The sequence below is a fragment of the Carex rostrata genome, chromosome 13, assembly GCF_964058835.1.
Source record: "Carex rostrata chromosome 13, lpCarRost1.2, whole genome shotgun sequence".
In the NCBI taxonomy this organism is placed as follows: Eukaryota; Viridiplantae; Streptophyta; class Magnoliopsida; order Poales; family Cyperaceae; genus Carex; species Carex rostrata.
This window is the reverse complement of record NC_135930.1, coordinates 1,648,018-1,792,196: the sequence shown is the minus strand read 5'-3', so window position 1 is coordinate 1,792,196 and position 144,179 is coordinate 1,648,018. Positions and strand designations below refer to the sequence as shown.

General features: G+C 31.8%; 11 protein-coding genes and 1 long non-coding RNA gene across 14 annotated transcripts; 8 read left to right on the top strand and 4 right to left on the bottom strand.

The window, feature by feature from the left end:
- The first annotated feature begins 858 nt into the window (after window positions 1-858).
- On the top strand, window positions 859-12,282 carry LOC144564228 (beta-glucosidase 12-like). Of its 2 annotated transcripts, XM_078313804.1 has the most exons (13): window positions 859-980; window positions 1,530-1,599; window positions 3,975-4,033; window positions 4,190-4,265; window positions 6,825-6,902; window positions 7,554-7,641; window positions 9,823-10,078; window positions 10,270-10,385; window positions 10,748-10,965; window positions 11,107-11,135; window positions 11,236-11,341; window positions 11,438-11,546; window positions 11,934-12,282. In XM_078313804.1, the coding sequence occupies exons 4-13, from the start codon at window positions 4,205-4,207 to the stop codon at window positions 12,100-12,102; spliced, it is 1,230 nt and encodes a 409-aa protein (XP_078169930.1). In that variant the 5' UTR covers window positions 859-980; window positions 1,530-1,599; window positions 3,975-4,033; window positions 4,190-4,204; the 3' UTR covers window positions 12,103-12,282. The 2 variants fall into 2 exon arrangements, with proteins under 2 accessions (XP_078169930.1, XP_078169929.1); XM_078313803.1 differs by lacking the exons at window positions 859-980; window positions 1,530-1,599; window positions 3,975-4,033 and having other exon boundaries at window positions 4,250-4,265; window positions 6,825-6,894.
- Window positions 12,283-16,034: 3,752 nt separating this feature from the next.
- Window positions 16,035-17,602, bottom strand: LOC144564687 (uncharacterized). Its single transcript, XR_013514702.1, has 3 exons — window positions 17,458-17,602; window positions 16,868-16,958; window positions 16,035-16,288 (listed from the first exon to the last, which is right to left on the bottom strand). It is a non-coding gene; the product is annotated as an uncharacterized LOC144564687 (long non-coding RNA).
- Window positions 17,603-19,310: 1,708 nt separating this feature from the next.
- On the top strand, window positions 19,311-26,080 carry LOC144564227 (beta-glucosidase 12-like). 2 transcript variants are annotated; one of them, XM_078313801.1, is made up of 13 exons: window positions 19,311-19,487; window positions 19,660-19,729; window positions 20,643-20,701; window positions 20,858-20,933; window positions 21,384-21,461; window positions 22,122-22,209; window positions 23,442-23,697; window positions 23,895-24,010; window positions 24,433-24,650; window positions 24,769-24,797; window positions 24,895-25,000; window positions 25,104-25,212; window positions 25,600-26,080. In XM_078313801.1, the coding sequence occupies exons 1-13, from the start codon at window positions 19,332-19,334 to the stop codon at window positions 25,766-25,768; spliced, it is 1,530 nt and encodes a 509-aa protein (XP_078169927.1). In that variant the 5' UTR covers window positions 19,311-19,331; the 3' UTR covers window positions 25,769-26,080. The 2 variants fall into 2 exon arrangements, with proteins under 2 accessions (XP_078169927.1, XP_078169928.1); XM_078313802.1 differs by lacking the exon at window positions 25,600-26,080 and having other exon boundaries at window positions 25,115-25,137.
- Window positions 26,081-30,844: 4,764 nt separating this feature from the next.
- HDA6 (histone deacetylase 6) lies at window positions 30,845-36,255 on the bottom strand. The gene is made up of 7 exons (XM_078313800.1): window positions 35,892-36,255; window positions 34,846-34,988; window positions 34,099-34,324; window positions 33,344-33,784; window positions 32,268-32,410; window positions 31,681-31,771; window positions 30,845-31,101 (listed from the first exon to the last, which is right to left on the bottom strand). The coding sequence occupies exons 1-7, from the start codon at window positions 36,105-36,107 to the stop codon at window positions 31,009-31,011; spliced, it is 1,353 nt and encodes a 450-aa protein (XP_078169926.1). The 5' UTR covers window positions 36,108-36,255; the 3' UTR covers window positions 30,845-31,008.
- Window positions 36,256-38,516: 2,261 nt separating this feature from the next.
- LOC144564225 (ubiquitin-conjugating enzyme E2 variant 1D) lies at window positions 38,517-41,405 on the bottom strand. Its single transcript, XM_078313799.1, has 4 exons — window positions 41,240-41,405; window positions 40,496-40,635; window positions 39,699-39,824; window positions 38,517-38,922 (listed from the first exon to the last, which is right to left on the bottom strand). The coding sequence occupies exons 1-4, from the start codon at window positions 41,274-41,276 to the stop codon at window positions 38,782-38,784; spliced, it is 444 nt and encodes a 147-aa protein (XP_078169925.1). The 5' UTR covers window positions 41,277-41,405; the 3' UTR covers window positions 38,517-38,781.
- A 10,724-nt stretch (window positions 41,406-52,129) lies between these two features.
- Window positions 52,130-56,841, top strand: LOC144564224 (phosphoenolpyruvate/phosphate translocator 2, chloroplastic-like). The gene is made up of 9 exons (XM_078313798.1): window positions 52,130-52,734; window positions 52,909-53,031; window positions 53,129-53,281; window positions 53,707-53,792; window positions 54,597-54,681; window positions 55,208-55,327; window positions 55,440-55,508; window positions 56,304-56,433; window positions 56,547-56,841. Exons 1-9 carry the CDS (start codon window positions 52,399-52,401, stop codon window positions 56,615-56,617), a joined length of 1,173 nt encoding a protein of 390 aa, XP_078169924.1. The 5' UTR covers window positions 52,130-52,398; the 3' UTR covers window positions 56,618-56,841.
- Window positions 56,842-75,326: 18,485 nt separating this feature from the next.
- Window positions 75,327-76,823, bottom strand: LOC144564589 (bZIP transcription factor 44-like). The gene has a single exon (XM_078314199.1). It carries the CDS (start codon window positions 76,373-76,375, stop codon window positions 75,806-75,808), a length of 570 nt encoding a protein of 189 aa, XP_078170325.1. The 5' UTR covers window positions 76,376-76,823; the 3' UTR covers window positions 75,327-75,805.
- Window positions 76,824-92,766: 15,943 nt separating this feature from the next.
- On the top strand, window positions 92,767-97,066 carry LOC144564041 (bifunctional nuclease 2-like). The gene is made up of 10 exons (XM_078313536.1): window positions 92,767-92,914; window positions 93,515-93,825; window positions 94,229-94,399; window positions 94,903-94,952; window positions 95,224-95,280; window positions 95,374-95,439; window positions 95,555-95,629; window positions 95,729-95,844; window positions 95,929-96,020; window positions 96,779-97,066. The coding sequence occupies exons 2-10, from the start codon at window positions 93,525-93,527 to the stop codon at window positions 96,832-96,834; spliced, it is 984 nt and encodes a 327-aa protein (XP_078169662.1). The 5' UTR covers window positions 92,767-92,914; window positions 93,515-93,524; the 3' UTR covers window positions 96,835-97,066.
- A 5,478-nt stretch (window positions 97,067-102,544) lies between these two features.
- Window positions 102,545-106,345, top strand: LOC144564042 (bifunctional nuclease 2-like). The gene is made up of 10 exons (XM_078313537.1): window positions 102,545-102,625; window positions 102,876-103,183; window positions 103,435-103,605; window positions 104,040-104,089; window positions 104,365-104,421; window positions 104,520-104,585; window positions 105,078-105,152; window positions 105,254-105,360; window positions 105,847-105,938; window positions 106,053-106,345. The coding sequence occupies exons 2-10, from the start codon at window positions 102,886-102,888 to the stop codon at window positions 106,106-106,108; spliced, it is 972 nt and encodes a 323-aa protein (XP_078169663.1). The 5' UTR covers window positions 102,545-102,625; window positions 102,876-102,885; the 3' UTR covers window positions 106,109-106,345.
- Window positions 106,346-107,091: 746 nt separating this feature from the next.
- LOC144564544 (putative disease resistance protein RGA4) lies at window positions 107,092-114,914 on the top strand. Its single transcript, XM_078314138.1, has 3 exons — window positions 107,092-107,495; window positions 110,970-114,348; window positions 114,644-114,914. Exons 1-2 carry the CDS (start codon window positions 107,225-107,227, stop codon window positions 113,648-113,650), a joined length of 2,952 nt encoding a protein of 983 aa, XP_078170264.1. The 5' UTR covers window positions 107,092-107,224; the 3' UTR covers window positions 113,651-114,348; window positions 114,644-114,914.
- Window positions 114,915-121,305: 6,391 nt separating this feature from the next.
- Window positions 121,306-123,803, top strand: LOC144564784 (putative aldo-keto reductase 1). The gene is made up of 7 exons (XM_078314383.1): window positions 121,306-121,446; window positions 121,564-121,734; window positions 121,952-122,155; window positions 122,260-122,432; window positions 122,648-122,744; window positions 122,993-123,146; window positions 123,360-123,803. Exons 1-7 carry the CDS (start codon window positions 121,405-121,407, stop codon window positions 123,539-123,541), a joined length of 1,023 nt encoding a protein of 340 aa, XP_078170509.1. The 5' UTR covers window positions 121,306-121,404; the 3' UTR covers window positions 123,542-123,803.
- A 3,546-nt stretch (window positions 123,804-127,349) lies between these two features.
- Window positions 127,350-127,988, top strand: LOC144564437 (putative indole-3-pyruvate monooxygenase YUCCA10). Its single transcript, XM_078314035.1, has 3 exons — window positions 127,350-127,493; window positions 127,593-127,793; window positions 127,908-127,988. The coding sequence occupies exons 1-3, from the start codon at window positions 127,350-127,352 to the stop codon at window positions 127,986-127,988; spliced, it is 426 nt and encodes a 141-aa protein (XP_078170161.1).
- The last annotated feature ends 16,191 nt before the right edge of the window (window positions 127,989-144,179 follow it).

Genomic DNA, 144,179 nt, shown 5'->3' with positions numbered 1-144,179 from the left:
CTTTATGCTTGTTCATTTTTATTTTATAACATTTATGATATAATTTGCAAATCATTGGAGACTAAATTTTAATCCGAACCAAACTAGTATCTAAATTTTGATAATTGTAGAAAATATTTGTCAATTTTGATGAAGGTAAACTAGAAATTATTTTGAATTAATAAAAAGCACCAACAAAAGTATTCAACGTGATGTGAGTGCTTTTAAATAAGTAGCCTCATAATTGTCCTTCAAATAAATTCTCAAAGGCGCTCCTTAAATATTTAATATCCAACTTTTATTTTCAGCTCTCACATGATCACATCTACATTCGTATTCGTCTAATATCCGACTATATATATATCTGAAAAATAAAAACAAATACAAATATGGTTTTACCGGATACGTTTCCATCCCTATCATATCCTCTCTTTGAAATTTGTCGAACAAGGGATTCATTCTCTACCCCACATGGTAGAAAAATGCATCCATATGTATGTTTGAAATATCTCCTATAATTTGACACCTTGAATTCAGAATCCATTCTTTTTATTGCTTGTGACAACGACATTTTATCTGAACACTTATTAATATAATTAATGGTAAATTTTGCCACATTATCAACTGAAAAAAAAACATAGGTTGCCACGTCATATTTGATTATTATTATTTTAAACAAAAATAGTTATATAGTGACTTTATCGAAACAAATAAAGACTTTAAATAGTTACATAGTTACAGGGACATTTGTGTAAATTCATTTTACAATAAAGACTTTGCTTGATTTCTCTCTCTATAAAGCCTCCTTTGTAAATGAGAGGGAATTAAAAGACATACAATACAACATGGCTTTTAAACAAATTTTATTCAGAAGAAACAATTTTATTCTTTCTCTGATTGTTTTGGTGACTTTGTTATTAGAGCATGGCGTTTGTAGTTCCTTCAATAGAAGCAGCTTTCCACCTGGATTTCTCTTTGGAACCGCATCTTCTGCTTACCAGGTATATATATGCACACCTTATATATTCCTACAAGAGTAAGGCTTGGATGCTATGGATAGCATAGAGGGCTACGGTGCTACGGCTCAATATTCGAGTTTTCAAAATTCTAACAGTCGATCCGAACCGTTCATCTTGTTCGACATATTAATATGTGTTTGGAGACCAAATTTTATATTTTTTGAAAATTGTACTATTTTTTAGCTAGGTAGAAAATCACTCGATCTAAAAAATTCTACACCATTCAGATATTTGATTTTCTACCTATCTAAAAAAATAGTAAAAAATTTGGTCTCAAAACACATATTAATATGGAGAACAAGATTAACGGATTGGATCGACCGTTAGGATTTTGAAAACTCGAATATTGAGCCGTAGCACCGTAGCCCTCTATGCTATCCATAGCACCCAAGCCTTACTCTTCCTACAACTAATCATTAATTAATTAATTAATACATGATTCTTTAACCCCCCCCCCCCCCCCCCCTCCTTTTCTATGAACAATTTAAATTCTCCAGCAATTTTATTTTGATTTTGTTGTGTAATTAATAGTATGAAGGTGCTGCTAGAGAAGGTGGCAGAGAGCCTAGCATTTGGGACACCTTCACCCACTTACACCCAGGTGTGTGTGTGTGTTTGTGTGTGTGTATAGATAGATAGATAGATAAGAGTCTTAGCTAATATGCTTTTAGTAGCATTTTAGCCTATATGTTTACAGGTCAAATTTTAAAATTTTACAATTGAAACGTCGAATTAAGTAGATCAGTAAATTCATTATATATTGAACTTGTAGAATATCAAATTTTACTATTTTTAGATTTTTTTTATGAATTTTGAAACATGGTCTTTTATGACATACCAACATTGCATCGATATACGCACAAATTTTCATTTTTTGACCGCTTAATTTGATACTAAATGAATTAAAAAAATAAATGTAACTGAAGCTTTGAGATCGGTTTAAACGGTTTAGATTTTTCGTTTGAAGCGTATGGTTTGAAAAATGCTACTGAAATCACATTATATATATATAGTTGGGCTATTGTGCTTAATGAAGTAAAGCGAGTGTTTTACTTCACATCCATATTTTTAATTTTAAAGTAAAAAAAGTCGATTTAAACTATTCAACATGATCTCCATATTAAAATGTGCTTGGAGACCAAATTTTTACTATTTTTTTAGAATTTTTGAAAATTATTGTTTTTCACAAAATTATGAACCATCAAAAACAACGATTTAAAAAAAATCTAAACAAATAATCAACAATTAAAAAAAAATGTAAAATTTGGTCTCTTAGCACAATTTAATATGGAGATCATGTTGTACGGTTTGATCGGCTGTTGAACATTAAATCACAAAATATGAGCGTAAAGTAAAATATGTCATTTATATTGTGAAGCACAATAGCCCAACTCTATATCAATATTTACATATATATACATATACATATATATATACATATACATATACATATATATATATATATATATATATAGAGAGAGAGAGAGAGAGAGAGAGAGAGAGAGAGATGGGCTATGGTGCATTGCAATGCATAGGCCATGGTGTGCATTGGACCATAAATCACCGATTCAAAGTTCAAATGACCGATCCAAACCGTTTATCTTGTTCTCCATATTAATATGTGCTTGGAGACCAAATTTTATATTTTTTGGAATTTTTTTACTATTTATTAAGCCACTTTGAAAATCGCTGATCCAACGGTGGCTTCTGATTTTACTGTTCCAAACAGTCACCGTTGGATCAGCGATTTTCAAAGTGGCTTAATAAATAGTAAAAAAATTCCAAAAAATATAAAATTTGGTCTCCAAGCACATATTAATATGGAGAACAAGATGAACGGTTTGGATCGGTCATTTGGACTTTGAATCGGTGATTTATGGTCCAATGCACACCATGGTCTATGCATTGCAATGCACCATAGCCCATCTCTCTCTCTCTCTCTCTCTATATATATATATATATATATATATACTAAGATCATACCCGTGCGTTGCAACGGGGACATACTATAAGAAACAAATATATCAATGAAAATAATAATTATCTAAAAATTAAAACACATGTTAATAGAAAATTTATATGATTATGTATTTTTAATTAACTTTAATCGTGATCTCTGATAACAATTTGATGATGTGATGATTCTTTATTTTTAAGTACCAATGATATCAAATAATAGCTCGATTCGAATCTAATATCAAATATCATACAACAATTCAATATCAACATATAATATGATATCAAATAATAGCTCGATTCGAATATAATATCAAATATCATACAACAATTCTATATCAACATATAATATGATATCAAAAAACATAAATAAAAAATGTTATCGATTGTATGTATAGGATGTATACACACACACACACACATATTATAAGAAAAATATATATTCACACACATGTTCCAATTTATATTCTTCTTTGTTTCCAATTTATAATACACACACACACATACACACATTGATATATTATATATTGGAAATATATTCTAAATTGTCCACACCAATATGTATAGAAACAAAAAAAAAAAGAAAAATAAGGAAATTAAAAAAAATGATTTCCATTGTGATTCGTATAGAAACGAAGAAGTAAGAAACCAATAAATAAGAAAATGAAAGGTGGAGTCTTCTCAATTGAAGAGGAAAAAAACATGGAAATAAAGGAATAAGGAAACAAATAAATATATAGCTATATTTCAGAATTTGTTCATTTTAAATTGTAACGTATCGTGTGGCAGCACATGTGGTGAGTATGTTTTTAACTAAATTTAGACTTCTATACAAAAAAGAGATGCATTTAATCAAAAGAAGACAGATTATGTAATTGGAGAGCTGAGATCAAATCCGAAGTTTCATCTCTCAATCGTAGTCGTTGGCGGATCGGACACCCAACGTGCATAATAATAGAATGGCGATATATATATATATATATATATATATAAAATAATTTATAATTGTGATTTATGTAGATAAGATAGCAGATGGAAGCAACGGTGATGTAGCTGATGACTTCTATCATCATTATAAGGTATAACATTATTTTTATTTATTTTTAAATTAATATAAATCCTAGTCTTTTCCATTGTGTGTATCGTGCAGTATTTAGTAGCTTTGGAAAATGACCTTTCTATTAAAACAATTTTATGATTTCCTGAATTATGATGTTAAAATTTGATATTGACAGGAGGATATAAAAAACATGAAGAAGATGGGAATGGATGCATTTAGGTTTTCCATCTCTTGGTCAAGGATTCTACCAAGTAATTTATTACCATTTTAGAAAATAAATCACTACAGCAACAAAGACTTTCAGAGACCGGTTTTCCGGTCTCTGATAGTCACGTCGCCGGTCGCTGATAGTCATTCCGGTCTCAGAAAGTCAATTCCGGTCGCTGATACCCCGGTCGCTGAAAGCCTTGTCGCAGATACTCTTCTGCTGACGTCACCGGTCGCTGAATGACGTCGGCCGGTCGCTGATACTTTTTCTGCGACCAATTGTTTTCTGTCGCTGTTAATTTTTGCTGACGTCAGAAAAACATATCTACGACGAAATAAACGGTCGCTGATAGTCAAAAACCGGTTGCTGATAACCTTCTGTCAATTTTTTTGGGTTTTTTTTTTGTTATTCACTTTCCCCCATTTAATTGGTACCACACATACCAAACATTCACATCGATCAAACATAAATAACAACATCTAAACATACAAAATATAAACAACTTTCAAATCAAACAAAATCGATCAAAGCAAGAGTATATTACATCATGCTAAATCAAACATAATATCACATTTTGACAATACTAATTACATGAGCTAATCCACAAACACTAAAATCTTCTTGTGACCTAGAATTAATTGATAACCTGGTCATGAAGGTTCTTGTTGACAAGCTGTAGGTGGTCTGTCTGAAAAAAGATGCAATTATATCTGTTACATCATGCTAAATTCTGTATAATATGTTGTTTTCATATTTTTGAAAAGTCTTAACTTTGAAAATGGTTAGAAAATAGCAGAAAAATCCAAATGGAGAAAACTTTGGCTCTAAACCACTTGTTTTTCTGTCCTCTATCTAACTGTGTAAGTGGATTTTGGATTTAGACTTTTGATCAGCCTGCACTGGCTGATCTGTCACAGGAGGTCAAGAAAAGATCGTAGCCAACTTTAGAAATTCATTCCAAGAGTTTTACTAAGCCAAATTTAATGTTCTTTATATGAAAATTCTCAAGACATGGTGTTATATATGCTGGTAATTTTTCATAAATTTTGGGGCTCCCTAACTATACCAAACAGTAGCCTAAACACAGGGGTAAACTGGGAACAGTGCTGTCATTTTTGCTGTTTTTTCCCATTTCAAAGGCTGAACTTCAAAAATTCATTAAAAATAGCAAAAAAATCCAAATTGATCAAAATTAAAGCCTAAACTGCATGAAATTAAATCCTCTATCTATCTGTCCTATTTATTTTACCAGAATCAGAGTTTATGTTCTCTATCTATCTGTCCTATTTATTTTACAATTTAATAATAAAGGAAGCTCACCTTGTTAAGCATGATTGCTACCTCAGATGAGAAGGTGCCATTTGTCATCTCCTTGAGCACGGCTGATACCACACTGTGATACATTAAAAAGAAAACTCATGACCTTTTGTTTTGTTTCTTTTATTTTTTCCTTGAACTAATAAGCATTGCAATATTAATAATGTTAGTACTGATAATAATAAATTGGTAGAATCAGAGAGAGGAGCTAGAACTCACACATCGACTTCTATTGTTCGCTTCTGGTTCAACTGAGGCTGATTTTGGTGTGCATCCAATCCAAGCTCCTCCATCATTTCCATCTAGAGAGAGAATAAGGGAGAGTTACCTGTATCAATGCATTGAGAATCTTGACTGTCTCCTTCTTCCATGACTACAATTGATGAGATTTGCCAAGTTCTAGATCAGAGGGAAGAGAAGAAGAGAAGAGTTACCTGGTCAAGTCGGAAGTGAACCCGCATGCGAAAACGGCTCGGTCTTGGCTGGTCCGGCGAGAGAGCAAGAGAAAGATGGTGCGTCGAGAGAGGCGAGAGAGAGATGCTGAGGGCCATTGGTCTGAGGCGAGAGAGAGGCGATCAATTTTGAAAAAGGGTTTGGGGTTTCGATCAAAATTTGAAGGGTTTCGATTGGGTTCTAGCGCGCGGAGGACAAGGTTCTGGCGCCCACGCGATTTACTCCCAAAATTTCAGCGAAAAAAAAAAAAAAAAAAACTTTCAGAGACCGGTACTGGCGCCGGTCGCTGATACCGGTCGCCGAAATTTGAGTGGAAATTTTTATATTTGATGAAAAATTGAACATCAGCGACCGGCGTCACTACTGGTCGCTGATACCGGTCGCTGAAGCTCCGTTTTGCTGTAGTGAATATTGACAATCAATATTTTGACAAATGTAATAATTTGTTGAAATAAAAAAAGTAATTTATAGATTTGATCTTTATCTTTTATTATTTAGTTGATATATTTAATTTGGTGTCATTAAAAAGTTGTTTGGTTAATTACCAATCAAATGTCCATAGAACTCAATTGTTAATTTTCCAAATCGATTGATCGATGACAAATTAATTCTGAAATTATACCTCATATTATGACTAATTTATTAAAATCACGACGAACAAATTTGCAATTTTAATAATAATTAATCAAATTATTACGGTTGTCAAATTAAAACAACAATGTTCTTAATAAAATTAATTTGATTAAATATATATATAATTTGTCAATTATTTCATGACTACTTAATTAACCTGTTATAATGTTAGAATAAAGTAACTATATATGATTTGCAGATGGGAGCCTAAGTGGTGGAATAAATAAAGAAGGCGTCAACTTCTACAATAATCTCATCAATGAAATATTGTCTAACGGTGATTAAATTAGAATTAAATTTTAATTTTTATCTCATATTCTATTGATTTTTAACATATTGGATTACTATATATATAGAGAGAGAGAGATAAGCTTTGTAGCCTCTATCAAGTCATTTTCAAAAAAGAGAGAAAGAGATAAGCTACCATACATTGCAATACATTGAGGGCTCTATGTATTGCATTGTGAGCTGTTGGATGTCTTTTAAAATTCGTGCAAATTTGATAGATGAGATTGAAACAAATGTCGCTAGATTTCAAAATTTTCAGAAATGGAGGGTCCATTTCGAAGCACACCCCTTCCACCCCGTCCCCTTCTTTCTGATCTCTATATACATAGAAAGATCAAAGTCCAAAAAGTCGATTCAAACCTTTATATGTGATCTCTATATTAAAATATACTTGGAGACCAAATTTTATTATTTTTTTGAGAATATTTATACTATTTATTAAACCACTTTAAAAATCGTTGATTTAATGATGGCTTAATAAAACAGTAAAATCATATTCGACTATTGGATATTTGTTAAAGCAAAATTAATTTGAAGCACCATGCATATTTCTTAAAGAAATTGAATGTTATATTCATGTAGTACTAACCCGATCCAATAACTACTGCCTAAATAGTGAAATTGTTGAAAATTAATGTAGGAATGCAACCATTTGTGACAATATTTCATTGGGATGTACCGCAAGCAATTGAAGATAAATATTTGGGTTTCTTGAGCCCACTTATCATGTGAGTTTTGTCTTATATGTAGCTTGACATGCATGTTATTTTGTCTATTCTTTTCTATCAACACAATTTGGATAAAAATATTTATAGAGTTATTTTGACTTTACGCAGTACATCAGTCATATATATTATAATTTTTGTCTTTATTAGTTGTGTTTTACATGAAGCCAAAATAATTTTCTCAATATCTTTTTTATTTTTAATATTTTATTTTAGTTTTCTAAAAGTCTGCTAGAATGATTAAATTTGGATAAGAATCAACAGTGGTACCGCTGTCAATGTCAGTGGTTGGATTAATGATTCGAGATTTTTGAAGAGTGATGTTATGTTTGAATTTTTGAATTTATTTTAGGTTATGAATAAAAGAAATCAGAAATAGTCTCTCTCCTTAATTTGAATTAATTGCTATCTGTTCATCTAGTCTATGTAATAATAAATGAGGGTCGTCCACATCAAATACTATATATGCAAATGATGAAAAGTCATAATCTGAATCATTGGATTTTGATTAGACTTATATGCATTATGAAAAATCAAATACTATTACAATGATAGCAACTTAATTATAAAATTTAAAGCAAAATAATATTTATGATAACAATAAACTGCATATTCTAAACTTTGGGAAATGCATGTGTAGTGTTAGCATCTAAGTATTCTTTCCAACACACTAACAACAACAATATCCACAATCAAATATATCCAAAGGAAAATGAGATTAGTAGCTTGTATATTTGTTCAGATTATTTTGTTTCATTCAAATATTATAACAAAATTTTCTGTATGATTTTCATTATGACTATTTTTTTGATAAAATAATAAGCCTTTTTTTTTTGAGGGTCAGTGAGCAATGGCTCACTAACATTTTGAATTAATTAACGAAAAAAACTATTTACAATGCCCTAATCTGCTAGGTCAAAGTCAAGACCAAGTATCAGAATCACCTTGACCTAAGTTACATGAATGAAAGAAAGAAACAAACAAACAAACTAACAAACTAATAAGAAAACCTAACTAATAAATAAAACTTCTAAGAAAACGCAATAGCAGCTCGATTGATCTCTTTCCTGCTGACTCCGACCCATTAACACCCCTGAACTATAACATTGAGCATCATAATTTGACTTGTAATTGTATCTCATTTACCAGTATTTGCACCTCCTTATTCTCTTGGGAAAAGACACGTCTATTCCTCTCTCGCCACAACGCCCAAACCGCCGCTGCCCACGTCGCATCCCATGAAATCCTTTGACTTTCTTGTATAAAATTACGCCGGACCATCCAAATTCGTGTGATTGTGGCTGTAGCCGGTAAGTTGTTTAAGTTTGGTATAATGCACCTCCATAAACGCCGTGCAAATGCACATGACCACATAATATGATCCCTGTCCTCAAGGACATCCTGGTTGCATAACACATAGTGAGGAGTGACTTGTATTCCCCTCTTGGTAAGAACCTTTTGGGTCAGTATTCTGTTCCCCCTCAGCAACCATAGAAATTTTTTTACCTTTAATGGAGCTTTGATCTTCCATAGGTATTTGTGGTATCGACACATCACTCCTGAGTTGGGCATCATGTGATATGCGGATGCGCTCGAGAAGTCTCCCCCCGTCGTCCATCGCCAATTTACCAGGTCCGTCTGGTACTCCACAGAGATGCAATAGAAGTCTTTTAGTTTGGATAAGTCCACCATAAAGAATGACTGGGTTTGAGATGACAGGTGTATCGGGTTTGTGATGTTATGCAAGTTTGCTATAGTCTTTGACCACTGACTGTCACTGTTTTTTTCTATCTTCCATATCCATTTCATGAGCAGTGCTTCGTTTTGTGTTGTTAGGTCAATGAAACCGAGACCTCCATTTTTCTTGAGAGAACATACTTTCTCCCAATTTGCCAAACAATTAATACCCGTGCAAGTTCCATTTCCTTTCCAAAGGAAGCTTCTGCGTATTTTGTCTATTTCCATGATAACTCCTTTCGGGATTATTCCTCCATATTATTTTTATTGTGGCAATTATTCCTCCATATTGTGGCAATTATTCATGATAAGCCTTTTTATTGTGGCAATTATTCCTCCATATTATTTTTTCACAAACACTTCCTCAAACATCTAAATTAATTTTATGACAGTAAGTAACCAGTCCACAAATCCATATAACAATGATAAGAGAAATATATGTTGCAGAAAAGACTATGTCGACTACATCGACATTTGCTTCAGGGAATTCGGTGATAGGGTGAAGCACTGGATAACATTCAACGAGCCATATTCATTTTGCGAAGGGGGTTATGCGAGTGGCACATCTGCACCGGGACGATGCTCCTCCTGGGAAACCGGCAATTGCAGCGCTGGTAACTCAGCAACTGAACCCTACATCTGCGGTCACAACATGTTGCTAGCTCACAGTGCTGCTGTCAAGCTCTACAAAGAAAAATATCAGGTAAAACAACGGTTGCAATTTCTAGCTCCTATCAATTCCAAATTATTTATAATTAATAAGCAAAAAAATAATTTAGCCTATTTTTAACTGTTAAGTATCATATATTAATTGTAATAAGTGGAATTAAGAAAAAGAAAGTTGTGACTCTACTGAAAGAAGCAGATGGTCATTACTAAATTTTTTATGATCAGGGAACCCAGAGGGGCAAAATTGGTATCACAATTATTACAGCTTGGTTTCTTCCTCACTCTTCATCCAAAGCAGATACTATCGCTGCGAAGCGTAGATTGGATTTCATGTATGGATGGTATGATCTCTTCTTCTCCTCTGAGGCTATTTCTTGAATCTTCTATTGCTGCTATAGTTATTTTCTTTATGTACGTACAAGAAAAAACTATCACTTTTTGGTTTTATTTTTATGTGAATAACCAAGTTGAAAAATCAACATTTAGAAATTATCCACATCAGTGTATTTTCACAAACTCTTGAAAACAATCAAAAAGTTTAAATATCGTAATCTTTTACATGTGCATAGAGAAATTTATGTAGATCATATCTAACGATTTTATTTTGACGGTTAAGTTTTAAATTATGGGTTATTAAAATTTTAAAAATTGAGGCATTTGAATCCTCTTAATTTATGATTAGTTCATAATTTGTTACATGTAGGTTTATGGATCCTTTGACATATGGAGATTACCCAGTAAGCATGAGAAAATCAGTGGAAATTCGTCTGCCAAAATTTACAAATGAACAATCTGAGTCACTGAAAGGATCATATGATTTTCTTGGTATAAACTATTATGCTACCTATTATGCCATAAGCAGTCCTGATAGCAATTTACTACGCCAGAGTTACGACACCGATTCTCAGGCTAATATTACTGGTACATCATTTTTCTCTCAAAAATACTTATAATTACTGTTTTTTAAGTCTCATTATCATTGTAAGTTCTTTTCTGTTATAAAAAAAAATTGCAAACATGAAAGGCATCTTACTGATACATCCTTCTCTGTACTTTTACCAGGTGAGCGCAATGGTATCGAATTACCACAGGTAAGTGATTTTTTTAATAATTTTACTAATTATTTTGATAATCTTCCAGCTATTGTGTTATATTTTTTTTGACTAAAAACATTAATTATTCTGTATACAGCCATTCAAGACATCTTGGATTTACATATACCCCCCTGGGTTACAAGATTTAATGCTTTATACCAAAACCAACTACAAGAATCCTGTCATTTACATCACTGAAAATGGTAAATATTTACATATTGATACAATTCCTTTCTTTCTCATCATCTTTTGCTACTGTCAATTTTCACTACAGCCCTTGTATAATTAATAATTTCTAGGTGTGGACCAGCTCGATAACGGAAGCTTATCGCTGAAGGAAGCCTTGAATGATACACTCAGGTTATCGTACCACCGTAGTCATCTCCTGGCATTGCGTAGTGCAATCAGGTATGTCATTTTTTGTTATTAATTAGCAATTTGTTTTTAGTTAGTTATGTAGAACAAGTTATTTTAGTTAAATTTAATCCCATTGGAAAACTGGTTAATACATCGACTTTTGTACGAAATTCAAGTTTAGCAAGTCAAAATTCCAAAAAATAACAAAATATTTCAACACATGATCTGTATTTTGTTCTACTGTTTATCTATTCGCTTATTTATTTATTTTTGGTTTGCACTGTCCCTGAGAAATGATCCACAGTTTGAAGAGATTAGTATTTTACCAGTTAATTCAGAGACCTGAGAATGTAGGACTCTGTTGATCTAATTAGCAATGTAAAAAGAATTAATTACGTTTTCCCTAATATATGTATAATTTGAATTGATTTTGAATAGACATGGTGTGGATGTGAGAGGCTATTTTGCATGGTCTTTCATAGATAACTTTGAATGGACAAGCGGCTACACGAACCGGTTTGGTCTTAATTTTGTTGATTACAAGAACAATCTCACGAGACATCAGAAGAAATCTGCAGTTTGGTTCAGCATGTTCCTAAAAAAGTAAAACAAATTTTAAATTTGTCAAGATTATTATCATCACAATAAAATAAAGAATCTAATGTTCTTAATAAAATCTTCCACGATCTTTGTTGGAATAACGAGTTGCTGCGCGAGTTTGTTTTATATTATATGTGATTGTTCATTTCTTCACTTAAGTGGTAATGAGAATTGCTAATATATTATACTGCAAATGCAGTCTGTATTTGTCTGAATGTAGTGTTATTGTTCTTATTTTGCCCCTTGTGCATTTATTGTTTCTATTATATATACTGCAAATGCATTCTGTATTTGTCTGAATGTAGTGTTATTGTTCTTATTTTGCCCCTTGTGCATTTCTTGTTTCTATTATATATACTGCAAATGCATTCTGTATTTGTCTGAATGTAGTGTTATTGTTCTTATTTTGCCCCTTGTTCATTTCTTGTTTCTATTATACATACTGGCATGAGCCTTTGCTGTTTTCACTGTCAAGAAAATTCAAGATAGGAACTTGTCGATTTATGGATAGAATTTTATGTACAAGGGTCTTCTTAGAAAACAGCTTCCATTAAAAGAGAAGGAATGATAACAAATTAGAAAAGTGTAACGGCTAGTACACAAAATACAATTATAAATAGAGCAATTGCTATTGTATTGGAATCAGAAATCAATAAAAAATAGTTATTTTCCTCTTAGTAGATGAAATTTTATATTTTAAAGAAAAAGGTTGTATTGTATTTTTAGATAGGTAGAAAATCAACTGATCTAAATATTCTAGACCATGCAAGAGTAGCAATTTTTTATCTATATACAAAAATAGTAAAAAATATTCTAAATAATGTATAATTTAGTGTGCAAATAGATATTTGTATGGAAATTATGTTGAACGGTACAGATCGACTATTTAGACTTCAAAAACAAAAATATCGAAACATAGTACAGATTAATTTGCGCTATGCATAGTATCATAGCCTCACTCTAGCAAGCTGTACAAAATTGTTTGTGATTGACATCAATCTTCGAAAATAATTGACCAAATGCATCCAACCCCACTATAAAAAGAAGAAAAACTGAAAGAAAATAAACAATCCACCATTAATTCTTCAAATTTCTTTCCTATTCAAAATGAAATTGAATGTTGCAGTTTCTCCAATCGTCCTTTTCGTCTCTTGGAGAAAAAATATCTGAATCTAAAGACCCAAGAAACAACCCAATAATGCAACCCGAACCTGGTTCTCCATGTGCAAAGATCCGCTACAAGGAAAGAAAAAATAAGTGCGCCTAAGATTAAGGTCCTATCCTCTCTTTGAAATTTGTCTAACAAGGGATGAATGAGTTTGCTTTTGGGTCCCTCTTTGATGAACCATGCGGAGTACCACTCCACCGTGACCGGTGCTATGTCGAGCTCTTTAACAAGTCTTTTGTGAAAATCTGCCATGTGACCAACACCATCAGTATGGCAATCGACATTTTACCTTCTGCAATTGTCTTCTTTAGCACCTCTATTGTAAATATGTTTCTCTCCCTGATTATTACTGCTTTACTGGTAAAATATGAATCGCCTTCATAGTCAGCACTATATCTACAAAAAATTTGAGAGAATTATTTGAAAGTGTTGGTTCATACTTGCACACGGTTAGGGGTGGAAGCATTTTCATACCCTTACCCTTTAAATTCATGAAAAAAAAAACTTTACTCTTACCGGTACAGGTCGGGTCGGGTAAACAGATAAAAGAGTGCCACTGAACATATATAAATGGGCCATGAATAAAACTATATCATGCATCATCCCCATATAAATATATATCTATATATCTATAATTTTATAATTTTTATTTTTAATAACAACCGTTTAGGGTAACGGTGTACAAAATAGTCTTTACCCGTATCCGATAAGCTAACGGAAAAAAAAACTTGTGGGACAGGTATAAGGATAAAAGGATACCATTGACACCCCTACCTACGGTGTCAGTGCACAGGAGACAAACATGAGGCTATGTATGAAAAAACAAGAATAACAACATATCAATACTCACTCGTACACCAGTTGCCTTGCTGCAGAGAACATAGAATGCTCGACATAGTAGTTTAGAAACCCTAATTTGAACATCTCTTCTAGTTTGTCGATATCATGGGCATTTGGACCATTACGCGAGCAAGTCAGGTATGTGATAAGTGGCACAAATGCTGGCATATCCTCACTCAAAGAAATATTTCATAAAATCTAGCACAATTTGCAAAAATATTTAATCTGTAGTACAGACCAATTCGCACTATGCATAGTAGCATAGCCTCACTCAAAGAAAAATTCCATCCAACAATCTTCAGAATAATTAGACAAACAATGACACGCAGAATCACAATTAACATTCAAACAAAACAAAATATTGTACCTGAAGTTTTCGGTTAAAGAGCTGATTAGGAGACTTCTCTTGATAGCGCACTATTGAAGTTTGTAGCTCCCCCACTACATCAGATTGGTTGCCGTGTATGAGCCTTATGAATTCAGCAAGTAAATGACCAATCTTGAACTGCTCTTCTCTTATCTGTTATACATAAAAAAATCGCAAAGTTAAAAACCGTCTTGAATTAACTGATCCTCTAAACTATTAGTTTTTTTTTTAAAATATGTATAAATGCCTGTATAGACATCAGAGATCCACAGAATCTTATTCTCTTTCATTCATTGTTGCTATAGACCGTTTTTTTTTAAAACATCAGAGATCTCCATTTTTTTTTTCCTTTTTTTGACAATCCTGCTATAGACCCACAGAATCTTATTCTCTGAGTGCTACACATATATTGTTTCGTGGAGTAATTGGATCCGGAATGTTCTTTTAACTTTGCACGAATCTCAAAGCAAAAATAATATTAGGCCCCTACGCTATTTCTGAATAGGCACCGTTTTCTAATTAATCTGAGTCATAAAGTAGTGGGTCCCACCCGTACAGTACTAGAGAGGATACTTGTCCGTGGAACTGCTATGAAGAAAAATTATAAAAAGATTGATAAAAGTTTAAAATATAAAGAGTGAGGATGCGGTAATATGCATAGCATATTTTTTAAAATTAAAATAACCAAACTAAACAGTTTAACATAATCTTCACATTAACAAATGTATTTATAATCAAATTTTACTTTCTTTTCTTAATTTAGTACTATATTTTAGATAGATAGAAAATCACTTGACCTAAAACTTCTAGACCATCTGAAAGAATAGTAAAAAAATATATTAAAAAAATATAAAACTTAGTCTGCAAATGCATTTTCATATAAAAGTTATGTTGAACGGTTTATATCAACTATTTAGGCTTTAAAAACAAAAATAGTAATTCATAATACAGACCAATCAGCACTATGCATAATACCGTAGCCTCACTCATGAGTTTACTTCATCCAGATGAGGTTATATAGGAATGAATCACTGCTGTGATGGATTAAAAAAAAAAATTATACATGAAAATCTTTTGTGCTAGGAGTTTGAGAAGTGAAAACCACACACGGTATGTGCATCATTTATACTTTGTTTTGAAAAGTGGTTATATCATATGTTACTAGTAATAAAAAGTCTGAAAAGTTATATTTTCACTCAATTAGAAAAGTAAATTATTTTGATTTAAACTTTCTTTGAGAATATAGAGAAATTACATGGTCTTTGCTTCTCAAAATAAGTTGAATACAGACGTTTGATCTTGCATGGTGTTTTTGAATTTATGAATTTCCTATTTCATGTCTCTCAATTTTTTTCTTTCCATGCACAAGTTTGTTATACATCACGTTTTTCCCTCATTTTTAAATTAAAATCAATAGTGAAGATAGTGTACTATGCATAGCACATATTGTTACGTACTATGAATCAATGTGAACCATTCAAAACTTGTATCTATAAATGAAAAAAAATGTTAATGATTCTAAAAGCACGCAAAAGCCAAAGATGCTTATGCCATGCCATGATGCCAAATAGAACCTTTTTTTACAATTAGAACCCACTAAAATGAAGAAATCCAAATTAGTACAAATCAAGTCAATATTCTCTCTAAAAAAACAGTACAAACATTCATACAAAATCGGTACAAGCTAAGTTGAATCCAAAAAACTATTAATATATTATTTTTTTTCTAGATATTATTGTCTTCTTCGGGATCAGAATCATAAGCGGCGTCGCCATTCCATAGCCTTGGAGGTGGCCTCTTATGCATCTCCTCTTCTTCCTATAATGTTTAATTTTACAAAGTGTAGCAATATAATGATGAACTAACAAAACATATGATATAAAAAATGAGAGTAACAAAATGAATGGAATCCATTTCCCTTTTTATCCATTTTAAAAGTCCAAACGATCAATTTGAACTGTTCAACATGATTTTCATATGAAAATGTACTTGCCGACTAAATTTTACATATTTTAGAAACTTTTTACTATTTTTTTAGATACATAGAAAATCACTACTTTCGAATGATCTAGAATGATTAGATCTAGTGATTTTTAACTTATCTATAAAAATAGTAAAAACAATCCTAAAATATGTAAAATTTAATCTACAAATACGTTTTCAAATAGTGGTCATGTTGAAAGGTTCAGATTGATCATTTAGAATTTGAAAATGAAGATATTGATCAATAGTATGGATCAATATGCGCTATGCATAGTACCAACAGTCTCAATCAAAAATCAAGAGGGCCTCACAATGTGATGCAAATTCACCTCTAAATGAAAATCAAGTTGACAACAAAACAAAGCAAAACATAATTAAAGAAGAGTTTAATTAAATTGCAATAGAAGAAGAAACCTCTTTTGGAGCTTTCGCTTCAGGTGGCGTGGCATGAAATTGTACACTTGGAGCATGCTCGATTCTTGACAGGTTCTCCAAAATCATGTTCCTGTTATTAAAAAGGATCAGCAATTAAACTAAAAAACATTAGTGAGGCCAATGTGTAGATTGGCCTGTGCTATGGATTCATTTTTTCATTTTCAAAGCCCAAATTGTGGATCCAAACCGCTGAACATGATATTTCATATGAAAATGTATTTCTAGACCAAATTCTATGATTTTTATAATTTTTTTACAATTTTTTAAATAGATAGAAAATCACCTGATCTAAAGATTCTGGGCCATCTAAAAAAAGTGATTCTCTATCTATCTAAAAAACTAGCAAAAACAATACTAAAAAATGTAAAATTTGGTCTCGGAGTATACTTTCATATAGAGATCATGTTGAGCGATTCGAATCGACTGTTTGGACTTTATAAACGAATATATGAATCCACAGTACAGCTTGATCTCTACCTTTAACAATGAAATAAAGAGGACACCTTCTCCCAAAAGAAAAACAAGATAAAGTTTCGACAAAAATTAGTGAAAGAGAAAACATGAAGTACCTTATACTCTCGAGATCTTTCTCTGTGTTGAGATTCTCGACATTTCTAGGGTTAATATGGAGTTCATAATCAGGCCCAAAGTACTCATAGTATTCATTGTATGGCAACCTATTCTCTGGCTCTACTCCTACTGCAACTGCCGTCTAAAAAAAAAAAAAAAACCATAATAAAAGAAATCAGAGTAACCCACAATCTGCGGTTTTAATGATTAAGAAAAAGTGAACAGAAATCTATATCAGCATCCATATTATAGAATTAAATACACAATCTGCATATTAAGATGATGGGAAATATTATTTTTGGCTGATATATGATTCACTTGTTCAAGAAATTAATCAGCATATCTTTAGGACTTGTGAAACCTATATATCTCCCTGCAATATTTACCTACATGTAACCACAAACAAGACATATCACATGTACCCCTGATAAAACATGATAAATCTCATCTATACAAGTATATATACTAGTTGTGTACTGATACATGCATGTAGTAGCATGGTATGTATAAATAAATTGCACCTGTTATTACAAATAGTGGTATAGCAATTGGACGTGCATATATAACCTGAATAAGTCATAAATCGTGACTGTACACTAACAAGCCTACGGTTACAAGAACAAGTACATCACAAACCTAAAGTACAAGAACAAACCTAGGGTTACAAGAACAAGTACATCACAAACCTAAAGCAAAAGAATAAACCTAGGGTTACAAGAAAAGTACATCACAAACCTAAAGTACATAACTATAGTGCTTCATGAAGTAAGGGCCCTCTTTTACTTCACGCCCTTATCTTCCTTTCCCAACATCAAACAGTCATTCCGAACTGCTCAACACTATCTTCATATGAATATGTGCATGCATATCAAATTTTATATTTTTTAGAATTTTTTTTACTGTTCTTCTAGATAGGTAGAATATCACCGTTTTTGGATGGTCCAGAATCTTCTTAAAACATGAAAAAATTGAATTCACCAAATAAATGAAGTAAAAGAAGGCCCTCAATTCATGAAGCGCCAAAACTGCTTTGTTAAAATCTTCTTAATTCCTTCCTTTTCTTCCTGGTCAACCAGTCAGTACCATCCCCTTCTTCCTTCCCTCTTTCGCTTATAACGACAAAACATATAATTTATGATATAATCTGCAAATCATCGGAGACTAAATTTTAATCCGAGCCAAACTAGTATCTAAATTTTGATAATTGTAGAAAATATTTGTCAATTTTGATGAAGAAACTATAAATGATTTTAAATAAGTAGCCTCATAATTGTCCTTCAAATAAATTCTCAAAGGCGCTCCTTAAATATTTAATATCCAACTTTTATTTTCAGCTCTCACATGATTACATCTACATTCGTATCCGTCTAATATCCGACTGTATATATATCTGAAAAATAAAAACAAATACAAATATGGTTTTACCGGATACGTTTCCATCCCTATCATATCCTCTCTTTGAAATTTGTTGAACAAGGGATTCATTCTCTACCCCACATGGTAGAAAAATGCATCCATATGTATGTTTGAAATATCTCCTATAATTTGACACCTTGAATTCGGAATCCATTCTTTTTATTGCTTGTGACAACGACATTTTATCTGAACACTTATTAATATAATTAATGGTAAATTTTGCCACATTATCAACTGCAAAAAAAAAAAATAGGTTGCCACGTCATATTTGATTATTATTATTTTAAACAAAAATAGTTATATAATGACTTTATCGAAACAAATAAAGACTTTAAATAGTTACATAGTTACAGGGACATTTGTGTAAATTCATTTTACAATAAAGACTTTGCTTGATTTCTCTCTCTATAAAGCCTCCTTTGTAAATGAGAGGGAATTAAAAGACATACAATACAACATGGCTTTTAAACAAATTTTATTCAGAAGAAACAATTTTATTCTTTCTCTGATTGTTTTGGTGACTTTGTTATTAGAGCATGGCGTTTGTAGTTCCTTCAATAGAAGCAGCTTTCCACCTGGATTTCTCTTTGGAACTGCATCTTCTGCTTACCAGGTATATATATATATATACCTTATATATTCCTACAATTAATCATTAATTAATTAATTAATTAATTAATACATGATTCTTTAAACCCCCCCCCCCCCCCCCCCCCCCCCTCCTTTTCTATGAACAATTTAAATTCTCCAGCAATTTTATTTTGATTTTGTTGTGTAATTAATAGTATGAAGGTGCTGCTAGAGAAGGTGGCAGAGAGCCTAGCATTTGGGACACCTTCACCCACTTACACCCAGGTGTGTGTGTGTGTGTTTGTGTGTGTGTGTATAGATAGATAGATAGATAGATAAGAGTCTTAGCTAATATGCTTTTAGTAGCATTTTAGCCTATATGTTTACAGGTCAAATTTTAAAATTTTACAATTGAAATGTCGAATTAAGTAGATTAGTAAATTCGTTATATATTGAACTTGTAGAATATCAATTTTTACTATTTTTAGATTTTTTTTTTTTACATTTTTTTATGAATTTTGAAACATGGTCTTTTATGACATACCAACATTACATCAATATACGCACAAATTTTCATTTTTTGACCGCTTAACTTGATACTAAATGAATTAAAAAAAAAAATGTAAATGAAGCTCTCAAGAAGGAGATCGGTTTAAACGGTTTAGATTTTTCGTTTGAAGCTGATCAGATGGATTTTAGATTGGAAGCGTATGGTTTGAAAAATGCTACTGAAATCATATTATATATATATAGTTGGGCTATTGTGCTTAATGAAGTAAAGCGAGTGTTTTACTTCACACCCATATTTTTAATTTTAAAGTCAAAAAAGTTGATTTAAACTATTCAACATGATCTCCATATTAAAATGTGCTTGGAGACCAAATTTTTACTATTTTTTTAGAATTTTTGAAAATCATTGTTTTTCACGAAATTATGAACCATCAAAAACAACAATTTAAAAAAAAATCTAAACAAATAATCAACAATTAAAAAAAATGTAAAATTTGGTCTCTTAGCACAATTTAATATGGAGATCATGTTGTACGGTTTGATCAGCTGTTGAACATTAAATCACAAAATATGAGCGTAAAGTAAAATATGTCATTTATATTGTGAAGCACAATAGCCCAACTCTATATCTATATTTACATGCACACACACACATATATAAAATAATTTATAATTGTGATTTATGTAGATAAGATAGCAGATGGAAGCAACGGTGATGTAGCTGATGACTTCTACCATCGTTATAAGGTATAACATTATTTTTATTTATTTTTAAATTAATATAAATCCTAGTCTTTTCCATTGTGTTTATCGTGCAGTATTTGGTAGCTTTGGAAAATGACCTTTCTATTAAAACAATTTTATGATTTCCTGAATTATGATGTTAAAATTTGATATTGACAGGAGGATATAAAAAACATGAAGAAGATGGGAATGGATGCATTTAGGTTTTCCATCTCTTGGTCAAGGATTCTACCAAGTAATTTATTACCATTTTAGAAAATAAATATTGACAATCAATTTTTTGACAAATGTAATAATTTGTTGAAATAAAAAAAAGTAATTTATAGATTTGATCTTTATCTTTTATTATTTAGTTGATATTTAATTTGGTGTCATTAAAAAGTTGTTTGGTTAATTACCAATCAAATGTCCATAGAACTTAATTGTTAATTTTCCAAATCGATTGATCGAGGACAAATTAATTCTGAAATTATACCTCATATTATGACTAATTTATTAAAATCACGACGAACAAATTTGCAATTTTAATAATAATTAATCAAATTATTACGGTTGTCAAATTAAAACAGCAATGTTCTTAATAAAATTAATTTGATTAAATATATATATAATTTGTCAATTATTTCATGACTACTTAATTAACCTGTTATAATGTTAGAATAAAGTAACTATATATGATTTGCAGATGGGAGCCTAAGTGGTGGAATAAATAAAGAAGGCGTCAACTTCTACAATAATCTCATCAATGAAATATTGTCTAACGGTGATTAAATTAGAATTAAATTTTAATTTTTATCTCATATTCTATTGATTTTTAACATATTGGATTACTATATATATAGAGAGAGAGAGATAAGCTTTGTAGCCTCTATCAAGTCATTTTCAAAAAAGAGAGAAAGAGATAAGCTACCATACATTCCAATACATTGAAGGCTCTATGTATTGCATTGTGAGCTGTTGGATGTCTTTTAAAATTCGTGCAAATTTGATAGATGAGATTGAAACAAATGTCGCTAGATTTCAAAATTTTCAGAAATGGAGGGTCCATTTCGAAGCACACCCCTTCCACCCCGTCCCCTTCTTTCTGATTTCTATATACATAGAAAGATCAAAGTCCAAAAAGTCGATCCAAATCTTTATATGTGATCTCTATATTAAAATATACTTGGAGACTAAATTTTATTATTTTTTTGAGAATATTTATACTATTTATTAAACCACTTTAAAAATCGTTGATTTAATGATGGCTTAATAAAACAGTAAAATCATATTCGACTATTGCATATTTGTTAAAGCAAAATTAATTTGAAGCACCATGCATATTTCTTAAAGAAATTGAATGTTATATATTCATGTAGTTCTAATACATAAATAATATCCCGATCCAATAACTACTGAAGATAAATATTGGAAATTAATGTAGGAATGCAACCATTTGTGACAATATTTCATTGGGATGTACCGCAAGCAATTGAAGATAAATATTTGGGTTTCTTGAGCCCACTTATCATGTGAGTTTTGTCTTATATGTAGCTTGACATGCATGTTATTTTGTCTATTCTTTTCTATCAACACAATTTGGATAAAAAGATTTATAGAGTTATTTTGACTTTACGCAGTACATCAGTCATATATATTTTAATTTTGTCTTTATTAGTTGTGTTTTACATGAAGCCTGAATAATTTTGTCAATATCTTTTTCGATTTTTAATATTTTATTTTAGTTTTCTAAAAAGACTTTTAGAAAAAAAATAGATATAGTACCTTAATTATAATATGAATGTGCTAGAATGATTAAATTTGGATAAGAATCAATGGTCCATATATCTAAACATTTTTCAGGAATTTTTTTTTTCTGACTGACATATTTATTATATTGTTGCTTGGTGTGTTATTGAAAAAAAAAATGTTGGATCCGAACCATTGATTCCGGTTCAAAGTTTGGATCCGGATCATTTCTCGCAATACTTATAGCGAATTCAAATTCTAAAATAGTCTATCTATTTTTCTAGTGCTGACATTAATTGCTAGCGGTTCGGAATCAATGGTACCGCTGTCAATGTCAGCGTGGTTGGATTAAAGATTGGAGATCTTTGAAGAGTGATGTTATGTTTGAATTTTTGAATTTTTTTTAGGTTATGAATAAAAAAATCAGAAATAGTCTCTCTCCGTAATTTGACTTAATTGCTATCTGTTCATCTAGCTCTATGTAATAATAAATGAGGGTCCACATCAAATACTATATATAGATGCAAATGATGAAAAGTCATAATCTGAATCATTGGATTTTGATTAGACTTATATGCATTATGACAAATCAAATACTATTACAATGATAGCAACTTAATTATAAAATTTAAACCAAAATAATATTTATGATAACAATAAACTGCATATTCTAAACTTTGGGAAATGCATGTGTAGTGTTAGCATCTAAGTATTCTTTCCAACACACTAACAACAACAATATCCACAGTCAAATATATCCAAAGGAAAATGAAAATTATTAGCTTGTATATTTGTTCAGATTATTTTTGTTTCATTCAAATATAATAACAGAATTTTCTGTATGATTTTCATTATGACTATTTTTTGATAAAATAATAAGCCTTTTTATTGTGGCAATTATTCCTCCATATTATTTTTTCACAAACACTTCCTCAAACATCTAAATTAATTTTATGACAGTAAGTAACCAATCCACAAATCCATATAACAATGATAAGAGAAATATATGTTGCAGAAAAGACTATGTCGACTACATCGACATTTGCTTCAAGGAATTCGGTGATAGGGTGAAGCAATGGATAACGTTCAACGAACCACATTCATTTTGCTCAATGGGTTATGCGAGTGGCACATTTGCACCGGGACGATGCTCCTCCTGGGAATCCGGCAATTGCAGCACTGGTAACTCAGCAACTGAACCCTACATCTGCGGTCACAACATGTTGCTAGCTCATAGTGCTGCTGTCAAGCTCTACAAAGAAAAATATCAGGTAAAACAACGGTTGCAATTTCTAGTTCCTATCAATACCAAATTATTTATAATTAATAAGCAAAAAAATAATTTAGCCTACTTTTAACTGTTAAGTATCATATATTAATTGTAATAAGTTAAGCTGGAATTAAGAAAAAGAAAGTTGTGACTCTACTGAAAGAAGCAGATGGTCATTACTAAATTTGCTATGATCAGGGAACCCAGAGGGGCAAAATTGGTATTACAATTATTACACATTGGTTTCTTCCTGAGTCTTCATCCAAAGCAGATACTATCGCTGCGAAGCGTAGATTGGATTTCATGTATGGATGGTATGATCTCTTCTTCTCTTCTCTGAGGCTATTTCTTGAATCTTCTATTCCTGCTATAGTTATTATGAATTTATGATATGATGATATTTATAAAACTGTTTGATGTGACCTATGTTATTTTCTTTATATACGTACATGAAAAAACTATCACTTTTTGGTTTTGCTTTTATGTGAATAACTAAGTTGAAAAATCAATGTCTATAAATTATCTATATCAATGTATTTTTACAAACTCTTGAAAACAATCAAAACAAAGTTGAAATATCGTAATCTTTTACATGTACATAGAGAAATTGATGAAGATCACATCTAACGGTTATATTTTGACGGTTAAGTTTTAAATTATGAGTTATTAAAGTTTTAAAAATTGAGGCATTTGAATCCTCTTAAATAATGATTAGTTCATAATTTGTTACATGTAGGTTTATGGATCCTTTGACATATGGAGATTACCCAGTAAGCATGAGAAAATCAGTGGGAATTCGTCTACCAAAATTTACAAATGAACAATCTGAATCACTTAAAGGATCATATGATTTTCTTGGTATAAACTATTATGCTACCTATTATGCCATAAGCAATCCAGCTAGCAATTCACTACGCCAGAGTTACGACACTGATTCTCTGGCTAATATTACCGGTACATCATTTTTTACTGTATTTTAAGTCTCATTATGATTGAAAGTTCTTTTCTGTTATAAAAAAATTGCAAATAAAAGGCTATCTTACTGGTACATCCTTTTCTGTACTTTTACAAGGTGAGCGCAATGGTATACAATTACCACAGGTATGTGATTTTTTTTAATAATTTTCCTAATTATTATAAAAATCTTCCAGCTATTATATTATCTTTATTTTGACTAAAAATATTATTCTGTATACAGCCATTCAAGACATCTTGGATTTACATATACCCCCCTGGTTTACAAGATTTAATGCTTTATACCAAAACCAACTACAAGAATCCTGTCATTTACGTCACTGAAAATGGTAAATATTTACATATTGATATTATTCCTTTCTTTCTCATCTTCTTTTGCTACTGTCGAATTTCACTACAGCCCTTGTATAATTAATAATTAATAATTTCTAGGTGTGGACCAGCTCGATAACGGAAGCTTATCGCTGAAGGAAGCCTTGAATGATACACTCAGGTTATCATACCACCGTAGTCATCTCCTGGCATTGCGTAGTGCAATCAGGTATGTCATTTTTTGTTATTAATTAGCAATTTGTTTTTAGTTAGTTATGTAGAACAAGTTATTTTAGTTAAATTTAATCCCATTGGAAAACTGGTTAATACATCGACTTTTGTACGAAATTCAAGTTTAGCAAGTCAAAATTCCAAAAAATAACAAAATATTTCAACACATGATCTGTATTTTGTTCTACTGTTTATCTATTCGCTTATTTATTTATTTTTGGTTTGCACTGTCCCTGAGAAATGATCCACAGTTTGAAGAGATTAGTATTTTACCAGTTAATTCAGAGACCTGAGAATGTAGGACTCTGTTGATCTAATTAGCAATGTAAAAAGAATTAATTACGTTTTCCCTAATATATGTATAATTTGAATTGATTTTGAATAGACATGGTGTGGATGTGAGAGGCTATTTTGCATGGTCTTTCATAGATAACTTTGAATGGACAAGCGGCTACACGAACCGGTTTGGTCTTAATTTTGTTGATTACAAGAACAATCTCACAAGACATCAGAAGAAATCTGCAGTTTGGTTCAGCATGTTCCTAAAAAAGTAAAACAAATTTTAAATTTGTCAAGATTATCATCATCACAATAAAATAAAGATTCTAATGTTCTTAATAAAATCTTCCACGATCTTTGTTGGAATAACGAGTTGCTGCGCGAGTTTGTTTTATATTATATGTGATTGTTCATTTCTTCACTTAAGTGGTAATGAGAATTGCTAATATATTATACTGCAAATGCAGTCTGTATTTGTCTGAATGTAGTGTTATTGTTCTTATTTTGCCCCTTGTGCATTTCTTGTTTCTATTATATATACTGCAAATGCATTCTGTATTTGTCTGAATGTAGTGTTATTGTTCTTATTTTGCCCCTTGTTCATTTCTTGTTTCTATTATACATACTGGCATGAGCCTTTGCTGTTTTCACTGTCAAGAAAATTCAAGATAGGAACTTGTCGATTTATGGATAGAATTTTATGTACAAGGGTCTTCTTAGAAAACAGCTTCCATTAAAAGAGAAGGAATGATAACAAATTAGAAAAGTGTAACGGCTAGTACACAAAATACAATTATAAATAGAGCAATTGCTATTGTATTGGAATCAGAAATCAATAAAAAATAGTTATTTTCCTCTTAGTAGATGAAATTTTATATTTTAAAGAAAAAGGTTGTATTGTTTTTTTAGATAGGTAGAAAATCACCTGATCTAAATATTCTAGACCATGCAAGAGTAGCAATTTTTTATCTATATACAAAAATAGTAAAGAATATTCTAAATAATGTATAATTTAGTGTGCAACTAGATATTTGTATGGAAATTATGTTGAACGGTACAGATCGACTATTTAGACTTTAAAAACAAAAATATCGAACCATAGTACAAAATTACAAATTAATCTGCGCTATGCATAGTATCATAGCCTCATTCTAGCAAAGCTGTACAAAATTGTTTGTGATTGACATCAATCTTCGAAAATAATTGACCAAAAATGCATCCAACCACACTATAAAAAGAAGAAAAAAAGAAAGAAAATAAACAATCCACCATTAATTCTTCAAATTTCTTTCCTATTCAAAATGAAATTGAATGTTGCAGTTTCTCCAATCGTCCTTTTCGTCTCTTGGAGAAAAAATATCTGAATCTAAAGACCCAAGAAGCAACCCAATAATGCAACCCGAACGCAGTTCTCCATGCGCAAAGATCCGCCACATGGAAAGAAAAATTAAGAGTGCCTAAAATAAAGGTCCTATCCTCTCTTTGAAATTTGTCTAACAAGGGATGAATGAGTTTGCTTTTGGGTCCCACTTTGATGAACCATGCGGAGTACCACTCCACCGTGACTGGTGCCATGTCGAGCTCTTTAACAAGTCTTTTGTGAAAATCTGACATGTGACCAACACCATACAGTATGGCAATCGACATTTTACCTTCTGCAATTGTCTTCTTTAGCACCTCTATTGTAAATATGTTTCTCTCCCTGATTATTACTGCTTTACTGGTAAAATATGAATCGCCTTCATAGTCAGCACTATATCTACAAAAAATTTGAGAGAATTATTTGAAAGTGTTGGTTCATACTTGCACACGGTTAGGGGTGGAAGCATTTTCATACCCTTACCCTTTAAATTCATGAAAAAAAAAACTTTACTCTTACCGGTACAGGTCGGGTCGGGTAAACAGATAAAAGAGTGCCACTGAACATATATAAATGGGCCATGAATAAAACTATATCATGCATCATCCCCATATAAATATATATCTATATATCTATAATTTTATAATTTTTATTTTTAATAACAACCGTTTAGGGTAACGGTGTACAAAATAGTCTTTACCCGTATCCGATAAGCTAACGGAAAAAAAAACTTGTGGGACAGGTATAAGGATAAAAGGATACCATTGACACCCCTACCTACGGTGTCAGTGCACAGGAGACAAACATGAGGCTATGTATGAAAAAACAAGAATAACAACATATCAATACTCACTCGTACACCAGTTGCCTTGCTGCAGAGAACATAGAATGCTCGACATAGTAGTTTAGAAACCCTAATTTGAACATCTCTTCTAGTTTGTCGATATCATGGGCATTTGGACCATTACGCGAGCAAGTCAGGTATGTGATAAGTGGCACAAATGCTGGCATATCCTCACTCAAAGAAATATTTCATAAAATCTAGCACAATTTGCAAAAATATTTAATCTGTAGTACAAACCAATTCGCACTATGCATAGTAGCATAGCCTCACTCAAAGAAAAATTCCATCCAACAATCTTCAGAATAATTAGACAAACAATGACACGCAGAATCACAATTAACATTCCAACAAAACAAAATATTGTACTTGAAGTTTTCAGTTAAAGAGCTGATTAGGAGACTTCTCTTGATAGCGCACTATTGAAGTTTGTAGCTCCCCCACTACATCAGATTGGTTGCCGTGTATGAGCCTTATGAATTCAGCAAGTAAATGACCAATCTTGAACTGCTCTTCTCTTATCTGTTATACATGAAAAAATCGCAAAGTTAAAACCGTCTTGAACTGATCCTCTAAACTATTAGTTTTTTTTTTTAAAAATAGGCATAAATGCCCTTCCATTGCATAGAAAAGTAACAATACAAGTAACAGCTCAAACAAGAGAAATAAAAATACGCAATACTACCCTGATAAAAACCCAAATTGCCATGTGTTGGTCTCAGATACTGGCACACCCAGCATCCTTAATCAGATACTGTACCCATTGACTGACCCATCAAGAGCAGTATGAAGATTTCAGCATTATTATAAGCATCATCAACCTGGCAAAAAATCAATTACCCCTATCCCTTAAGTAAACAGCAATGGCACTAACAAATGTGCCAGTATAGCAAGGCACTAACAATTGTGCCAGTATCTTCTAAGCTATAGTGTACTTTTTTTATGAAATCTGATCAAATATACATTCTAATTTGATTAAATACCTTCTGAGGTTGATTTGGAGCGATAAAATCAGACTGGTGATGGCCTGGTTGGATTTCAGTTAATCTGTATGCAGTATAGTAGGAGACTGGTACGAGCGGTATCCACCACTTACCACTTACGCCAAATTACTTCCATCTTTTCACCTTTGAATTTTTTTTTCTAATTTTCTTTTATTGGATAATCAAAAGAAGAAACAATAGTGACCTAAAAATATTCATAATAGTGAAAGAAAAATTAGACATCTTTCTTTGAATTGTAAAAGAAAAAAAAAATAGATGTATACAACTTTTAACCAAAAAGTCACAGCATCATGGCTTACATTCATATAACTTTAGGAACCAAATTTTAATGGGAGGTTTCTCAAATCCAAGAGCTGACCACTGATGAAATTTTAAGCCCCTAAATTTGTTGAAATTTGAAAAGCCTAAAGCCTAAAACCTAAACCCTAAAGCCTATACTCAGTGAACAAACTAATTGATGCAAAATAGAGAAATAAAATTACATTATCTCAATAAAAAGAGCAGAGAAAGGTTTCGCACTTCATCAACCTGCCTTAATCCCCATTTAGGGTTTATCATATTTCAACAAATTGCTGAGAGAGAGAGAGAGAGAGAGAGAGAGGCACTATAACCAGGAGAGGTGCGATTGAATTGAAGGCGGTGGTGGTGGAAACAGGCGCGAACTGCCTCTTAACGAACTCAAACCTCTTTGTCTCCCCGCTCTTCTCCATTTTGTCGTCTCCAGTTGTCCCAAGGGCCCCACTTGCTAGTCTCTCTCTCTTTCATTCATTGTTGGCTTGTTGCTATAGAAATGGGAGATCCCTTTTTTTTTTTTCATTTTTGTTTTTTTTGACAATCCTGCTATAGAACCACAGAATCTTATTCTCTGAGTGCTACACATATAGGGCATGTTCGGCGGAGGCTTGGAAATAGGAATAGGAATAGGAATGGGAAATTTTATTGTTCTTGTGAGAAAAAAAAAATTCAATCTGAGTGAATTTGTTTTTTTCCACGTGAACAGTAAATGCCGAACAGGCCCATATTGTTTCGTGGAGTAATTGGATCCGGAATGTTCTTTTAACTTTGCATGAATCTCAAAGCAAAAATAATATTAGGCACCGTTTTCTAATTAATCTGAGTCGTAAAGTAGTGGGACCCACCCGTACAGTACTAGAGAGGATACTTGTCCGAAAAAATTAAAAAAAGATTGATAAAAGTTTAAAATATAAAGAGTGAGGATGCTGTAATATGCATAGCATATTTTTAAAATTAAAATAATCAAACTAAACAGTTTAACATAATCTTCACATAAACATATGTATTTATAATCAAATTTTACTTTTTTTTCTTAATTTTGTACTATATTTTAGATAGATAGAAAATCACTTGACCTAAAGCTTCTAGACCATCTAAAAGAATAGTAAAAACAATATAAAACTTAGTCTGCAAATGCATTTTCATATAAAAGTTATGTTGAACGGTTTATATCAACTATTTAGGCTTTAAAAACAAAAATATTAATTCATAATACAGACCAATCAGCACTATGCATAATACCGTAGCCTCACTCATGAGTTCACTTCATCCAGATGAGGTTATATAGGAATGAATCACTGCTGTGATGGATTAAAAAAAAAAATTATACATGAAAATCTTTTATGTGCTAGGAGTTTGAGAAGTGAAAACCACACACGGTATGTGCATCATTTATACTTTGTTTTGAAAAGTGGTTATATCATATGTTACTAGTAATAAAAAGTCTGAAAAGTTATATTTTCACTCAATTAGAAAAGTAAATTATTTTGATTTAAACTTTCTTTGAGAATATAGAGAAATTACATGGTCTTTGCTTCTCAAAATAAGTTGAATACAGACGTTTGATCTTGCATGGTGTTTTTGAATTTATGAATTTCCTATTTCATGTCTCTCAATTTTCCATGCACAAGTTTGTTATACATCACGTTTTTCCTCATTTTTAAATTAAAACCAATAGTGAAGATAGTGTACTGTGCATAGCACATATTGTTACGTACTATGAATCAATATCTCCGTTTCCCAAATCCAAACCGTCAATGTGAACCATTCAAAACTTGTATCTATAAATGAAAAAAAAAAGTTAATGCTTCTAAAAGCACGCAAAAGCCAAATATGCTTATGCCATGCCATGATGCCAAATAGAACCTTTTTTTACAATTAGAACCCACTAAAATGAAGAAATCCAAATTAGTACAAATCAAGTCAATATTCTCTCTAAAAAAACAGTACAAACATTCATACAAAATCCGTACAAGCTAAGTTGAATCCAAAAAACTATTAATATATTATTTTTTTCTAGATATTATTGTCTTCTTCGGGATCAGAATCATAAGCGGCGTCGCCATTCCATAGCCTTGGAGGTGGCCTCTTATCCATCTCCTCTTCTTCCTATAATGTTTAATTTTACAAAGTGTAGCAATATAATGATGAACTAACAAAACATATGATATCAAAAATGAGAGTAACACAATGAATGGAATCCATTTCCCTTTTTATCCATTTTAAAAGTCCAAACGATCGATTTGAACTGTTCAACATGATTTTCATATGAAAATGTACTTGCCGACTAAATTTTACATATTTTAGAAACTTTTTACTATTTTTTTAGATGCATAGAAAATCACTACTTTCGAATGATCTAGAATGATTAGATCTAGTGATTTTTAACTTATCTATAAAAATAGTAAAAACAATCCTAAAATATGTAAAATTTAATCTACAAATACGTTTTCAAATAGTAGTCATGATGAAAGGTTCAGATCGATCATTTAGAATTTGAAAATGAAGATATTGATTCATAGTATGGATCAATATGCGCTATGCATAGTACCCATAGTCTCAATCAAAAATCGAGAGGGCCTCACAATGTGATGCAAATTCACCTCTAAATGAAAATCAAGTTGACAACAAAACAAAGCAAAACATAATTAAAGAAGAGTTTAATTAAATTGCAATAGAAGAAGAAACCTCTTTTGGAGCTTTCGCTTCAGGTGGCGTGGCATGAAATTGTACACTTGGAGCATGCTCGATTCTTGACAGGTTCTCCAAAATCATGTTCCTGTTATTAAAAAGGATCAGCAATTAAACTAAAAAAACATTAGTGAGGCCAATGTGTAGATTGGCCTGTGCTATGGATTCATTTTTTCATTTTCAAAGCCCAAATTGTCGATCCAAACCGCTGAACATGATATTTCATATGAAAATGTATTTCTAGACCAAATTCTATGATTTTTATAATTTTTTTACAATTTTTTAAATACATAGAAAATCACCTGATCTAAAGATTCTGGGCCATCTAAAAAAAGTGATTCTCTATCTATCTAAAAAACTAGCAAAAACAATACTAAAAAATGTAAAATTTGGTCTCGGAGTATACTTTCATATAGAGATCATGTTGAGCGATTCGAATCGACTGTTTGGACTTTATAAACGAATATATGAATCCACAGTACAGCTTGATCTCTACCTTTAACAATGAAATAACGAGGACACCTCCCAAAAGAAAAACAAGATAAAGTTTCGACAAAATTAGTGAAAGAGAAAACATGAAGTACCTTATACTCTCGAGATCTTTCTCTGTGTTGAGATTCTCGACATTTCTAGGGTTAATATGGAGTGCATAATCAGGCCCAAAGTACTCATAGTATTCATTGTATGGCAACCTATTCTCTGGCTCTACTCCTACTGCAACTGCCGTCTAAAATATAAAAAAAAAAAAACCATAATAAAAGAAATCAGAGTAACCCACAATCTGCGGTTTTAATGATTAAGAAAAAGTGAACAGAAATCTATATCAGCATCCATATTATAGAATTAAATATACAATCTGCATATTAAGATGATGGGAAATATTATTTTTGGCTGATATATGATTCACTTGTTCAAGAAATTAATCAGCATATCTTTAGGACTTGTGAAACCTATATATCTCCCTGCAATATTTACCTACATGTAACCACAAACAAGACATATCACATGTACCCCTGATAAAACATGATAAATCTCATCTATACAAGTACATATACTAGTTGTGTACTGATACATGCATGTAGTAGCATGGTATGTATAAATAAATTGCACCTGTTATTACAAATAGTGGTATAGCAATTGGACGTGAATATATAACCTGAATAAGTCATAAATCATGACGGTACACTAACAAGCCTACGGTTACAAGAACAAGTACATCACAAACCTAAAGTACAAGAACAAACCTAGGGTTACAAGAACAAGTACATCACAAACCTAAAGCACAAGAATAAACCTAGGGTTACAAGAAAAGTACATCACAAACCTAAAGTACATAACTATAGTGCTTCATGAAGTAAGGGCCCTCTTTTACTTCACGCCCTTATCTTCCTTTCCCAACATCAAACAGTCATTCCAAACTGCTCAACACTATCTTCATATAAATATGTGCATGGAGATCAAATTTTATATTTTTTAGAATTTTTTTTACTGTTCTTCTAGATAGGTAGAAAATCACCGTTTTTGGATGGTCCAGAATCTTCTTAAAACATGAAAAAATTGAATTCACCAAATAAATGAAGTAAAAGAAGGCCCTCAATTCATGAAGCACCATAGCCCAACTCACAAATCTAAAGTACATAAACTAAATAAAAATAAATACCTCATAACACCAGCATCTAGCGACATTCCTTATAGTATAACCACCACCTCCAAGCACCATTAGTGGCACATTAAAAGACCTCAAGTACCTCAAACATTCAGCATGGCCTCTAACCGACAAATTGAAGCACCCCAATCTGTCACCGGCCAATGAGTCAGCGCCACATTGCAACACCACGACCTCGGGCTGGTACACCTCCATGACCTTAGAAATTATCGACTTGAACAAACCCCTGAAGCTGTCATCATCTATCCCGTCACTGAGCGGTACGTTCAAGGCGTAATGCTTGCCCTGGCCCACACCAATGTCGTTTATGTGCCCGGTACCAGGAAAGAAATCACCGTATTTGTGGAAGGACACGGTCATGACCCGATTTGTCGTGAAAAAGGCCTCCTCTACGCCATCTCCATGGTGTACATCTATGTCTACGTACAATACACGCTGCACAAAAACATAATCTATTATACCAAACAGTATGACCTGATTAGCACAAAAATTAGTTTTGGTAAAAATTCTCGAATATTTTGTTAAATTCAAAATGTCCTTACCACTAGTAAGACATTAGAAGTTAAGTCTTTTGAACTGATATAAATTGTATACAGCACTTCTTATTGCAATAAAATTCCATAAATGACATATCATTTAAATACTTTTTCAAATATAAGTACAGTACCTACACAGGCTCTTGCAATTATACAGTTCGTCCATTTTTTTGCAGATATATGGAAAAAGGGTATAAATGATAAATTACATACCCGATGGAATTTGAGAAGTTCAAGGATTCCTAACACAATATCATTGACGTAACAAAATCCCGATGCCTCACATTTCTTGGCATGGTGGAGCCCACCAGCCCAATTAATAGCAATGTCAGAATCACCTCTATTTAGTTTCACAGCTGCTCCTATGGACCCACCAGCTGACGCCTTGCAAAAGTCGAAAAGACCCTCAAATACAGGGCAATCTTCTCCTACATTAAACCTGTCATACCAAAAACATTTTTCTTCTAGAATAAAATAAAAATAGATTATTTTCAAAGATTTAATAATACTCTGCACAAAACTCAGTTTATGACTTTCATTTTTGCTTTTGGTATAAGATATGCATAGCACAGATACTCCATGTCAGATACAAGCAAATAATCTTTTAAAAGAATCTAAAAGAAAAATATTATTTGAAATTCAAACTTTCTAAAGATTAATTAAGATTAATTTTGAACAATGCAAGTTAGATATAATACTCAACACAAATTGCTATTTCACATCTACCACTGTACAACCCATTCATGACTTTCACATTTTATTTTGGTAAAAATATGTATAGCACAGAAGAAATACTCCATGTCAGAGACACAAGCAGGTAATCTTTTACAATGAAGTTAAACCTTTCTAAAGATTAATTTTAAACAATGAAGTTAGATATGATTGAACTTTGCTTTGAATGGGAAACGACAAACAAGTACAAGAGTCTGAGTATTGAATAAGGAACTTTTGAAATATAACCTTTTGAAAGCTGACGTGGCGTTCGAGTTAATAATAGTGGGACCCGTGGATGTGTTCAGTGGGCTTTCGGAGAGGAAGGACACATAATCAGGATGGTGAAACCGCAACAAGTCTTCAGGTGCAGCTGGATACGGTCGAATTATCTATATTGTGAATCAAATAACTACTAAAATTAGAAAAAAAAATTCAGGGTATGTTTATAAGTTTGCACTACATCAGAGGCTGGCTCTGCAGGACTGCAACTTTAACTTCGGACAGTCAGTTTTCTAAGAAATAAAAGCACATAGCACATTTTCAAAAGCAATATTTGTAAACTGGCATGCTTCTAGGGGCAAATATGAAAAAAAATTCAGGGATTGTCTGTAAGTTTGCACTACATCAGAGGTTGCAACTTCAACGTTGAACAGTTAGTTCTCCAAGAAATAGAAGCACATAGCACATTTTGAAATACAAAATTTGTAAACTGGCATGCTTCTAGGGGCAAATATGAAGTAAAATTAGAAAAAAAAATTAGGGTATGTTTGTAAGTTTGCACTACATTAGAGGTTGGTTCTTCAACTTTAACATTCAACAGTTATCTAAGAAATAGAAGCACATACTATTTCAAAACACAAAATTTGTAAACTGGCATGCTTCTCGGGGCAAATATGAAGTAAAATTAAAAAAATAAAAAGGGGGGCTACATCAGATGTTGGCTCTGTAACTTTAACTTTCAAATGCAAAATTTGTAAACTGGCATGCTTCTGAGAGCAAATATGACTTAAAATTAGAAAAAAATTCAGGGTATGTTTGTAAGTTTGCACTACATCAGAGGTTGACTCTACAACTTTGAACTACGCACAGTCAATTCTCTAAGAAATAGAAGCAAATAGCACAATCAGTTCTCTATATCAAAGGTTGGCTCTCAACCTTTGCCTATGACAGTGGGCCTCTACACCCAGATGGCCAGATTAACTTACTCTACATGTAGGACCCACTGTCATAGGTAAAGCATAGAAATTAACCCACTTGTTAGGGGTGGATATGCAAAAGAAGCAAGAGAGAACCTCCATGAAACGATGGAGACGATAATGGACGACTAAACAATGAGCCATTCTAATACGGTGGGGTTTCATCGGATGCCCTTGGCCGTAGTAGTAATCTCCGATCGTCGGCTCGTAGAAGTAGCTCACGCGCCGGACTTTGCCATCTGGCGCCGCCGGAGATGGCAACGAGGCACCTCCCGCCGGAGATGGTGGCTCCGAGACTCGCCCCGCTGACATGCCTCTGCTGTACTATTTTTCTTTTTCGCTTTCTTTTGTGGGGTTTTTGTTTTGTCTTTTTCGCTCGCGAGGGAAATTGGAGCTCACACAGTCGCCTTCTTTTCTTTTAACTGGAGAGAAGAGCGAGTGAGTTAACTGGAGATAAGAGAGAGAAAAAAGGGAATTCAGATCTAGTGCAATACTGCACCGAGTAGAATGAGATCTGAGTTGTTCGTTTTAATCCGGCACGAATCTCGAAACGAAATCCTCCTATATTTCAAATAGGTACCGTTGAGCATTTGATTTGCTGGGAGCATGGTGGCAAACGAATAGTTCGAGTTCAGTTCAGCGGGGTAAAAAAATTGTGAGTCGGGTATAATTAGAATATAATTCAGAAATAATTCGGTACAACAAGGAAATAAAAAAAAATTTTGTTTTTTTCTCATTTTCTCGCGAATAATTCGTGATTCGCGTTTTATTTGCTAATAAAATGTATTATACATTTTTTTACGTTTTATTCAAAGCTCAGTTTGAAAACATCAAAAAAAGAATAAAATATAAATTATTCACGAATTTATGGCGTATATTGTTACAATGGTTGTACAAGTCAAATACGATAGAGGATCCTCTCCGATATCCGTCAAGGGAATCTTTTAGAATTATTAGATCCGTACTATATTTTTAAGGGCGTGCTCCACAACGGAGAGTAAACCCCTCATTAAAGGGAAGGAAGGGGAGACGAAGGCAAACCGGAGCTGCCTGCCACGGTTACTCGCTCTAGAACGAAGAAATCGGAGAGGAGAGGAAGGGAAAACGCTACTGTTGCAGGGGTAACTCTACGTTGAAAGCTTCCGAAATTCGTACCCCCCCATTCGGGGTGTAGACAGAGTAACACGAGCCGTGTTACCCTCCCTTCGTCTCCCGTCCCCTTCCTCTGCGCGACAGGTTCTGGAGCACACCCTAACTCTGCAAATGGTTATCAGATTGAGTTAAGTCCGGTTAGAAGTTAATATGGACCGTAAATTTATGGACTATACAATATCTAAGAAAATTATTGTCCGTTGATTTCAGCATGTAAACTCGTGACTAGTCACATTATGACATGGGTAACGTATTATGCAATGAACATAGCGACAAGATTCGCATATAATTCATTTTTTTAGTGAAGCTGAATCGAACACCAAATTATTTAGTTGATCAAGCTTTGACTGAATTAAACCCAAATAATTCGTGAATTTTATGATTTTTTTTTTCCGAATTTTACAAATTATTCCTGAACTTTTCCGAATTTTTTCCATAATATTTTTTTGGGTTTTTTTTTTTTTTTGCTCTATTGCAGGACAGATCTCTAGTTCGATAATTCTGAATTATTTTCCAATCACAAATTTTTGACCTCGCCGAACCGAACCCAAATAATTCATTTGTCACTATGGTCGTGACTATCTCAACTTTTTACGGTTCGTAACGGTGTTGTGATTAAAATTATGAAAATAATCACGGTATAAATATTATGTTTGATCACATATAGTTATTATTATTTTTAGCTGAAGTTAATTTAAGTAAGAAATAATCAGGAAAAGAAAACAAAAGCAAGGAATGATGTAAATAATTGTAAACTAAAAGAACAGTATTTTAAAAAGAAATTTACGTATAAATTAATAAATATCTATAGTTTAAAATTTTAATTATTATTTTGGATATATAATGACACAATTTTATGTTATTTTGACCACATGCGGTAATGCTCGGCCATATTTTGTATCATGAAAGATGGTTACGGGCTGTAAATTACCACAGTACATGAGTCATGACACGTAAATAATCACAGTATACGGATCACAATACATAAATAATCACAATATACAAGTTACACTATGTAAACAAGCACACATGTCATGTTAGAGCTGTAACATGCCAAGTCACAGTATGACTTTTTTACATTCCTAACGCCACAACACATTAAGTGGACCAATTTTTAAACATTATTTCTTAATTATAAATTATTTTATAATGATTTCATATTATTTTCTATGAACTAATTTAAAAATTTTAAATAAAAATTAAATATAATCAATCATGTCACGTGACCACTACCCCCACATAACATAACTATTCACGTGATATAAATATCCTCTATCATTTTAATCACATTTAATCACATTATATCACGTTAGATAAAAGTAAATTTTGATGCCACATGCTACATGGACTATTAACTAGAAGGGGTCTGAATTCATGCTGCACAATTGCTGTATGGCAGAGAGGACTTGAGCTAATTAATCACATTTAATTCCAGCACAAATCATATATAAATTTTCATGCCCAAACAACTTCAAATGTGAAACATAGATCAAGAACTTAAATTTTAAACTTCCAAACTCAAAAAGATATAAAAAAAAAAAAAAAAAAAAAAAAAAGAAAAAAGAGGCATGCAACAAAATCACGCATTCATTAGTGACAAAGTTGTACTAATTATACATTCACAGAATTCAAAACCAGACAACACCTACCAATATCACCAACCCGAATCCAGAACAAGAAAAGATACTGGTACCAACTGTTCTACTGCTTTTCAAACATGCTAGAAAACACTCAGACAAGATTTGACCCAGTATATAGAAAGTTTTCAGAACTGGGTCCACCGAAAAGGCTTTAGAACAGATCTAGCCAGACAAATATATTTTTATACTAGTTATTAAAAGTGGGTCCCTTCTGGAGGTTGCACTAACTTTCGGTTATGCGAGGTAGCCATCTCTTTCTTGAGCTGAGTCAAAATATCCTCCATTGTGTACTCCCTCTGCCAGTTTGCTAATAACACAAATTTCTTTGGGTCAACCTGCAATTTTTGCTTATTTATCAGGAAAAAATTTCTAATGTTAAAGGATCTGAATTAATTCACTGTTGCCTAAAAAAAGTGCTACTTGGAGCAATAAAGACACATAACATAAAAGGCATTAATCAGCTTTCTACAGGTCTACCAGTAATTTCTCAAAGTAGTTAAATCATGCGAACTGAAAAAAAAATTATTACAAGCAATAATTATAGAGTGAGGCAAATTGACCCATGCTATGGACTCATATTTCTATATTCAAAGTTCAAACGGTTAATCCGAAACATTAAATATGATCTCAATATAAAAATGTATTTGAAGACCAAATTTCACATATTTTGGAACTCTTTTTACTGTTTATTTAGATAGGTTGAAAACCACTGGCTTCAGATGGTCCAGAATTTTCAAATCAAGTGATCTACAATCTAAATTAAAGTAAACAAAAATCTAAAAAATGTAAAATTTAATCGGCAAGTGCATTTTCATACAAGATTGTGTTGAACAGTTCAGATTGACTATTTGAACTTTGTAAATGGAAATATTGATCCAAAGTACTAACCAATGTGCGCTATGCATAGTACCATAGCCTCACTCCTCTTAAAATTATATAGAGTACAACTGGTATTGTACAAGTACCAGTAAAAACAAATGCCTTGGCAATGCCTGTTTCTAAGCACCATTTTACAAAGGTAAAACAAAAAGTTTTCAGTATATTTTATACCAGAATACTAGCTATAAAACTATGGTAAAAGGGAATGTAAAAATGAGATAGGGGTACGTACCACTCCAGTTTCATGATTAACACAAGTCATGTTGACACGAGAGTGAAACCTAACAGTTGGCGGCTTCTCAGGATAATCCTTGTCACAGAACAGCTTCAGTGTATATATCCTCCCCTCATGCACCGTCTACAAAATTTACAAAAAAAAAGCATTTAAAACAAACTGATGCCTCATGCACAGTCTACAGAATCATCTTTTTAACCAGACATGGCCACAAAAAGTAAAAAATTATAACTTATCTCCACTTGTTATCTCTAATCAAATATAGTTTTAGCAGACTAACAGCTAAATAAATCCTTATTATCTTTCGTGCTATATTTTCTGGACATGTTTGTGCACCTAATTTCAAGGGAATTTTTTTTTTTCAGCTGATATATCCTCCCCTCATGCACCGTCTTCAAATATGATAAAAACACACACACACAAGCATTTAACACAAATAGATGCTTTCAATACATCACATATGTAGTGGCACGAACAAATAATCTAAATTACCACTGTTTATCAAATGAACAAATCAAATACAGCTTCGTATAAAAAAGAAAAGAGGTGGAGTAAAAAGAGTGGAATCTTGTTAAAAAGTAAAAATCATTGAAAAGGCATATATTTTCCAAATCATTAAGTCGGGATATTTAATCCTAAATGCATCACCAATACTCTTTTTATCTCCCAATTTCTTCTAGAAAAAAATCAGGATGTGCCCCATGCATGCTTATTATGAATTACACTCAATGTTTTAAAATTTGTCAGGTACAAATGAAATTCTCTATTGAATTTATGCAATCAGAGAAACTTACATTGTGGGGCCCAATGATGGTACCGGTCCAAGACCTCATGTAAATGTCATCGGCATCATCCATTCCATAGCTGACACTGCCATCTCCTATTCCCTTCTCTCCTCTCTCTAACTCTTCCAACAGCCTAAAGTTCCTTGGAACTGCACATAAATTTTTACATTGTTATTTTCAATTGTAAACCGGTATGAAATTGCAAATAGAAATAAAAAAATTGATACAGTAAACATCAGTTCCTTGATTCTGTATGTCAGCTTGTAATTACTTATCTCTGAGTATGATTAATAGTTATTACCGTTATTGTCAGAAGCGGAGGCAATATTATAATATATAGGGGTCAAATTTAGCATACATATAACAATTTTATCTTTAATATTATAATTTATGCACAAGTTTAAAGGGTTTTTAGAGCAAATGTAAACCCGCCCCTGGTTATTGTAGAACTTAGTAGGATTGTGAAGCAATTAAGTCTTATTCAAACCCTTATTCACAAAAAGAAGATAGCACCTGAACTTTCTAATTGAATCACAAAATCGCTAGATCAAAGTCGATTTGATCCAGTACACAAATCTCAACTTTCTAATTGAATCAGAAAATCAAAATGTCAACAAATCGCTAGAACTTCATTCAATTGATGAAATTTCATATGATCTAGTATATATGATTCAAAACGGGTAAGAAAAACCTAGTTTAAGCAGGGAAACAATTGATCGAAAGATAAAAGAACAGAGATTTCGATTCGCTCACCGACGACTCCCGATCCGGCGGAGCTACCATGTGTCATCGTGCCTAAACGAAGATCGATCTCCGTTTATCTCTCTCTTGTTTCTACCCTTTCTTTCTCGCAGCCTCGCTCGCACTAGGTTTTATGGCAAATGGATTCTACAAGCAGTCGTGATTCATATCATCTGAGGTAACAGAAACTTTTAGTTTATATTAAAACCGTCCGATTAGCATCTGCACGAATATTAAAGGCCTCCGTGCATTCCATCTCGGATCGGATTGGTCCTGATCTTAACGCAAAATTTGAGGTACCGCAGATAATCTTGACTTGCAACTCTTCGAGAAGTCGTGGCACCCAATGCAATAATTTAGCCAGTGATGATTCATATGACCTAAGGTAACGGAATATTGATGTTTAGTACGGACCGTCTTATCAGAGCTCACACGAATATTGAGGAGATGACTTCTGATCAGACGGTCATATCTAAGAGGAAATATTCTGTTACCTCAGAGATTATGGAATTGAATGCTTTACCCCATTCGTTCTCTCCATTTTTTCTTTTATGACAAATGGATTCTCTTCAGTTCTTATCATCTGAGTTAATTCAAATTTTGAGTTTACATCCAGACCGTCCTATTTGCTTTAGCACCATCTATATTCTGATCGAACGGTTGAAATCAAAACACAAAATTTGACTTACTTCAGAGATTCGGACTAACCATTCTACAAGCAGTCGTGGCACCAATCATTTAGGGGCTTTTTGGGGTGAAAATTTTAACAGCATAGTTTTTGCTTCATGCAGCGTACAGACTATAGAATCAAACATTGCTTCAAATGTGTTGTACGCTGCATGAAGTCAAAACCACTCTGTTAAAATCTTTACCCGGCTTTTTGCCCAATTCGTTTTCTCCATTTTTTTTTCTTTAATCAGAAAATAACGTCAGATGATCTCCAGTTTTCCTGAATGGAGATAAAGCAAACTTTTTCTTTAGTTGGAGTGTAGGTGGGAAAAGTATAAGTTACCAATTTATCACTTATTTATTTATAAGAGGAGATAAATAACTTGAGTTTAAAAATTAAGAAGGCATAATTTTCGTCGTGTCAATAAATAAATAAATAACTTTTTAATTATTTTCTTGCTAGATTCATAATTTATATTAAAATAATCATTAGTATTAGTATTTTTAAATAATGAGTAGGACTGTAGGAGTGTAGAACTAGCTAAAAAAGTTTTTTTTTTTAGTTTAACTTCAAAATCTATCTGAATGACTTTAAATAATGAATATAAACTACTGAAACTGATCCATTTCACGATTGATGTATTTACATGTCAAATTTATAAATTTTTGACTTGATTTAGTATAAAGTAAAGTAGTAAAAACAAGAAGGTTTGTAAGTTAATTTTTCATGCGTTTACTTTTCATTATTTTTTAACCTCTAGATTTTATACTAATTCAAAGTAGATGAGCTTAAACAGTTTAAATTCGTTATTTAAACTTCAAAGTCATTCTGATAGGTCTTGGAGTTAAGCTCATCAAAGACTTTGATAAATTTAAAACCACCATAATTCTACTCGACATATTTTACATCATCTTAATAAATAAACTAAATTACTTTTAAATTATGCTCTTGCGGATTCATATTTTAAATTTAAACCATCATCATTATTAGAGCATCAATATCTCAAAAATTCAAATGAGTTTCTAAATAATTGTTAACCACTTTTTAGAAATTAAGATCTCTCGAGTTTCTAACTATCACATCTCTGAAATTAATTTTAGAGTTTCTATTAAAACATGTTAGCAATAAATTAAAAAGGAGAAATAATTTGAGCCAATCATTTAGCAAGCATGGAGAGCATCAACATCCCTAGTATTATGAGAGTTTCTAATCTGATGTAGCAGTTTATAATCCAGTTTCAAGAATGTGAGAGAGTTTCTTATTTAGAAACTATGCAGGAAAGTTTCTTATTAAAAAACTATTTATAAATTCTACGCTGACTAAATTATTAGCTCAAATTATTTCTCATTTTTAATTTATTGCTGACATAGCTTAATAGAAACTCTAAAATAAATTTCAAGAATGTCAACTTTAGAAACTTTAGAGACCTCAATTTTTAAAAAGTAGTTAACAGTTATTTAAAAAATCATTTGAATTATTGGGATGTAGATGCTTTAACCCTTATTTGTATTATTATCGATATTTATTATTATTATTACTCTCTTTGTTTTTCTTACTATCATTATAATTGTCATTATTATTGTCATCGTTATAATTAAAAATAATAGCAATGTGTAGTGTGTTGTATGCATTGCAGCAATTTATACAGCTAATTTTTTTATAATATTTCAAAATAAATGTAGTTTTTGGGATTGTTATTCTAAACAACTATTAATTTGACGATCTCAGCATTTATTTCACAATTTATTTTTAGTCATTTTTAAGCAAATTCAAAATCAAGTAAATAAACCCTTGAAGGATTATAAAAAGTTAACGCAAATGAGCTCAAGATTATTCAACAACAATTCTTCGTCAATAGTTAAAAAAAAAATTGTGCTACTTGTGGATGGTAAAATTTGAAATTTTACTTCAATGTATGTATTTTTAAAAAATATATAAAAGTATATTTAAAGCTTCAGAAATTATAAATTTTTGCCTATCTGTAAAAAAATTCTTCAAAATATGATTCTATTTCTATGTTTTTTTTCTGAAAAAAATTATAAAAATATATTTAGCATTCAAAATAATTACAGAATTATGTCTCACTCAAAAATTTTACAAAGCAATGCACGCTAACTTTACATATCTGCACCATAGTTTAATTTGATTATTTTTTAAATTATTTTTCCTCTCTATCTCTATAAAAAAAATAGGCATTCCCTGATATTTGAAAATACTTGTTAAACTGATCAAAATTAGCTGTTTAAGCACCTCCTCTCTGTTCAAAGACCTTTTCAAATTTGTGGAGCTTTCTCTTGTAAAATCAACAAATTGCCTCAAATCAATCACATTGACAAGTTGGTGTTGTGGCATTGTTAGCTTAATTAATTAATTATGAGGATTTTCTTTGTTAATATCAATTGCATTGGTATAAAAAAATTAACGGGGGGTCTAATAGAAAAGGTCCATTTTTTGTTACTGACTTGGTATAAAATAAGGTTTGAAAATAATAAAGTGTTACATGGATGCATCTCTTGAAAACAAACAAAATCAAATTTTTGAATCGGACATTTGGATTGAAAATTTTGAAATATAAATCCAACAATAAAAATTATGACATTTAGGGATACAAATATACAATAAACTTGTGGTATCATAACCATAACATCCCTCGTTTCTTAATTAGCAGTTAGCACAACCAAATCTTTTTTTTAATGCTTGCTTAATTAATTATACTTGAAAAAGTAGCTGTAATTTTTAATTTATTGTAGATTTATAATGATGCTTGAAGTTGCATATTCTCCGGTAGTATTCAACTTTATTACTGAAACCATTTCATACGCACATAACTTTTTATTTCTAGAAATTCAATAAAAATATTATTTAGAAATGGATGAAGTATTTTAGTTTTTCATTCCATAGAAGAAGCCAAATCAATATATGTCAAGGTAACGCCACGTAAATTGAGAGAATTGACGTGAGACACGATCTAATTTATATTTCAGTTTTAATTAACTTAATTAATAGGCTATAATATAAATGAAATTGATTTCTAGACTAAAAGAGGCCTCAGTCCAATTAAATTCCAGCAGCCCATATTTCACTCTTTATCAAAATAACTAACCTTTTGATAACCGTCTCCACTCCGGTTCAAATCAAGCGTCCCTCTAATTAAAATTTCGATGTCTATATACATATCCCTGATAAACTCTCATTCTATTTAAACACTGATCATTTCTTTGTTTTACTCAAACCGCACCACAACTTAATTAGATCCCTATCTCTGTCACATCTGACATCTCTTACTTTTTTCTTCATAACTACCGAGGAGACCTCAAATCCCCCTCATTTGTGTTAAATTTTTTGCATCAAGGTAATTAAATATTATATTGTTGCATGTAAATTGAATAGATTAGGCTAAGATAATTATATATTATTGGTATAAATATCATTCTTAAATTGTACAAAATTTGTGAAGTAGTATTCCTTAATAAAAGATTCTGCAAGTTTAGTTTCTTATAAGATATTATAATCTGAGTTTCCTTAGCATTCTTTTGTATTTATTCAATTTCAATTATATAATTTGTTTCAACGTTTTCCTTTTATAAAGTAGTCAAGATCTGATTTCAAAATCAAAATATGGTGAATACTTTTGTATTTGATAACTCCAAATCAAGGTTCTAAATAGCGATTATAGCGGCATAGCGGGGAGACAAAAAAAAAAGCTATTGCGAATAGCGTAGCTATAGCGGAAGCTATCACACATAGCGATTTTCCCTTTTCAAACTTTATATTATATATTTATACTAATTATCAACATAATCAATATTAGAGAATTGATGTAACAACTAAATGACAACTAATCTAAGTCTATACTTTTTATCAATTACGCAAATAAGAAGGAAAAAATCTAAAAAGTAACATTATTTAATAGTTTATACTTCATGGTATTACATATTGTAATAGACAAATAGCAATTAATTTTATAAGGTAAATAAAGTCAATATACATATTTAAACATTTTATAAATATAATAATAATAATCAAAATCAGCTTTCAATTGAAATGAATGATAATAATTTTATAAATAATTACTATAAAAAGAGTAATCAAAATGAAGAATTAGTATTTGAATATTTCTCGATATAGAATGATAGAATAAATCACAAATAAAAATAGAAGCATATAGTTTGGTTTAGTATACTTATCGTAGAAGACCATGTAGCATTAGAAATAAGAATAGAAGTACAGAAGTCCATATAAATTGCAAAAAAAAAATCAAGTAGCATAGCGGGTCTCATATAGCGGTAATAGCGGTCGGCTATTATAGCTATAGCGGTCGTAGCTGAGTTAGCGCAATTTTATCTCATAGCTTAGCGTTTATGATCCGGAAAAGCTATAGCTAGCTATTTAGAACCTTGCTCCAAATAGAAATTGATTAAACTCACTAGTTATTATCATTAGTTTTTTTTTAAAAATAATTTCATATCCGTTATGTTTATTGGAATAAAGCAAATAAATTATTGTGTCCTATGTTTATACAAGATGATATAAAAGATATAGATAATTTCTTATAAAAGAGTTTTGAAATAAATAGAATTTTATGTAATTATTCACTTTTTTTTTACTATTTTCTACCAAATAGTTTATACTAATTTGGTCTATGTTTAATGATATTACTATTTAATTGCATAGTTTTATTATTATTATTATTATTATTATTATTATTATTATATCTAGTCAAAACAAAACTCTCGGTATTGATGAAGATTAAGTTAACAAAAGCAAAAATCATCTATTTTGTTTATATATATATAGAGAGAGGAGGGATCAATTTACAACAATTTTTGAGTTACAGCAAGTTACAACTACATTTTATACAATCCTTGCTATGTTTGTCAGCTTATTGACCATGTTGTACTAGCATTTTTTTTTTTAATATTTTCATGACTTTTGGTGGCGTTTCTGAAGCGCCAGGAAAAGTCAATTTTTTTTATACTGACAGGGGCCTTTGGTGACATTTTTTAAGCATCGAGAAAGGCCCAATAAGCGTCAGAAAAAGCCCAATTAACGCCGGGAAAATCCAAACAACTTTGGCGGCACTTTATAAACGCCGGGAAATGTAAAACTTCGGGTGGCACTTTGTAAACGCCGGGAAAACCTACAGAAACGCCGAAAAATATCTTTCCCGACACCTGCATTGCCGGCACTTGGGTAAATGCCGCTAAAAGTCAATTGTGGCATTTTTTTCATGCTTTTAGTGGCATTTTTTTAATGCTGCTAAAGGCTACATTTCTTGTAGTGTTCGTGTGAGGTGTTTGCATACTCCAAGTAATGCCCTATTTTGATGCTTTTCCAAAAATAGCCTAAAAAAGTAGTGAGGTGTTCACAACTTAGCACTTCGTGTGAGGTGTTTGCAACTTTCTCCAAAACCAACCAAAATAACCTAAAAACACGTTTGCGGTGAATAATTCGGAAAAATGGTACTTTGCATACATTTTTCGTACTAAAAAGTAGTGATTTTCGCTATATAAATTGCCGTTATCACTCATTAAATAAAATAATAATAAATTCAGAAAACACTGATTTTGAAAATTTCTAAAAATATAGTAAAAATTTTCAAAAAAATGTAAAATTTGGTCTCCGAGCACATTTCAATATGAAGAACATGTTAAGAAGTTTGGATTGACTATTTGAACTTTGAAACTAGAGATATGAGCACAAATTAAAACATCCCCACTTTAATTTGCAAATCATGGTAGCCTTACTCTCTCTCTCTCTCTCTCTCTCTATATATATATATATATATATATATGGAAATTGGCTAATATCAAATTGATTGTTCCTGAGGTCCTGTGTAACTAAGTTGTTTTTAAATTTTCAAAATTCAAAAAGTTGTTCCTGAGGTCCTGTGTAACTATATATATAGTTAAGACTGTTGGTCCCAAAGGCACTTAGAGGGGGGGTGAATAGGTGTTTTTAAAACTTTTATCTAAATTAAATTATCTAGCGTGTCTATAAGTTATTCTCGACGAAAACTCGAATAGCTTAAATCTAAACTAAAATATAAAATAAATAAAGTAAAGAGTAGAGTTTAGAGACACTTGACATGAGAGATATTTATAGAGTTCGGCACTAATGCCTACGTCTCCGGGACTTCGTGACCTTCTTGATGGCGTGTCTTTATTTACCCAATGAGAAATTAATACAAGATATAACCGGTGAGCCCTTACAAAGCTTGGGAAGTCACACGGCCCGAGCACGGAAATGGTTCAAGCGCACTAAATGCTCTAATACAAGAGAAACAAGCACTCAAGGGTCTAGGGTTTGTATGAATAAAAGATCTCTCACAAATATCTCGAGTTCTTACAATAGATTGAGTATGGAGTAGATTTTCGGTTGTTGATGAATATTGAAGTTTCAAGATCAAGCAACCAAGAAACCTAGCTTTGGCTTCTATATAAAGGGAGAGAAATAAATCTAGGTTTATTCTTGTTTCCATATCTGACATCTGTCTTCCAAGGCCTATAGTGATCCATCCGTTCATATTTTTGATAAGCCTCAATTATATATACTTTCGGTTAGGGTTTTACCTCTAAAACTGCACCAAATCCCTTGTATTTTAGCTTAGTTTAACATAGAATATACCAAAGAACCAAGTTACTGCCTTTGCCTTGTTTAAATTGCAGAAATCGAGCAAAAGGAGCAATTATGTGGGTGTTTGTGTGGCCTGTAGGAATTCTGTGCGGGCCACACAAAATAAATTCAAGCCGAAAATAAAATTCGGAATTTATCAAGTTTTCTCCTTTCAAAACAGAGATTTGTGTGGGCCTTTGTGCGGCCTTAAGGAATTTTGTGTGGGCCACACAAAATCCTGCATGATCCCCAGCTGATTCTCCATTCTGTGCAGGCCGCAGGAAATTTGCACTGGCCGCAGAGAATTTGTGAAGGCCGCACAAGAGGCCGCACGAATGCCAGTCTGGCCTGATTTCACCATATCTCTTCAGATTTCCTTCCATATTTCGGGGGATTGTTTCCCAAGGCACAAAAATAGCTATATATTGGCAGGGAGACACCAGGGGAAGAGATCTTTCAACTTAGCTTTTATTCTACACATCTTTCCACATCTTTTCTATCTTGCCCAAGTGATTGAAGGCGATTGAAGAGAAGGATTAAAGGTTTTCTCGAGCGAGCAAAGGTGAAGACAAGGGGCAGCGAGCGAAGAGATTGGTGTTTTCTATTCTCTTTCTTCTTTTCCTTAGTTTTAATCATGTTTACTCTTGTATTTCTCTTGGATGTTAACACACCCATGAGAGGCTAGATTTCCTCTCTAGGGGCTTAGGCATAAAACATGAACTTGTGTTAAAACCTACCTTAGTTGGATATTTTTCTCTATGATGATTGTTTGCTTGCATGTTTGTTCTTGTTGATTTTATAATTCATGTGCTTGTATGATTTGTGTGCTCGTTAATTAGCGTCCCATTTAGGTCTAACAAACTTAAAGTGCTAGGATCAAAGAATTGATGGTACCAAATTGTATATATGAATAACCTTAGGATTAAGATTAGAAATGACCAAATCTATTTCTTAGTTCGGAACCACAAGAAACAAATGTTGAATTGAGGTGAAGGACTTAATCGTGAAGCCTCATATTTGATTGGGACCCCTAGAATTGAACCAAATATTGGTATGAAAGACTTAATCGTGAAGTATTGATATTTAGGGATAAACTAGGCTAACCTGTGCTTATGGTCTAGATAGCTAGGGTGAAGGACTTAATCGTGAAATCCGAATTATTTAGGCACGTCATTAATTCACGAAAGTGACCCTTTTTGATATTTAAGGCTTAGAAACCCCATAATTGCAAACATGAATTTAGAAACCAACTAAGTATTGATTTGACCAAGTGATTGTATGCCAAAAGCCCCTAGACTTCCATCTCATTAAATCACAAAACTCCTTTTATTTGTTTGTTTAAATTGCTTTGTTTACTTTTAGACTCTCAATCGGGTATTGAACCCACAAAACCAATTTTCAAACAAACCCCCCATTTACTTTTATTGCACTGTTTTAGAATTAATTAATTTAGTAAAAAGTAATATTTCTCGTTGTCTTTGGATCGATACCTAAACTACTACAAGGATAGGTTGTATGCTTGCAACTGACCTATTATTGTGTACTAAGGTTTTATAAATTTAAAAGTGAAAAAGTGTATTAAATTGACCCATTATTCGATACCTAAAATACACAGCAATTTTGAACAAAGTTAATACATAGAAGTTGTAGATATCGGTCTCCTGATAATTTCAAGCTTTGATTCACTCAAATTGGAGTTTGTATGACCAAATGGAGGCCAAAATACGAAAGGTGCGCAGGCTAACGGAATAAAGCAAATTTAGATGCGCAACAGTCCTAGCAACGGTCGGCTCTGTTTCTACTTCCAGCTGGGGCCAAAATAAAGCGAATTTATCCATCTCGTTTGGTATTTATTCCATTATGACGGTCATCAACTGTTTTGGAACTTCAACACTCTTCAAACAGGCGTATCTTGGTGCTCGAGTATCTGATTTCGACATATGACTACTTTTCGGAAAGCTTGTGAAGAGTAGATGTTGATTTTGAAGTCTTAGCCATCATTTGAGCAGTGATGCAGTTAGTTATCTTACTGATAAAGGAAATAGCCTTAACAGCCTCAACAGCCTTGTTGCATTTCTAAATCGTATGAACCTACACGGTTCATATGGATATCAACTTAAACAATTCAGATCAACGTTTTGAACTTTGAAACTAGAGATGTGAGCGCAAAATTAAACGCCCACTTTAATTTGCATAGCATGGTAGCCTTACTCTCTCTCTATATATATCATTCAAAAACTATGAAATTCCTTATTTGTCACTCCAAAATCTAAAATTACATATATTTATCATCCTAAATTCTAATAACTCACATTTTCATCCAATACAACCTAAAAATATATTGAATATACTCAAAACTCAAATTAATTGTGTTTAAAATTTAGAAACTATAATTAATTAAGAATAATAAATATATTAAATCACCGATCACGTAATGTATTTTTTTAGAAATTACAATTAATTAAGAATGATAAATTATTTTTTTGATATTTTTACAAATCAATAAGTTAAAAAATCAACGCCAAACTTTTATCACATCAGTCTAGTTTTGCAAATTCTTGATAACTATTAAAGTTGAAATGTCATAATTTTTAATATATACATAAAAAATATTACATTGTATAAATCATATCTAATGATTTTTTTACATTAATATTTTTAAAATTTAAATTCTTGAAGTTACAAAAATGAAACAAAGTATTTTGAATACTTGTCTATAATAGAAAGAGGAGGGTTCAAATGCCTCTATTTTATGTGCCTCCATCATGCCTCCATTTTTAAAAACTTTAATAACTCAAAATTTAAATCTTAAAATTCAAAATAAAACTGTTGGATATGAACTACATCATTTTATCTATGCACGTGTAGAAAATTATGACATTTCAACTTTGTTTTGGTTGTCATCTTGAGCTTATAAAAATATATACTATTGTGGATAATTTTTAGACGTTGATTTTTCATCTTATTGATTCATATAAAAGCAAAATCAAAATGTGATAATTTTTTATGGACACATAGAGAAAATAACATATATCACATCTAACGGTTTTATTTTGACATTTAAGTTTTAAACTTTGAGTTATTTAAGTTTTTAAAAATGAAGACATGATAGAGACACAAAAAATGGAGACATTTGAACCCTCCTCATAATAGAAATGATCGTTGTAAAATATTTAATAACAGTGGTGTTATCGTTATTTATTTCAAAGAACTGGGTAAAGTAAAAATAAAATCGAACGTCCCAGAAGGGACGAAATCACCTCACACCTCACACCTCACAGCTGGGTAAAACTGTTGAAGGAATTTAATTCATAGACGCGGTCTACAATATAAACGATGCATGATACGTTCAAAAAATCACTGATCACGTGACCCTTCTGCATTCATTTCAGGTAAGGTAACAGAATATTTCTCTATAGATCTAGTCCGTTCAATCAGATTCCACACGAATATTGAAGGATTCATGCAATGCACCTCGGTAATCGGACAGTCAAAATTTAAATAAAAACATTATGTTGCCTCATAGAAAATGGGCCGACATAAATATCTGAACTTAGGTCCCATATTTCAGTGTTTGGGTCTGCAATTCAAATTCGGTCCAGACAAGACACACTCGTCTCTCTACCAAACCGGAAAACATTGTAACGGAGCAATTTTGGCTTCATCCAGCAGGCAGACATTAGATTAATTCCTTAATCTGTGTAATGCATGAAGCCAAAAGAACTCTGTTAATATAATTGCCCACCAAACCCCACTCCAAGGCCTCTCCAAACCCCCAGCCGCCTCATTTCTCTCCTCGTACCCTCCGCCATAGCAAAATCTCAGGATCTCTCTATAAACAAATAAACAATCGAGAGATCGAGAGAGAGAGAGAGAGAGAAAAGAGATGAACTTTCTAGCAACAATGCAGAGCGCCACGCTATCAGTTCGACCTAGCTCTGTGCCTCTCACCAAAACCCCAAAGCTCACTCCGCTCCGATCTCAGATCAAACTTCATGCTCTCTCCTTCAATGCCATCCGACCGCCTCTTTCGATCAAGAACGGACGTCTGGGATTGAGCGCCGTTGTCAGAGCGGCTAGTGAGAGCGGCGCTGGCGCTGGAGATGTGAAGGTGGAGGAGGCGAAAGAAGGAGCAGGAAGTCTCATGAAAACACTTCAGCTCGGATCTCTTTTCGGATTGTGGTATTTGTTCAACATCTACTTCAATATTTACAATAAACAGGTATTTATCATCTTTCCTTGCAGTAAATTTAGATCAACTTATAATAGGGATATTTGAATCACCCGCAGTTGAAATCAGTGACATATTATATACTTTAGATTTGGTATCAACTATGCATTCATTGGGATATACTCCAAAATTAACATGAAAATCATTTCATTTCTTTTATAACAGGTTTTGAAGGCATTTCCACACCCAATTACCATCACAACTGTGCAATTTGCTGTTGGTACAGTGCTGTCTATATTCATGTGGACTGTTGGTATTATAAAAAAACCTAAGATTTCAACTTCTCAGGTATAAAATTGTACTCCTTTAACTATCTAAAACTCAAATTTAGACTGTAAAGGCTAAACTTAGCCTTGAATTACTCTAAACTATGTCATAATTTCAGCTCGTGGCCATTCTACCATTGGCCGTGGTGCATACAATGGGAAATCTCTTTACAAATATGAGCTTAGGCAAAGTTGCGGTATCTTTCACACATACAATTAAAGCCATGGAGCCTTTCTTCTCTGTTCTTCTCTCCGCTCTCTTCCTTGGAGAGGTTAGTATGACTAATTTTCAAATTTGGTGAGGTTTGGTTGAGGACTTAAGTTAAGGAGGCTTAAGTTGGTTATTCCGATTTAGACCGGCCTCAATTATTCATGTTTGGTTGAGGCCTAAAGAAGAGAGAGAGAGTAGTAAAATTTGCAAATAGTCACCAACAGTGGGTCCAGGACGCAGTACAAAATTAAGGCACTTGGGGAGGTGGTTTAGTTTAGGCCTGCCTATTTATTGCTCGTTTGGTGGAATAACTAAGTCTAAACCCCTTATTCCATGGTTTAGGACTTAACCAAACATGGTATTTGCCTAACTCAAAGAACATTCGATATGCCTAATCTTGTTTTAGATAAATTTTGTTTTTTATCGTTATATCATTGAGATCAACTATTACTTATTTTTCCGGTTTTTTGGATTGAAAAAATGCAGTTTCCTTCAGTCTGGGTTGTTCTATCCCTTATTCCAATTGTTGGAGGTGTTGGATTGGCATCTCTTACTGAAGCTTCTTTCAATTGGTGCGTGGTGTAAATGAATTATTAATACTATAGATACTGTGTGCATTATTTACTGAGCAAATGCAATTGAAGACAGTATGTTAAGATATGTTTCTATATGAGCTTCAACTATACCTTAGTTGCCACTAGGGGTGTACAAGCAAGCAGCCCGACCCGACCAATATGACCTGAAAAACAATGGATTTATAAAATTTATTTGGTTAGGGACAGATTGGATTTTAATTAACCAGCTATCTATATATTAGTTATGGATTTTATATAATATATCGGTTAAAACCCGACCCGACCCCACCTGACTGCATAATATTATTGAACTTGTCTCCTATGATTTTTGGAAGAGCTCTAAATTATGTTTTGAATCTACATAACTTTAAAAATGAATTATGCTTATGCATAATTCAATTTATTTACCTTTTATTTTGCTGAAGACAATTCGTTTATTCTCACTATATCAATAGTGTTGTCTAAGGAATGAGGTTCTTATGGTTAGTTAAATATGTTGTGTTGGATTATATGGAATGTCATGGCATGGCATGAATATTGACCCTCAATTTGCTACGAGTTATAAACTAAACTTCAATTAGCTATGTTCTATCAAATCTAGTTGATATTATAAAATGTTACTGGAAACTTGGTATGTGTATTTTGGAGTGCCACTCATTAACCTAACCTGACCTGTTAAAGAGCGAAGGAAGAATAAATCCTAGGAATAGTATCTCTGACTTTAATTTGCTTATATTCCTTTCCTTTATTGTTCTTCAGAGCAAAGTTAGCAGTATATAACTTAGCTATTTCTTTTAATAGGGCTGGATTTTGGAGTGCCATGGCATCCAATGTGACATTTCAATCCCGTAATGTTCTTAGCAAGAAGGTCATGGTTAAGAGAGAGGTATCCATAACTATTTTTTACTATTATATTTCTCCCATTTACTTTCGTTTAAAGAAATTATCTTTTAGCTTATGCATGCATAATCATACTGCCAAAATAATAATCAATTAAGCAAACTAAAGAAAAACAAAGAGACCAGAGAGACAGATTCAACTGCAGGTCAGCTACAGATTTATATCACCTAACAAACTCAAATTTTGAGTTTAGATCCGGATCGTCCGATCTTCTTTGGCACAAATATTAAAGGGGTTCCGTGTATTCCACCTTGGGATGGATTGGCCCGAATTCTGATCGGACGGTCCGGATCTAAACTCAAAATTTGAGTCACTTCAGAGAATCTGATGTGTAGTATTGATCTGTGTATCTGAACTGAGTTAATTTCTTTTCCTCTCGTCTAATTGTATTTTTCTAATTTGGTTTGTACTGAATGATCCTAGTTTTAAAGTACTTTCATAACTAATCCCCCTAAATTAAATCTAACAATTAATATTTTCATTTTGCCTTTCTTTGTTCTCAACTTTTGCAGGAATCTTTGGACAATATCAGCCTCTTCTCTATTATAACAATAATGTCATTTTTCCTATTGGCCCCTATAACTTTCTTTGTTGACGGTGTTAAAGTAACCCCTACTTTTCTTGAGGCCGCTGTAAGAATTTTTACCTTTTTGTTTTTTTTAACTTAAAAATTTATCTGTTTTCCCTTTTGTCTTGGTAGATTCCTTTTATCTGGAAATTACAAGCAATAATTTTTTTTTGCAGGGCTTGAATGTAAAACAGTTATACACTAAGTCACTCATTGCTGCTCTCTGTTTTCACGCGTACCAGCAGGTGATTTTTCTGTTTTATTATTAACCTTTTTATCTAAATCACAAGAACCAGTTGAAACTTGAAACTAAAGTGTCTAATAGAAATATTTAATAAAAAAGTGGTTAAACTGAAGTAAAAATTAGCGAGTTAACATATTAAAAGAAGAGTGAGGCTATGGTACTATGCATATAGCAGATTGGTCTGTACTACAGTTCGTATTTTCTTTTCCAAGGTCCAAATAATCTATCTGAACTGTTCAATGTGATTTTCGTATGAAAATGCATTTGCATAGTAAATTTTGCATATTTTAGAATTTTTTTTACTATTCTTTTAGACAGGTAGAAAATCATTACTTTTGAATGGTCTAGAAGTTTAGATCAAGTGATTTCCACCTTTCTAAAAAAATAGTGAAAGAAATTCTAAAAAATGTAACATGTAATCTACAAGTACATTTTCATATAGAGATCACGTTGAACGGTTCATATCGATTGTTTGGAATTAGAAAATGGAGATATTGATCCATAGTATGGACCAATAAGATTTGAAATAGAGATATTGCTTTGCATAGTAGCATAGTTTTTAAATGGAACAATATTCTTGTTTTTTAAATGAAAACTTTCCAGAAATAGGTTTAAAATTTTGATATGCTAGCATGGTTGCTTGTAGGCCCTTTAAGTTTTATAACATTGCCATAAATATGTAGTAGTAACATCATTGTTATATTTTTACAATTTTAAAAGAAATGAGTTAATGTTTTGCAAAAGGCAACTGCAACGGGCTCCTAATATAGTTTTGTGACTGGAACATGTAAAATAGGTTTCATATATGATACTGTCGAAGGTATCACCAGTGACCCATTCTGTGGGTAATTGTGTGAAGCGGGTTGTGGTCATTGTCACCTCAGTTCTCTTCTTCAGAACTCCTGTTTCTCCCATCAACTCTCTCGGTAATTCATTATCCCTTTTCTCTAATATATATATATATATTTTGGATTATGCTTTTTGATATATATCTGTATCAGAAATAATAACTTGGCATTTACATTGTGAATTTTAACAGGTACTGGAATAGCACTTGCGGGAGTGTTCCTATATTCTAGAGTAAAGAAAATCAAGCCCAAAACCGCCTGATGTGTGGGATCCGTTCGCATAATTTTTCGAGGCATTTTTCTTAGACTAGTGTGTAGCTGCTGATCCAGTTTCTTGGCTTTTACTTTCTAATGCTTTTCTCTGTGATTGCTGGATTTTGGATAGATTCTGGTTTTATAATTCTTTTGCAATGAACAGGTGTTATGAAGCTTTGTCTAGAACTATATGGTAGTTTTCTGATAAAATAAAATGTTACTTTTGTGCAAGTTATGGTACTGAAAGTATGGATGGTACCATAAATTTTGGTACCTGTCCTTTGTGATACCTGCTAACATTGAAGGTTATCGTGCTAGTGTTTTTACGACTAAACTGTGCTTAAGCTTTCGGTTGAGCAACTTTTGAACTTGTATGAAACATTTGAACTGATCTTGGATTTCATTAATTCTAATTGATCTACATTAACTACACACAGTGAGTGTGTGTGAGTGAGAGAGCGCTACAACAAAGCTTTATAAAGAACAAGCAACTATTCAAAGATTGGGAAATTGTCTTCATTTGTATGCATTTATCAACACTAGGGTCTAGGGGTGTCTAAATGGTCGGTTTGGTCAGAACCTAATTAAAATTTTATTTGGTTTTCATAAATCTAATCATATTAAACTTCTCAACTAAATAATAACCGAATAAAACATATAAAGTAAATTTGTTTTTTTTTTTGAGCCAACTAAAGAGAGATTAAATTTCAAAATGTCAAAATTCAATACATACAAAAATATATTTAGATTATAGATATCAGTCAAACCAAAATAAGAGATTAAACTGAATCAAATATAAAAAATCGAAGTAATTTAAGTATCAAGTAAATTTCGGTTTATTCAGTTGAATGGAACTAAGAGAGATTAAACTGAATCAAATATAAAAATCCGAAGTATTCAAAAATTCAACTATACCGAACCATTTAATTCAAAATTTGTCAATCCGGCTGAAAACTAAATAAACTAAATCCAATTAACCTCTATTTATCATCACAATTAATTTGCCGTTGGTGCTGTGCTTTCTTTATTCGTCTACGCCTATGAAATCATCAAGAAACTCAAAACATGTCAATTGCTCAAGTACCCATTGATTATTTTAAATCAAGTTTTAAGGTTTTGAATTTTGAAGGTAAATTAGTCATTGAATAACTCAACTATATATGCCAATGTTTTATGACTAATAACAGCTATAAATTTTATCTTTGTGCAATTTTTGGGGTGTTGCATTTGCCATGTTTCACTGGCTTAAATTTTGAAATTTGAAAATTCTAGTAGTTCCTCCATTTTTTTATATTTACTGACAAGCACTAAATTTTAAGGTTTTGAAGGTAAATCAGTGTTTTGAATAACTCAACTATATACCAATGTTTTTATGACTAAAAATAGCAAGCTAATTTATTCTTATGCAATTTTTGAGGTGTTGCATTTGTCATGTCTTCCTGATTTGAATTTTAAATTTGAAAATTCTAAGTAATTATTCCACTTTTTACTTATTGGCAAGCACTAAGTTTTAAGGTTTAGTGGATAAATTAGTCCTTGAATAATTCAACTACATGCCAGTGTTTTATGACTAAGAACAGCAAGATAATTTATTCTTATTCAATTTTTTTAGATGTTGCATTTGTAATGTCTCACTGATTTAAATTTGAAAACTCTAAGTGGTTATTCCATTTTTTTACTTACTAGCAAGCACTAAGTTTTAAGGTTTTGAAGGTAAATTAGTCCTTGAATAACTCAACAGCAGGATAATTTATTCTTATGCAATTTTTGAGGTGTTGCATTTGTCATGTCTCCCTGATTTAAATTTTGAAATTTGAAAATTCTAAGTCATTATTCCATTTTTTTACTTACCGGCAAGCACTAAGTTTTAAGGTTTTGTAGATAAATTATTCCTTGAATAATTCAACTATATGTCAATGTTTTATGACTAAAAACAGCAAGAAAATTTATTCTTATGCAATTTTTGAGGTGTTGCAATTGTCATGTCTAACTGATTTAAATTTGAAATTTGAAAATTCTTAGTTATTCCATTTTTTTACTTACTGGCAAGCACTAAGTTTTAAGGTTTTGAAGGTAAATTAGTGCTTTGAATAACTCAACTATATTCCAATGTTCTATGACTAAAAACAGCAAGATAATTTATTCTTATGCAATTTTTGAGGTGTTGCTTTTGTCATATCTCACCGACTTAAATTTGAAATTTGAATATCATAAGTTGTTATTCCTTCTGTTTTATATACTGGCAAGCACTAAGTCTCTGACAGATATGCACCAGATCCCACCTTGCTGCTCACTGTTTTCATGTGCATGAACAGCTCTTCTACTTTATTTTTTTTTTCCTATTGCCTTTCTTTCTTTCATTCCAACAAGTTAAAGCAGAGATAACATAGTACAGGGGTTCAAAGGATCATTTCAATTAAATGAATAATAGTAGTTAGAGTGAGGCTATGGTACTATGCATAGTGTGGATTAGTGTAGATTAGTCTGTACTCTGTACTATGTATAGCACGTTTGGTATGTATCAGTATTGTAAAAAGCTGACATTTAGGCTGATTAATCGGTCAATTGGCCGTTGGTGGTAATCAAACTATTATCAATTTTTCCGACTAACATAGTACGCGGGCCCAAAGGATCATTTCGATTAAATGAATAATAGTAGTTAGAGTGAGGCTATGGTACTATCAATAGTGTAGATTGGTCTGTACTTTGTACTATGTATAGCGTGTTTGGTATGTATCAGTATTGTAAAAAGCTGACATTTAGGCTGATTAATTGGCCGATTGGCCGTTGGTGGCAATCAAACTATTATCAATTTTTTCGACTAACATAGTACAGGGGTCCAAAGGATCATTTCAATTAAATGAATAATAGTAGTTAGAGTGAGGCTATGGTACTATGCATAGTGTGGATTAGTGTAGATTAGTCTGTACTATGTACTATATATAGCACGTTTGGTATGTATCAGTATTGTAAAAAGCTGACATTTAGGCTGATTAATCGGCCAATTGGCCGTTGGTGGTAATCAAACTATTATCAATTTTTTCGACTAACGTCCAAAGGATCATTTCAATTAAATGAATAATAGTAGTTAGAGTGAGGCTATGGTACTATGCATAGTGTAGATTGGTATGTACTATGTATAGCGCATTTGGTATGTAACAGTATTGTAAAAAGCTGACATTTAGGCTGATTAATTGGCCGATTGGCCATTGGTGGCAATCAAACTTATCAATTTTTTTGACTAATTGGCTGAATATTTCAGATTATGGCCAATTATTCCCGATTATTTCTGATTAATTACTTGGCGATACTTTGTCCGTCCGAGGAGCATATACCATTATTTAAAACATTGGTATGTACTATGGTTTGTACTTGTAGATCAAATTTTACGTTATTTTTAGAATCTTTTTAGTATTTTTGTAAAATAGTTAATCACTTGATGTAAAAATTCTAGACCATTCAAATATCGTGATATTCTACCTATCTAAAATATAGTAAAAAAAATAAAAATAAAATTAAAAATTTAGTTTACAAGTATATTTTCATATGGAGATCATACTAACAGTTTATATTAATAATTTGAACTTTGAAAACAAAGATATTGATCCATATAGCCTTCACTCTAGCAGTTAATGCTTAAATTGCAAAATTGTTGAACATTGTATAGGAAATTTATAAATTTGAAACTATATATATTGGTATTATCAGTATTGTAAAAAAATGCCGTTTAAATTGATTAATCGACTGATTAGTTGTTGGTGGCAATCAAACTATTACGGATTTTTCTGATTAATCGACCAACTATTTCAGATTATGACTAAGTATTTATGATTAATTGCTTGGTGGTACTTTGTCTATTTGACGAGCATATATCGTTACTTAAAACATTGGTATGTACTATGTTTATACTTGAAGATCAACTTTTATATTGTTCTTAGAATCTTTTTACTATTTTTGTAAGATAGTTAATCACTTAATCTAAAAATTGTAGACCCATCAAATATAGTGATTTTGTACTTATCTATAAAATTGCAAAATTGTTGAGGTTGTATGGAAAATTTATAAATTTGAAGCCATACATATTGGTCTCATTTCATCAAACTAGAGATCCCATATATTGTGCATCTTTCATAGCTGTACTGGTACAACAGCTGACACATAAAAACAAAGACTAAAAACACCAATCTGTACATAATCTAACAGAGTAACAGTACAATTAATTTGTTTTTAAAATTCAAAAGCAAATTGTACTACAATTAATGCTTGTCGGTACATCGAATCTGATTTTGATGCGTTAGATGGCAACAATTTTAGATGCTCTGAATTCATACTTTTGTTACCAGAAAGATGCTTCCAGTCAATTTCGTCAGAATTTTTTATTTTACAAATATATCAAGTGTTTTGATGGAGATGAGAAAGATGAAAAAAAAATTGATGCACAAGAAAGAACCAATAATGATCAGTTTCTTTAAGCATTTTCTAAGAAATCAAATCATTAATTTGATTTTTTGGAGTTTGTATACATAATTGAATTCTTAGTCACATAAAATGCCTGATCGATGATTCAGTTTCGTTTATCACCGTCTATAATTTTTTTTCTTTTTGGTTCTTCACAAAATATTTGATACATTTCTAAAAATAAAAAATTATGTAATTTCTTAACATTGAGCAGATTAGATAAAATCAGGAGAAAAAACTAAAGAGGAAAAAAAAGAAAAGGCAATCTACTAGACTCGGCCATTTTTATTAATATCTCTTAAAAAAAATTAATTTTAAAAATAATCCTGTGTACCATTTTTTTTTATTTCTGCCCTGACCGCCTGGGCTTTGGGCGGCCCAAAATTCTTGTGAGATGCCAGCAGAATGGGCGGCCCATACAATATATGAAGCGCCCCAGGTTGTGGCGGCCCATATGGCAAGTGAGGCACACCCGGGTTGTGGCGGCCCAAATGGTGAGTGAAGTGCCCCAGGGACGGGCGCCCCACTACCCATCTTCATAAACCCGTGAGCCCTCCTTCTTCCCCCTCCTCTGCCTTCATCAAAACTGCAAAAAAGTGAAAAAAAGAAGAAGGAAGCCCTGCCGGCCGACCCCTCTCTGCCTCGCACCACGCTCGTCACTGCCTCGCGCCTCGATTCGCTTCTCTCTCGATCGACCAAGTGAGTTCTTTTTTTTTTTATTCGATTAGGGTTTAGGGTTTGGGTTAAATGTGATTAAATGGTGTAATGTGATTCGGTTTGGTTCGATTCGATGTTTAGGGTTAAATGTGAGTAATTAGTTGAATTGATTGAATTGGTTGAATTGGTCGAATTTCACGAACTGTGAGAATTGCGGGTTATTTATAAATACTATTAAATTGTGGGAATTGTGGATTATAAATTGTGGGAATGACATACTTGAATTGGATGCTTGAATTGTGGCAATGACATGCTTGAATTGGATGCTTGAATTAGATGGTTGAATTGCTTGATTACTTGAATTGGATGCTTGAATTGCTTGAATTGGTTCAATTGCTCGAATTTAGGATTATGATTTATGGTAAAATTGCTTGAATGTCATATGGTTCAATTTAGGGTTTATAGTTGTGAATTGTGAATTTTTTTTAAAATTGAGTGTTTATGTTTGTGAATTGTGAATTACTTAAAAATTTAGGATTTATGGTTCAATTTAGGATTATAATTTATGGTTCAAATGGTTGAACTGTTTAAGAATTTAGTTTTTGAGTTTATGATTTAAAAATATGCATATTTATTTTTTGAAAATTATTTTTGTGTTAGTTCATGAAAAACATGTATATATCAATACAAAGTAATTTCAAGTAAAACTAATTATTTTGAAGTATATCAATATTTGTTTAAAAATGACATATATATTTTTTTATTGCCAGTAAATTGCATGTATATCTAATTTTTTTATTTTAAAATTTAGGACTGCAAATATTTTGTGCGGTTTAAAATTTCAAAGAATTGCATGTATATCAAAATTGTGGACCATGCAAAAACAGTGATTTTCAATAAATCTAAAAAAAGTAAACCCAAAATAATTGCATGTAAATAAATTGCATGTATATGATTTTCAATAAATCTAAAAAAAGTAAACCCAAAATTGTAAGTAAATTGCATGTATATGAACGGTTTGGATCAACCATTAGGATTTTGAAACCTTGAATATCGAGCCGTAGCACGGACCAACCCGTGATATGCATAGTACCATAGACGGTGGGGAGTATCATTATTAATTATAATTATATATTATGAATATATTAAATTCTTATTAAAAAATATTATATAAATTGTATGTTTTGATTAATTTTTTTTGGTAAATGTAGTATGCCTAGAGTTAGACGGTGGGGAATACGAGCTGAGCCTGCAGCGGGTCCGACTGTAGCGGGTGCAGATGCTGTGGATCCGACTGGAGCCGGCACGTCCTCGGTGGTCGTGGTCACATCTTCTGCTCTAGCATAAACATATTTTTCAGGTCAAGAATAAACAGATTTTTGGACCACTTCTTCTGCTCCAGCATTGGTCGTGGTCACATTTGCCCATAAATCGGCCAGTTATACCATTGCCACATCCCCGGTGGGGAGGTCCTGACCCAGATAGATGCCCCGGGTACATCGCCATATGGGGCAGTCATCACGATCATGAAGAGAAGGGCAAGGGGATTTCTTATGTCCAGGGTCAGCTCCAGATGCTCCGAGATGGGAATATCGATTGGTTTTCGTATCGTGCATGGTATCAGCGTAGATGGCTGAGCACGCTGACATTAGAGCAGACACGGCTGTGGTATTATCAGGGACCGGTCGTCTGTTTCTGGATAATGGAGTATCATTACCCCGATCGGGTATCTCGACAGTTTAGCTTGGATGCTTTCATCCCGGAGCTTCCGCTGATGGGCAAGGATGAAACCAACAAGTTCCACAAGTACCATCTACTTAATTTCATTATCACTTTAATATTGTCACTGTTTCTCTCCTTTCTAATTAATTGTACTTGCAGAACGGCGCACACCAAGTCTAAAATCGACTGGAGCCAGCATTTCGTCATGCAGTACAACTGGGCTCAACATCCGGAGCAGCACTTATGGAGCCCGCCATCTACTGCATCATTGGGTGCTGGTCCCGGGAATCTGAGATATGTCGTATGGTACCAGAGATGGGGCATGCCGTCAGTCTACCTGACAGGCCATTATGGCGAGACCCTTCGACGTAGACTGATGGATTCATCCAGCAATTATATGTCTTGGGGTCCGATCAATGCTTGCACGGTAAGTACTGTTGGGGTTTTACGGTGCTAACCAAAAACTCGTTTAGGCTTAAGTTGCGGAATGACCGTAGAACAAAAATTTCTACGGCCAACTTAAGCTCAGGATTAAACGGGGTATGTCAGGAAACTTTCCAAGGCGGTCCACCTTCAGTATTCCTTTGGCATCAAAACCCAATTTAATCCTTTTACAGATCTATTCCATGATTGATTTCTAAAACTTTAATCTACTTACCAATTAAATAGATTAATATAGCATATTTATACCTTGTTTCCAAATCACAGTTGGAATGCAGACCGAGCGAGTAGAGCCTCACCAGGGAAGGAATCGACTCGGAGTATCACACGTGTGATACCTCTATCGGTTATCCACCAGGACTAACCGGAGAGCGATTTATTTCTTCTGCCAGAAATACCGTAAACTGCGGAATTCTGCAAAAACACTATTCACGGGGAAAAGACGAAAACCCGTAAACACGAATTTTCGGTTGCTCAGTTTCATCAATATGCAAAACTGACATACCGCGAAATTTGGTAAAACACTATTCATCGATCCCATAAATATACTTCACAACAACTCGCAAGATTATATGTCAACTACGTATAACTTTATTTTCTCAACCGAAACACTATTTGGGAGAGAAACCGAGAAAGAGAGAAAATACCGATCCGTTTCGACACGAAACGGTATGAGTGAATTAGCGATTTTTCTCTCTACCCCTCCACCCCTATTTATAGGGTTTAGGGTCAGTTGCCAAAAGACCAAAATGCCCTCCAAGTTCGGCCTATTTACAAGATATGCCATTGAATGGATAAGGATGACATGTCATGTGGATAAGATCGATGACGTGTCATTTGGATAGGATCGATGACATGTCATGCGGATAAGGACGAATCTGAAAAGACCCGAATGCCATCGGCCCGAATACAAATAATATTCGTATAATTATTCTGAACAATTATATATATTTTTCTTGCGGTTGTTGTTTCGATAATTTATACAATGTGTCCTGCACATTTATAAATTAACCGGTTAACTTTTATACAACGTGTCACACACGTTTATAAATTAACCAATGTTTTTGCTTGTTATTTTTACATAACATTTATAATTTAATTATAACACGTATAATTAATTATAACCATCTTACTATTGATCATAACCAATTTATAATCAATCACAATAAGATTCTCCGATTAACTCCTATATGGTGTGACCCAATAGGATCTGTTGGTAAACAGAGTTAAAACTATTTTAACTTCTATAATCATGAGCGGCATCTGGCAACACATCATGACCATCCAATTACACAGATGATGCTGTACTGTACAATATCACGATCCAGTAAACAATTTACTTGTGTCTGTTCTTCTGTCTCATAGCTATCAGATTAGTTTCAAGGTAGATGTGTGTCATCCTTGCTAACTGAATCTTTTCTTGATCTTGAGCAGATTATCAAATATAATTAATCTTGTAATTATACCGCTAGCAGATAATCTTACTCTATCAAGGGGCCCAGTGATGCTATAGCTCGTATAGAGATACGAGGGACAAATAGTATTCTTGGTAAACCATCACTACCTCAGCTAAGCCATGTATACCGAAGAGCTACCGTTATAACTGCATTTTACCGACAGCGTTTGATAACAATCACACATATATATTTCTTAGTAGGAAAGATGAATACCTCATACTGTAGAACTTGACACTGAATGAAAACATAAATGACACGAACACAATTCTATTTAATTTTTCATTCGGGGTCTGTCAAATACCATGTTCCTAGAACATGTATCTATGTGATTAAAATGACATCTCGTGTTAGGTGGTTTGTAAAACTTAACCTTCTTTTAATCCACATACTAACCTTATCGCGGTAATTAGTGTTCCTGCTAATTACCTTGGTCAGTGACTTTTTAAGAGTATATATTATCTATATTATGGAGTTTCACAATTTCAGTCATGAACTCGAAATGATCCATAAATTCAATAATACTCAAGGCAACAAAATGATATTAATCATCCAATTCATGAACAAAGTTTTATGATAAATTATCGTATTATTGACTTCTAGATTATTACACTAACAAGTACAACCGAAACATTCTTTAATTTAAAATTACAAATTTTAATTACTTACTGTTGGCATAATCTTGTTGTGTGCAGCTGTTGACCGCTATGAGAGGAGTTGGACACAGCTTGGTGTGCATGGCGAAGGATGCTTGGCGATATATAGGATGCCAGATGCTCGAGCACACTGCACCAATCGTGGAGAAAGGTGGTTTTGAAGGATGCCTCGTTGGCATGCTGCGCGATGCTGGGAAGAACATCAATTGGCGGGAGATAAAGTTTGCACCGCGAAATCCGGACTACCAACCAGAGGCCATCTACGGTCACGATATGCCGCTACCTCCTGCAGGTAATTACAAGTTAATATTAAAAGTACGACACACACAATATTCTTATTTTCGTTGAATTGTTCGTTCTAACTCAGTTAACTTTCAATTATGCAGTTGATGACTCAGGTTGGGCGTTCCACGACTGGGTGTTGAATACCCAAGGATGGGATGCTTATAGAAATAAATACGGAGTTCCAGTAGAGCTTGGCACGGTAAGTCAATGCTTTTTATTATTTATTGCAGAGTTCTTTGTATGTAGCAAAATTAACATTATTTTAATCTAGCATGAGCTGACCCCGTTCGACACAGATGTAGAGCTTAGCACCTCATTGGAATGCCAATCCCAGTTTTTCCATGGATGAGCCGACCCCGTTCGACACAGATGTAGAGGCGTATGGCTCCCAAGGACCACGATGGAGTGGAGATGGAGCACGACTTTGAGGCTGGTGGGAGTTCATCTCAGACTGCAGATGGCTTTGTCTCTGCATTATTTGGCGCACCGCCTCCTGCCACGTATGCTACAAGCTGGGAGCAAGATCCATGGGAGCTGCGTACACAGCCCGCCAATGCAGAGTCAGCTACTATATTTCATCCATGGGCGCCCAGTACAGGTACGCAGCACATGTATACGGGAGAGGAGGATGAGAATATGGGAGACGATGAGGAGGATTTGGGAGAGGAGGCGTTAGGAGATGTGAGTTCGTAGAGGTGCGTGCAGCCGCACAGGTATGGCAAGGGCATAGCGGCTCCTAGGTTGTCTCCATCCGAAAGGAAACGACGAGGATGAGTGTAGAGTTTTTGTTTATTGTGATATAGTTCTGATTGTAGTATTTTGACTATGGGACTGTTGTATTATACGTTTCTGATTATGTTGGCGCGCATTATGTTGGCATTATGTTATTTTATTTTATATTCATGTTGGTATTATGTTGTTTGCACTTTACATTTCATCATTATAACACAGTTTAATAATACAATTAAAGTTCAACAATAGAATTAAAAGCGCAACAGTGCACTATATTAAGAAATTATATTGAAACTGTAATTTTTATTTGCGACCCACACTTCTATTTAAAAAACTAACATCTTTTTCTTTAACAAACTACATTTAAAAAAAATTATAAGTTACATGACATAATAATGGGTACATTAATACATGGCTATTTGGAAAATAATTAAAAAAAATTAAAAAAAAAATACAATACGGGGCGCTAGTCCTTGGGGCGCCTCACTTGGCATGTGGGCCGCCCGAAGCCCAGGCGGTCAGGGCATGTATAAAAAAAAAAAATTTCAACAGGGGTATTTTTAAAATTTTCATTTTTTTTAAGAAATATTAATAAAAATGGCCGCACTAGACTAGTTAATGAATAATTAAGCTCAATTTGTACAAACTTAACACAACTTAGTTAAGATTACTTTGTGACATGTATATATAATTATATATATAGAGAGAGAGAAAAAGGGGTTGGCTAATATCAAAACGTTTGTTCCTAGTTCGTGGAACAAACGTTTTGGTTTTTATATTTTCAAAGTTCAAACAGTCAATTCAAACCATTCAACATTTAATCTATATAAAAATGTACTTTGAGATCAAATTTTATATTTTTTGAAACTTTAATTTTTACTATTTATTAAGTTAATTTTAAAATAGTTGTTTTCAATGATCCATAGATTTTTCACTATTTATTAAAATCAGTGATTTTAAAACTGACTAGTGAATAGTAAAAAAATTTAAAAAATGTGAAATTTGGTCTCCAAGCAAATTTTAATATAGATATCAAATATAACGGTTTTGATCGACCATTTGAACTTCGAAAATAAAAAAACCAATTAATTGTACCACAGCTCCAGAACAAACATTTTGATATTAACCAACATCTCTCTACACACACACTTTGTGTTTAGTTTTGCTTGTAAGAGTGCGTGCATTCTAATTACGAAGTAATTGTAAATACTTCTTTACAAGATTATTTATTTGGTAATTGACTAAAATTATCATAAGAGCATTTACATCAATGAAATTAAAATCAAATCAGATAAAATTGTCATAGAAATACTTAAAATTAACATAGAGCATCTTCCTTCTAAAATTAATTAATAATTGTCATGTTGAATTAAAAATTAGAATTAGCAATCAGAGAATGAGAATTTATAATTAGACTAAAAAAATAAGATGCAGATGTTTTAATATTTTTTATTAGGGGGATGTGACTCGACATATATATCTTAACATATGCACTTGCCACAGGCAAATGAGTGACACTTGTTGAAGAAAGAAAAAAGAAACTGAAGAGGCACCAAAAGAGAAGAAAAGCCACATTTTCAAAAAGAAAATGAAATAAAGAAAATAAACTAAGGAAAGCTAAGTTGCAACAAGGCAAACTCTTAACCAATATAAAACCTCCAATTTGGCTTTAACTATTGATCTCTTTTTTAGTGGGGATGCGCATGCATGGGGAGAGCACTACCATGTTTTTCCTTAATTAATTGCAGAATATACAATTTAAAATAAATAATATTAAATGTTTTTTCTTAATTAGCATAAGATTAAATAAATAATAATAAATGTTTTTTATTAGTTATATTTATATAAAAAAAAAAACTTTTTACATCATTGCTCTCATATTTGATATATTGGTATTTAGATCAATAGGTTGAAATTAGTCTCTTTTTTTTAAACTTTCACAAAAGCTATGAAGTCGTAAGGGGAAATCGAAATCTCAACTTTTGGGTACAACAACTCTAATATATTTTCGAGCCAACTGTGCTACCTCCTCTTTTGAAATTATCTTTTCACGTGGTTACTAGTATTACATACTTGTAATTGTATATCATGTTATAAATACCATCATCATTAATATTAATATTATTGTTGTTACAAAATTTAATCTTTTTCTAATGTAGTTAGTTAAGAATTGCTCTTCTTGTAAAACACTCAGGTTTTAATTCATTTTCAATTGAAACTAACAAGAAAAACAATGCATTCAAGAAAGACAAAAGATAGTGAAAGAAAATGAGGCTACGGGCTACCCCCTAATTTAAAAGCTTGTAATTTTATCTATAAACTTTCTAATTTTTACATATATCAATACTTTTCAATCCCTCTTAAAAATAAAATTACACCGCACTATACTTTAACCTTTTTAATTACAAACTTCTAACTTTGTTTCTAACCTTGAGCATATTTTTTTCATAAAAGAGAAATGTCATGAATGTAGATTCAGTGTAATACCTGACCGTGTATGATGAGATCTGAGTCATTCATTTCAATCTGACACAAATATCAAAATAAATCTCCTATATTCTAAATTGACACCGAATTAATTTTGACTCGGTTAGAAGTATTCTACCTGCTCATGTATCCGCTTCGGATGTAGATTCAGAGTGTCACTCTATTTGCTGAGAGAATTGTATGTTGCTGAAATTTGTGAGAATAGCAGAGGAGGTGGGATGAATATATCTATATCAGCATGATAGCATCCAATCGGCACACGCAAACCCATAAAGCAATTTGCACCTTTACCTAGTTATGTAAGCAGATCCAAAAGAGCAAAGAAATAATAAACAAGCACACAAACAAACAAACAAACAAACAAACAGAGGCACCTTTCTGCCTTTCTCCATCCCTTCCATTTTGTTTTGTTTAAAGAGAAAATTAGAAACACTGTAATGGAGATAATCTACATTACCTAATCTCTTTTAACCCACTTTCTCTAGGGAAATTTTATATGTACCCATGGAAACATAATATTTAATTACCAGTCCTTCCATGCATTCTCTCTTCCTTCACCCTTTTAAATTTTTTCACCATTTTAAATTTTTTCAAATTATAGTTCTTAATTATTTATTGCTTCATATTGTGATTATTATTTGTTGCAACTTTTGCAAAAGAAAAAAGAATATTTGTAAAATTGCACATCTCTTTTGCCCAACTTAATTTATTGTTTCAGTATTTAGGGGGAGATCCAGTGTATATGGTCAATTGTGCTCTTGAAATTTAAAATTTAATTTTAATTTAATAGGTCCAGATTAATTTACTCTCCTGAAAATTAATTTTGCCCTCACTGTTGTTATTGTTGTTTTTAATATCTAAAAAAAAAAAATACCATTTAGTGTTTTTTATTATGTACGAGATTATTTTTTTATCTAGTATTTAATTTGTTAATGAATTTAAATTCGATAAGCTATTTGAATCTGATAAGTAATGAGTGTTTGAATTTGATTTCTGCACCCACTCCGACATAAATTTTGAATCAACCCGTGTTTGTATTGAAACAAATTGGAAATAGTTCATACTAATGTTTTATTTTAGGGCTTCACAAAAAATTTGTAGTTCGTGATTCGATTTGAGTTTGATTCGAAAAAGTTCATAAAAAATTTGATTCAAAATAGTTCGAAATTAATTCAAACCAAATTCAAACTAGATCTGGTTCGTTCGAAATAGGTTCACGAACTATTTTAGTTCGAATCTCAAAGTAACGTGAACCATTGATTTCCGCTGATAACTTAAAAGTTAAAACATAAGGCCGCCCAGTCATAAGTCATAACTCGTAAGTCGTAACCCTCGCTCTCAGTTCTAAAACTCTGAACGACTTCCACCTCTCGCTTTCGGTGACTACGATCACTCTTTCTTGTCGTAAAAAAGTCTGTAAAAGATTCGAAATTGAGTTTGTAAAAAATTCAATTCGAAATTAATTTAAACCAAACTCAAACTAGAATAAGTTCGATTCAATTCGATTTGGTTGCAGCTCTATTTTGTTTAGTATCGGAAGTACGGAATTGATATGGAAATCTGAAATCAAAATAATTACTTTTAAGGTACATAAACATAATAATTGCTTTTTTGTACCTTTTCCTTAGCACTTGCGTCCGGGCAATGGATTCTTTGTTCCTTTTACTGTATTTGTAATATGTGTTAGATTCTGTGAAGCGGGTTATAAAATGCAGATTCAATATCATATATACATACATGTAATTTGCACCCATTAGAATATTACATGAAAGTTATTAGAGGCACTGAAACGTAAAATGCAAACAATATTTAATATGTAGTGGCAGATTATGTGAAGCGGGTTATACACTGCGGATTCCATATAGTATATACATGTATGCAATTTGGACCCGTTACAATATTACATGACTATAGGGGATAGGGGCAGAGCCAGATTTTTTGACTATAGAGGTTAAACGTAAATGGGGGTTAATATACACTATATGTAGCATTTTGCTCTAAACTATATAAAAAATTGTGTGTAAATACAAATTTTTTGAAATAAAATGGAGGTTAATTGATCCCCATTCTCCCTTAATTAACTCCGCTCCTGATAGGGGAGGAACTAGAGAAAAAAAAAATAGAGACGCTGAAACGTAAAATACAAACAGTATTTATTATGTAGTGGTAGATATTGTGAAGCGGTGTTATACACTGTGGATTCGATATAGTATATACATGCATGTAATTTACATTTGTTACAATATTACATGACTCACGACTGCCTCATAGAATGCATCATAGAAGATCCATTACTAATAAAGAAGAAGCATTTTTTGGAGGTTGGTTTTACTGTGAAATGTGAAATTTACATCAATCTTCCACTAATCAACTTTAATTAACTTAGTGACATGTCCCATTTGAATATTTCTTGTCAATTTAAAGTAAGAGATTGTGATGTAGCATTTAATTCTCAATTTTGAACTCAGAATTACTGTATTTTACAAAAACAGCGGAACTGAGAAAATCATTAGGTATTAGTATTAGAACAATGATTGATACAACCTTTTGCATTTTTTAAGGAACAGGAAAGAGATGTACACAGCAGTCTGGGGATTTTATACTCTAGCTTCTTTTGACTTAAGTGCACAATTCGCCACATCCACCAGGAGAGATTATAAAATAAAATAAAAATAAAAAAAACAAAATTTGAGATGTCATTTTCTACAAAACAAAATTTGAAATGTCATTTTCTGGCCTTTCAGAGGATTGAATGGTGATAAATGAGGTATGCTAAGGCTTTTAAATAAAAATTAGGCCACCTTCTCTATTTTTAATTAGAAAAATTATTTTTACATTGTTGTCATATTCATCACATATTGAAATGAGTGAGTTTATGGTATTATTCGTAATATAGATCAATATTTTTGTTTTCAAAATCCTAACAGTCAATCAAAACCGTTCAACATGATCCTCATATGAAAATATATTTGCAGATCAAATTTTTTAATTTTTAGAATAGTTTTACTATTTTTTAAGATAAGTAAAAAATCACTTGATCTGGAAATTCTAGACCATCCAAAAACAATGATTTTCTATATATCTTAAAAAATAGTAAAAAAAATTCTAAACATATAAAAAATTCGGTGTGTAATAACTACATGTTCATATGAGATCATGTTAAACAGTTCAGATTAACTTAAGATTTTGAAAACAAAAATTTTGATCCGTATTATGAATCAATCCGTGCTATATATAATAGCATAGACTCACTATTTTGAAAATAACTTATTTGGGATGTTATTTTGTGGCCTTTCAGGTGCTGAATGTTGGTAAATGAGATATGTTGAGGGCTTGAGGCTCTCTTTAAATAAAAAATTACACCACCTTCATTTCCTAATAAACAAATTATGCTGACGTTTGATGTTCCACACTTTTTATCTGCACTCCTAAAAGAAGTGTTTTATTTAACATACAACTTATGTCTGAATTTGTGACTATTTATTTATACTTAATGTACAAAGTATTTGTTATTTTTCTTATCTGAATAATTATAAGAAAGTTCAAGCTAAAAATTTCGTTGAAAAATAAAAATGCATATGTTAGAATCTTTTTATTAATTGAAATACAAGAAATAAATACTTTTACCATCAAAGTATAAATATTTGTTTAAAATATAAACACATCTTAGTTGATGACAAAATGTATAAATAAAAATGCTTGTATAGTTGAGGAATTTTGTAGTGGCCCTTATATACCTAAATTTGGAAGGGGGAGAGAGAAACGAACACCAGTTAATATGTCGTTTATAATGATTTTTTTTTAAGGTTGAGCTAAACTCTGCCTTTTCTTTTCTTTTCTTGCATGTAGGAAACATATATGAGGAGGGATCAAGTTACAACAAGTTACCACAACAATTTTTTACATTTTTAAAGTTTAAATCGTCGATCCAAACCGTTAGATGTGATCTCCACAATAAAATGTGCTTCCATATCAAACTTTACATTTTTTGGATTTTTTTACTATTTATTAAGATGGGTACAAAATTCAATGGTCTGAATTTGACTAGTTTTTGTATTCATAAAAGTGATGTCATTTTATTTAGTTTATTTATATTTAATGTTATTGATAAAAATTTTGGTCCTTTTAGCTTCATAAAATGTACTTTTCATCTTAGTACTGAATAGACCATGAAAATGTCATTCCATTTTTATTTTGGGCGATAAATGGGTTTTTGTTTGAATAGTAAAAATTGTTTGGTTGAACTTATATGCAAACATAAATGAAGGATGATTGATCATGTTTCTTATTTTAACCTTTGTTTCAATATTTTGACAAAGTTAGTAAAAAACAAAAAATATTTTTTTCATAAATGTTATCGAATTTAAGACTTCTAAGGCAAATCAAATCATTAAGCTTTTGCAATTTGTTGCATCAATCATGAATTATTGTCAATTTACTTGCACGATTAAAAATTATTTAGTTATGAATAAAATGAGCTATTTATGCGCTAAGACCCCATCTTATATGACCAACATTTGATTTCAACTAAAAAAATAATCCATGACTCAAAAATGATTATGAAAACTGTTTTCTTGTCAATGCAACTTTAACAAAGTTCTCATTTCACTTAAAAAAAAAATTGACTCTATATTATTATTAGGTTGGAAAAATAAAAAAATAATTTCATTAATAAGTTTTTTTATTTTTGGAGATCACGCAAATACAAAAAAAAAAAAAAATACCAACAAATATGCGTGGGCCGTTTGAGATCCATATCCTCTGATCTTGACCGTTCGATCATAATATGGACTAATTCGGTCTAAGGTGAAATACACGGGACTCCTTTAAGATTCGAGCATATTCTAATTGGACAGTCCAGATCTAAACAAAAATATTTTATTACTGTTAGTGATTTGAATTTGCAGTGCAATGAACATCATACCAAAATCAATTTGATCCCGGCCAGAGCCGTTCGATCGATCTGCATCAAGATTCATGTGAATAACTTCACAATTTGTGCGAGTTAAATGAAAACAAATCTTGACGTAGATCGAACGGCTCCTACCCATTGGATTACCCTCACTCCAATAATAGATGGTGGTGAATTGATGCATCGACAAATTGCTGGGGATAAAATTTGGGAGATTTAAAAGTAGGCGTGAAAATTGAAGAGTTGAAAGGTATCATCGTCTACTGTGAAAAGTAATAGAAGAAGAAAAAAAGTCTTTTTCTTCATTTCAATTAAAAACCTGACAAAGATTTGTCGTGACTCTTGACCTATTCATTGTAACTTGTGATAGAAATGTTTTGTCCATTTCCAATCATAATTTCCGTTTGGACTTTGGAATGAGTTGTTCATAACACTTTCTCTTTTGTTTTGTGTGCCAATTTTCTTTGGATAATTTACACTATCATCCCTTGTTTTTTTGGAAATATTGAGAAAAGGACAGTTTCCTCAAATCATAATTTCTGTCTGTTTTGTTTTGTGTGCCAATCCTCTTTGCACAATTTACAATACCACCCTTGTTTTTTGTGAAAATATTGGATGTAAGTTGGTTCAAGCATTTTTTTTCCACATATCTTCACTCCTAACATTATAATTTTTGTTGTTGAGAAAATAATAAATGATGACAATCTTCTTTAGACAATATACAAAATTACCCTTGTTGCATTTGTTGGTCAAAGCAAAATTTCTCACATATCTTTATCTCCTAACATTATCTTATTTTTTTTGTTGAGAAAATTCTCTTGAAATGATTGAAAGACAAATGTATAATGTCATTTAGGCACAACATTGTTTACAATTTATATGCAAGATAGTGAAAGGAAAGACAAGAAAACTAATGATAATAATAATTTTCTTAGTTAACCATATAGTCAAGTCATACACATATTATCTTTCTTAATTATTGCATAGACCTCTTCTTCTTCTCTAATAAAGTACCCTGCCAAACATCAAGACTTTCCACAAATTACATTCACCTCCTTGGGCCCAAAAAAAGATCACCCAAAGAAACCCAAATATCCTTTTTCTTTGTCTAATTCTCCAAATTTCCAACCCAAAACTATAACAGTAGAACCACATACCTACCACATGACCTCAACAACAACAATAAAACAAATGGGGTCCACCATAGTGTCTTTTTGCAAAATTACCCTTGCAAAATAACACCATGGATTGATTAAAAAAATGCCCCCCCAAATGCTTATATTTGGTTTCCATGCACAACACCACCAACTCATCCTTAATCATGTTACAATTATGATTCATGACCAATTAAAAAAAATATATATATGAAAGCAGCTTATTTGGATCTGAAATCAAGCCTGGAAGCACTGGTAGTGATCCACAGATTGCACCACAGGCATCATCATTCCCATGCTCAAATTCCAAGGACCAACCAATCCGGTGTCTCCGACTGCATCAAGATTCGTGTCGGCGGCAGCGATGCACTTCATGATCTCATTCAAAGACCTTAGCCTGGACTCGAGCTCCATCGCCTGCGTCCTGAGCACAGAGTTCTCGGCCTCCACCGTCAGGATGCCGACGGTGGCTCGCTCAAGCATGACAAGCATTTTATAATTGTCCGCACGCAAGCTAGCCACCTGACCGGCCATGCCGTCCAAGTGGAGCTGCTTGCGCATGCGGGACCGCCTGGCGGATTCCCGGTTGGATTCCTTCCGTCTCTTTCGTCTCTGTTCCATCAGGGCCTGCAGCTCGGAGGATTCCTCCGACCCGACAGGCTCCGAGGAAATACCGGATGAGTTGTCGTAACCACCTGAAGAAGAAGGGCTTATAATTTCTCTCTTCTTATTTCTATTATTCGTCTCAGATTTCAGACCCGACGAGGTCCTGACAGTCGAAGAGTTAGAACCGCCAGGAGAAGCCATGTATTAATTTAGCAGATTATGAGAGTTGAAAATATATAGCTAGATATATATCTAGATATAATTTATAAGCTAGCTATACTCGAGGGCCCGGCGTGTCAGTGAGAGGCGGAGGCTGAGAAGACATAGAACCAGTAGAGGAAGACGACGGAGAAGGAGTGAACGAGGTGGGCCCCGCGGGGGAGGAGGGTGCTTGAGAGGAGCATGAGGGCTAGTTTGTACTTAGTTTGCATGGATGGCATCTATATGGATATATCTCTTTATATATGATCAATATTATACATGAAGGTGAGATTACTTCACCAGTAGTGTATATGAATTGGTGGTGTAGAGAAGGCAAACAAAAGCACAAAGTGTTTTGTTAGTAGGAAAGGGAGAAGAGAAGAGAAGAGAAGAGGGGGAAAAGGGAGTTGTGAGGGGAATTGATAGGGAATTTATAGCCGGGTTTGGGTTGGGGTAGGGTGAGCTGTAGAGAGAGAGAGAGAGGTGAACACTAGAACTAATAGAATAGTTACATGACACTAAATGGCTTTATTTGGTGCTAGAGTGGCTCTTAATATCTGGCCAATGTTGAGATCTTATATGGACATTCTTATAGTATAACCACATGCAAATATATATATATATATATATATATATATATATATATATGCATGATTGACAAGAAAAATAAAATAGCAGAGATGGAGCGATAGCACAGTTAGTTAGGAATTTTTTTTTTTAAGATTATAGTTACTCAAAATTCAAGAGTTCGAGACTCGCTCACAACTTCATAGTTTCTGTGAAGATTTCAAAAATAAAAGACAAGATAAAAACAGTTTTGTTTATATTTTATTAGTCAAAGAGTGAGGTTATGATATTCATGCTATGAATTTATATCTCTATTTTTAAAGTATAAGCAGTAAATTCAATCTGCTCAACATGATTTTTCATATAAAAATATACTTTAAAACCAAATATTATATTTTTGAAAATTATTTCACTATTTTTTTGTGGATGAAAAAGCAATAGATCAAAAATATCACGGATAATCAGAAAGTAGTGATGTTTACATATCTAGAAAATTAAAGAAAAAACTTAAAAAAATATATAAAATTTGATCTCCAAGTACATTTTTTATATGAAGATCGTGTTGAGTAGTATGATCGTTTGTTTGAATAATTTGGACAAACAAAATTTAATCCGTAGCATGAGCTGATCTATAATATCCACATCACCATAACCTCGCTCTTAAAAAAATATTACTCTACTTAAAATGTCATAATTAACATAAACAAAAAGAAAGATAAATTTAATGGTTAATTAAGGCAGAGTGCTAAAAATAAAAAAACTTTTGTTCTCAATTGTTAGTACAAATTGATGTTTTGATAACCTAAATTAAATTTTATTCTGAAATTTTAAAACACTTGTACCATCCTCCTACTACCTTGCTACACAGAAGACTACACTACTTGGAGCTCAATTATGCATAATTGATTGGTTAATTTTCTTGATTATAGCCCATGGTTTCTGGGCTGTTTGTGGGACCCATTTAAGTGACACCATGGAATGGAATCTCTGAAAGCAAATTGAGGTTTATTCTTCCTTTTCTAGAAAGGGGATCCAATTCTCTCACCGTCCATTGTTTATACAACATAAAAAAAAAAAAAAACTTTGAGGAGCAAAAATTATATGCAAGTTATTATTTCAATATAGGGAAATGATGAGAATAACCAAGCCGTAGGAAATTGTCATAAAATCATCAGATTTATAAAAAAAATGTATTTTAATTGTAAACATAGTATTAAGATAATAAGATGGTTGCAATTATATAGTGCATAAAAAATATCGTATAAAAATGCAATATTTGATTTGTAGAAGATAATGAAATATACATTTTCTTTTAGTTTCTATAACATGTCCATAATTTAGTTAGTTAATTGTCAGATAATACAAAACATTTGATATATAAGTGATATACAAGGAGGATTTAAATGTCTCTATTTTTGTGTATCCATATTCTTTTGTTTTTAAAATTTTAATAATAATTTTTTTTAATTTATATATCAAAATAAAACGCTGGAAGTGATTTACATTATTTTTTCAACTTGCACATAAAAAATTGGACGCTGATAACAATCCCCACAGCCTCCACCCCGCATTTATCCCCGCAGATACTGTCAAAAAAAACATGGGGGGACCGCTCAATCATTAATGAGCGTTAAAAACTACGGTTATTTAACTTGAAGCATCAAAGTATTTACCTTGAATTTTTCAGGTATTAAACCCTCTGCAATGATCTCTATTTATGAAAGAATAAATCAATTAATTAATTGTCCCCGCACAAAATTTTCTTTTTTTTTGAATCGTCCCCGCAGAACTGGGGACCATTAAACATGGGGGGACCGCTCAATCATTAATGAGCGTTTAAAAAACTGCAGGTATTTAACTTGAAGCATCAAAGTATTTAACTTGAATTTGTCATGTATTAAACCCTATGCGATGATCTATATTTATGAAAGAATAAATCAATTCATTAATTGTCCCCGCACAAAATTTCCTTTTTTTTTTAATCGTCCCTGCACAATTGGAGACCATTAAATAAACAATCCCCTCACCCAATGATAAATACTCTGAGACATAATGATAAATATTTTATGTTACATAGGTAAATACTTTACATTATATGAATAAATACTTTATGTTACATGGATAAATACTTCTCAGACATATTTGCAACTTTCAGTAAAACATCAATGATAAATACTCTCAGACATAATGATAAATATTCTATGTTATATGGATAAATACTCTATGTTACATGGGTAAATACTTCTCAGAAATAATGATAAATATTTTTTTGAACATCAATTAACAGATAAGCATTTATTAACGGGGATTGGTATTAGATAACAGTATAATTAATGCGGAGATTGTTTTTAAAGGAATAATTAATGCGGGAATTATTATCAGAGGAAGGCACAATTAATGCGGGGATTGGTATTAAATGACAGTCTAATTTAATGCGGGGATAAAATAAAACTTTTAACGAAATTAGTGGGGGGATATATGGCAGTTAAGGAAGAGAGAGAGTGCGGGGAAAACGGGGGATGAGAGTGGGGGGTTTCATATAATTATTCTAAAAAAATATCATTTTTCTTATGATAATAAGTTATAAATCAATGTCCAGAAATTATTCAAGAATAGTGTATAGTTTTACAAGCCCTGATAATAATTTAACGATTTTACATGTGCATAGAAAATATAATGTGTATCATATTTAACGATTTTATTTTAAAATTTTAATTTTTTAAGATATTAAAAATTATTAAAAATTTAAAAATAAATACATAAAAAATGAACACATTTGATTCCTCCTCTTAATACATATCCAAAAACTATGAAATCCAGATAATGTATGCTTGATAAGTGCATGCTATCAATTCTCTTACAAAAGTTAGTGGCAAAGGAACCTAATTCTTAATTCCTAGTACTATTCATATAACCAACAAAACAAAGAGCAAGTGGTGATTCCTCTTCCTCCCTTCTTTGAATTTACATTCTACAGAAAAAATTGTCAGTGGTACATTGTAGACATGCATGATGCAAAAAAAAAAAAAAAAAAAATTGGTAGTGCTCAAGTCGGCATTTGTGTTCTACTATATTATATTTTTGTATAGAAAAAGTACATGTAGCGTGTTTGTTACATACACTGCAATTTTATACCATCATTCTGTGTTGTTTTTCTCTACAATTAAATTGATGGTAATTTTCTGCAATTATCTTTAAAATACTTGATTAATGGAAATTGATATACTAATACTATTATTGTTACCTAATGTTATTACCTACTAATTTGATGAGTTACTATTTTTTTTTTTTTGAAGTAAAACATATCAAGTTGTAAATTGAAATTTAAAACATGTGAACTTCAATTAGAGCTTCTAAACTGAAATCTAATACTTTTAAAATGAAACATGATCTTATACATATAAAGGTAAAAGCATATATAGTATTTGAACAGCTGAAATCTAAATCTTATATACTCAAACTCAAACCTAAACCTTACAAATTAAAATGTAAAGTTCTTATAATGAAATCTGAAGCTCTACAACCTCTCTAGTATCTCACACAACTTTTAACAGAGTTCTGGCAAATTTTCTATGCCTATACATAATAGTAATTAGTCACAGTATTGACTAGTCAAATTATGTAATAACAATTATATATAATAATAAAGATGATATAATAAAAAAAATTCTTGGGTAATTAAATTCATTTTGTTTATTGACATGCAACCAAGAGGACCAGTCTTGGTACCATGAATTATTCCTCTGTCTCATGTGATTTTGGTACAAGTCAATAGTAGCTGTTTGTGTCAGAATGTGCGCACCAATGATTAATAAATTATAAATAGATGTTAGATGATATACAGGAATTAGGTACCTTGACATCTCTTTCAATTAATGCATCAATAATCACAAAAGAATATTTAGGTTTATACTGAAAAAAAAAAGTTCTAAAAGTTAGAGATCTAGCTATTGAGCTAGTTTCTAGTTAAGTGCAATAATTGAAAGAAATTAATTGAGACTAATTTCAATAGGATTATTTGCAAATTAAAGTACCCCAATTAGAAAATGTAATACATAACCAACAAAAAATCCCTTGATATATTTAATTTAGGTGATGAAAATGGGGTTTGACACCTATTTTTACTAAAAAAAAATCCATTGATATATTCATAATGAGACAAACAAACAAATATGGTACTGTGATGCCAATCTCTTTAACTTAACACAAAGAAAAGAGAAAACATCAAATACCAACCAGTCATTGAGTGAGTATCAGAATAAAGAACAACAAGTACATAAAAAAATGTCAAGAGATTTGGATTCATATCATGATAGTATTGAAATTTAAGGTAGATATATCATATATAAATAAAAAAAAAAGAGAACAATTTAAAGGAAGAATCTAGATTCTCCTTCAATGGAGGAAATCAGTTGGAATATGGAATGTGGGCCCACATGCTTTCTATCACAAAGCCTCTATCAAAAACCTTTTATTCTTTTGTTGAAACTTGAAACTAAACTGTGCCTCTAATAGTAGGAAGCTTGTCTAGTAGCTTTTCAAAATGTCTAATTAATTTCCAAGAAAATATAGAATTCATTGGTGGCACCTAAACTTAGGTGCATAATCAAATTGAAAGCCAAATACTTCCAGCCTAAGTTTGGAATCTTGAAAGAGAGATGTTGGTTTTTCCTTTGATAAATGCTATGGGTACCCAACTTATTCCCTAAAATCAATTTGGCATCATGAATGAAGGTTACTAATTTGTAATTAATTTTTCTGAGTTATACACATGTCTTTTATATATATTTCTAAATGGATATTTTCGACCTTTATTTATTTTTTATATTGATTGTGAAGAGAATGTTTACTATGGCAATGTTTCTATTTTTCTTTGTATATATGCTTAAATTAAACTCTTCAACAGAAATTTTGTATCAAGTTCACATGTGTTCACGAAAACTTTAATTTATTTTTTGACTTGGTTCATGAAGACATTTAATTCATGGAGCGGGGAAGTCTGAAGAGCATCAAATCAAATTTGGTTCGATGTTTAGTTAGAGCTGCTTAATCCGCAACTAGATTCATATGTATTTGATAAGTATGAATTTTAAAATTAGTCGTGCAAATTTTGCTAATCGGCAAGACTTTCTTAAGCAGCCTTAAGATTAAAATCACTAAATGAGTCTCTTTTAACTTCTTTAGCCGTTTAATTATGTCTAACACTGGTTCCTTAGCACAGATTAAAATCATCTCCTTTAGTCTCCTTTTGCCTAAATTTCAAGTTTGAAGACATCTCTATCTCTTTCTTTAGCTTCCTTGGCTATTATTTACATATTAAGATAACCGAACATTAGTTCCTTAAGCCTCTTTAGAACTTAATTCTAGTACAAATTAAAGAAGTGTTGCTGAACAGCGCGCCTCAATGTGAATCAGAGTGTCCCCGATTCCGAACATGACCTCTTTGAGGTCAATCTAATAAGCTATATATCAACTCTTCCTCCTCTTCCTCTTCCTCCTCTTCGATCTTCCTCTTCCTCTTCCTCCTCTTCCTCCTCCTCTTCTTCCTCCTCTTCTTCCTCTTCCTCTTCTTCCTCTTCTTCCTCTTCTTCTTCTTCTTCTTCTTCTTCTTTTCGAAAAACTTTGTAAAAATGCTATTGTCACATGTTCTAGTCCATATCCTCTAAGATAACATAATATTTCTGTTTATGTTCGATGTGAAATGTACATAATTCTTTTAATATTTATGTGAATTAATCGAACTATCTAATTAATCTAAATAGAAATATTTTGTTATACCTTAGGTGATATAAATTTCATGTATATACAGGAGGGGGCATGTACGTAAATCGCTGACAACTTTAAAAAAAGGAAAAGAAAAGAAAGTGCATCACGTTAGCATTCGTTCTTAACTTTTTTTTATTCTATCCTGCATTTTTTAAACGAGTACAACTAAAATTTCGGGCTGTCAATATTTGACACACTGCATGATTTTCAAATGCATGCATTTAGGTCTGATTCCTTCATGTCATACTTAGAAAAAAAAATGTTTTGCTTAATTAAAAACATAACTTTCTAACATTTGATCCAAATACATCTTGGAATGATTCAACATGCGTCTTTACCAAACTCGGAAGAAATTAAGGATAGTATTAGAGTCACTTGAACAAAAAAAAAATCATGATATGTAGTTAATATGCCTTAATTTTATTGTAAAAAAAAATGTAGAAAGTATGGTTGTGTAACTATAATATGTATTGAGAGTTTCCTTTATGTTTCAAGTTCAATATTTATAATAAGTAGAACTAGTATGTTCTAATTAAGCTCACCAAGTCTTTTTATTAGTAAGCTTAATTTTAAAATATATCTAATTAATTTCAAACAATGAGTCCAAAATTGAAATCAATAAACTTCACAAGTGATGTGTTCACATATGAAATTAGTAAAATTTTGAATTAATTTAATATAAGTCAAGCTATTAAGAAATAATGAAAAATAAAAGCATTAAAATTAACTCATAAATTACTTTTTTTACAACTTAACTCTATACTAAATTAATTCGAAAAATAAAAAATTTGATATGTAAAAGGAGTAGATTGGTTTCATAGTTTAAATTTGTTATTTCAAATCAATTGGGCCCCACACACTTTTCCATCTAATTTAATTAGCACAACTATGTCATGCTAAATTAGATCCTTAGATGGTCCAATTGTACAGTTAAGCCTGTTGCTAATTACCAAAATGACACACTGACATATCCTTATTTATGTTGTTTTTATAAAGTATATCTTTTGCATATGTAGACTTAACAGGGGTTTGATTTTGTTTATAAGAAGATCATCACATTCATAATTGGGAGAATTTCATATATACCACTCAAAAACTGTGAAATTACATATTTATCATTCAAATTTTTGTAATTACATATTTACCATCTAAAAATCTAACAACTCACATATTTACCCAATATAACTTTAGTATATATCAAATATACCTAAAAATCAGATTAATTATGTTTAATTTTCTTAAAACTATAATTAATCAAGGATTTACTTAGCACACTCTCTTTCTTTCCTTATAATCGTTCTCTTTTATATCCAATATAAAAGATTAAGAACAGATATTCCAAACTGAGCCAGTACCAAAACACATATTCTCAAATTCAGTTACTAATTTGATAATGAGTTGCGATATCAGTGTCGAATTTAGTATGAGTTATTTTGTTGGAAAAGTTGGAGTGATTACCTTATTTTTAAACGATCAAGCTTGAGTTGGAATTCTTATATCCGAGTCTGCTGCCCCTTCTCTTCGAGTTTAAGAGAGAGACGAGATGAGGAGAGAGTTTAAGCGAAAATAAGAAGTTACATAAAAAAAAAACTGGAGAAAATCTGTGCACAAAAGAGGAAGGGGTAGAGAAGAAGAAGAGACTAAATAACTTATTAATTATATTTTATATAATCTTAAACTTAATTAATCTCATTTTTTGATTAATTGAGTAAATATGTGAGTTATTAGATTTTTATATGGTAAATATGTAAATACAAAAATTTAGATGGTAAATATGTAATTTCACAGTTTTTGAGTGGTATATATGAAATTCTCCCTTCATAATTTTTGGGCCCGGTACAAAGTGGAAAGTAAATAGAAGCCCAAGCCCAATTTGAATATTACTCGTGGGCTTTTTTAAGATGAAAACATCAAGAAGGATGTGCTCTATTCAGCCAGGAACAGAACTAAACTGAACTGGTATACCATATATGCAATGCTCTTCTACAATGAACAAGTAGACAATGATATATATGAAGTAAATTTAGCATGAAGTTTGTTTGATTCACGTCGAGATTCATGTTAGTGAATTTAAACATGTACTAATTTTAACATATCCACGAATCTAAACTGTCTGCACGAATCTTGATGCATATCAAACTTAAACTATGACATCATACTTATTCGGTCCAACCCATGGAAACCTCTCCTCTCCCCATGAAGTTGAAGTTCTTGTTGCAATTGCTCCTCTGAAAAAGCCGTTCTCCTATTGAATATGTATAGGGGCGGAGTCAGATTTTTGATGTACGGAGATTAATTATATAAATTTTTTTACGGAGAATAAAAACTAGTTTTGCATTACCATAACATTTTACTCTAAATAATATAAAATATTACATATAAATATAAACCTTTTTTTATTACAAAAATGGGGTCAATTGTCTTCATTGTTTGTTCCCGCACATAGATATGTAAAGTTTTAGACTAACTTCCAGAAGAGGGTACGCGGAGGGAGGAGAAGAAGAAAATATTATGTGGAAGTTACGATGTTGCCAGACCACATCTAATCGAGTATGTGCACCTGCTCCAGAAGAGGAGAATCTAAGAGGGAGTGGAGGGTACGTGCTATTGTGCGGAGGAGAAGAGAGGAAAGCACTACGTTTTGTTTTGATGAGATTTGTACCTCCTAAATCGGAGTGTAATTTTACTTGCGGAGGGTTCGTCTCTCTCCATCGTTGTCAGCTTCCTTTCCTTTAATGAGGATTTTTCCCCTGCATTCTGGAGCACACCCTTAGAGAGACGGAGCCTAGTACCCGTAATTAATATCACCTAAGGTAACTGAATATTTATGTTCAGATTTGGATCGTCTGATCAGAATTCACACGAATATGAAAGGGTCCGGATCAATCCATTATGATCGGACGGTCCGGATCTAAACAAAAATATTATGTTATATGGACTCCACTCTAGCCATTTTCCTAAACACATTAGGGCGTGTTCGGATTTTACTATTCACGTGGGAAAAAAAAATTTACTCAGACTAAATTTTTTTTTCCCACGTGAACAGTAAAATTTAGTTCAAATATTTTGTAATTCCATTCCTATTCCTATTCCCGTCTGTCTGCCGAACACGCTCTTAGAGAACGAACATTCTTGAAACGCAACACCTGGCAAATTGAATTATTGGGATGATCGAGGCTTACAAAATAAAATGTACTTTAATTAGATGGTCCTTTTCCTTAATTTTCCTTGGTAGGTGCCAATGTGAATTAATGGATTTAATTAATTAATTAATTAGTTAATTAATACCCTCAAAAGATTCAAGAATCTGAAATACATTATTGGGATATCTGATATTCACTACAATCTTATGTTATATTTGAAATAACAATTAAGTATTGTGTTGATGAATGATTCTCTTCTCTTCTAGATCTCATGTATAAATAGTTAAATACAACCGACATTTCTCCTACTAGCACCACTGTCTAATATTAATCTCAAGCTATTAATTAATAATCAAAGAAGCAAATGGAAGAGAAATTCAGAGGATAGCAGAGAAGGTTAAAAGGGGTATTTTGGTCTGAAATATTATTTAGTAAAATTTTCATGTTGGATTATTCAAGACAAAATATGTCATGGGTAGAACATAGATGATTTGGATTTTTGATGGATTAATATTCAAATATTAAGTCTTTATGAATAGCATGTAATATATGAAGTTTTGATAGGTATATCCATTGTTCTGAGGGCGTGTAAACAGATCCGGATTATTCAATCAGAATTCGTTCCGTATACGCTAATAATCTAAATCCGGATTAAACGGATACAGATAATTCCGGATAATTATTAACAGATAGAATTAGATTTTGTTCAAAAGATTTTGGATAGAATCTCATCCAAAGTCGGACCTTACCGTTTAATTCAAATATTTGGAAAATGAATATATGGATGAATATATAGTCGTAGTTAATCTGGACCGTCCAACTAAAATGAACAGTCTAGGGTTGTCTAGAAATTTCAATCAATTCCGAACAATTACAGGAAAATTTTCAATATCTATTTCATTGAATGTTTATTTTTCACGTCAACAAAAAAAGGAAGTACATAAAAATAGAACATTTGTATATTAAAACATTGCTTTAGCTCCAAAATCAAGTAAACTTTATCTTTATTCTTACTGAGATTCCCCATTTACTATTTTTATATTATTATTATTTTTTTCTTTTGAAATGCCATGTTGAAGCAAAGAATCAATGAATGTCACGGTTAATAGTCAATTAATTAGTCATAATGGCGAAATCAGAAAATAGAATAGTCAATTAGTCAAGGGGCTAATGTAGAATTTTCATCAAGGTACGTAGAGTAATAAATTATTAAATCGGGTTCAATCTTATTAAATTGAAACTAACTCTAAAATTTTCTAATTAAATAATTAGCAATCAAATTCATTTTAAATAACTAATCAAATCACGATTAAGCTTACATTGAAGCTAATTTTCAAATTTGTAACCAAACCTGCGCGCATTGACGAAAGAGGAGAGGAGGAGCTATCGAATTGTGCTGAGCAAATCGATTGAGCAGAGGAAGATTAAAGGAGCGCCTAATGACCTGAGCACAAACTGTGGTTGTGGAGGAGGCGGCGATGCATCACTGAGATTAATTTGCTAGCAGAGCCAGAAGAAGAGAAAGGAAATTGCGATAGTGAGTTGCACGATTTTATTTTTCCAGCTGCATGAATTTTAAAAAAAATAAATTGCACTTGCACAATTTTTTTCTTTCAAAGTTACGTTTGGAATTAGGTTAAGCTCAAGGTAAGACAAACTAATTTCAAGATAGAGCAAGAATTTAAAAACTTATATTTGTAAATTTAATTTTATAATTCATAATAGAGTCAGTTGTCTTACCCTACAGTGTGCTAGATCTGTCACTTGTACCTAAAATTTTAGAAGATAACATAATTTTATAATTATTTTCAACATAACTATTTTTTTTTTTAACTTTTTCAAAAAAAACAAAAATATGACAATTAAGAAATATATTTTGAAAATAAAATTTGGTAACAATTAGATAGAGGGAGAGGGAGGCGTCCGACGCCCATCGGACCACTTTTGTGTTCGATGGGTTCTCTTCACCGTCGGATTTGCTTTAAGATTCGCGCCCACAATTTCGGGTATGCTTTAAAATCCGTACACACGAATCATAAAGCAGATCTGACGGTGAAGAGAACCCATCAAACACAAAAGTGGTCCGATGGCCATCGAACAGCCCCCTCTTCCTTAGACAGATGTCTCTTCTGAACTCATGTGACTTTCACCACTGATCTGTCATTATCATTAATGCATCAGAGGTGTTAGGAAACTGTACAAATGATAGCACACATATCACCAAATTCTGAGCCTACGTAATGCATATATGAATTTAATTATTTTGGTGAGGTTCACAAGAAAAGTTGTATTTAAATTTAAATTATGACTTGGTTGGTACCCATGTGACATGATGTAACATAATTAGTTAAACCAAAAAATGAATAGGAACCTGAATTACATTATTGGAAGAGCATGATAAATTGGTACAATAAATACAACAATAATTGCTACAATAAATACAAAACAGAAGTTATTATAACAAGCTCCATGCTTTAAATTCAATGATTGAAGAGTGAAGACAAATTGGAATAAAGAATGGATGGCAAATGATAAAATAAATCTAAAAAAAATGGATAGGACTTGCATCCATGATCACCTGAAAAAATATTTTGTTGTCAGAATGTATGGCCTCGTTAGTTTTTTTCTTTCTTTCTTGCATGATTCCACTAATTATGTGTATTATCTTTTATCTTTTGGGCAATGCTGCACGCAGGTTCGGCACCTAGAAATCTGCATTAATTCAACTGAATTTTTTTTCTCACAAAAACAGTAAAAAACCGTTCAAATTTTTATCAATTCTATGCCTATACCTATTTCCACCAGTGGGCCGAACAGGGCCTAAAAGTGAAAAAAACAAAATACAATTTTTAGTGTGTGTTCTATTACATATATCCAGTCAGATTTGCATCAAGATTTATGCATACAATTTTATTTGTATTTATATTTGTAAATGACAAATCTACATGAATTTTTAATACAAATTAGACAACTCTAACTAATATCATACCAAATTTAATCCGGTACTTACTGGACTGCATTTCACTTTATATAAGAAAAGAACGATGTAGGTTCGATGCTCATCAGATCTATTTTTGAGTCCAATGAGCTCCAAAACTGTCCGGTTTGTTTTGAAATCTATGGGTACGAAATTGAAGCAAATGTTCACGAATTTTAAAGCAGAGCACATGTATCTTAAAACGGATCGAACGGTAATTGAACCCATAAACTAAAATAAGTGTAATGAACATCAAACCTACTCTCAAGTCATATTAGAGACCTTAAAAATATTCTTCTAAGAGTTGCGTGCGAAAGTTGGCAAATCTAGCTGAGAGTCTGGATTCCTCTTTAATATCCATGTCAAAGTAGATCGGACGGTCCAAATCTGAAAGTTGGCAAATCTAGCTCAGATTCTGGATTCCTCTTTAATATCCGTGTCAAAGTAGATCGGACGGTCCAAATCTGAAAGTTGGCAAATCTAGCTGAGAGTCTGGATTCCTCTTTAATATCCGTGTCAAAGTAGATCGGACGGTCCAAATCTGAAAGTTGGCAAATCTAGCTCAGATTCTGGATTCCTCTTTAATATCCATGTCAAAGTAGATCGGACAGTCCAAATCTGAAAGTTGGCAAATCTAGCTCAGAGTCTGGATTCCTCTTTAATATTCGTGTCAAAGTAGATCGGACGGTCCAAATTTGAAAGTTGGAAAATCTAGCTGAGAGTCTGGATTCCTATTTAATATCCGTGTCAAAGTAGATCGGACGGTCCAAATCTGAAAGTTGGCAAATCTAGCTGAGAGTCTGGATTCCTCTTTAATATCCGTGTCAAAGTAGATCGGACGGTCCAAATATGAAAGTTGGCAAATCTAGCTGAGAGTCTGGATTCCTCTTTAATATCCGTGTCAAAGTAGATCGGACGGTCCAAATATGAAAGTTGGCAAATCTAGCTGAGAGTCTGGATTCCTCTTTAATATCCGTGTCAAAGTAGATCGGACGGTCCAAATATGAAAGTTGGCAAATCTAGCTCAGAGTCTGGATTCCTCTTTAATATCCGTGTCAAAGTAGATCGGACGGTCCAAATCTGAAAGTTGGCAAATCTAGCTGAGAGTCTGGATTCCTCTTTAATATCCGTGTCAAAGTAGATCGGACAGTCCAAATCTGAAAGTTGGCAAATCTAGCTGAGAGTCTGGATTCCTCTTTAATATCTGTGTCAAAGTAGATCGGACGGTCCAAATCTATACTCAAAATTTAAGTTATCTTATTTGATATGAAGTCATTTAGAATTCATATCCTCTGAGATAAGTTTAGATTTCAGACTGTTCAATAAGAATCCGGATGAATTTAGTTTGAATTGAGTACAATGAGATCTGAATCGTTTTTTTTAATTCAATTAGAATTTTGGTTCGATTGTCATTTTCAAAAAATCTTGAGGTGGATTTGTCAAGTCTCCGGAGAAATATTATAAATACCCAATAGTTAGTCATGTTGGAATATATTTTACCTATATCTTTTTGAACAAGTAAACGATATTTTCAAATTTAAAAAAAAATAATATTATCAATGTCTTTTTGACTCAATATATAAAAATCTGAAAGAAGTTCTAGTAGGCGAGTTAATAATTAATTATTATTATTATCAATAATAAATATTTCCTCAGAGAATTAGTAAATATTAACCATGCCCTTTTCTCTTCAAAATAAATTAATTTTGTCCATGCAAATTTTTTCAAAAGGAAATATAACAATAGATTAGTTCTCTAGAGAAAATAACTCAAAAGGACCATTTATTAATTTCTTGGAAATTTGAAAATTTTTTAGTTTTTTCATAGATTATGACAACACCTTATCCTTTCGGTATTTTTTCAAGTACACGTGTCAACCGCTGGTCTCTAATATTTTTTTATGATTTTTTTCTCTCTGTTTGATTCTATCTATATCCAAAATGGTTTTATCTGCTACAGAAACCTCCTAAAAAATTTACCAAATTACCCCCAATTTGTTATTGAAATGACAATACAAACCAAAATTCATCTCGCTTAATTACTCGTTAGGTCCTTGCTTTCAAGGGAGTAATATCGTAATTTTACAAATTGAAGATTCCAAATTATTGTAGAATGCAGTATCCGCAGTAGACCCAAAACCAAGGCAGCACCATTAGGGTATTTTTGGAATTAGAATTTTATACCTAGAATACCCTTAGCTAGGAATAATTGCTTAGACCGCCTCTAGGTTTGTATAAATGCACCATAGGGTCTGTTACTGTCACAATAACTTTTAGTGATTAAACTGTGAAATCCATGTACATATATAGCCTATGATATTTGAGGACTCACATCAGAATTAAAAAAGAAAAAGAAAAGATAAATAAGCCAATATTTACTCCTTTGCCATCTATTTTGAAGAATTTGATGAAATGCTTATGTCACAATATTTAGTTGTATGTAAATTTAGTAGAATAAAGATTGATTTTAATACAAGTTTATATATCATAGTTCCACAACTTGAAATTATGTTATGAATAATGAATAAGGTCTTTGTTAAAAAAAAAATCTTTTCTTTAATTTGCACCAAATTATTCTAAATCAATCTGTGATATTATTAATTGTCAAAACACTAAAAAAGTAAAAAAAATATTTTAAATTTAATTTACAAAGTCACTCAAATTGTTCTTCAAGTGCAACTTTTTTTGCTAGTTAATAAACAACAATGATTTACTTGGTAAACTATCAAACATAAAAAATAAGTTCTCTATTTGTGACTTCAAAGCCAGCAAATAATATTAAAAGTCCTAACAAAGATATTGAGCAAATATTTTGTGCAATATTTATAATCAAACCAGATCGGAAAATCAAATTAAGGTGGAAAATTATCATTTTTTAATCCTTTCTATCCCATTTGAATGGATAGGCTATATCCGAGATAGTGGATTAGTGGAAATAGTGTCTTTTTCCGTAACCATAATATGCATCTTTAATTTTTCTACTATTTCATATTTGTTGAACACGTAAAGAAAAAAAAAGTCGATAGTAGTCACGTTTTCACCGCTTTAATACTTTAACAAACAATTCTACTTTATTTTTAAGAAGCGTTCCACGTAAAGTTAATATCATAATTTCAATTGCAATGACCTATAATGATCCTAACAATTTTTTTTTTCATTTTTACAAAATCAATAAGAAATATTCACATATAATATATATAATTTAATTCCATATTAAATTTGAACTCATGATAATATATATTTTCTAGAAATAATTTTGTAATAGTATTTTGTCAAATATGAACACTTTTTTTTAAGTCAGAGATAGTTCCCAAATCAATTGTTTCCATTTTTGCAATTTAAATAAGAACTATTCACATGTAATATATATAATTTCAATATTTTGCATATTAAATTTAAACTCATGATATTAAAATTTTTAAAGATCCATTTTGTATCAGTATTTTCTTAAAAATGAACACTTTTTTTAAAGTTGTACACCATTTCCAAATCAATTTTTTCTATTATTGTAATTTCAATAAGAACTACTCACATCACATGTAATATTCATAATTTTAATATTTTAAATAAAAAATTGAATAAATATAAATTTTGTATTAGATTTTTCTTAAAAATAAACACACATTAATATTTCATCAGTAGACCGCTTCCATATTACAAATACCATAAAATACCCTCATATAATTCTTTAATATCGCATTTAGATTGACAAAATCATACTTCCAATAAGAACTAGTCACATGTAATTTATAATTTTAATATTTTCCATATCAAAATTAAACACATGATAATATAAATTTTATATAAATAAATCTTCTATTAGTATTTTCTTAAATATGAACACTTTTTTAAAGTTGTAGACCGCTTCCATATGAGAAATTCCACAAAATACCCTCCCATACAATTCTTTGAATCTAAAAGCACTTAGAGGGGCAAAATGGTACTTTTACCCAAAGCACAGTCGACCTTTCATCTACCTTCTTTTTTAGATAAGAAACACTGCCCCTATCATATCTCAGTTCACATTCTCTCTCTTTGGATCAAGTTGGGTTTTTCCACCTCTTCTCCGATCATCTCTTTTTCACTGGTAAGTTGAAATCAGTTCAGTATCTTGTGTTTTCTATCTTGATTCTGATTAGAACTGAGTTGTTTGTAGTTGGGTACCTTCTCTTTTTTTACTGATCATAGATCATAGTTAATTTTTTGTTGGGCACCTTGATAACAACTGCTATAGATAGATATATAGTTACGATTAGAGAAACTATTGTTGTATTTTTGGTATTATCAATAGAGAAGTTGTTGATCTTTGATCTACAAATATCTTAGTTTTTTGATTTGGTATGATAACTTGTGCTTTCATCAATCAAAGCGATTTTGAAGTATATGTGAAACCAATAGAGTACTGGTAGAGGTGGTACTGTTGTTTGGTACAGGTGGAACTGTTGCTAAGGGGTACTACGGTTTCTGGTACCGGGCTTCGGGCTTTCCTTTTTGTTCATTTTGAGATTGCATTTGTTTTACTGCTTTGGGTCTTTTTGTTAACTGGAACTGTTTTGTTTCTTGAGATTGAGTGTAATTAATAGACGATGTAAATTTTTGGATTATGATAATAGATTCATCAAGATTCCTAAAAAATAACCTTCAAATTATCGAAAATAAGGTGAGTAATGCATTCTTGTTTAATTAGGAGGTAGAAAATGGCCACTCTTGAAGGACCTGTTCTATGTCGCCCGGTTGCACATCTGAGAAGCATGAGAGTACCTACTGCAATCGCATTTGCAGGAAGTCATTTTACAAAGAGAGGAGGAAGCAGTTTCTGGGGCTTGACATGTAATTACAGGGGCATTGATTCGGTCTCATCTGGGAAATCAATTAGAAATAGCAAGGGGTTGTCTATTTGCTGTAGCTTTAGTTCTTCTTCTGACGACAATGGAAGCATGGCTGGTAATTTCGGTGACAGGGATGGAGACTATGTCGATTGTAGTGTCATGGAGGCTGGTAATATTTTAATTTTCTTATTGTTTTATTTTTATTTTTTGTTCATTTTGCCCCCCAACTAACATTTTTCTGAGACACTTTTTTTTTCTTTTCTTAATAAAGAGTAAAGTGGGTACTTAAATTTAAAATGAGTTTTAATAGTAAAGACAATAAAATTTTTAAATTTGCGAGTTTCTGAAATTTAGAAGGGTAAATATGATATTATGAACTTCAGAGGTGAAAATATGTAAGTTATTTAATTTCCGGTAAGTTAGTTCATGCAAAAGATAGTATATGTTGTGTTTAACTTATATTTTTGTTGAAGTTTATCTTCCAGGTGGGACCCACCCATTTAACAGGTTATACTGACAGAGATGTTTTAAATTGTGTTTTAACTCTGGATTTTTTTTATTTTTTTTACCAGTGGAAGTGAGGAGGGGATCAGACGGTGTTATAATAAAAATGCGGGACCGTACAAATGTGAGGTGTGTATATAACAATCCCCAAGCGGGAAGCTTGCCCGATTATGCACCACATCCCGCTATTGTTTTAAAGATGGAAGACGGGAGCGACCTTCTCCTTCCTATTATTGTTTGTTAGTAATTCTTTTAAATCACTTTTTATTATATTTTTTTCTTTTTGCAAAGGAAAAATAGAATTGTGTCGAGTTTAAAAATTTATGTTGGATAATAATGTTTAGAGTAAAATGCTATGGGTACACTAAAATTGACCGCCATACACAACATGGAACTTTTATATGAATGACCCCATAGCTTGAAAGTCTAGCTCCGCCTCTGTTGATAGCTATAGTATAATTATTGTATCCCCATAAAAAGTGCTGAAATGTTATTTTCTTCACTTAAAAAGTCAAACTTCAAATGGTTGATGTTATTTTGTGAGAAAAAGTGAATTTTGATGTGTGGCTTAGAATGAGGATAATATTTGGGTGGGTTCCTTTGAAGGATTATTTTTTTTTTCTTATCAAAGTGCATTGGGCTAAATTTTTTAGAAAAAAAGCTCCTTTGTTATTTTTTATAATATGAGAAAATTTTAGGGATGAAATTTGATTGAAATTTTCGATCTACTATAACTTTTCAGTGGAGTTGCCATCTGTTCTGCTTATGGCGGCTGTTCGAGATGTTCAACTTGTAAGACATACCCTTAAACACATGAAATGATTTTAATTTTATTATTTATTTCAACTAGAAAAAAAATAAAAACAGCTTATCTTTTGTAAAATATGAGATTTAAACTTTTGTGATTGCTAATTTGTTATTCATCTACTGAGACTACCAGTTTTAAAACAAATGGTGTTAAACTTCAACTCCATTCTTTTTAAAGCTGCACTCGAGTTTGAAATTGAAAGAAAAGAAAAGTAAAAACCTTTCCTGATCATGATTGGTTGTATTATGTTTTCAGGCTAGGCCGACAATATATGAAGTCCTTAAAGTGATGACAGAGATTATGGGCTATGCTGTAAGTTTATGTTGTTTTCAAAATTGTGTAATTCATGCATTTTTTTTTTTCGCATGGATGAAATTTGAACTAATTAATTCATTTGTAATTTAGGTGAAACGGGTTCGGGTCACAAAAAGTGTGCAGGATGCATACTATGCTGAGATTTACTTTGCCAATGTATGAATAAGTTCTAGTAAAATAATGCAATTTCTTTGGCCTATTACAATCACTATTTACCAGTATTTATGTTCACTGATATAATTTCTGGTTTTGAATATTTTTTATTAATTAGATTGGAGATGAGAATGACACTAAAGTTATCGATTGCCGCCCTTCTGACGCAATAAATGTCGCCGTCCGTTGCAAGGTTTTTGACACTTTGTTCTTACATATATAAATTTACTTGTTCTGTATATAATGTGGCTTTTGTTTTATTACGCAAGTAAAAAACAAATTTGAATTTCAGGTACCGATACAAGTGAACAGGAACATTGTATACAGCGACGGTATGAGAGTGGTTGAGCACAACAAGTTAGCACATGCTACTCATTCTGATGGATTACTATTTACTGAACTTGATAGGTACATTTTTGCTCATATGCCCTTGTAAAACATTATATGTACATTTTCTAAAAATTAATATTACTTTATGGTTGATTGATGTAGACCTGATGGCCAGCCTTGCATTGAGACAAAGGAATTTGGTTTGGTATGTAACATGCTTACTGCAGCTACTGAAGAACGGTACAAGGATGCCGGTATGATATTTCTTCCTTTTAAGGCTAACAAATACCATACTAGGGGTGTTCAAACAGTCGGTTTGGTTTAAACCGAATTAAAATAGTCAAACAAAATGTTTATTCGGTTTTCAAAATCTCTGAACCAAAAAAACCAAAATAAATTTTGGTTTGTTTGGTTGAGAAATGCAATAATATATATTAAATTTCAAAAGGTAAAACTTAATATATAGGCATATATATTTAATAATCATAGAAGAGGAAGGCTTGGGTGCTATGGATAGCATAAGGTCATCCGTGCTACGGCCTCAAACATCTATTGTATAAACTTCATACTTCGATTTAAGTAGCTCAATAAATTGGTTATATAATAAATTTGTAGAATACTAATTTTTATTATTTTTGAATTTTTTCTACTATTTTTTATGATTTATGAAATATGGTCAATAATGGCTTAAAAATTAGTATTCTACAAGTTTATTGTATAACCAATTTAGTGAGCTACTTAAATCGAAGTTTGAAGTTTATACGATAGGTTTTTGAGGCCGTAGCACGGATGACCTTATGCTATCCATAGCACTCGAGCCTTCCTCATCATAGAAATAAGTATCAAGATATATCAGTCGAATCAAAATAAGAGAGATTAAACCCATCAAATATAAAAAACCGAAGTAATTCAAAAATTCAACCGAACCATTTAAACCGAAAAACTGAACCATGATGTATTTTTAACAAGTAACCTTTGATTTTTTATTTTACTAACACTTATTTTTATACAGCTATTTGGAGGGACAGGCTGAATAAGCTTAGGTCTAAGAGCAAGAAGTGGGCCTAAAAATGATGTAAATAAAAGATGATTTGATGTGTGGGCCCAGTATATCCCATGAAAATGGTGGGTAGTTTATATATATAATATGTATGAATGTAAATATAGATAGTAAATATGTGAATATATATATATATATATATCAAAACATGTAGCTACCAGTACCACTTGGCATCTGATGTGGTCTGTTGTAGGCATCCCTGAACTAATTATAATCCATTCTATCTCTTTTGGACTCCCATTTTACTTATTTATCTCAGCATATGTGTGTGTGTGTGTGTGTGTTGATACAATCTTTTAATTTGCTTTTGGTTTCATTTGTTTGTTATCTTATTTGCTATATTGCATTTGAATCTATTAGTGTTGTGGTTACTGTTAATAAAATCTTACAATTGTCAACTGTTGAAAGTGCCCCCAGCTTAATTCTGGGTGAAGATTTTGACAGAGCAATTTTTAATTCATACAGCGCACATAATAGAATCAAAATAACACTGCACACGACTTATGTGCTGCATGAATTAAAAACTGCTCTGTCAAAGTGTTTACCCTTAATTGTTGAGGTAGTAAACTTGCATTTTTTTTTTTAACAGAAAATTCTTTAATTAGTACATTAACTTACATTTTTTTGATTAGTAGTAACTTGAACCTCATCATTTTATTACTGGTAATACAAGACAAGTAATTTGTAATTGTGTTTCACATCTTTATCTTCATTTTCAAAGTCTAAACAGTTGTTCCGAACAACTTAACATGAGGTCCATTTATAATTGTTGCATTTTTTTTAGATAGTTACAAAATCATTTTTTTCAAAAGTTTGTAGAAGAGAAAACATAATAATATTGGAGTGAGTCTATGGAATTATGCATATTACAAATTGGTCTGTAATATAGATTCATATTTTTGTTTTCAAATTTTTAACGATCGATGTGAATCATTCAACATGATTTCTATATAAATATGTAATTACAGATCAAATTTTATATTTTTTTAAAATTTTTTTTTATTATTTTTTAAGATAGGTAGAAAATTAATAATTTTCAGATCAAGTGTTTTTCTATCTATTTTAAAAAATAGTAAAAAGTTTCTAAGAGTATAAAATTCGGTTTGCAAGTACATATTCAAATAGAAATTATGTTGAACAATTCGAATTGACCATTAGGATTTTGAAAATAAAAATATTAATTCGTATTACAGATCAATTCGTGCTATGCATACTACCATAGACTCACTCATAATATTGTATCAATCTAAAAAAATAATAGTTTTTAAAAAAATATAAAATTTAATCTTCAAGTACATATTAATATAGAGATTATATCAAACAATTTGCATTGACTTTTTCGACTTTAAACATATAGATAAAAATAAAATATACAATTGAGATATAAAAGACAGATTTGAATCCTACTCTATTGCAAAAGTTTCAACAGAAGTTAAAAGACTTAATTAATTATTAAATAAACATTCCTTACAAAATATTATACATAGACCGTTTTCCTTTATAATATTTGCCAATTTTCAAAAGTATTTCAAGTGGTGTTTTGAAAACAAACAAATTTCAACTCTTTTTCACCTTTTCACTTTTCAGAGATTGCGGCGGGCCTTATCCTTTCGGTATTTTTTCTGGGTACACGTGTCAGTCGCTGGTTTCTCGAGATTATTTTGTAATATTTTTTTTTCATGATTCTCTGATTCTATCTATATCCAAAATAGTTTTTTTTTTACAAAAATTTCCTCAGAAACAGTCAGAATTCATCGCGGTGGGATCCGCTTGGAAGTAACCATGTCGTCTAGTCGCCGCCAACGGAAATGACAATTATAACCAAATTTTGTAACGCTCACTTATTAAGCAGGCCCATGCTTTTAGGGGTAATATGGTAATTTCATAAAAAGAAGATACCAAATTAAGGGAAGGGACAATATCTGCAGTAGACGAATTCGTATGCCCAAGGTTATTTTCGGAATTAGAACTTTATACCGAAAATGCCCTTTGCTCGGAATAAACAACAATGTTAGGCCTGTTCGGTTGCATGGGTTCTATGGGAAAAAAAACAGAATATTGATATTTAACCGAATGTTGTAAAAAATGTTTGTGACGGCCGATTAATTGGTAACGGTGGCCAAACTGAAGATGTTTGTGGTGGGACCCGATTAATCGGCTGTTTTACCAATTAATCAACCGTTTTACCGAGTAATCGGCCGTTTATTTCTGTTTATTTCCGTTTATTTTAATTTTTTTCAGTAATTTTTTTTCACATTGACTTTTTTTTATGTGATAGTGTGTAATAATAAGTTTTATAAATTATGTATTGTAGTTTTGTTTGTACTTGAACATACGTTTAATATTTTATATATATGTTTTTTCTTCTTACTTACTTTAAAATTGATTAATTATTCTTCTATTTATTTATTATATATTTTTCTTACTAATTACTGATATAATTTTTTCAATTAGTACAACATATTCATTTATGAAATTAAGTTGTTATTATAAATTAAATTTAGTGATTTTATGTTGGAATGTTTTATTTCTTTCACATAATATGTTATTAGTATTTGAAAAAAGTTTAACTCTAGAATTTATTTTTTTCATTAAATAAATGTGTTATTGACTCATGTAAAGTGCTTGTGCGTTAAAAAAAGTATAGTGTCATGTTATAATAACGAAATTAAGTTAAATTAAGTATATTTGATAAGTTTAATGAGTTAAATAAATTATGATATATATACATAAATTTAATAAAAACGTTAAATTGTCCGCATAATTCCGATTAATCGGCCACATACCGATTAATCGTTTGGCGGTACCCCGTCCGTCCAACGATCACATATCATTATTTACAACACTGATTTAACCCCAGATGTGTTCTGCAACATGGTATCTTCCTAATTAAATTCCTAATTAATTCCCATGAGGTTCCCTTTTTCTCTTTCAACAGCACTATTCACATAGAAAAAATTAAATTGAGTCAAAGTTCATTTTATTTTTCCCAATTGGTGCAGCTCAAGTGAAAAAATCAATAAATTGAGTTGCCTCTTGACATAATTAAGCTATTTTATCACAAGTAATAATATTAAATTGGATTTAACTAATTTATTTTTTATAAATATTTTCTTAATTTATTTGTATCTATTTTCTTATTTTATTTAATTATCAAAATATTTATATTTTAAAATAATAATTAATAAGTAAGGTTATGTTATTTTTAATCTATTTTATTTAATTACATTTTTAATAATTTTATAATATCAATCATTTAGAAAGAAAATATGATTTTTCACAACTAATTCTATGATACAACCGAACACTCATTTTACCACATTCCCATAATCAATCGCGTACATACCCATACCGATAGGTTTCCATATTTTCAAAAGTGGATTTCCGTCCCCAGGGGCGGAGCCAGAGTTTTAACCAATGAGGGTCAAAACACATACTAAAAAAAAAAAATTTCAGTGGGGTCCCACAATGAAGGGTAGGTCAGTTGAAAATAAATTGAGAGTGGAAGCTAGAGAGAGAGTTTCACGTGAAGAGGTACTTGAATTCTCATCTTTTTTGAGAGAAAACACTACAAGTCTCCATATTGCACACATATTAAATAGTTAGTTTGTTCTCTTAAAAAAAAGGGTGTCAAGTATATAAATTTTTAACAAAAGTATGGGGATCAATTTTAAAATACCCATAATATTTACACTAAAATATATAACAAATACATTCTTAGTAATTAAATTTTGAAAAAAAATGGGGATCAATTGACCCCCATTGTCTTCAATTGAATCTGCCTCTGTCCGTCCCCATCAAATCCCATCCCGTATAATCCTGTGACAAACGAACAGACCCTTAATCTACACTACTTTGAAATTGATAGAGAGATTAGAAAAATAGAGACTAGTGTGCTTCAATTTAAAATGGTATGTAGCTTCTTAATTATAGTGAATTTTCAAAAATAATTACAACACATTACACATGTTTTCAAACGTGATAGGAATACGATAGATGCACCTGCACGTGTTGTGCTGGTACACATGTTGTTTACGAAAATATGATTTTTTTTTTAAAAAAAAAAACACAACACAACACGTATAAAAATATGAATGGAAAATTTTCTTTTATAGACCAAATAAACCAAAAAAGGGGACAACAATTTATTTTCATATTTTTGGAAACAATATGAAAACGAGAAGTCAATATTTCAAATATTTTCCATCAAATCTGAACACATAATAATATAATTTGAGTTGGGCTACGTTACTTCGCGAAGTAAAGCGAGTGTTTTACTTCACGTCTATATCTTCAATTTAAAAGTTCAAAACGTTGATCCGAACCATTCGAGTTGATCTCCATATTAAATTGTGCTTAGAGACCAAATTTTACAATTTTTGGAAATTTTTTACTAATTTTTTAGAATATTTTAAAATCACTGTTTTTCAGAAAATTATGGACCATAAAAAACGGCGATTTTCAAAAATTCTAAAAAAGCAGTAAATTTTTTTCAAAAAATATAAAATTTGGTCTCCAAGCACAATTTAGTATGGATATCAACTTGAACGGTTTGAATCGACGTTTTAAATTTTAAAATTGTAAAATATGAGTGTGAAGTAAAATACTCGTTTTACTTCGCGAAGCACCGTAGCCCAACTCATATAATTTTTATAAAATATATTATGGCATTAGTATTTTTTTTAAGAATAATAATATTCATCCCCACACTCTATCCCCCCTCTATGCTCACAACTACAATTTAGAAATGTTGTATTATGGTCCACACTAATTATTTAAACACTTCTAAAATTAGAGATTGTATTACGGTCCCCACTAATTATTTATCCATACAAAAAAATATTTATCACGATAAACGTATACGACGTGATTATTGAAGTATTTTTTACATAAGTATAAATACTGTAATACATATTAGTACTTTCATATGTCAGTCAGTGTCATATGTAAAAAATACTTTCAAGTATAGGTATAAATACTTGCTCAACGAGGTCTAAATACTTGTGTGATGACAAGCCTGAAAGTATGTCATTATGGATCGTATTTGAAAGATAAAATTACATAGAAGACGTTCGTGGTTTTAGATTTGTAAAATTCATCATAGATCGTCAGAAATGTGGACGAGATTAAATAAAGAAAAAAAATTCACCTCTAAAAACGTGTATGACCCCTCATGTAATTTGAGATTTGGGTGGAGAGATAATTATTTATGTAAAAATTATTTACGTATAAATACTTCTGTGCATGGAGATTAATATTTTAGAAAAAAAATAAGTGTTGAAATTTTTGTGGTTCCCAAGATAATTATAGAAGTTAAGTGCGGAAAATTATCATAATCATTTTTTTAAATATGAACAGCCATTTTTTTTTTTTTTTTAATGTTTCAGTCTTGTAGACCGTTTCCATTTTACAAATCTCACAAGAAACCTCCTATTCAATTTTTTATATTATCTGAGACCACTTCAAGGGGTAAAATCGTATTTATACCCAGTGCACAGTCTACCTTTTCGGAGTCCATTTCCTCTGCAGTAACTTAAATGTTAAGCTTGAATCAGGACCGTCCAAATATAATCCGGGCCAATCCGGTCCGATCTGGAATGCACAGGTCACTTTAATACACGTGCAAAGTCAGATCGGACGGCTCTTATCAAAACAAAAAATTTGAGGTACCTTAGGTAAATGATTATCTATCTTTTCAGACAAAACAAAAGTAAAGCACTACCCAAATGATCTTTCAATCTCCTCCGGGATTGGTTCAAGTTTGGTTCCACCTCTTCCCCAATCTTCTCTCTTTCACTGGTGAGAAATAATTTCTATTGCAGATAAATCTGAATAGTTTTGCTTTCTTATAGTAGTTTTTATTTTATTTTATTTTTATTTCAGACAGGGTATTGAGCTTAAATATCCTCTCTTCTTCCTGTAGGGTTGTTGATCTTTGATCTGTAAAACCTTAATTTTTGATTTGATATAACTTTGTGTGTTTCCACTCAACCAGGTAGCAATTTTGAAGTATAATTGACTTTTTTCAATAATAGCCTTGCTTAATTAGGAAATACAAAATGGCCACTCTGGAAGGACCTGTTCTATGCAGCTCAGTTGCACATCTGAAAATTACCAGAGTACCTACTGCAACTGCATTTGCAGGAAATCATTTTACAAAGAGAGGTGGAAGCAGTTTCTGGGGATTCACATGTAATTACAGGGGCATTGATTCTGTCTCATTTGGGAAATCGATTTGGAATAGCAAGGGGCTGTCTATTTGCTGTAGCTCTAGTTCTTCTGACAATAATGGAAACACGGCTGGCAATTTCAGTGAAAGGGATGGAGACTATGTTGACTGTAGTGTCATGGAGGCCGGTAAATTTTCATTGTGCCCCATAACTGTATTTCAATTCAGAAGTAGGACCATTTCTTGCAAAAGTATTGTTCAATTCATGGTAATCTTTAGACATTTTGTACATTTTATTCGGCCCTTGACTGTGATTTCTATGCAGTTTCTATGTTGGACCCAACACTTGATATGTCATATAACAGGGACTAAAATCTGACAGAGAAGTTTCTAAATTTTGTGTTTTTAACTTTGGATTTTGTGTTTTTTGTTGTATCAGTGGAAGTGAGGAGGGAATTAGAGAATGTGATAATAAAAATGCATGATGGTCAAAATATGAGGTGTATATATAACAATTTCCAAGGGGGAAGCATGCGTGATTATGCATCGCAACCAACTATTGTTTTAAAGATGGAAGATGGAAGCGGCCTTCTCCTACCTATTATTGTTTGTTCGTATTCTTTATACTGTTCTTTCCTAGGGGAAGCATAAATCACCTTTAATTTATTTTATTTTTTATTTTTTTGCTTTTTTGCGAAGGAAAAATAGAGTTGTGTCGAGTTCAAAAATTTATGTTGGGTAGTACTGTTTTTGTTATCCTATAGTATTGTATCCACATAAAAAGTGTTGAAATATTATTTACTTCATTTAATTAATCAAACATCAAATGGTTGATGTTATTTTGTAAGAAAAGTGAATTTTGAAGTGGCATTGAAATGGGGATTATAGTGGGTGGGTTGCTTAAAAAGATTATTTTATTTTCAAATCAAAGTGTACTGGGCATAAAATTTAAAAAAAAAAATAGCTCCTTTGTTATTTTTTGTAATATGAGAAAATTTCAGGGATGAAATTGATTGAAACTCTCAATCTACTACAACTTTTCAGGGGAGTTGCCATCTGTTCTGCTTATGGCTGCTGTTCGAGATGTTCCACTCGTAAGACATACCCTTAAACAGATGAAATAAAGACTTTCTTGATCATAATTTCTAATTCAGATAAAAGAAATATATTTGATGTAAAATATAAGATTTGAACTTAAATAAGTGATTTCTAATTTGTTATTCATCTACTGAGACTAACAGTTTTAAACAAATGGTGGTAGTTGGAAATTTTCAACTCCACACTTTTTATAGTGATACTTGAATTTGAAATTCGAAGAAAGAAAATTAAAAACCTTTCTTGATCATAATTGGTTGTTTTATGCATTTAGGCAAGACCAACTATATATGAAGTGCTTAAAGCGATGACAGAGATTATGGGCTATGCAGTAAGTTTATGTTGTTTTCAAAATTTTGTACTTCATGCATGATTTTTTTTTCTTTCACATGCATGATATTGGAAATTTTTAATTCATTTGTACATCAGGTGAAACGGGTTCGGGTCACAAAAAGTGTGGATAATGCATACTTTGCTGAGATTTACTTTGCCAAGGTATGAATAAGTTCTAGACTTCTGGTAAAGTAATGCATTTTCTTTAGCCTTTTGCAATGAATGTTTACCAGTATTTGCACAAAAAAATTAAAAGAGATGTTGCAGTAGAAGAACTATCCATAGATTGCAAAAGTGCCAGTCCACTGAGAAAAGTAAACGATGACCAGTATTCCCCTAATTCTGTAATCCAAAATTATACATTATATCTATCTTTTCCTCATTTGGTATTTCATTTCTAAAACCCTTTAATAATTTTTCAAATCCTGGATCAGCCTGACTGCATATTCCGGATAGTTAACGACTGTTTAGTTGGACCCACTGCGAAGCATTTTTAGATGAACTTCTATTATGGTTCAATTTTCCCTTTGTCCTGTAGAGTAATAATTTTTGGAAACTCCAGAAGGTTTATCTATGATTCAAAGTTCTTTATACTTTTATTTATGCTCATTGAAACATTTATAATTTGTGTTTTTGCCTTTGCTCATTAATTAGATCGGAGATGACAATGATACTAAAGTTATTGATTGCCGCCCTTCTGACGCAATAAATGTTGCTGTTCGTTGCAAGGTTTTTGACACCTCTGTTCTTACATAAATTTACTAGTTCAATAGAAGTATAATAATGCCGCTTTTGTCTTTTTTTGCTAGTAAAACAAATTTGAATTTCAGGTACCGATACAAGTGAACAGGAGCATTGCATATAGTGACGGTGTTAGAGTGATTGAGCAGACCAAGTCTACTCTCTCTGATGGAATACTATTTACTAAACTTGATAGGTACATTTTTGTTCAATTCCCTTTTAAAACTTAATTTGTACATTGTTCATATGCCCTTGTTATACCTGGAAGGGTGGATCTTAATGCAAGCGAAGGGGTATTCTACAAGAAAATTGCCAATATTTTGGGCCATTTTATGTCATCTTTCATAAATTGTAAAAAATAGTAAATAAATTCCAAAAAAATAGTAAAATTGGTATTCTACAAGTTCATTATATAACAATATACTTAGCTACTTAAATTGAAGTTTAAAGTTTATATGATAGGTTTTTGAGGCAATAGCATGGAAGGCCTTATGCATAGCACCTTAGTCTTTCTCAAAATTTAATTTAGTCCGTCTCATAAAATATCAAATGTGTGCTTGTAGCCCAGTGTTAGAGTTTCACATTGTGGTTATGGAGATGGGTTCAAATCCCAACTACCACACATTTATCATATTTTTGCAGTTTACGTTTCAGCCCCTCACCGTTTAAATTTTCTACGCAGACCTGACGGGCAGCCTTGCATTGAGGCGAAGGAGTTTAATTTGATAAGCAACATGCTTATTGCGGCTGGTGAAGAACGGTACAAGGATGCTGGTACAATATTTCTGCCTTTTGAGGGTTTTAGTTAAATTCAGAAGTTCATCACACCAAATTCCATACCATGTTTTTATCTTTGTAAGTAACCATTTGATGTTTTTTTTTGTACAGCTTTATGGAGGGATAAGCTCAATAAGTTTAGGACTAAGAGCAAGAAATGGGCCTAAAAATGTTGTAAATAGAAGTGGATTGATATGTTATGGGGCCCAATACATCTGATGAAATGGTGGGTAGTATATGTAAATATAGATTGTAAATATGTGAATATATATATATATATATATCAAAACATGTAGCTACCAGTACCACTTGGCATCTGACATGGTATGTGGTGGCATTCTGTGTGTCATGTAGGCATATATGTATGGAACTAATTATAATGGATTTTATCTTCTTATTGATTCCATGCCATCTCATCGTTTGTATTTTATACATGTTCATATAATTTTTTTATTTCACATTTGGTTTCACTTTTTTATTATCTTTCACAAGATCTCAAAATGCAATCTATATACCCAAAAAAAAACCAAATTAATTAATGTTTTGTTTCGTTTATTTTTGTAGTCTTTGTTTTGAGAATTCATCACGCTAGTTTTGAATGTTTGAACTACATGTAAATTTTTGAAATGTAATTTTTGAGGATTGCTCAATTGTTCATTGCTTTCATGTTCCAATTATATCCACATCTTTATCTTCGATTTCAAAGTACAAACTGACGATCCGAACCGCTCAAAATGATATTCACATTAAAATGTACTTGGAGGCCAAAATTTATATTTTTTTAAAATTGTTTACTATTTTTCAATGATAGGTACAAAATTTTCTGAAAACAATAATTTTGTATCTATTTGAAAAAATAGTAAATTTTTTTCAAAAATACAAAATTTGGTATCCAAACATATTTTAATGTGGATATCATGTTGAGCGGTTCAGATTGTCTGTTTGGACTTTAAATTTGAAGATAAAAATGTAAAATATGATTGGAAGATAAAAGCAATGAGACATTTGAACTCTTCTCATATTTTATATAGTCTTTCTAATTTTTTTATACAAAAACAAGAGCTTTTGAAATTTTTTAAAGATCCTTCACAGATTCCAAGGTCAACTACACTACACACTTCACAAGGAATAGTTAGAGGAAAACCGTAGCACAGCCAGCACTCATCTCTTGACTCTTTCAACCAACACTCATCTCTTACTTTTGAAACCTCCATCTCATCTCTCCGATCCAGTTGGGAATTTTTCATTTTGTTCTTGTATTACAACCCAAGCAATCAAGCATCATGGATCCTGTGTCAATGACCTTTGTGGCAGTTGGCTGGCTGATGAGTACTCTGGTAAACAAGGCTGTAACTGCGTTGTTGGAAGCATGGGCAAAGCGCATCGGCCTTGGAAACTCGTTTGGTGCCTTGCTTACATGCGCCCGCGGCCTTCGTACCAGCAATTATTTCCTCGAGGAGTTGGTTCAGAATCTTCGACAACTTGCACATCGAGCTGAAAACTTACTTGACGAATTGGATTACTACCGGCTGCAGGACGAGATTCAGCAGAGAGGTAATCTCAAATTTACACAATCACAATTTTTATGTTTAATTTCTACCTAGACTTTGGCTTTCACCATTCTTGTATCGTTTCTGAAACGATTTCAATAAAATTGATTTGATTCTCTCATTCTTAGTTCGATTTCTGTTTACATACATATTCCATTTTAATTAAATTTCCATCTTAAAATAAAACTTGATGATCTAAACAATAAAACAAAGAAAATGATATTTGCTCTTGACTTCTTCATGGAGTAAGCATAATAACTCACAACAGAAATGGTCTTCTTGATAGTAATAACTATAGTCCAGACCATGGAAGGAAAAAGCGGCCGATCCGGATCAGAATCGGCCGTTCTGGATTGGAATTGGCAGTACCCGATTCGATTCCTAGCCGATTAACGCGGATTCTGTGTTTTTCGTCCAATTTCTGCCATTCTGGTCCAATTCTAGTGTGCTTTCTTGGGTGGTTTCCTGATTTTAATGATCTTGGAGGAGATGAGATTGATCATTTGGTGATTTAATGATCTCACTACTTGTTTGGTCGCATCTGATTCTGAGAGAAGGAAGGAGGAGAGATGGATGGAGAATGCGGGTCCCAGCTGTCTCATTAAATATTTTCTTTTTACAATTTCAACTTTTGAATTTTAAGATTTTGTAAATCAGTCCCAATCATAATTAAAATAAGATTTTATTTATTATCAAATATAAATTTTATAAAGTACCTATTTCATACGAAATAAAGACAAATATATTATCAATTAATCTGTGTTTATCTTATTAATTTTAAATTAACTAAATTTTGTTGTTCATTTGTCTAAAAATATATTATTTGCTCATTAGATGTTACCTATTTTAATGAAACAAATATATTCCAACTTTTTGTACAAATACGATTTGCTTGTATTATATTGTATTAGTGCATTATTTGAATGTAATTATTTGTCTAAACATAAATTGTTAATAAATTATTTTTTTATCATTTTTTTTTCAATTTTTTAGTACAAAATAAGTTTCTGGCAAAAAAAACTGAGTTTCTGGCAGTGAAAGAGTGTGTTTTAAGTTGTAATGGTTGTATTATATTGTATTAGTGGATTATTTGATTGTAATTATTTGTCTAAACATAAATTATTGATAAATTATTTTTTTTATCAATTTTTTCTTATTTTTCTAGTGTAAAACAAGCTTATGCAAAAAAGTCCGATTTTCCAAGCTGAATTGGTCGATTCCAGCCGATTCACCGATTTCGGATTGGAATGGCCAGGACCGATCCCGGTTCCGGTTCCGATTCCGATTCTGATTTTTCCTTCTGTGGTCCGGACTCCAGATATTGTTATAGTTATTGGTATTTATCCTTCCAAACATGGGCATTATCCGCTATTCATAGTCCTATACAGCTCGCCTCCACACAACCGCAACTTACAATTTTTCTTTCTTAAACAGGAGGAGGGATTCACTTACAACATTTTACAAGAATTTGGTTTTGTGACTTTTAAAGTCCAAATAGTCGATCCAAACTGTTAAACATAATATCTATATTAAAATGTGCTTGAAAATCAAAATTTACATTTTTTTGAAATTTTTTTACTGTTTATTAAGTATTTTACAAAACTAATATTTTTAGATAATTATGGATCACTCAAAAACAACATTTTTGTAAAATAATGAATAAATAATAAAAAAATAAAAAATAAAAAAAAGTAAAATTTGAGCTCGAAGCACATTTTAATATAGATATACAGCATGGTTTGGATCGACTGTTTGGACTTTGAAAATTCTAAAATTGAATTGTTGTAAGATGTTGTAACTTTCAAATGTTACAAGTGGATCTCTCATCTTTAAATAATGAGAAATTGAATATTGGAATAAAATATAATATAGTGGCTAGAATTTACGGTAGAGCGCCAAAGCCAAGCACAAGCTGTGAAACTGATGTCAACAACCTAGAATCATGGTTCTGAAAATTAAAATCAAAATTGATAAGTTGATCATGGAATCAAGATCAGATGAATCGAAGAAATTGGCCAACTCAGATTGTCTTGAAAAAAACATGTTTTATACTAAAAAAATTAGAAATAAATTATTTGGTCGAAAAATTATGTTCACTCAAATGTACATTCAAATAATCACTAATATAATAGAAAATAATATAATAGAATACATTTATTTTGTCAAAAAATTCTTTTCCAATTTTTATTTATTTATTTTTCTTTGATAAAATTTGTTTAGTTAAAATCCACTATAATTTTATCAGCTTTTACTTTTCGGTGTCATTTTACTAGCCCAATTACTTTCCTTTTCTCCTAAATCAAGCTCCATCTCAAATTTTCTTATGTTGATCTCTGCTCAAATCTCCCCACACAAATTTCCACATACATCTTTCTTTACATTTATCAGCCACATACATCGTTATTTCAATATTATATTTTTAAAGCCCACACAGAAGTTGACCCAAATTACTATCTAAAAAATTGTCCCAATCTGTCAGAATCTCTCGTTCTACCTTCATTTTGTTCACTCTTTCCTCTCCGAAATAATCATCTAAACAATGACTTCGACGCCAGCTGCAAAATCTAGGTTGCGAGTTTTTTACATGGGCAGGCAACAAACCTTATCTGGGATAGGCAACGGGTCCTTATCGGATTTAGACAGCGAGTTAGTCCTATAAACTCAGTACAATTGTTTAAATTCAGAAATAGACAATTGTCTACTCTTGAATGACTGTGGCTCCGCCTCTGACGGTATGCTCAACTGAACTTAAAATGATAAATTTGTAACATATACAAGCTAGCAAGCAATTCTGACACTTCTACGAATTTCTGGTATAGAAGTTCCTTCAATAATATTGATACTTCTACGTACGTACTTCTGGTAAGGAATAATAGTCTTTTGTGAGAATTGGAGACATCATGTGCTGTCCATTTATTGCAGACATGGTCCTCCATAACATCCTTAGCATGTAGAGTGGAAAAAACCTGTTGTGCTGTGTTGTGACTAACACGTCGTGACTTTGGTTTCATGCCGTGCTATGATCAAAATGTCGAGGAATGATAATGGTACGCGAGTCATGTCGCCCAAATGTGCTGTGACCAAACATGTCGTGTCCATACGTGATTGGTTGCGTTTATTTATTTATTTATTTATTTTTTCATAATTTAGGCTAGTTTATACAATATTCACCATTTGATCAAGATCTAACAGTCCTAATTACACGTGACTCGCGTGACTACGTGCCATGATCAAATCTCTCGTGTGACGTACCGTGCCAAATTTCAAAAGATAGTCATGGAACGCGGATGGACACAACACAGGATATGTGAGTCACGACACGTAACCGACATGTATGTCGTGCCGTTCCGTGACGGAGCCGACTCTACCTTGCCATTTTTCTCAGTCTATTAACATGTTTTATTATCCCATTCCCACTCTATTAACATGCGAGTTACGATTCCACTAATTTCTCTATTTTGTATAATTTTTCTAACAGGTACTCTGGAGAAAATAAACTTCACCAATAAATCATCAGCTGCATCCTATTCTTCCGGTTTTCGGCTCACAAGCAATTCCATCCTTTCACCTTTGAAGGGGATGTCTTGTTGCTCTGCACGAGATGTGTTAGTAACACTATCCAAAACCATCTCTTCCAGAATTAATATGTCCCAAAGAATGAATGAGTTAGCGGAGCAGTTGCAAAAATCTCAGGAGAAAGTGCGTGATGCTGTGCAAACAGAATCAGTAGTCATAACTTCCCAGATTGCTGAAACAAGTCAAACTGATCAAGCAACAAACTTACGGCAAACGACATCATTTCTCACTGAACCTAGGATTTTTGGGAGAGACCAAGAGCATGATCGACTAATATACCTATTAACAAATGAAAAAACTGCAATAGTTGATAAGGTCTCTGTTCTAGCAATAGTTGGTAGTGGTGGTGTGGGAAAGACTACCCTTGCTCAACTAGTTTTCAATGATCCAAAAATTTATAGCTACTTTGAAGTTAGATCCTGGATTTGTGTGTCTACTCATTTTGATACAATCAGGCTTACACGCGAGATGCTAGAAGGTGCATGTGGCAATAGATATTCTGAACTCTGTAACCTCAATGAGCTCCAAAATAAACTTCAAGATGAATTGGTCTCGAAGAGATTCCTACTTGTTTTGGATGACATGTGGGAAGATAAAGATAAGAGCCAATGGGATTTAATGGTAGCTCCATTAAATAATTGCATGGTGAAAGGGAGCATAATCTTAGTGACGACTAGAAACCAATCTGTTGTCAAAATGGTCGATGCAAAAGATAATACTTATTTGCAGGGTCTAGATGATAATGCATTTTTACCATTCTTTAGTGCATGTATATTCAATGATCCAAACTATGGAGGAAATTCAAGGTTAAGAAATATCGGACAACAAATTGCCAATAAGTTGAAGGGTAACCCACTAGCAGCAAAAACTGTAAGTATTATGTTAAAAGAAAATCTTGATGAGAGATATTGGATGAAAATAAGGGATAGTGAAGAGTGGAGATCTCAGAGTGGCCCAAATGATATTATGCCCGCACTCCGGTTAAGTTATGAGCATATGCCCTTTCATCTCCAAAGGTGTTTCTCATATTGTGCTATTTTTCTAGAGGATCACCCTTTTACATGTAAGGAGTTGGTATATCTATGGATGGCTCAAGGTTTTCTCGATGTAAGATCTGAAGGCAAAATGATAGAGGATATTGGGAGTGCTTACTTCAATGATCTATTCAACCGTGGATTCTTCCAAACCAAACAATCAACATGTGGTGGTTTAGTGTATTATACATTTCAACATGACTTGATTCATGATTTGGCATGTATGGTTGCGTTCAAAGAATGTTTATCCATTAATGGTTCCAAAACTAGACAAATTTCACCAACCATACGTCATTTGTCTATTTTTTATAGTAAGAAAAATGCTGAACCTGAAGAAGCAGTAGTCAGGGCATTGGCATGTTTGAAAGGAGAGAATCTAAGCACGATAATTAATTGGGATGAATTGCCTTCAGGTATTTTCCAAACTATATTGGACCTGCTCAAAGAAACAAAATTTCTCCGTGCATTGAGATTACTTCTATGCTCCCAGGTACAACTACAAAATCTAAACTTTCAGAATTTTGTTAGCCTCCGATATCTAAGATTAGTTATGTCAGATTTCGACAATTGCCAGACCCTTCCAAGAGAAATATGTAGGCTATATCACCTAGAAGTGTTTGAAATTGAAGCTAGGCTTCAGGAGTTGCCAAAGAATTTCAGTGACCTTGTTAGCTTGCGGCATTTTATTGTTGAAAAGAAGCTGCACTCTAAGATATGTGATGTAGGAAAACTAACTTCCCTGCAAGAGCTGAATCATTTTGATGTTCAACCAAAAATAGGCTTTGAGATAGAACAATTAGGCTCTCTTAAGGGGATTGGAGGATCACTCCACATCTCAAATCTTGAGAATGTAAAATTTAAGAGAGAGGCAAGCAAGGCTAGACTAGTAGAGAAAGAGAAGCTTGATGCCTTGTATTTACAATGGAATTATGGTGAACAAGAGAATGAATGTGTCTTGGAGGGCCTTAAACCAAACACCAACCTCCATTCGCTTGGTATAGAAGGATATGGTGGCGTGGCTTCTCCCACGTGGTTAGAGCCCTCTCTCATTTTTCTTGAGTCTCTAACTCTAATGAATTGTAAAGCATGGGAGTTGCTTCCACCTATAGGGGAGTTAGAGTTTCTCAAGAATCTGGAGCTGTCTGGATTGGCTGTAAGGGAAATTGGACCCCAGTGCTATGGTACTTGTCGAAGCATAAAATTTCCATCTTTGGAAGAGCTGGAGATCATAGATATGCCGGATCTCGAAAAATGGGTGTGGAGTGACCAACATGAACAATTTCTTTGCTTCGAAAAACTAAAAAAACTCACAATTGAAGGTTGCACTAAATTAGTGGATCTTCCTCTCTCAGGATGTGCTACATCTGAGGTATTGAAGAGATTTCCTTCTCTAGAGAGTCTCATAATAGAAGATTGTCCACTAATTTTTCAACTACCACCACTTCCGTACAGTTCTCTACTTTCTTATATATCAATTGAAAATACTCGATTTATTAAATCAATGGGTTACCATGAGTTCGTTTACCTCGACAAACTAAGTTCAGGTTGATCCTAGATAATTGTTCGAGCCTTAAGGTGGGTGAAGTACTAGCTTTCCATGAGCTTAGCTCGCTGCATTATCTAGATATATCTTATATCTCCAATTTAGAATATTTGGACTTGCATTATTTTGTGGCCTTAGAGAATTTGGTTATAAAGGGGTGCCAATCACTCACTTCCCTTACATTTGGAGAGCATTTGGTCTGTTTGAGGAGCCTTGAAATTAAATCTTGTAAAAAACTAAGCTCAATGAAAGGTCTAAGGTCCTGGGTCAACTTGGAAAGGTTGCAATTTCGCAAGTGCCCTGGTTTAGTTGTAGCTTGGGACTCTGCATCAAAAGAAATAGAGAAGACTGAACCAAACTTCTCATTGTCTCTAGAAAGTGTCAAAGGAGACTCTCTTGCCCTTTTAACCTTGCCTATATGCAAGCAACTCACTTCTCTTCAATATTTTTACCTGGAAGTTTCTACTTTTTCTGAAGAACAAGAAATTTCTCCACAGCTCCTTAGATCTATCGACTTGGTTGATATTAGAGGCTGTAAAAATCTTCAGTCATTTCCTTTTGATCTTTTCCCTTCCCTTAATTCATTGTGGATCAGGTTCCCTCGTATTCAAGAACTATCACGAAACAGCTATAATGAGATATATAAAGAATGTTTGAAGTTCAGAAACATCACAGAAGTATATATCCGCAAATTTCCTATTCAGGTAATACATTAGATATTCCACTATAGCTCAATGCTGACACTTTCAATACAAGTATTTGCTATTATGAGTCAATTCAAGCCACTTCAATCATTTCTGCTTGAAACAAAATGTCAAAATCAATACATTGCAAATGGGCTATAGTGGATGATTTAATATCTTTTTGTTTAATTTGTCAATGGTCATTGTTTCCTTCTTTAATTTGCTGCTTGTACAGTTGTAGTGCATTATGATAGCCAAAGTCCATTGTTAGTTATCTAACAATCACCTTTTTATTTTTTTTATATCTGAAAACTAGATTGAATTTCGACTGAACTCAGAGAAAATAATATGCCAGCAGATGGATAGAGTTTAGTAGCAGCTAAGATGCAAGGTTAGGGAATGAGGTGCACATCACTTCATAGGAAGATAGTACTAACTAAAAAGCTTTTATTAACATGAGCTGGTCATATGCAAATTTATTAGGAAACTTCCATTTTTTCTTTTTATTTTTTTTATGAAAACTTGTTAACAAACTCATTTTTTTTTTATATTTTGTAGTCTCTTTCAATATCATGTTTTGTACTGCTTGTTTTTCTTCATGTTAAAATCATCAGTATAGAAGAATTTGTTATGTCAAGCCAGGCTGATTAAAATTCAATTAAAATCAATATATATTTTGTACAAGGCTTATATCTCAAATGATACTTCAACCACAAATTCAGCTCGTTTTTGTTTTTTCAAAGATTACAGCGGGCCATATCCTTTCGATATTTTTCTGGTACACATGTGATAATTTCTAAATAACTGTCGAACACTAAATAGAAATTAAACTATTCTTAATTTCTTAACCTCTACATTCCTAAAATTAATTTTTAAGTTTCTATTGATGCCACATTTTCGATAAATTAATTAAAATTGGGCTCATTAATTTCTAAATGACAACAATGATATATTCTTTTCGCCAGCGTGGTTATTAGAAACCAATTTCTTAGTAAGGAACTCCAAACATATGTGACATTAAATTAAAAATTATCACATCATATTAGAAATCCATATAATTTTTGAAATGGAGATGCTCTTAGAGCAATTAGAGAAAAATCCAGTCAACAAAAGTATCAAATAAAATTGTTGCAAACAAATAAATGAGGAATATTATCTTCAGTACAGTGCCCACAATACCCAAACTAAACCATTTAACTAAAGAGGCAGATTTGCTGCCCAAAATATTATTAAGCTTATATATAAAACAATTAGGGCCTGTTCAGCCGACAAATGGGAATGGGCTTGGGCACGGGAATTGAACTGAAAAACACTGTTCCCGTGGGAAAAAAAAATTCAGTTGAACTGAATTTTGTTTTTCCCACGTAAACAGTGATTCGTCCGAACAGGCCCTTAGCGTTTCAAACAAGGGGCCAATTTCATGTATGTCCCTTAAAGAACTTTAAAATTACATATTTTACCCTCTAAAATTTATAATATCATACTTATCCTTCTAAATTTCAAATATTCAAAATTTACCCAATTTGTTGTGTTAAAATCATTTTAGATTAGAAAAATACTCAATTAACCCTTTATTAAAAAATTTAAAAAGTAAAGAAACAAACTATTTGTCCATGAAAACCAATCAATTAAAAGACTGAACCTTTTTCTTATATAAGCAACATATTTTTATTTTTAATAAATGATAAATGTCTATTTCATATATTTAATGAGGAGGGACCCACTTACAACATCTTACAACAATTCAGTTTTGCAATTTTCAAAATCCAAACTGTCGATCCAAACCATTCAACATGATCTCTATATTAAAATGTGCTTGGAGAATTTTCACAACAAGAATGAGACACTTTTCGCGAGGATAAAAAAATGACTTTTTGCGACGGACTACTCTCATTGTTCGGCTTTTTCTTTTTGCAACGGTACTTTTTGCGACGGACAGCCGTCGTAAATGCGTTTTTTCTCTCGCAAAAAGTGTCTACTTTGTTGTAGTGTTTTTTTTTTTTGATTTTTTTACTATTTATTAAGTATTTTACAAAACTGCTGTTTTTAGACAATTATGGACCACTGAAAAACAACAATTTTGTAAAATACTTAATAAATAGTAAAATAAAATAAAATGAAATGTAAAATTTTATCTCCAACCTCACTTTAATATATAGATATCATGTTGAATGGTTTGGATCGACTGTTTAGACTTTTAAAATTGCAAAATCAAATTGTTGTTAGATGCTATGATTTACAAATGTTGTAAGTAGATCCCTCCTCATATTTAATATGATATTAAAACAATAAATTGGGTGTGAGTTTTTGAAATTTAAAAGGAATAAATATGACATTATGAATTTTACATGTTTTGCCAAGAAAAAGCAATACTTTAACGAATGAAGATTCAATTACATGCGGAAGAATAATCTGACAGGATGGGACCAATCTTTGTGATTCAATTAGATGGGCTGAATTTATTGGGCCTTCTCTTATATAATATTATTTAAGTTTTCATTCTAACTTGCTAGTTGGGACTTGGGCCATGAATATAAGCCCACCGGGCTTTGGAGAAAAAAGGAGAACAAGTAGACGATGAAATTTTGGTGCGAACAACAATGAAAGGAATGAAGGATAGAATATAATTTTAAAATAAAAAAGTATATTGTATATTTGAGTTTTAAAATAATTATATGAAAGGTAAATTAGATAAATGGGGATAGAACAAACAAAGTTTTGTTTTTACGGAGATATTAAATATTATGGATTTATGGTTTTATAGAGAAATTCACTATTTTGCAAGTCTTTATGGACACACCAGAATTTTTTTCAAAATAAATATAGATCATAACTAAGGTTTTATTTTTAATATTTGAAATTTGAAATTTAGATTATTAAAAATTTAGTTTTTAAACCATATATGATACATTCTCATACTATTAGAAATTCAGTTTTTCTTTTCTATTTAATTCGGTTTAATCTCTCTTATTGCGGTTCAACTAAATGAACTAAAATTTAGTAAGTGATAGTTTAATAGAAACCAATTTGAACAAAATAAGAAAACTTACATATAAATCATTACACTTAATTTGTTAGTTCCACAACTTGGACGTCAGATGAATAACTTAAAGTACTTTTAAATAGGGGTGTCATCAATGGATACGGTACAGATCGGGTGGAAGCATTTTCATACCCATACCATACCCATATCCATTAAAAATTGACTTTACACTACCCTACTCTTACCCGTTAATATTATAGGGTAACGAAACAGTAGCGGGTAATAACGGATATTACTAATATAATAATTAGTTTTTTTATATTTTACAAATTAAACATAAAAAAATTATTAATTTCACAATTACACATATATGTAATTGCATTTTTAATAAAAAATAAAAATAAATATGCAATCAATTCCAACTAAATTATTTTTTATAAAATTGAATTGAATATATATATATGAGGAGGGATCGAGTTACAACACTTTTGAGTTACAACAAAGTTACAACATCTATTATTTTCATTTTCAAAGTCCAAATCGTCGATCCAAACCGTTAGATATTCAATCTATATTAAAATGTGCTTGGAGACCAAATTTTACATTTTTTGGAATTTTTTTGCTATTTATTAAGATGGGTACAAAATCGTTGTTTTTATTAAAATTCTGCACCATTAAAAAACAGCGATTTTGTACCCATCTTAATAAATAGCAAAAAAATTTCAAAAAATGTAAAAATTGGTCTCCAAGTACATTTTAATATAGATTGAATATCTAACGGTTTGGATCGACGATTTGGACTTTGAAAATGAAAATAATAGATGTTGTAACTTTGTTGTAACTCAAAAGTGTTGTAACTTGATCCCTCCTCTATATATATTTAGATTTTATAATTACCCTACAGGGTGATGGGTACGAAATAGTTATGACCCATTTGGTTAACGAAAAAAATTTCTTACCTATACCCATACCCGATAAGTTAACGAAAAAAAAATTGTACCCATACCCTCTGCTTATTGAATACAAAACGGGTCGGGTAAACGGCTAAAAAGGTGACATTGACACCCCTACTCTTAAGTTGATCAATTTCCTCAACTTTCAAATAGAACTATATGAAATTAAGATTTATATTGAGCAATCAAAACATTCCTTGAAATAATTTTCTCACAAAATATAATCATTTTTTTGATTTAATTTGAGCAATCAAAACCTACTCTCGTTGAAAGAACTTTTTGACACTTGCATTCTAGGAATTTCCTTCCTTCCACTATATTAACGGAAGAAAACTGTGATATTCACACCTTTTTTGACATTGGTGATTATTAGACTTTTGTGGTTAGGTGAGCAGTGAAGTATTATATAAAAAAAAAAAATATTTAATTGTCTATTTGATTTTTAAAATAATTAAATAAAAGGTAAAATACAGAAAAGGGAATATAAAAAAGAAAGTTAAATTTTTATGGAAATATTGGGTATTATGGTATTTTCATGGAAAACTTGACTATTACTAAGAATTTATTTTAATATTAAAATTTTAAAATTAGAATTATTAAAGTTTTGAAAATAAAAATATAATAAAATTACAAAAAGTGAATTTTTTAAATCATATATGGTACGTTCTCATACTTTTAGAAATTCTTTATTATTTTCAATTTATTTTGAGAGAAAAAAATGTAAACAGTCGAAAATTGACAGCATGAAATTCTAACAATAGAAATATAATGACAGCATGAAATTCAAAGAGCTTCTTTTGTTTATTATTATTTTTTTGGTATAAGGTGCATGCGTAGTCATATTGAAAACAATGACAGTAGGTAGAAAATTGGCCTTACAGGCCGGCTTGTCATTATATGGAAACTGAACTTTCAATTGAGAGAAAATGCTAAACAAGGAAACCACGTGCTTTCAATTGTTGCAAGCCATTGAAAATTGAAAAGTCTCTTAGAATTTTCCTGCTAACACGTGCATGGTTTTACACCTCTGTACGTAGTTCTTTCCACTGTCATTTTTGTTCTCTGGAGATTATGCAATCTTATGCTTATATATAGTCCATTTATTAGTTACTATTTGTACATAAATGATTTAGCTTTCGTAAATATTTATTTTAGCCCTTTGTTGTTTGAATATATAAAGTTGGTATAAAATAATATAAAAATAAATTTATAATATTATCATTTTGTTAACAAAAAATTCAGCATTATTAGTTTATTCCTACTATGTTACTAGAGCATATACAAATTCAAAATAACATCATTTGAAAAAAGCCAGTAATAAAATTATTATGCTAGACAAATTAATCTTATGCTTTTGCTTCAGTTGTTTTTAGAGGTGTTATTTTGAATTTGTATATGCTTTAATAACATAGTAAGAATAAATTATAAATTATATTCCTTTCTCTAGATGTTTTACTAAGTTCTTAAAATGCATTATTAATAAAAGAAAGATATGGCATCTAGAAATAAGTTAAGGATAAATTTGTCCATATAAGTAAAAGGTTTGTTAATAAAAAAATTGATTGTGTTATTATCATCACCCTTGGTACTGAATAAAAAATTAATAACACAATTTTCAAAAGGAAATCAACAAATCTAAATATACCTAAAAAGGAAATAAAAATACACCAAAATATAGCAAGAAATCTAAATATGCTTAAAAAGTATTTTCAAACTACAAATACTACTTACTTTTACATCATTTTAAAAACTCACATTTAACTAATTAATAACAAAACCTTCAAATTATAAGATGTGTCACATCTTTAGTTATTTAATAACATACATACTTCAATCTAATAAGTTCTCTTGTAAGCTTTTAATAACATATATATACGCGTACGTCTGTTTGATCATGATGCTTCATGTTTCTGGGAAAACTATAAACATCAAAGTTGAAAAAAATGTTGTAAGCCTTATCCACAAATTAAACTTTGAATCTCCTTGATTAGATCGCATACGAACAAATTTTGATCCAATTAATGAGAAGTGTCAATATGTTCAGAAATTGCGGCAAGTCATTGAAAATTGAAAATTGAAAATTGAAAATTGAAAATTGAAAATTGAAAATTGAAAATTGAAAATTGAAAAGTCTCAGAGGTTTTTCCTGCGAACAATTAACAACGTGGTTTACTAGCTAATTCACTTGCACTTCTCGGGTTGTACTGAATAACAAATTAATAACATCATTTTCCAAAAGAAAATCAGCAAATCTAAATATACCAAAAAAGGAAATCTAAATACTTTTATCTCATTTTCAAGAACCGCACTTAAGTAATTAATTACAAAACAATTAAAGATATGTCACATCTTTAACTAATTAATAACATATATACAGACTTCAATCTGACTAGTTCTCTTGTCACGCATGTTAATTATTCATCATGATGCCTCATGTTTTTGGATCATATATTGTCACAAAATATTTAAGTAATGACTTCAATTTTAAAACTTTAATAACTCAAATTTAAAACTTCAACATCAAAATAAAACCATTATATTTGATCTATGTGTTATTTTTTCCATATGCACATAAAAAAAATATTTTTTGATTTTATTTTTATATGAATCAATAAGTTCAAAAATCAACGTCTATAAATTATCTAAATCAATGTAGTTTTACAAGCTCTTGATAACAAACAAAACAAATTAAGTTGAGATTTCATAATTTTTTCCTCCATGTGCATAAATAAAATGATGTAGATTATATCTAATAGTTTTATTTTAACATTTTAAGTTTTAAATTTTGAGTTATTATAATTGATAAAAATAGAGACAATATGATCAAGGTGAAAACAATGAAGACATGTGAACTCTTCTCTTAAATAATATGAGGTAGGTTCTCATAGTTATAGAAATTATTTTTTATTTGTAAATTTAGTTTGGAAAGTCACATATGCACATGCGAGAGAATATCAAAGTAAACGGTCTAACAACCATGACGTACATGAGGTACCTAGCTTTTAATTCCCTATTCCCTAAACAATTATAAATAGATACCCTTTGTGTCCAAGAGCGTATAAATAATCAAGCAACAAAGCACTTCCTCAGTACTCAGAAATACTATACTTGTTCACAAGGAAAAATAGATAGCAAACGCAGATGGCCACTTCTAGAGTGAAATTGGGATCCCAGGGATTAGAGGTACTATAGTCTCACATAATATTATTATTAGTAATATTTTGACATTTTTTTTTCCTAATAAAACCCTTTCAATATGTAAAGCTTTACATAAACAATTTTGGTTATTTTAATTTGTAGGTATCAAAATTGGGTTTTGGATGCATGGGGCTCTCCGGATCTTACAACTCTCCGGTGTCTGACGATGTCGGCATATCGATAATAAAACACGCATTTGACAGTGGCATTACCTTCTTTGACACCTCGGATGTGTACGGACTTGATCATGCCAACGAGATTTTGGTTGGCAAGGTTAGTTCTAGACTTTAAATTGTTTGTTAAATATCATATTTTGTTTTCATGCATGCATATGGCTGCACTAATCCTTTCACATCAAAAGAAGATTTTGTAGTTTGTTAAACTATATAATGATGCACCATTAAAACTCACACATAAATTTGAAGTTGCATCCAAAAAAAATCCTTGTTATTTTCCATTAAACTTACGAAATGCCTTCATTTATTGTCAGGCTCTTAAGCACTTGCCAAGGGAAAAGGTGCAAGTGGCTACCAAATTTGGGATTTCGAGAAATGCTGCTGGAAATCAAGAGATATGTGGCAAGCCAGATTATGTCCGTGCGTGTTGCGAGGCTAGCCTTAAAAGACTTGGAATAGAGTACATTGATCTCTACTACCAACACCGGGTCGATACAACCATTCCAATTGAGGAAACTGTAATTAACTTCTTGCCTTACTGTTCTATTCTAGAGTCTTGTTATAATAAAACCTTGTGAGATCAACTTTTTGTTCTATAATATATATATGTGTATATATATAGATTGGAGAACTAAAGAAGCTAGTCGAAGAGGGCAAGGTGAAGTACATAGGGTTATCAGAGGCAAGTCCCGATACAATTAGGCGTGCACATGCGGTGTATCCGATCACTGCTTTGCAGATGGAGTGGTCCCTCTGGACTCGTGATATCGAGTCAGAAATTGTGCCGCTTTGCAGGTGATCCTTTTTCTTCTCTTTTTTGTTATATCAAATGTGTCAAATTAAAGGTACTTCATTTGCAGTTTCACAGCGACACATATAAGCACAAAAAATAATAATAATAAATTACTGTAGATATGAACTTTTGATGAAAAACTACCCCAAAAACACACACATATATGAGTATTGTTAAGCTTACTTCCTTACATATTAGTTCATTTTTTGTTGCACAGAGAACTTGGCATAGCAATAGTGGCATATAGCCCGCTTGGGCGCGGAATTCTTGGTGGTAGAGGAGTTGTTGAAGAAGTAAAGGCCGGCTCAATTCTGGTAAATTAAATGCCAGATTGCTCATGCTGAACAATTCACCTTCAGTTTATATACCAGTTTACATGTGTAGGAACAGTTCTACAAGTACTAACTCAAGACTCAAATTAGTAAAATATAAAAATAATATCAAACAATGAATTAAACTAATTATTCAACCTAGTAGTTGTCTTAGAAGGTCCAATAATGCCTTGCTGGTAAAGAGATTTATTGTCAGTACTAAACAATTATTGTTCTTTCGTGGAAAATAGACAAATCACCCAAGGTTTTCGGGGGATAATTTGGAGAAGAACAAACATTTGTTTTCTCGGCTTGAGAGCCTAGCGAAGAAGCACAAATGCACAACTGCTCAGCTAGCTCTGGCATGGGTTCTTCACCAAGGGATTGATGTGGTTCCCATCCCAGGTATACTTAATTTAATTATTTTAAAGCAAACATTCTTTCTCATATCAAGTTGTAGAAAATGGTTGTAATTATTATCGTTTTCATGTGTTGGTTATTTGAAATGGTGATACAATATTTTCAATTGTTATGATATCTTAAATCATACAAAAAAGTGGGTTACAGATATTAAGATTGGCAATTGAAAAGTAATTTTCATTTTGTGGGTTATCTCAGGAACCAGCAAAATTAAGAACTTGGACAGCAACATAAGAGCACTGAATCTGAAACTGTCAGATGAAGACATGAAAGAGTTAACTGAACTTGTAAGTTCAGATGATGTTGCAGGGGGTAGAATATACACTGCATATGAGCATGCAAACTGGAATTATGCAAATACACCACTTCTCAATGTGTGAGAATAAGATTATATGATATGGCTGAAGAGATAAAAGATGAACATGTCTGAGGATTTACTATTTTCATTTACTTTTCTTTTTAATATATAAAAGGGCGGGCGGGCTATAAATGATTTATTATATATAATGTAGTTACATGCTTTTTGTTTTTGTTTTGTGGGTAATATTTGTTGGGAGCAGCAGAAGCTCTGATACCAAAGATTGCTTAAAAAATAGCTATATGCGCAAGCGATGCTGGTTTCAATAAATGGGTGTTTAATTCTATTTGTATATTTATTAAATTAAGAATATAAAATTATTAGTATAATGGTTTGCTTCTGCATGGAGAAGAATACATTTGCAATCCTCGATTTTCAAATGCATTTACGTACAGTCCATCGTATTTAGAGATATTGATCCATTGTACGGCCGGGTCGATCTACAATCCTCCAAGTTTGAACTTCGAAAATAGAGATATTGGACGTACGGGTCAATCTGTTATGTGCATATTACCATAGCCTTACTCCCATATGTATCTAACAACATTAAGGACAAACCAAATATTTAGTTTTCTTGTTGCCTACTACTACTTCCAATAGAAAAATGGAAGGATTTGACAAGTGCCGATTTTTTTATTTATATCCAAAAATTAAATCAAATTACAAAAAATAACCGAAGTATCGTTGAATTTTGATTTCTACCCAATCCGGTTATCCAATAACCGGATTTGGGATAAATGTCTGGTTATCCAACAACCGAACTCAAGAAATATAACCGGTTATTGGATAACCGGAAAGTTATGTTTTTTTTTTTTTTTTTTTTTAAAGAAAACCCGGTTAATCACTAACCGGAAAGTAAGTTTTTTTTTTTTTTTTTTTTTTTTTTTTTTTTTTTTTTTTTTTTGAAAACCAGAAATTTCGAATTTTTTTATTTTTTATATTAAAATATTAGAAATGTTGATTATATTTCTTTAAAAATAGATGAAATACAATATAATTTGATTTATTAGAAAGACTGCAACAAATAACCCGGATTAATATTTTTCAGGCCGGATTTTTCGCGGCTGTAAGAAAAATTAATATATTTCTTTATGTGCTATTGGAAAAAAATAAAAATGCTTAGATTCTGAGTTATTGATTCCGGTTCAAAAGTCACTTCTAGGTAATCTAGAAAATATTGTGATCCATCTAATAAATTTAATTAATAAAAAGTTGTTTCTATTTTGATAATTTTTTTTGAAAAACAATTATTAAATAAATTAAAGTTTTTATTTTTTTCAAAAATAGAAACAACTTTTTATTAATTAAATTTACTAGATGGATCACAATATTTTCTAGATTACCTAGAAGTGACTTTTGAACCGGAATCAATAACTCAGAATCTAAGCATTTTTATTTTTTTCCAATAGCACATAAAGAAATATATTAATTTTTCTTACAGCCGCGAAAAATCCGGCCTGAAAAATATTAATCCGGGTTATTTGTTGCAGTCTTTCTAATAAATCAAATTATATTGTATTTCATCTATTTTTAAAGAAATATAATCAACATTTCTAATATTTTAATATAAAAAATAAAAAAATTCGAAATTTCTGGTTTTCAAAAAAAAAAAAAAAAAAAAAAAAAAAAAAAAAACTTACTTTCCGGTTAGTGATTAACCGGGTTTTCTTTAAAAAAAAAAAAAAAAAAAAAACATAACTTTCCGGTTATCCAATAACCGGTTATATTTCTTGAGTTCGGTTGTTGGATAACCAGACATTTATCCCAAATCCGGTTATTGGATAACCGGATTGGGTAGAAATCGAAATTCAACGATACTTCGGTTATTTTTTGTAATTTGATTTAATTTTTGAATATAAATAAAAAAATCGGTGACAAGTGACAAGGAAACAGTAAAAGCCTTAATGTTAGAAAAAAACAAGTATAATTGGATCCCAAACCTCTCTTTCTGAATGTAATTAAACATTGAATATTAACAATTTTACATAAGTTAATCTTGATTGTTTAAACACTAACCAAAACAAAAGTACAAAAGGGAGGAAAACACAATAATATTTGAGACCCTTATACATATCACATACTGCAGGATAGTAACAGATCATGCATTTGAAAGGCCAGTTTTAACGTATAAAAAATTATATATTCAATAAGTACTAACTAAATTGAGAATTACAACCCACTAGTAATCAGTTCATATATAAATATTGATCTGAAAATCGGACTCCTATTTGTTTCTACTATTATTAATATTTGTACATTAATTATAAACAATTTGATAAGATATATCAAGTAATTGAACCCTTCAATGCTCGGTTAGTGTACATCTCCAGTAACTGAACCCTTCAACGCTCTTGGATCGACTGGGGACATCTGGGTCATTCCTTGTATTTTATTTAGTACTGGGTTGGAACCTCATTCAGTACTGTCTGATCTGTTCCAAAAGATCTGCTCTATTGCTTCCTTTTCTTTAATTTGGGTGTCTTTGTCTGTGAATATTTTGTGGCACTTGGTGTGATTATTGTCTGAGCGGGTTTTTGTTTTGTGAGGTGTTGCGGACCACTATAATATTTATATTATAAGCTTGTTAAATTGTAACTTTAGAATTAGATTGAAAACTATTTGCTTCATCGAATTGTCCTGCAACGTACAAAATTATTGGAGAAACATATATAATATAAAGAAAAACGTTGAACATACCTTTTAAAAAGATGAGCCATGTCTGCATGATGATTGCAATTAGCAAAGATCGCACATCTAATTGAGCATATAAATGTCATCTCTTGGATCAAGTACAAACGAACTGTGTTAGCAATATCTCGCAGGCTAGGTTTAACTGAAGCCAGGTTGCTAGGGTTTATAAAGTACAAGTTTAGAGCGGCTATTAGAGGTGTAAATGGTTACGTTATGGGTTGGCTATAGTTGTAATCTACCTTACCCGTTAAGTATTACCCTTATTTGTTAAGCATAATCTTATCCGTACCCTACCCTTATCAGTAAAGATTAATGAGTAAGCATGACCAAGATTATTGTGAGCAGCTAGGGTTTGTATCTGTCAATATTGGAAGGATAACACTTATTTATTTTATGACCTTAAAAAGCACTTATATATCAATATAGTTAGGCATAAGAGTAATTAGGGTTTGTACCACATCTCGCATATCAGGTTTGTGCAACGCTTGAAGAGGATAAGTGATACATTTGACTGATCAATAGAAACTTTATACTGTCTAAAGTTTTGTATCCATCAAACAATTCAAATTTCAACAACCATAAAGCATAGGAAACTGTTTGAGTCGCTTTTGTATGGTATAAAAGATGTTATAAAGCAAAAATAAACCGAAGATAATAAGAAGTAAACAATATCTTATGTACTGACACTATATATATATATATATATATATATATATGTATCATTTGGAGATGGGCTGTACGGTGCATTGCAATGCATGGAGGGATTTGTGCATTGGACCATAAATCTAAAATTCAAAATTCAAATGACTGATCCAAACCGTTTATCTTGTTCTCCATATTAATATGTGTTTGAAGACCAAATTTTACATTTTTCTGAATTTTTTTACTATTTATTAAGTATTTTACAAAATTGTTGATCCAACGGTGGCTTATATATCTGTACATTAGCGAGATATCTTGTATTATTTACCTAATCTTCTGCAATCCTACAAATGTATATTAGAGATAGTTGAACGGGTGTATAACACACTTTTTTGATGAAATAAATAGAGACCTCCATAGGCAAATATCACATATTAAGAGATTAAAAAATGAGGTATAGAAAGATAAACTACTCGTTTTCTTAAAAATAAATAATGATGAGTGTTATAGTAATAGTTGGAACAACAAATGTGTTCGTTAAACACGGGGTGTTGGTTACTGGGAGAGGTAACTCAGGAATGGAGATAGCACATGATTTTGCCACTCACGGTGCGACAATGATAATCTCAGTGAGAAGCCCTGTAAATGCAAAGATCAATGTCCTTACCTTGAAGCCATTTTTTACTTTTTTATCTTCTCTATCTTTAGATAACAAATGACCAATAAAATTAATTTGATAGGTGAACATTGTAAACAAGGAGCTTATATATCTAGGGATAATGGCTAAACTGAAGTTCCTTCGAACGGAATTTGCTGACCAGATAATCGGCTTTCTTGCATGGTTCAAGTTTGTAGATCTTTCTAACTATGGTTTTGTTAGACCAAACTTGGGCACATCAACAGATGGAGCAGTGGAAAAAATCAGAGATGGTGTAATTAAGGTATATGATATATATACTCTATAATGCAATAACTTCACTGGTTGTATTACAATTCAAGTTTATTTGTATGGTTAAAATAATTTTTGATGAGGAAATTCATTATTCTCAAATCAGGTACAACCGTCAATGTCAAATAGTGTTGGAAGTCAAGTAAATTTTTCCATTGGGCAGCACTTCACTTTGAAACTAGAGTAGGGTTAAAATGCACCATTGGTTTTTGCCCCAACCATGCCTCATCTCTATATCTCCATTTACAAAGTCCAAATAGTAAATCCGAACCGTTCATCTTGTTCTACATATTAAAATGTGCTTAGAGACCAAATTTTATATTTTTTGAAATTTTTTTACTATATTTTTAGATAGGTACAAAATCACTACATCTGGACCATCCAAAAACGGTGATTTTGTACCTATCTAAAAAAATAGTAAAAAAATTCCAAAAAATGTAAAATTTGGTCTCTAAGCACATTTTAATATGTAGAACAAGATGAACGGTTTGGATCGACTATTTGAACTTTGTAAAAGGAGATATAGAGATGGGGCATGGTTGGGGCAAAATCCAATGGTGCATTTTAACCCTACTCTTGAAACTATTGTATTTGCCACTGGATACGGAAGCACTGCAAATACTTGGTAAAAGGTAATTAATCGAAATCACTAATGATCTATTTTTTCCTTTTTGTTCCTCCATATATTTTCATTTATATTTTTTATAACACCAAATTAAAAGATATATGCTTATTAATTGCAGCATGGCGGAGACATGTTAACTACTGACTGGTTACCAGTGGAAAGGAAAGAATGGCGTCTATTCCGCACCAGTGGACTGAATATTGTGCCTATGGGAAAAATATGTAAATTAATCTATTTGATGTACTTGTATATTTTCTCTTTGTTTTCTCAATTCTAGATCCAGTGGACAGAATATTGTATATCCTATTTTTATATTAAAATTAATAAGTAGCAGTTGTGTTAATTAATTTGTTAACTTTTTTTTTTTTTTCATTTTGTGTTTCAACTATATGGTACTGTTGGTGGACAAGTACATCTTCAAAACTATATATATCCATTCTTATATTAAGTACATAGATGCTAAAAGATAAAATTTCGGATTGAATATCAGCCCTTCGATCAAATATTTTGATTATATGTATTTTTAATGTTTGTTTACGTGTAGAAGTCTAAATGTTTTTAGACATGTACTCACCACATGCAGATTGTATCATCTTTCTGATTAGTCATGATTTTTTTTTTTCTATTTTTGAATGTCATTTGAGGAACTTTTAATATCTTCCTATCTTTCTATTTTTTTTTTATATTATTTAAGGAATGCTATTTGTCATTTAATATGTCATTTTGTTTGAGATTTTGTTTTATGAAATATGTCAAAGATAAAAAAAAAACAAATATATATCAATTAACATATTATTTAATATGTTGTTTAAAGAATGTTCTTTACATGTAGATGTCATTAATATGTTATTTAAGAAATGTTATTTGTCATTTAGTCCAAATTTATTATGAAAATATGTCATATTTTATGAGATATTTTTTCCTCTTATGCAACCCACGGGCACAATATTAATATATATTTATAGTTGTGCGTGGAATTCAGTGTGGAGGCCTAATATAACAAAAACTTTACTTACCATATGTAAATCTAAGCATGCCCGGTCCTGGGGCAGGGCACCCAGGGCGATGGCCCCGGGCCCCAAGATCCAAAGGGCCCCAAAAAAAATTTTAGTATGTATATATTACAAAAAAATTATTTGTATATATTAAAAATAAATAAAATGTTAGAAATCAAACTTTGTATATATAAAAGCTCTAAACTTTTTTATAAATAGGAATAATCTATTGACATATTAATAAAATTATATATATATATATATGTATATACAATTATACATACATATATATGTATATGAAGGTAAGGGTGTAAACAGTCGGATACGGATCAGACGTGTCTTTATCCATTATAATTTTTCGAATATGGATGCGAATATGGATAGTTCCGGATACGGATACGGAATTGATATTAAATGTATACGAATACGGATCAGATATCGGACGCATATAAATATAATTCGGATAATTAAAAAAAATACTAATATACATTCTAGTAAAGTATAATATCAATATGTAATTTTTTTTTCATTCATTAATTAGATCTAATATTTTTCATAATAAATTTGTTGGATACAAAACATATATCATATTACTAAAATATTAGTCACTGTTCATCTCATAATGTTATATTGTTAATTAGAATATATCAATTCAAGATCAATAATATTTTTTTCTAAGCATATAGGACAAAAAAAACAAAGAGAGTCTTGAACCAGCTACATTAAGGATCATTTATCAATACCATGCAACTAAAATATAAGTAATAGATCATTGATATTTAACAAATCATTTCTTGTGGAGTAGAGGTGTAAACGGTCAGATATATATAGTTACGGATAGTTAATTATTAAACCATATCCTTATCCATTGTAACTTTTCGGATACGAATATATATGCGGATACAGATAGTTAATTATTAAACAATATCCTTATCTGTTATAACTTTTCGGATATGGATACAAATACCGATAGTCTCGGGTACAAATACAAATCAGATAATTTAAGTAATTTTCCGGATTCAAATCCGAACGAAATCGGATAATATTTGATTCATTTACACCCTTATATAAAGGACTCAAACTTTTATCCCGCCCCGGACCTCAAAATCTTCAGGACCGGCCCTGAATCTAAGAGGAAATGCTTTGATAAATGAAGTTATATATAAAAGTCTGTTTGCAGATTAGAGATATCTAACACTATCAATCACCTTTAAGATGCCAATTGAGTGAATTTGTATATTCTATTTTTAAACCTTTATTTTGTTGATCGTTATAAGCGAGCAGATCATATAACCAATATATTCAGGGTTTTACTAGATCATAACATAAGAGTGTCTATATCTAAGAAGCTAACATGTTGCATAATTATGCTGGTTTTGCTTGTTAACAGAAGTTCTACCCAATTGCTAATTTATGATTTAATAGATGAAAAGTTCTACCCAATCCGAGCAGATTTTTCCATCAGATCAAAGTACCTTCCTTTTTTATCTTTTTCCTTAAATGAACTTTTCTATTAATCCGAACACTTTCTAAATTTTGTAATAGTTAAAAATAGCACTTTCCAAATATTGTAGCACTTTCTAAAGATTGTAATAGTTGGGAATAGCACTTTCTAAATAAATATTGTAATAGTTGAGCTGAAAATAGCACTTTCTAAATTTAATACATACATAACTCTTTCAAATTTCTAAAAAATGTATTGATCAAATCATTGTCAATTTGTGAAATAATATTTTTTTATACAAAATAGAGAAATCTTGTTGTCAACGGAATTTTTCTATTTTTTTAAAACCTCAACAAGAGAAGGAAAAAATGATGATATAACCAACAATCAAAATTATTATTTTCTGCCCAACGGTTGTTTTTATTGATATTTTTATTTTGTAGACAAATTAACTCTTTAAATTAACTTGTTTTACCCTTTTAGTCTTTATCTCTTTTATCTATCTCAATTAATAAAAAAAAAAATAAAGGGAAAAAGTTAAAAAAGGAATGAGAGAAAAATAAATCTGTTTGAATCTCATGTGAAGTTCTGCTAGTTTATTTTTTCACTCTCACAAGTACCATTTTTTTTTTTAATATTTCCTTATTTAATATTTCTATTAATTGAGAGAGCTAAGGGAGATAAAGAATTCGAAATGGGTAAAATAGATATTCAGTTGAGCTGAAAATAACACTTTCTAACTTCAATATATAAATAATTTCTTTTTTAGGAAAGTTTCTAAAATTAAAGTAGTAGAATAAAGCAACCGACTTCCTGTTGTCTATATAAATCAATCTTAGCAATAAACCTTTCCATTTCTCTCTTCTCTCAAAATTTGTAAAAGGAGAAAACAACAAACAACCAAAAGGAATTCGCCCAAAAGAAATTTCTCTCTAAGTTTTGTTCCCAACTTGTTTTATCTAACATTCAATTCTCCAAACAAATAGGCGGCCGGTTCAGATTTTGGATTTCAAATCCAGGTACTTAATTAATCTAAGCACTTTGTTTCTTATATTATTATATTTATTTTTCTTATATACTTTTTTGGTCTTGGAGTCATTTCTACATGGGCTTATGAATCCTCAATGTCCAATTGATATAAGCATCTAGTGGGTTTTTTTTCTTCGTTCAATCTCGTCCACATTTCAGAAGATCTATAAGAAATTTTACGAATCTAAAATCACAAAGATCTTCTACATAATTTTCTCTTGCAAATGAGATCCATAATGACATACTTTCGGGCTCGTCGTCACATAAGTATTTATATCTCGTCATGCAAGTATTTATACCTATACTTGAAAGTATCTTTTACATATGACACTGACTAACATATGAAAATATTAATATAAAGTATTAAAAGTATTTATACTTATACACTAGAGTATTTATATCTATGTAAAAAATATTTGAATATTCATCTCGTATATATTTATCATGATAAATATTTTTTTGTATGGATAAATAATTAGTAGTGACCATAGTAAACCTCTAATTTTATAAGTGAACTCTCTAATTTTAGAAGTGTTTAAATAATTAGTGGAGACCATAGTACAACTTTTAAATAATTATTACCTTTCTTATTTCCCGTGGATCCTCTAATTTTAGTAAATACTTAGTGGGGACCATAATACAACCTTTCTAAATTGTAGCTGTGGGGATAGAAGTATGGAGATGAATATAATTATTCATACTTTTTTTATCAATTGATTAAATAGGGCTAGACAAATATTAGAGCATTTTGGGCTCATTCCCAATTTGTTATGTGATTATTTTTTGTACGCCAATTAATTTTGGAAAGAATTGTTATTTACTCGATTATACTTGGCTATACTATTTTTTATCAACAGTTTACCAAAAATAAATTGAAAATTATTCCTATTTTAGCGTATAAAGTTCTATATAAGTGGAAAGAATGGTCAAGTAACTTGCATTGGTCATATATCGAGTCAATTTGTGAAGAAAGGTGATTGGATCTGATTCTTGTTCCGAAAATTAATTACCATTAGATTTCCCAAGTGAGTTCTTCAATAACTTCAATTGTTTTAGCTTTTAGTAAAATTTTCACATAACCTGTTTTAATAAAAATGAATCAAATTAATCAGACAGTACTTCGGAATTTTCTTTTTGTGTCCTTTTGAATCCCACTTCCAGTTTAATATATCCTCTTCATCCCTATTTAGGTGAAAATTGGTCAAGATCCCCACAATTTCTTGCCATTTCTGTACTACCTCATCATACATGTGCCTATTGACTTGCACACAGCTCCCATCTATTGATTCCTGTAAAAAGATCTCAGGATTAGAAGCATGTGTTATTCTTAGTATGAATTCTTCATATTCTTTTGGTTTACAATAGGATAAGCCCCTTCACAGCTCAAATTAGGATAATAGCTGACATGATATTTCCAGAAACATAAGATTTAGCTCTACCTTCTGTTTGCTTTTTTTTCTCCTGACTTTGTTATACCAAGAAAATTGAGGATTGACAAATGAATTATTCAAATAGTTTTATTTTGTTATTTGAATTTCTAAAATTCTGTTATTGACGATTTAAAAATTAGAGTTACAAAGAAATTGAGGTATTTGAAATCTCATCTTAAAATAAATATAAAGCACATTATTTATGTTTCCATTATGAATTTAACATCAATACTATAAATTTTTATCTTTAACAGGGAAAACTGAAGCTCTAACATGAAACGACAACTTCCAAATACATCTTCAGAAGATGAGCCTCAGAGAAATGTTAGGAGCCGCAATCCCTTTACTACGTCTATGCCCAGACAGAGTGATGTTTCCTTGGAGCAACCTCATGGAAACTTACAGCCAGGGGCTCCATCAATGGCCCCAAATCGGCATGCTGACCATCAGAGCCCTACATCAGTTTCTGGTGAGAACATTTCTAGCACCACAGATAAACCACAAGACCTTCAGGCATTGTCCAGATCTACATCTCCTCGTGTGCGACGGAGAAATGCTAGGATCTGCAATCACTTTGCTCGGCCTATGGCCGCAAATCAGCATGCCGACCATCAGAGCCCTATATCAGTTTCTGGTGAGAACAATTCTAGCTCCTCTGATACACCACAAGACCTTCAGGCATTGGCCAGATCTACATCCCCTCGTGTACCACAAGGAAATGCTATGAGAAATGATAGGATCCGCAATCCTGTTATTCGGTCTATGGCCCCACATTTGTGTGTATTCAATCAACAAGAGAGACAAAGGATTGTTTCCTTGGAGCAGCCTCATGGCTTTCAGTCAGGGGGTCAGTCTGTAGCCCCAAACCAGAATGCTGACCATCAGAGCTCTACATTAGTTTCCGGTGAGAGCATTTCTGAATCCTCAGATACAGAACACAACCTTCACCCATTTTGGACAGTTGTCCCTCCAGTGGCTCCACGGTGGACCTACACAAGGGCAATTCTTTCATCCATAGCACTCTCAACTGGCACAGAATCACATCTCAGTGAACATCCTGAGAATCGTTCATCTCAGGGCCAAACTAGCAACGATTCGCAATATCAGGTACTGCTTTTTCTCCTATCAATAACATTATTTTTCTTTAGTATAAAATCGGATGATGTCATTAGTCATTACATTATAACTAGAACATGCATTGCTATCGGCAGTCATAGCTTCATTACCCGTTTTGTAACGTTAGGGTTTTACACAAGTATTCCAGACTTTATTGTTGAAGTTTTAGTACTAATATTGTGGCTTCAAATATATCAGAAAATACTTAGCACAGGCAATTCTCTTATACTTAAATTAGCATAAATTTTAAATGTACACATGCAACACTACCTAAACAAGTACACTCCAGCTTCTCCTTTTTCTTTGATTTGTTTCATTTTTGAGAAATTTAACCCGTTCTTTGCTAGCAAAAAAAAAAAAATCTGTACAAGAAATAGAGATGTACTAGCATTAAACATTGCTCCTTGGATATCTGTTTTCAGCATGGTTTCCTTCTATGAATTTCAGAACCCTCAGATGATACAAGCTGTCAGAAACCACGATATAATGGATGTCGACCGCATGATCTACGAGGTCTTTCTTCCCACCACAAGCCCCCCTCTGCCCCCAAATATTTAAAAAAAAAAAATGAACAAAATAAAAATAAAACACCCAAAAACATAATTATCGGTATTGGTTTTTTTATTATAGGAACTACTTGCCTTGGAAGAAAGGATTGGGAAAGTCAACACCGAGCTCAAAACATCCGAACTCTCCAAATTTGTGAAAAATATAATCTGTTGTGGGGAGCAGGACGAGACAGAACAATGCATCATATGCATGGTATCATGGTTCTCTTTGTCTCTCTATATTAGTATGACACCATTGTTAGCAAAATTGGTACAACTAGAATCGTAATTGATGCATAAGTTTTTGACTATGTTTAATGTTAGACACCATTGTTAGCAATAATGCAGATTTAAGACCGCGATTCTACCTCATAAATCTAATTAAAAATTTAAATTTTGGGCAGGAACAATATGTTGATGCTGATATAATGGGACAACTGAAGTGTGGCCACGAGTACCACTTCTCTTGCATTGGCAAGTGGATGGAGGAACAAGTTGTCTGTCCCATTTGTAGACAGAGAGCTGCACACTTTGAACAATAAGGCTATTCATGCATATTTTTCTTTTCATTTTATTTTGATTCTGAAAAAAACATATTGTTGTTTTTCGCTATAAGAATTTTTTGTAATTTTTTTAAGTAGACATAATTAACATATTTTTCTTATTTAGACAATATTGGGGATTTGTTTTGAAGTGCACATATTTAGTGCTGATGCTATTATCTTGTTTTAGGGTTTTTAATGCTTAATTCTAGTTCTTTGTTTTTTGTTGCAGTGGTTCTATAGATGTTGTTCTTTTGTGGTTGCTATGTGTAGGTATTTTTTTTATAAGTGCTTAGTTCTTTGTCTTTTGTTGCGGTGGTTGCTATGTTGTTCTTTTGTGGTTTATAATACCTTGTATATATATGGATAATTGTGAATGTTGTTACTGTTGTTGGCTGGTACCAATGGTGGTACCAGTAAGACATGTCTTTTGTATGGTTTTCATGTTAATGAAAATCGGTGGCAGGCCTATTTTTGTCCAAAAAAATGGTGCACATAGTTAGGCAAGCCATGAGTGCCACTTGTATCATTGTATTGCTTCAATATTTCAATCAAGAAAACTAGGGGATCTTTAGTCATGACAGTACGTTCTGTTGAATAATACTAGAAAATCATGATATAAGATATTGACATCGGTACACATGACCGACATGGCAGCAATGGCATCCCATATGACCCCAACAATTTTCCCGAAATTGCTTATTCAGATTGGATTCAATGGTAAAAAAGAAGCAGCAGTTCTTCAGCTTAGATAAAGAATACCTATAAGTTATTTTCTTGTAAATATTTATTTGAAGGGCGGCTTTACCTTGTTACACTACATGAGTTATTTGTTGGTTATGAATATGATATTGTGGACATTTGTTAAGGGATTCAGTATGTTTTTATTTCAAGTAAATTGGTTGATCCAAGGATGTACTTACAATTTGATCTAATCCATGTCAATAACTATTTAGTTAATAACCATCAGGTGCAAAAAATAGCAGTACGTCCAATTTACTTTTAGGTTTGATAAGCTTTAATTACGTCCAATTTACATTACGATCTGTGCGTACGAATATTGAAGTGGACGGACAATAATATTAAACCGGAGCTCAAAGATCGTAAAGCGGATACAGACTTAGAATCCATCGGATCCAAAGTAGGTCCGATGTCCACCATACCTAGTCCGCTCCACCAAATCCGGTAATTCTAATACTTAGATTTGGCAGCTTCTGAGTCCAATTTTGTATTTTGCCTATTTAATATAAAATACTCCATCCGGTTATATATTCCAAATCCGCACTAGTACTGCAAGCAGCATACCAAAAATAGCGGTACAAACCCCCATGATTCAAGAAATAGAAGTTCCAATAGGCTAGGGGTGTCAAAGACACCCTTTTAACCGTTTGTCAGACATGTATTGTATTCAATAAAATAAGTATTGGTATGATTTTTTCCATTAGCTAAAATGTGAATGGTTTCTGAATTTTTAAGTTTCAAACTTACGACCTTCCGCACAGAAAACATTGCCTTTGCCACTGAATAAAGGATGGTTAAATTTCATTGTATATATATTCTCACAAGTATCGATGATAAGAAAGTCAACCAAGAGCGCTTGACAATAACCATTTAGTCGGCATCGATTAACAGTGTGCTAGTCATATTTACGCTTGCTTGTTTTCTTGAATTTATTTGTCAAGTTCTATATTATCTGAACTTTCCAAAATAATTAAAAAAGTTGGAAAATATAATATTTGAACAGAGCAGTTGTATCGGTGATCATTATCAGGATCTAAATTACTATCAAATTATTGCACATTTTTATGAAAATAGGTTATACAGTTAGGAATTTAATTATTTTAAATACTACAAATTAAAATCATTTTTCAACTCTTTTGGTCTACTATTTTCCTAACATATAGAATTAAGTCTACTCGTTATGTCGTTTATGCCAGTTAATTCTGAAGAGATTATTCTTAATTGTTTAGGAATTGATATTTTGAGTAATAAAAAATGGTTATTTTGAAATGTATTATAAAAAGGATGGACCGCGTAAAGTTATAAAGCAAGGCAAAAAAAGAATTCTCATTGTTTTTTCAAAAATAAAGATGGAACTAAAGTTATCAGAACCGGACCAGATCGGTCGGTTGGACCGGAAAAAACCAGACCTGGTCAATTGTACGGTCTGATTCGTTTGATGGACCATTTATGCTAGTAGAAAAGTCAAATCCGGTTCAACCGATCGGTTTTAATAATAACCACTGAACCGTTTCAGTTAAAAAAGCCGAGTTTTCTATAGAATGGATTTGTTCTTTCTTTCTTTACACTCTTTCCTTATCGTGATTCCAGTTCTTGCCATTTTCTACACCGGTGAAAATGAAAATCAAGCAAAATCTATGTAAGCCCCATCTGAGGTACTAACATGTTATATATATATATATATATATATATATATATATATATATATATATATATATATATATATATTTCATTCAATAGTTGTGACTTGTGAAAATCTTTTACAACAATTTTTAATATCAGATATTCGTTCTTATTATTTCATATTTTCATCAAAATAGGATGCATTAGACTTTGACAATCTTGACCTAAAAGTAAGGAATGAGTCAGCAATAAACGCATTATATTCTGAGTTGCCGAGGCAGTGCACCACTTGTGGGGTCCATTTTCAACATCAGGACGAGCATAGTGCACACATGGACTGGCATGTGACCAAAAACCGTGTTGCCCGAAACAAAAAGCAGAAGCCATCACGTAAGTGGTACGTAAGTGGCCATGATTGGTTATGTGGTACCGAGGTGTTACCAGTTGTACCAGCTATGGAGACTGAGAAGGAATAGGAGGTAGAAGTGGCTGTACTGGCTGATGAAAACCAGACAGCATGTGCACTGAGTGGGGAGCTCTTCGAGGATTTTTATAGCGATGAGACCGAGGAGTGGATGTATAAAGGGGCTGTTTATATGAATGGTACCGGTACCCGTCCCATTGTGCATGCCAAGTGTAGGTGTGAATGAACCAATTCATATAAATTTAATTAGAGGTGAGTCTAACTCATGAGAAAACAAGTGTAGGTCTGAGTCAACCAATATCTAACTTTTATGTGATGTCAATTTTTTTTTTTTTTTTGATGGTTTACAAGTAAAGCCGACAACAGATATATTGAATAAGAAAAATAATTACAAAGATTGTTTTTGTGACAAAAAGTTCTCCCACACTATTCACATCTAACATAGTAACTTTATGCCATTCCTAATTCCTAACTCCTCTTTAATATCGCTAGCTATTGCCTAACCACTTATCTATCTCTAGTGATGTGTCATTGATGAGATGACCCACCATTTTTTCTTTGTTAGAGAAGCATCTTCGATTCCTCTCTCTCCACAGTACCATGCCCCTGACGCCCATATTACGTCCCACCTTCCTCTCTGCGTGCGTGTCATTGGTACTCCTGTGATGTCAAGTTTTAACCAACCATGTTGTGCAGGTAAATTAGTAGTATAATTTTCAGTTGTTACCGAGAAATGTAATGCAATATGGGCATGTTATCATTTGCTATAAGCAGATTGTGATATATGCTATATGTCAAGCACTATTTTTGTATTTATCTTAGTTATAATATGACATTTCGATGTTGTAATTTGAATTGTGATTGGATCAGCTGATGTTGCAATAAAATAAAATTAACTTTCATTTTTGGTTTTCTTTTTGTCACAAATAAATAAAAGGAGTACAAACTAATCAGCCTCATCAATTGTGTGTACAAAATCATTAATCTATTTCTTTGTCACAAAAAAATGATAATTCATCTCTCTCAATCCTTCGATTTTCTCTCTACTTCCATTTTTTTTATCTTGACTCTCTCTCTCTCTCCCTCTCATCGGAAACACTTCGCTTTTACAAATAAATAAGTTTACTATCATGACATCAAATTAGTAAGTGAAATGTTCTTTAAAAAAAAAAAAAGTTTAAATGTTGCAAGAAATTTAAGTCGGATGATACAAATCAATATTTACATCAAGTTACCATTGATTGCAAGTGTAAAGAATAACGGATTATCAAATTTAATTTTTTAATGGATCCCATTCTTCTTTCATTAGCCATGATATTTAGACATAAGTTTGCGAGCACATTACAAGAAACTAAACAATTTGCTGTCACAACTGACCAATTACAAACCTTAATAGTCCTCCTAAACATGCTACATAAATTTGTTTTAATTTTTTTAATAAATGGCAAATGGTATTTAAAAACTTTTAATGAGTTTATCAAAAGTTTATATCTTCTGCTCATGATCTTTTCAAAAAGTGGTCATCCGCTGAAACCAGACACTCAAGCTATATGCCAATTTAAAATTTCTTCGTCGGAGTTCACCTCCTCGGTGAAAATATCTCATCTCTTTCCTTATCCCTTGTCCTAGCCTTGTCTGTTTAGATGAGATTTCTTAGAAAAATACATCTACAACCTTCAAGGAAGAGATGCTTTATAAATGACGTAGAAAAAATAGAGAAAAATTCATTATAACCAGAACACACAGATTGATAACATGAAAAAAAAATTGTATTTCCATGTTATTTTTGGCAAAATAGAACGTTATTTTTCTTTTTAAATTGACTATACTTTCCGAAAATAAAAATGACAACGCTGCTTTGTAACATCTATAAATGTCATAATAAGAATGAGACATTTTTCGCGAGGATAAAAAAGTGACTTTTTGCGACGGACTACTCTTATTGTTCAGCTTTTTCTTTTTGTGACGATACTTTTTGCGACGGACGACCATCATAAAAGCGTTTTTTCCCTCGCAAAAAGTGTCTACTTTGTTGTAGCATGTGTAGCACCGAAGGATGCATTTGTCAATTGATAAATTACCTCCCAATCCCTCTCGTTTCTTGAATTATATACTTGAGATTTTTATTCTCAGTAAGGGTTTTGTCTTATTGTACTTCCGAATGAATATTTTTTTGTGTAAACATATTCTACTAGAGCATGTGTAATTAATGAACACGTACAATTTTCTATTTTACAAAAATATAATATGGATATTAGAATACAGGACTCTAGATCTTTACTAAAAATTTACAAATGTACATGATTATTAGTGGCTTGGTTTACCACAATTATATTTCCTTTGACAATTATCCACTAATTGATTTGCAAATTTTGTTTGTACACTAATTACAACATGCTTGATTAATTAACACAAAACATCTAAATGAGATTTTCTTTTTCTTGTTTAAATTTTTAGAAAATTCCCTTTCCATTCAATAATTAAACTCTTACTGTTGATTTATATTATTTCAATCTTCCATTGGCTATAGTTTTTCTTTAAAAAAAAAATTCAAGAATAACATTTAAGTATAAAATGTAGTTCAACGTAAGCAAGTCGAAGCTCGTAAAGAAGAAATGATTGATCGAGACACATGTATCAGGTTTAGATATGTGCTTGATCGAGATTTGGCGGTCTAGATTGCCTCCAGCTGTCCTATACACAGACAGGCCATCCACCTCCCACATCTTCAAAAATGGGTATCGGGTCCAGAATTCAAACTCACGAGACCTGATATACCTATGGAGGAGAAAATAGGAAGATCCAGAGGCTAGAAAATTGGAGAGAATGGAAAGAAGAGTTGTATTGGAACACATGAGCCCGACATTTTGGGATCGGCCTAGTTAGAAGGTAACAAAGTGAGAGGATGTGGTTTTTGTAATTATTCATGGCAATTCCTTGATTTCCTCCAGTTGCTCAACATTGATCAATTTAATTACGAAAATGACATACATGTATTTTTACAATGAGTATGCTAATTGCTCAACATTGATCAATTTAATTCCGAAAATGACATACATGTATTGTTACAATATATATACTAATTGATTATTTGCAAATACAATATATAGTTCTTCAAAAATGTAATTTGGGTGAGCCAACTAAACCTAAACTCACAAGGCATGCGATACCTAATATCAAACTCACAAGGCATGCCATACCTAATTTGGGTGAAAATCTTATACAAAAGTTACATATTTTAAAATTCTATACGTGGGACAAGATATCAACATTTCTCTATGCATAAACTAATGGATCATCCATTTCTCCTCAATATAAACAAAGAAAATGTACCACAATCAGTAAACAAATATCACATATACGAAAAGTTTATCAATTTCAGCAAAAATAATTTTCTAGATCATTAAAAAGTTCCATATTGTCAATTTTTAGTTCCTTGCCGGCAGAAGATAGAACTATTGTTGGGTGATTTAATTAATTGGAACAAATTATAAGTTCACTCATAATATGAGAAGGAGATGTCAAATTAAAAATGCAAATTTCCTCACGTTCCACATTTTCAACTTCAGAACAGAACAAATAGAAATCCTTGATTTTCAAATTAATTTTGTTTTATTGACTGGATTTGAGATGGTCATGATAGACAAGTAATAATGACTACGTATTAATATAAGTATTGGATTCCACATTTTCAACTTTTTACAAATCTACCCATACTTCTATTTTTAAATAAGAACTAAGTATTAGCCATGTAACCGTAGAACACAATATCCAACCACTGTCATGTGAACATAGAACACAATCCCTGATCAACCGGTACTAGAATATGGACCAAAGTCTAGTATCATTCATTGAGTGTCATTCACTAAATCACATACAAACCCAATTCATGTAGGTTATGACAATAGTTGCATATTAACATCCTTTCAACATTGATTTACATAAATTTCGAATACTCATACAAACCTTCTCCTTCGTGATCCTTGCACAAGTCATTACTCATGCATCTTCATATTTGTTCTCGCCAAACATGTCCCGAGTCGGGTTTTTTTAAGAAATAAGAAAGAATAATAATAATTACCTTAGAAAACATTTAACGGGTAATTTTTCATTATTATTGTGCCAAACATCATATTGCAATGGTTATTAATTTGTTTGGATTATGAATTAAGGGTAAGTGGTCAAGTTTTTTTTTTTTTTTTAAAGCAAAATCAATACTAATTTTGTTGTGGCCTTCGCAAACGTCATAATACATGGGCCTTTGTTATACAACACTGTAGTCATGGTATCTTTAGTAAAAGTCTATTTTTTAAAGCAAAATTGCTTTTAATTTTTAGTTTCAAATGCTTTTAGACAGGGATCTGTTGGTGTAGTAAGTAATATTTCGCAAATTATCGGTCTAGATATACAGCAACACTGAGCTCGTGAAGATTTGTATGTTTATTTATATTTTCAAATAATTTTTTTTTTGAAGGTTAGCGGCTTTAATCCCTACTAACAATTCGATTGATAAAAAAACGTATTTACAACGAGTCAAACGACTCTAATTCTTAAATCTACTCCTTTATTCTCACGAAATCCTCTAAATTACTCAAAATTACTCTAATCACCCTCTAAATTTTTAGATGGAAGACTACAAATGTATGATTTCTTCATTAGGTGAAGCATCCCAATTAAATGATATCGCTTATACAAACATATATAAATAGAGGTGAAGTGCATCTCATATATGCATCAAAATATTAATATTAATTAATATTATTCGAAAAAAAAAGATCTGTCATTTGTTTGTTTGCGATACTGGAGTAAATCAAAAGCAGCCGAAAGTTGTTTAAAAATGGAATAAATCAGTTTGCATGCATCAGTTTAATTGAAAGTTCTCGGCATTTTTTAAAGGTGGGACCATTGCTTATACCTTTTTGTGTAAGCTAATTAGTAATCAGGATAGGACTATACTGTACTATTCCTAATTTTATTAATCTTCAAAATTAATTGTTCCATTTTAAATCCAACCATTACTCTTTCTTCCAAAAAAAATCCAACCATCACTAAGTATGACCAATATTATACATTTACTTTTCTATACAAACAATATTATAGATAAGTGGCTTGAAATTTTGGCATTCCAACATAATCATTTCTACAATTAATTCCGACATTTACGTAGTAGTGGTTAATTCTACAATTTTACAATTTAGTTACAATTAATTCATTTCTAACATTTACATAATCATTTTTTAGATATTTAAAAAGACATTTGCGTAACGAACTTCATCCAGCCTTGAGTTTGATTCCATAGTACCAGGCCCAAGGGACGATCAGTAGAGATACAAATCAACCTCTTCTTAATGAGGTCGCATCGAGCATGGAAAATGGGACAGCCAATGACGCGAGTTAGACCTTCCTTTCGTCCATTTCAATGTTCTCCCAATAGTTCATATGCTTTGTTCATGTGTCAGTTTTTGTTTTACCATTTGGAGAGATTCATAGAGCTGTGCAAGACTGTTCTATGATAATCTGGTAAGGGTGGTTGAGAGGAACTCGATTGTTGGCCTATCGTATGATCTGGTAGACCTGAGATTTGATGCAAGATTTCAGAGATTGATGTTGTTGAGAGATACCATTACATAGTCGAAACATTCAAGAGTCTTCATCGTATTCACGCATATCGCCTTATTGTTGCCTAAGGTTCGATCGATCATTTATGGATCATCCCGAATTAGGATTTAGATGATGTATTATCTACATTATTAAATCTAATTTGTTTCATTGGTCGTTTTCTAGAATCAACCTTCTTTCAAGTGACTTCTTACTACTAAGTTTGAAACATTTGCTATTTTTATTTATTAACTGCATTGCTT

Coding starts and splice junctions, on each gene's coding strand:
- LOC144564225 (XM_078313799.1), bottom strand. CDS start 41,276: ATGACACATGGTAGCTCCGCCGGATCGGGAGTCGTCG. Junction 39,825..40,495: donor CCATCATTGGGCCCCACAAT/GTAAGTTTCTCT, acceptor TAAATTTTGTAG/ACGGTGCATGAGGGGAGGAT. Junction 38,923..39,698: donor TTAATCATGAAACTGGAGTG/GTACGTACCCCT, acceptor CAAAAATTGCAG/GTTGACCCAAAGAAATTTGT.
- LOC144564228 (XM_078313804.1), top strand. CDS start 4,205: ATGAAGAAGATGGGAATGGATGCATTTAGGTTTTCCATCTCTTGGTCA. Junction 7,642..9,822: donor TTCTTGAGCCCACTTATCAT/GTGAGTTTTGTC, acceptor TATATGTTGCAG/AAAAGACTATGTCGACTACA. Junction 10,966..11,106: donor TTCTCAGGCTAATATTACTG/GTACATCATTTT, acceptor TACTTTTACCAG/GTGAGCGCAATGGTATCGAA.
- LOC144564042 (XM_078313537.1), top strand. CDS start 102,886: ATGGCCACTCTGGAAGGACCTGTTCTATGCAGCTCAGTTGCACATCTG. Junction 104,586..105,077: donor CTGAGATTTACTTTGCCAAG/GTATGAATAAGT, acceptor CTCATTAATTAG/ATCGGAGATGACAATGATAC. Junction 105,153..105,253: donor ATGTTGCTGTTCGTTGCAAG/GTTTTTGACACC, acceptor TTTGAATTTCAG/GTACCGATACAAGTGAACAG.
- LOC144564589 (XM_078314199.1), bottom strand. CDS start 76,375: ATGGCTTCTCCTGGCGGTTCTAACTCTTCGACTGTCAGGACCTCGTCG.
- LOC144564544 (XM_078314138.1), top strand. CDS start 107,225: ATGGATCCTGTGTCAATGACCTTTGTGGCAGTTGGCTGGCTGATGAGT. Junction 107,496..110,969: donor GGACGAGATTCAGCAGAGAG/GTAATCTCAAAT, acceptor TTTTTCTAACAG/GTACTCTGGAGAAAATAAAC.
- LOC144564437 (XM_078314035.1), top strand. CDS start 127,350: ATGAGTGTTATAGTAATAGTTGGAACAACAAATGTGTTCGTTAAACAC. Junction 127,494..127,592: donor TAATCTCAGTGAGAAGCCCT/GTAAATGCAAAG, acceptor TTAATTTGATAG/GTGAACATTGTAAACAAGGA. Junction 127,794..127,907: donor TCAGAGATGGTGTAATTAAG/GTATATGATATA, acceptor TTCTCAAATCAG/GTACAACCGTCAATGTCAAA.
- LOC144564224 (XM_078313798.1), top strand. CDS start 52,399: ATGAACTTTCTAGCAACAATGCAGAGCGCCACGCTATCAGTTCGACCT. Junction 52,735..52,908: donor TCAATATTTACAATAAACAG/GTATTTATCATC, acceptor CTTTTATAACAG/GTTTTGAAGGCATTTCCACA. Junction 53,282..53,706: donor CCGCTCTCTTCCTTGGAGAG/GTTAGTATGACT, acceptor GAAAAAATGCAG/TTTCCTTCAGTCTGGGTTGT.
- HDA6 (XM_078313800.1), bottom strand. CDS start 36,107: ATGTCAGCGGGGCGAGTCTCGGAGCCACCATCTCCGGCGGGAGGTGCC. Junction 34,325..34,845: donor GCCACGTCAGCTTTCAAAAG/GTTATATTTCAA, acceptor TTGGTATGACAG/GTTTAATGTAGGAGAAGATT. Junction 31,772..32,267: donor AAAGATCTCGAGAGTATAAG/GTACTTCATGTT, acceptor TTTTAATAACAG/GAACATGATTTTGGAGAACC.
- LOC144564041 (XM_078313536.1), top strand. CDS start 93,525: ATGGCCACTCTTGAAGGACCTGTTCTATGTCGCCCGGTTGCACATCTG. Junction 95,630..95,728: donor ATGTCGCCGTCCGTTGCAAG/GTTTTTGACACT, acceptor TTTGAATTTCAG/GTACCGATACAAGTGAACAG. Junction 95,845..95,928: donor CTATTTACTGAACTTGATAG/GTACATTTTTGC, acceptor TGATTGATGTAG/ACCTGATGGCCAGCCTTGCA.
- LOC144564227 (XM_078313801.1), top strand. CDS start 19,332: ATGGCTTTTAAACAAATTTTATTCAGAAGAAACAATTTTATTCTTTCT. Junction 24,011..24,432: donor TTGGATTTCATGTATGGATG/GTATGATCTCTT, acceptor TGTTACATGTAG/GTTTATGGATCCTTTGACAT. Junction 25,001..25,103: donor CATTTACGTCACTGAAAATG/GTAAATATTTAC, acceptor AATAATTTCTAG/GTGTGGACCAGCTCGATAAC.
- LOC144564784 (XM_078314383.1), top strand. CDS start 121,405: ATGGCCACTTCTAGAGTGAAATTGGGATCCCAGGGATTAGAG. Junction 121,447..121,563: donor TGGGATCCCAGGGATTAGAG/GTACTATAGTCT, acceptor TTTAATTTGTAG/GTATCAAAATTGGGTTTTGG. Junction 122,433..122,647: donor GAAATTGTGCCGCTTTGCAG/GTGATCCTTTTT, acceptor TTTGTTGCACAG/AGAACTTGGCATAGCAATAG.